This window comes from Typopeltis vanoorti, chromosome 13 (assembly GCF_054136105.1).
Source record: "Typopeltis vanoorti isolate ZY-2024b chromosome 13, IOZ_Tvanoo_1.0, whole genome shotgun sequence".
NCBI lineage: Eukaryota > Metazoa > Arthropoda > Arachnida > Uropygi > Thelyphonidae > Typopeltis > Typopeltis vanoorti.
Window position 1 is genome coordinate 99,934,671 of NC_143561.1, and position 144,179 is coordinate 100,078,849.

The following is a 144,179-nucleotide window of genomic DNA, read 5'->3' on the forward strand; positions in this document are numbered from 1 at the left end:
TTCCCGGAATTGAAGAAAACCGATTGTGGAGCTCATACTGTTTCAAATAATATCATATAGTGTTAGGGACCACGAGATGGCTCAAGTTGTTTGCTGTACTTCCCTTCCTGAATGGCTTGGGAAGTACGGCAGACAGTCTTTGGCCAGCTATCAGTGAAAGCTAAGAGTGATGACTGACTGGCCATCAATCTTCAAAAATAATAGTTAGGGTTAAAACGGCCTCGTCACTCCTTTTTGGGTTAAAGTCATTCATGGATTTTTTATTTTATAGTTAGTCACTCGGTCATTCTTTTCATTCAATTCACTCAGTCATTCTTTTGAGAATCTTTGTTAATTAATTAAAATATCTGAAAAATAAAGCTTAATATCTTGCCCAGCTAGCTCGAAAATACATTTTTTCTTAAAAATGTTAGTCTTTTTCTAATATCAGAAGATATCTGTTATTTTGCATATTTATAACATGGTAATGAGCTAAGGAATCAGTTTTCACTTCTACTTGAATATGTGCAGTAGTGCCTTCCTTCCATAACTCGTGGGAAATATATATAATCTGATTTCTTTATTACTTTTCATTAACTGTAAAAAGGCAAATGTGTAACCTTAGAAACATTTCAGGTTCCATAATATGCCATACCATCAGAAGAAAGATCATTATAGGCTCGATTGTAGTCACTGAAGAACGATTTGTAGGCCTTCCCCCCATTTTTTTCCAAGTTAGTCTTTGTACTGGAGAGGATTATTTAGCCTTCAAGGGGGAAAAAATGCAATGCTATTCTGCACTAAAATAGTAAATTGAATTTTACTGTTTTGTGTTTTGTTGTTATTGTTGAAGGAATTGACAACACATTTAATTGCAAAAGTAGACATAATTTAAAGCCGTACCCCCCCCCCGGTGGACTGTATTCCTATCTGCCCCTTCCCAGATTTTACCTTAACACAGACTTTCCAATACTTTAAACACTTTTGATATACCAATTGGTATGTAATTTACTTCTTTCTTGGAGCCAATTTTATATAATGGAAAACTATCTTACTCTTTTTCCACTTCCCTGGAACCTAGATCAAACAACTTCGTCAGAATCAATGCCAATTTTCTTTCATATTCTCATAGGCCACCGGCGAAATGCCATCCAGTCCCGCTGTTCAATTCACATTGACATTCTTTAATATGCTGAGCACCTTAAGTTCGTCCACATCCATTCTAACATCAGTTTCTATCACATCAGCAACTGCGAAATATCCACCCTTGCAAAGTAATCACTTAGTAACTCAAATATTTTTTCGGATTCTGTCACTTTCCTACCATCATTCATTAAATTTATCCTTCCGTAATCGTTGTTTCTCTTACTTGTACATATGCAGAAAAACGCTTTTGGATTTACTTGGACCTTCTTGGCTAATTTTCCATTGAATTTCTTACCGTACTAGTCACCTTTCTTGCCTGCACTTTGTACTTTTAATGAGTATGCTGATCGCCTTCACGTTCCTCCACAAAGTTTTCTTTTTTTTTACTGCTCCTGCTTAATATCGCCCTATCGACTTGTTTTTTCTTCTTGACCATGGGTATGCAGTCTGAAACTGCTTCTCTCAAAGCTTTATAGTTCAACATAACCCTTTCTGGTATGAGAATGCCACACGTTTAGCAACGTCTCAAAAATATACATGGTCATTTTCCAGGATCGGAGTTATGGATGCATCTTCAGATTTTATTTCCAGATCCGGCACTCTTAAATGGGGAGGTCCCCTCCATGACATGGTTTCTGGTAATTATCACTTAGCAACTGCATAAATTCCATTTCCATGTTGTATACTCGTTTCCTCCTCCAATCTATGTTTCTCATAGTTGAAATCATCCATAATAACTGCTCGGCCTGCACTCATTGTGCTAATCTACCGATAGATGGCATTATATTTCTGTCTGGTCGATAGCAGCAACCAATAATATATTTGTTCGATTGACTGTATCTCGCACCAGATAGCCTAAAACGAACCATTTACCTGAGCCCTTAGTTAACAATAATTAACTTAACTAAGGGAGGAAACTCCCTTAGGAAATAATTCCTTCTGTGCTGATTTTATCGATATCTACGTATTTGAACTGTTTATTGTCTGCATGATTCGATTTTTTTTATCTGTTTTATGAAACTCGGTGGTCATGTGCGAATATCCTTGAAAATTAGTGTTAATTATAAACAACTAATACTCTTTAAAATTGTTAGAGCAGTGATTCCTTGAGTGTTGTATGCGAAAGGTCTTCAGAGAGTATACCGCACTTTTTTTTTTTTACTTTCATATTTTTACCATGTTATTCAGGGGCGTCTCGTGCATAGGCACTGCGGAACTGCAGCACCCTCAATTTTTCTCGATATATAAATATATTTATTAATTTATTTATATTTGCTTGTAATATTTAATTTTATCATCAAGAATCCTATACAATTCTCTTATTTTGTATAAAAAAATAATAAAAATCCATCTTGTAGCACATAGCAGAACTGTGTTTACTACAGTGTCATATTGCTACGCGCGCAAGCATATGACGTCATAGTGAGATGCTAGCTATTAGCGTAATGCGCGCTGTCCGTCGCGCAGTTCCACAGTTTATTGCGCCAGTAGTAGAGTGTTCGTAGTGGTTATCGTGTTTACTCTGTCTCTTTAAATATTTGGACATTACAATTAAAGGAATGGATTTTATTTTTAAGTAATTTTAAATTATACTAAACTGTATAATTTTATCGATAATAAACAATATTTTTTCATGAAACAAAACAAGAAGAAATTTTATTTTTAAGTAATTTTGAATTATACCAAACTATAATTTTATTGATAATAAACAATATTTTTTCATGTTTACTTTTTTTTTTTAATTTTTACCATAATTTTGATATTTTATCCAAACACGTATACATTGTATTTATAGTGTATATACGTGGTCCTCTGTTATTGTTTCATTACATGTGGGCGCATCTATATGTGTTTAGTCGTATTTGTTGTCACGCATGCGCAGATTACACGTGCAGGGATAATATTTTACTTTTTATTAGCAGTTGTGTTGTTGGTCATTAACAAATCTTGAAGTGGTGTAGTAATAGTTATTACTAAACATTTAATATCGCTTTTGTATTTCTTTATTCCTTTAAATATGAATCACTGGTTAAAAACGGGATGTTTCAAATGCACCATAGAAAATAGTCAAATGAAATGAGAATGATTATCGTAAGTATGAGAAAAAACAATCATCAGGATCAAATACTTCTAATGAAAGTAATGAGTGGGCCATTAATTAACGCAAATGTTAAAATATTAACGCCTATATAATTATTTGTATTTGAATAAAATATAGCTTGCCTCACTTGCATGAGACTGTATATGCCGGTATTATTAACATTGGAAAAACGGTATGAAGGTACCGAAGTTTGGGAAACAAACACTCTGTTAGCTATGCAAAAATCCACTTTTTAAGAATAGGTATTTTATCCTTCCTCTGAATTTATTTTCTGTGTAAGTTTAAAGCAATTGATCAACTTATTAGCACTGGAAGATTCATTAATTCAATGCATTATACCAGTCATTATCTGCACTAATTATTTACGATGCATATTCTTTGATGTAGGTAGCTCGTAAAATAATTATGACATTTAATAAAGAAGTAATAACTGGTAGGCCACCAAAAAACACAGAAAGGTGACGCCATTGAGATGATCGGTGAGTATACGTTGTTGACATACAATACCAAAAGAAAGAGGTTTAGATTCTTTTGTCCAAGTGTTTCAAAAAAGGCTTTAAACATGTAGTTTTTTTATTGTTCTTAGAAATAAAGCAGAACATGTTGGTAAATTAATAACTGGAAAAAAACAAAAAACTCAGTTTTAATGTTTCAATATATGTTTGCTTACCAAACTCACTGCATATAAATTTCCATTTTAGACTTCTATTTTCATTTCCAGTCTTTTAGTTCATTTTCTTTATAGATTCCTAATTCCTGCTTTTTTAAATAAAAAAAAAAAGTTTTTTTTTTTTAACTTGGTGACTGTTTTTCTCCAGCAAAGATCAAAATATTTATATGTGGGATAAGTATTTTCGTGTTTAGTTTTTTTATTTCTTAGTTTTCAGACTTTTTCTAGATTCAATTAGTGATAATTTTGGTTCATTTGACCTCCTAAACATATAATTTTGTATGTTGTAGTTCAGGCCAACGTTTTATGTTGACCTTTGGGAATCGTGTCTAGCGGCGAATCATTTGAAGCTGTAAGGGGAGATATTTGTTGTATTTACCAAGTAATCAATCACTGTCTTATTATTTCGTGACACCTCCAAGGAGTCCAATGACTCATCGAGGGAGGGCACTTGCTCTCCATCCACACCAACGCCATCTACTGCCCTTCACCTTCTTAAAAAATTTGTCTTCTTAAATTTGAAAAGCTTGCAGGATGCAGATTAGCAGATGCCAACAAACTTTTAAATTTATTTTTTTTCCCATTGGTTACAACCTATAGCTTGAAAACAATGAACCTTGATTTTCTTATTAAGAAAAACTGAAGTGGGTTTTGTCAGATTAGTAAATATGGATATCCAAATTTGTTAGACAAGAAACAGCAAAAGAAAGTTTATTATATGAATCAAAAGTTTTCTAATACCATATATAACACAGGCCTTGCTTACTTCATTTTTCATAATCTGTTATTTTAAAGACTCTTCTTGAGACTGAAATGCTTCTCATAATTCTCAAAATTAACTTTAGATTTTCCCAACTTTTTTATTTTTATTTTTTTTTTTTTTAGCACAATGAAGTAGGTCAAAACAGCACGTCATTTATAGTTTTCCACACACAGAGAAAATTAGCACGTGCAATTTCAATGCAAATTATATTATACCAAACCGAGTTTTGGAAATTATTCAGGAAGTGGTCCCGAAAATAGTAAATGTACAATTTTCTGACGACTTTGTAGTCGATCTCTTTACGTTCTTAAATTCTCCCCTCTCCGTGCGACTATGTTCAAGATAAAGTATGCATCGAGTAACTTCAAGAGTTTAAAAAAAAAAAAAATGCTGAATATAGGCTAATTTCTAATGTGGAAAGTAGAGGTGGATATTGGAGGAAAATCCGGTTCGCTGTCGGCAAGCAGGTTGGAATTATACGGAGCTATATAGGGTAAACACCTTACTATTTTTTAAATAACGTTTATACCTCAATCTGTCATTGATAATATTTATTTAATTTTTTCTATTAGGAAACTAGAAATAAATTATCATGGACACTACTGGGATGAAATAATCTTCATAATAATTTTTCAAAGTTTTCACCAAATAAGATTTTTTTTATTATTATTCGGTTTGCTAATTTCTGAAATTTCTCAGAATAAATTTTATAATCCTTGAATATAACACTAATTAATTACTATATAAGTATTAATAAATACAAACAAAAATGGTCAGACCATCTAAATCGAATGGACAATAACTGATTGTCAAAAAACTATACGGATATAAAATAAATCGAAAAAGAAGGATTGAAAGACTAAAAAAGCGATGGCATGAAACCTGAACAGGTGTAGACATTTTATCTATTATTTGCAGAAAGTTTATTTATTTTTTCTTTGTTTATTAAATCTTGCCTACCTCAATTATAGCATTTGTGAAAGAAGGCTGCAAATCTAAGCACGCAAGTAAGCCCTTATATATGGACATGTATTTTGCTTTTTCCAGACAAAAATTGTTTCGTAGTCTTGGGGGGTAGATGGCGATGATAGTAGTCGTGTGTAATTGGAGAATTAAGTAGTAGAGAGACGGTGAGATGTATGTAGCTGAGTACTTTCCCGCGATGAGTCCTTCGACTCTTTGAAGGTGTCACGTAATAATAATAATAAATTTATTAACTTCAACAATAATAAGTGAATTGAGTCTTCACACTTTTATAAACAAAAACGAAAATAGTTTAATACTAGCGTATATTAAAAGGAACATACAATATTCTGAACTTTAAACTTATTTAAAAAATAAATTAAATAAATTACATCTTATCTGGGCCCTAAATAGGCCAGCTAAAAAAAAAGAATATCTGCTTCTTTCAAACGGCTGTACTGCCATTATTAGAAACTTTCGTTCAGTTTTATCTCTTCAGCGGAAACAATTCCTTATCTTGGAAACAACTGCTCTAGTTACCTTTTACCAACTGCTCTCGTTAACATAACAGCTCGATAACTTTCTCTATGAAACAATTAACGAAACATTTCTGTAACTGGTTGTAAAAATCCTTCCATATCTACACATATCTGCGATCTCTCGCCCACAGCTCTGTTTACCTGTTACCGTGTTCTTTTCACTTGCGCATGCTCCAACCAGCATTACGTTTCCGGTTCCGCTTCGGTCATGTAGTGAGATAAATAAAGCTCCGCCATTACTATTGTTATACAAACATTACGTGCTAGCTTCACGGCGCTTTGCTTGAAAGCAATAAAATTTCACACATTCAATGAACTAAGAAAGTCTTTCCAACTTATTTTAAATATACATAAACATTAAATAGTAACTCTTATATTCGATATGGATATATCAACTTACAATCTCATTAGCATACTTCGTTAAATATTAATGCTACACGTCATACGTAAACAATGCACAACTATATGCGTATAAGAAAAATTACAATTCCTTTTGCCCTTTTCTCTCAATATTTTTGCTCTAACAACAAAATCCAGTAATCAAAAAACGAGAATTCAAATTTATATTATTCAGTTAAATAAAAATACTGAAAAAAAGACATACAAAAATATTTTGGGAAAATTTGGAGAAAAGAGCAAAGCTAATAATAATGGCAAATATCTGTTGGATTTCTGCTCAGGACATGGACTGGTTATTACTAACACCATGTTCCAACATAAAAATGTGCACAAATTCACGTGGAGAGAAGAGGCTAGGAATAAGAAAAGTCTCATTGACTATGTTATTGTTGATAGTGATGTTTTCTCCCTGGTGCAGGACACCAGAGTGTACAGAGGATTTGAAATTGGAAGTGATCACTATTTAGTCTTGAGCAGGATAAAATTGAATTTCATATTGAAAAGAAGAACATGTAAGAAAGTTTTAAAGCGAATAAAAGTTGAGCAGCTCTCAGATGTGAGCTGTAGGCTAAAATACACAAAGATTATTGAAGAAAAAATGAAAGAGTTTGAGAACAGGAATCAAACCTTGGAGATTCAGTGGCAAACTCTGAAGAAAACATTGATTCATTCTGCCAGAGAGGCATGTGGTGAGGTTATCTGTAAGGATAAAAAAATCAGAACTCCCTGGTGGACACAGGAAGTTAAAGAGGCAGTGAAGGAAAAGAAGAAAGCATACCAAAAGTTCCTGTCAAATAAGTCAGCTTGTGCTCTTAGAGAATATAGAGACAAATGCAAGAATGCTAAACACTGTGTAAAACTAGCTAAACAAAAGTCATGGGAGGACTTTGGCAAGAATATAGAAAATAAATATCAAGAAGGTGGCAAAATATTCTGGAGGTTGTTGAAGAAGCTGAAGAATGGAGGAAAGAGTGCTATAAAAGGAATTAGAGATGATAAAGGTGACATGAAAACGGGAGAAAAAGATATCCTTGAAGTATGGAGTAATTACTTTGAAAAACTGCTAAATGAAACAAGCAGTGATGACAGCACAGTGATAAAAAACACTGACCAGGCATGCAGTCAGGAATACATATCCATACTTGAAGTAGAAAAAGCCATCAAAGGCTTGAAATGTGGAAAGGCAGCAGGAGTAGATGATATTCGACCAGAAATGCTGAAGTATGGTGGTATAAGAGTCTTACAGTGGCTGCACTGCATAGTTCAGAAAGCCTGGACAGAGGGACGAATTCCCGATGACTGGAGTAGAGCTCTCATAGTACCTATATATAAAAAGGGAAATAAAACTGCATGTGAGAATTACAGAGGTATTTCCCTACTGAGTGTTCCTGGCAAGATCTATGCAAGTATACTTGAGAAACGGTTGAGAAGAATTGTGGAAGAAGAGCTTGGTGAAGAACAAGCTGAATTCAGGCCAAATAGAGGCTGTCAGGATCAGATCTTCACTTTACGACAAATAGTCGAGAAAGCATGGGAATATAACAAAGATCTGTATTTAAGTTTTGTCGATCTGGAAAAGGCATATGACAAGGTGCCAAGAGAGAAGCTATTCAATACGCTGCAGTTATATGGTGTCAATGGGGCATTATATCAAGCAATAGTCTTTATTTGAGTTGTAAGTCAGCAGTTAGAATTGAAGGAAGTACAGGAAGATGGTTTAATGTTAAATCTGGTGTGAGACAAGGATATACATTATCCCCTCTGTTATTCATTATCTATATGGATCACATTATGAAGGAAAGTGGTATTAAACATGATATCAAAATTGAAGATGTTAATGTCAGCTCTTTGCTTTATGCAGATGATGTTATACTTCTAAATAAATCTGCTACAAGTCTGCAAGATTCTCTGACTAAATTGAATAGCTGTTGTAATAGATATGGTATGAAGGTCAGCAATAAAAAGACAAAGACAAATTAAATATAGAAATAGACAACAGAATAAGCAAAGCTGGTATGGTGGGAAGTCAATTGAATAAATTCATATGGAATAAGAAAGAAATTAGTCGGAACACTAAATTAGCTGTGTACAAGACAGTGTTCAAACCAGTTTTAACTTATGGATCTGAGAGCTGGGTCAGAAGTAAAACACTTGACCAAAGACTAGAGACCACAGATATGAGAGTCCTGAGAAAGATTATAGGCGTGAACAGATGGCATCAATGGCAATATCATATTAAAAACGAGAATATTAGGAAAGAACTTAAAATTGTCAGCATCCAAGAATGCGTTAGCAGAGCTAATCTCAGGTGGTATGGTCACTTAAACAGAATGGGCGAGGAAAGATTAGCAAAACAAGCGTTTTCTGCCAGGTTGGCAGCAAAACGACCCAGAGGAAGACCAAGATATAGTTGGATTGATACTGTACAAAGTGCTTTAGACGATAGAAATATAAGATCTGATAATGCTGGAGTCTTGACAAGTAACAGAATGATTTGGAGGAAAATTGTAGATAGGAAATTAATAATGATGTAATTTTTTCATGTAGTACTATCATATCCTGTACACCCCTTGAGGGTACATAACAGGAATTTGATGATGATGATGATGATGATAAAAATACTGTACATCTGTACATATACTGATGGTTTACACAAGCCTAAAATCCATGATAAGAAGATGCTAATTTCATTCTTCAAAGAATTATTTATCTATGGCAGGGCTTCTTAAACTTTTTCCACTCGCGACTCCTTTTCGCCCGAGAAATTTTTAGAGACGCCGGGTATACAGGTATATAAAATAGGTATAGAAATCAAACATTTACTGATAATAAATCATAAAGAAATTTATTTTAAAACAATTCTTTGGTATACAGCAATCCCTCGATTAGTGCACCTAATGCGTTCTTTAAAACAGGCGCATTAATTGAAAACGCATTAATCGAATATAATAACCTATAGGAAAAAGTATAATTCGTTCCTCAGATTTCTTTTTGATCCTTAATTTTTTTATAAAAAATTAGGGTATGTCTCAGGGCCTAGTTAAAGGAAAGCCATGAAGCTGAAAGACAATAAAACATATTCAGAATATAAATTTATTATTCTGCTTCTTAACAAAGAATTGAGCTAACGTAGTTTGTCGGGCATTCTGTTTCTTTTTTTCATACAACTGACGGTATGGCCCTATTGCCTCTTCTGCAAATTTTACTGGTTCTCTCTTCACCAGGGAGTCTCTAAGAATTGCTGCTTAGAAACTTCGATTGTACGAAAACTATTTTCAAATTGTTTCTGTGAAACCTCTTTGGGCTTGTCAGTGATTAAATTTTGTTCATATTCTTCAGGATCTTCCAGCTGTGTATCTAAATTTAGCAGGTCGGAATCACTCAACTTCTCAGAATGAGATTTAATTAACTTACATTCATTTGAAAAGCCTCTAAAATCATTTGCACAATGTGGAAGAATGTGCTTCCCAACGGCTCGCATCTTGCTAGCAGTAATTTCATTCGACTTTATAACCAGGCTGAGATTTCTCTGATTTGGCTAGTCTTGGAAGGCATTCGCTTCCAAAAAAAAAAAAAAGGCCGGTTTCATCGACATTAAATATTTGTTGATCACAATAATCTCCTTCTTACACAATTTTCTTCAAAATCTCTGGATATCTCCTTATCTGCACTTGTAGCTCTGTGATTAGACCATTATGTAGGCTATTTCTCTTTTTGAAACGTTCAAATCACCCTGCACTAACGTGGAATTCTTCTTCTTCTTTTCTATCATTGATAGCCCTTTCTTTCCAGGTTACAAAGCGACAATGCTTTCGATTTAATAAGGCCCGTGTTTAGCTGGATCCGTTTTTGGTTACAATCTTCGATCCATGTAAAAAGAAGTCTCTCTAATTCAATCATTACAATACTTTGATTTCGAGTGCATGCATGATAAACTTGAAACAGCCTTACCTTTCTCTTTGTATTCAGCAGTTGATTCACCCATTTTTGTGTTCTTGTCTTATCTTTGCTCTGGACTAGCCTTGTTAATTTTTCTTTATTATTTCAAGTTTTTCTTCCAATGAGATTACTTTTCGAATCTTTTCACACTTCTATTTTTTGCTCACTAATTCTTTTACTCATGAATAAAGGTTAGGAAAATAATTTAAAATAAAAAAGTAAGGAAAACAATTGCACGTGATATGATCAGCAAAATACTATGTAAAGCAGACGACATAAATTTCGGCGGTAAATTTGGAACATAGTGTACATGGAAATAGTGTAGTATGCCATTTACAAATAACTTTGTAAAATGTTTCAAATGGGTAACTAAATTATTTCATCCTGGTGAGTGATTTTTTAAATAGTTAGCCATAAAAAATGTATAGATCGAAAATTTTTAATATCTGTAACATTGCTGTACATATAATTTTACTATTTACATAAAGAATTACGATACAATAGTCTCGAATCTGAGCAGAGTAGTTTCTGGCAGCGTTCGTTGGCGTTACGTGGCGTGACTGCATGCGCAGTGCACAGTGCGCATGTTGTGTGTTCAGAACCAAGGCTGCAATGAAGTAGTGCGATGCAACACTGGGGAGCACTGCCGGAAACACCTTGGATTCATTACGCGTTTGATTTTGAATTCATTTGTGGTCGCTGCGCGTTCAGAAACCTTTTACTGTTGCCAAATTTTTCGCGTCCTTCACATTCAGTTACGCAACTCCATTTGGGGTCGCGACCCACAGTTTAAGAAGCTCTGATCTAGGGGAAAAATAAACGCCTAAGATATGTCATGTGTATTAAGATATCTCAATTTATTTCAGCTTTTGTTTCATGGCAGGACTTATTGCGCAACTACTACACTTTTCATTTTAAGAATCTTAAACATAATTGAAAATGCCTTGACTCCCGTCTTAATTAGGTCAATATTGACGATATATTATGGTTTGAAAGACCTGGATTCGAATCCCGACTAGAATACAAGGAGCCTTGAAAGCATTTTCTAAGTAGGCCATTTTCATATGCAGGTAATGTTTTTTTTTTTTTTTTTTTAGTTATTGTTCCCAAAAACTTGGATTTTTCATTCTATAAAAACAGAAAAATTGGCCAGAAAAACGTATGCAATTAAGATACATAATATACTGGCCTCATAGCCTTTGCTTTAATATCATTTTATGTAAACGTAGCCATCATTTCCCCCCCCCCCCCCAAACACATACCAAGAATGCTGTTGAATTACAGCCTAAGCTTGAAGCAATTTTTATCAATGCGTCCGATGGGAAAGTCATTCTACCTCCATATGAAATTGGTTAACTCACAGTTGTAAAACACTTGGTTTTCTCGCAAAAGGTCATATTTATTCATATTCAAAATTGCAACAAAATGATGGATGAATACAGTGAGTTTCAATATTCAGAATATCCTTTCCAAAAGGTACACCTTGTACGCAGATGAGGTACTGTCGGAATACGTTGCTTATAAAATCATAAATCTCTTTACAGATTTTGATAACATTAGGATCTTATCAGGGACGCGCTGCAATGTGTGCGACGTACACAGGCGCCAAAGAGGAGGAAATACTTAAAAAAAACGTTTTTTTAAAGTGCTTTTTTTATTGGAGGGGGAGGGAAATAGGGGCGTCAACTAAAGTTTTGCACACAGGCACCGGACACTACTGGCGCGCCCCTGGATCCTATCACATTAAAGTAAGCTCTAAATCACTTCTGCAAACGTTGAGTTGTAGAACTGCAAAAATACGCACTACTTTCTTCTCAATTATACAAGAAAATATGAAATAAATTGATTCCACTAAACTTTATTTTTTATTTTTAGCATAAGTAAACAGATTAAATGACATATAAAAAGTTTATTTCCAAATGCTCTTCATATATTTAGTAGTTTATTTCCAATCTAAAACACGATTGTCATTTCAATAGTTCTGCGCACCGCGCATGCGTGCCCAATGACATGATGTAATAGTTTATCTTCCTATCAGTGGAAGCTGAACTGAGTAAAATCGTCTATTCGTCTTCTGCTTCATTTGCTCATTTTTTTTAAACGTTTTAACTTCATAACTATAGGCAGTTTTATTATACAAGTATTATACTAATAGTTTGCTTGTTTAACATCATCATTCACTTAAACGGAAGATTTAGAAACATTATATATTATAGAGGCTAAAGAATAGGGTATCCATCCAGGCCTTATCGCTCTACTTCGGGTTAGTAGTAGTCATTAGATCAATGTTGCTAGTAATGTGTACTTTAAATGTAGATCGCAATGGAATGGTTGCCCTATAGAGTACAAGGGTGACAATAAGATGAGCCAGAAAAAGAATACTAAATTTTTCTAAACATTTCTATTTTCTTTCTTTTATTAGTGAGCTAATTTTATAAATAAAGTTAAATAATCTGAACAGATATGATTCGATGGTGGAAGCATTCTAAATTAAACGGACATCTTGGTTAAATATCCAGTTTTTTTTTTTTTTTTTAAGTACATCGAGGCAATAAAAATTATGAAAAACAATATAACAGTGCACATTTTCATTCATATGAATTATACTCCCAAATATGTCACATTAAAGCTTGAAAATAGTTATCTAAAACAAAAATTGCGTTTCAACAACGTGTTTATTTTATTTTTATTATTATTTTGTAAAACATGTTGAGTATACTTAACTTTTTAGACCACATCAGATGCCTATTTTAGTTTAATTGATCTCTTTCGTTTTCATTTTCAATGTACCTAACATCTATTGGCTACAACTGTTTTTCTGACTCCGTTATGGGAAATACATTCAAGCGAATTCGTGTTGCGACTTATTATCGAGGTTCTTTTTCTCTTGCTAAGGATCATGCTTACAGGATCAAAGCCTCTTAATTAAAAAAAAAAAAACCCTCCAAATTCAGTAATAATTGCTTTGCTTTAGCCTAGAGTAAGGACTCTAAGTTTAAAAGTAGAGCCCAAGAATGAAAAAGGAGTAGAATGCTGCCAAGCACTACGTGAGGATGTAATAATATTTATGGCTTCATCCTTTCCAGTGGCAAAATAATCCTATTAATGATTAATAACCTTCTAAGAACAGACAAAAATAGATTTCTGTTAAAATACATAGAAAATAATCATGACATCATTCATAATCTTTTTTTTAAAATGGGGAGCTATTAATGGTATAAGAAAAAATTAGGACCATAATCCAGAATGAAAAGAGGAACTTCAAATTCACAGAGCTCGTATATCCTCCTTCACTGAAGCAACAACAAACCAAAATGTCGCTCTTTCAGTCTGCTCCTTCCTGAAAAAAACAGATGCGATGGCTTCCCTCTGTAATCGACAGGTTCGGCGAACCCATATTCTACGTGCTTAACATGACAAGTTCTGATACCTGAGTCAGCTTCGAATGGGCCAGTCTATTCACACCCGATATTGGAGAAGTTTCGCTGGAAACATTAAAGAATTGCTTCTCAGTCTAAGGTCTTTATAAAGAGGACATAGCTCTATACAACAAATGAACAGAGGCAAGGCAGATCAGTGCTAGTTTGTTCTCTTTTCCTCTGCTGTTTTTTTTATAATCCTTGTCTATAGGATTTGGCAGTAGGTCTTCGGGCCTACAAGAGTTCATTTCACTGCTATCAGGATTACTTAAAATGATCAACCTTTCCTTTTTGTAATTATTCAAACGTAGAGCTTAACTAAAGATGGTCTCTATTCTCCCTCGAGTTAGGCCTCTCGGAATAGAGATCTCTGAAGGCGAAGAGGCCAAGCAAGTAACAAGTCATTAAAGAGATAGTTGAAACTGAAAATATTATCTCCTGCAAATCCTATAGTGGGGGGGGGTATAAACACGTAGTGGTTGTTATAAACATCGAGACATTAGACAAGCTATAGTTCGCCCACCGTTTTCAGGTCTCTCCTTGGAATTTTGCCAAGAATAGTCGATTCATGCTGAAGAGGAGAAAGAAATGAAGGATGTACGAATTGGTCGCCAACATGCGAAATCACGCGCTTTCTTGTCTGTCGCTGTACTAGTACTAGCTTGATTTTTGTTGTTGCTTTTTTTGCATTATTTTCTTATTATTAATTTGTATGATGGATCCAGTACAGTCAACAAGTTCTGTTGTTAAACGTTTCAGTAGCTCTTGCAAAAGAATATTGAATAATGTGCTGACATTCTGCGAAAAAGAATCGTCAGAAGGCCGTCTCCTTGTTCCCCTTTCTCAAGTCATAAAATGTGCAAGTGCAATTGCGGGCATATCGGGGTCGACTGTTAAAAGAATTCGTAGGGAATCAAAAGGTGAAGGTAAGCCAAAATTTAAATCTCCTAAAAAAAAGCGCCGGAGAAAGAAAACCATCGAAACCGTAGCTTTGAATGATTTTGATTTGACGTTATAAGAAGAACCATTCACGAATTTTACGTGGTCGAGAAAAGAGTGCTAACTGTTCCGAAATCGATTCCTGTGCTTAAAGAAAAAATTAATTTTCTTTGGAAAAGAGAAACTTTAAGGAAAATACTTCATGAAATCGGATTTTGTTTTAAAAAGTCTCAGAATAAAAGGAAACTTATCATGGAGCGAAGTGACATTGTTTTATCTAGAACGCAGTATTTGAGAGCAATAAGACGTTTCAGGGAGGAGAAAAGACCGATTGTGTATCTAGATGAAACTTGGATTGATAATAATATAACTTATGGAAAATGTCGGCAGTCTAAAGAAGACTCTGAAGATTAAAAGGATTTGACAATGGTAAATTTTACCAACATTTTTTTTGCATAGGTTTGTTAAAAGAGTCGCAACAAGTGATAAATAATTAATCGGTTTAGGACATTAAAGTGTCTCAGTTCTCTCAACTGTAAGTTTAGAATATCTAAGTTCATTTGAAAAAATTTCTGTTTTTCTGTATAATTATTTTTATTTTATAGAAAACTTTCTTAAAGATAAACTTAGTTAAATTTTTGTTTTATGTTATACCTTTTTTAATTTTGTTAATACTCTACGTACATTTTTCCAACTGTTATACAAGCAAAATAGTTTACAATGTTTGTAAAAGAAACGCTAAATTTTCCGACCTGTAATAATAAACGAACTCATCCCAGAAGACAGATTGATTACCCTATTATCGGAATGAATTCTCCTTTTTTCTGACATGCGCAGAAGTGTCGAGGGATCTCTAATCGGTGGGCGAACTATATCACGTGGTCTTCCAGAACAAAACAATAGTACCCATAACGATAGGAAATCAAGTGAAGACAATAATAGAAAGATTCTGAATGGAATATTTAGAAAACAACGAGGACATATTGATGGAAGCTTTCTTTAAATCGGGGCAAGGTCTTTCATGTTAGGGAGAATATATCTTAAAGATCGTAAAGATTCTAAACAATATTCGGAGGAACTCACGTTTATCATGGAAATGAAGGCTCACCCCTAACTTTGGTGAAAAATTGGATGTTCATGAGTCACGGTCAATAATCCCCAGCGTCTACGTTTTAACCAACCGTATCAAAAGCTTTGATACGGTTGGTTAAAAAACACTAGAAATAAAAGACCTCGTACTCTACAAATACTCGCTGATTTCATACTGGAGCTTTGGAAGTGAACACCAGTAGGGGTTTTAATTCGTTTCCTCCTAATCATTGCAGTTCATGACATCAAAAACACTCAGAAGGTAAGTACAATAGACTGGATGAATCAAGGGGGGCTTCATCAAGCTCCGGCTAAATGTACTAAAAACAACAAATACATCATAGCTGCAGGGGGAGAAATCCCAATTTGGGATTCCTTTCGGATGTCTCAGACAAAAAAAAAAAAAAAGTATCTTGTAGCGCTATTTCATATTGCTGGCCCCAGGAATCTAACTCTCTTAACAGAGTTCAGAAATGAGAAATTAGAAGCGACCTTTAACATGTTCATTGCCAGTTAAGCGATATCGCGTGATGCGAGTTCTCACCAAACGACCGATCACGCGTTATCGCGTGGACGTCACTAACTAAATAAAAAAAAAATAAAAAAAAATTGGCCACCACACGAAATTCCAATTTTCAGCTTGGCAATGAAAGTGTTAATGAGTGAAAAGTCAAAGAACCGTTTTAGAAGGATCCGGTGGATCATCAGCTAAAACTGGTCAGCTGAGGTCCCTTTCTCTATTTTCTTGCTGTCCCTACTCTAACTCTCTGCTGAATCTCAGCATTCTTTTTATAATAAAGGCCAATAAAAATACTTGGTTTAATCCTTTATCTAAGTGTAAGGAAACAAAATTTTGCACGTTAGCTGAACTTCTTTAGGACATAATGCAAAGAGTATATATAAAAAGATAAGCCGAAATTTGAAACGTTTTCATGTCACGTTTTTTGTCTTACCGGCTTACCAGCCCGGAACTCGGATGGGGGGGGGAGCGTCGTAGGCGCCAGCAGGGCGGGCACACTATATATATATACACTTTTTTTTGGGGGGGGGGGAGATGGACTGAGTCCTTGACTCTTTATCCCGTCATCTGAATGAAGTAAATCTGTGGGGATGGAGTGTTATTGAGCTAAAAGCTCTATTCATGGCTGGGTAACGGCAATAGCAGAACCTCAGTTAAAACTTCATTGGCTACAGCATTGCCATCCGTTACCCTGGAATCTGTCACGTCATAATCTACAACAGAGATGTCCAAGCACTGCCCGCCTATGGTTTTGATTTTGACAAGCGAAAAAATAAAATAATTTGAATCGAATGCGTATTAGATGTTTTATTTCTATCACTAATCGATAATCTCGATGTTGATAATTTTATTTTTTGGCGTTTTTACGTAACTATATGCCCACGTGTTTTTCAAATATTAGATGTGTCAAAGAAGCGTTCTTACACTGTTTTGTTCTAACGCGCATGCTCCGGGTGTTCACGGGGAACGTGAGCGCTCGATTAGTGCGCAATTGGTGTTGTTCGTTTGTTCAGCTTCGTTGCTGTTCACCAAATTACTAGATACTCAGTGCGATGTGGCCCTCGGATTACCTAAAGTTGGATAGCCCTGATGTACAATCACCATATAATAATCTACTTGGGAGATGGACTGAGTCTTGACTCTTTATCCCTTCATCTGATTGAAGAAAATCTGTGTAAATGGGGTGTTATTGAGCTAAAAGCTCTAGTCATGGCTAGGTAACCGCAGTTAAAGTTAAACTTCATTGGCTACTGCCCATAACTTACAGCTTTGTTAGTGACCAACACTTACACATTGTTAGTGTTGCAGAATTCATATTCTTTCCATATAGGAGGATACATACATATATGCATATACATATATACACACACATTGTCCTTATAAGGACTGGCTTAAAGGGGCGAAGCAAGACTGCTTTTCATCTTCCCCGTTATCTGTAGAGGACAGTGTAGGGATAAGTGTTATTTAGCCATTAAAGCTCTGATCATGGCAAGAGAGTAACAACAATAGCCGAGCCTCAGTTAGAACTTCATTGGCTGCAGCATTGCCATCCATTACCCTGCAAGGGTATTAATCACCGCATCTCACGGTCGATTTCTCTCCACTTCCTCACACACATATTGTCTTTATCCTTATATAAGAACTGGCTTAAAGGGGCGAAGCAAGAATGCTTTTCATCTTCCCCGTTATCTGCACAGGACAGTGTATGGGTAAGGTGTTATTGAGCTATTAAAGCTCTGATCATGGTAGGAGGTAACAGCAATAGGGATAAGGTGTTATTGGGCTATTAAAGCTCTGATCATGGTAGGAGGGTAACAGCAATAGCCGAGCCTCAGAACTTCATTGGCTACAGCATTGCCATCCATTACCCTCCAAGGGTATTATTAATCACCGACAAATCCACAAACATTGTTCTTAAAATAACTGGGCGATGGACTGAGTCCTTGACTCTTTATCCCGTTATCTGAATGAAGAAAATTTGTGTGGATGGGGTGTTATTGAGCTAAAAGCTCTCGGCTATTGCCGTTACCTCATGGCTGGGTAACGGCAATAGCCGAGCCTCAGTTAAAACTTCATTGGCAACAGCATTGCCATCAGCTACCTGCAAGTCCTAAAAAGGACTTTATGCTCCTGAATGATCTTCTCTAGTCCCCATTAGCCAGCTGTATAAAACAAACTACTTGATAGAATGACTTGCAATTTCATATGGATGCTTAATGACAGATGTACGAACTTAGACAAAAAATATTGCTGATAGTGTTGCCATCTATGGTCAAGGTTGAGAACTTTTCAGACCACTGTTGTATAATAAAGATGATGTTACTCCTCTGTGACTCATACTTTGGAGCTTGACTTTAAAATTATGCATTTTTAAACTGAGAGAAACTTTTTTTTTGTTTTGAAGCTTTCTATAGAGCTTCATTTGAAAATAAGATTTGATGAGAGGAATCTTTAGATAGGCTATTTTGACTGAAGATATGTTAGATTCGATGGTCTTGTACATAGACCCCAGGATTTCCTTATAAGGACTACCTTAACACTTTCATTGCCAAGCTGAAAATTGGAATTTCGTGTGGTGGCCACATTTTTTTTTACTTTTTTATTTAGTTAGCGACGTCCACGCGATAACCCGTGATCGGCCGTTTGGTGAGAACTCGCATCGCGTGATATCGTTCATTGCCAAGCTGAAAATTGGAATTTCGTTTGCTGGCCAACTTTTTTTTTACTTTTTTATTTAGTTAGCGACGTCCTCGCGATAACGCGTGAATCGGCCGTTTGGTGAGAACTCGAATCGCGTGATATCGCGTGATTGGCAATGAACGTGTTAAAGGGGAGAAGCAAGAATGCTTTTCATCTTCCCTGTTATCTGTATAGGACAGTGTAGGGATAAGGTGTTATTGAGCTATTAAGTCTCTGATCATGGCAGGAGGGCAACAGCAATAGCCGAGCCTCAGTCATTACTTCATTGGCTACAGCATTGCCATCCATCACCCTTCAAATATATTAAGGCTCTGATCATGCTATGAGAGTAACAGCAATAGCTGAGCCTCAGTTAGAATTTCATTGGCTACAGCTGCCATCCATTACCCTCCAAGGATATTCAGCTATTAAGGCTCTGACATTGGCTACAGCATTGCCATCCATTACCCTCGAAGGATATTAAGGTTCTGATCATGGCAGGAGGGTAACAGCAATAGCCGAGCCTGAGTTAGAATTTCATTGGCTACAGCTTTGCCATCCATTACCCTCCAAGGATATTCAGCTATTAAGGCTCTGACATTGGCTACAGCATTGCCATCCATTACCCTCGAAGGATATTAAGGTTCTGATCATGGCAGGAGTGTAACAGCAATAGCCGAGCCTGAGTTAGAATTTCATTGGCTACAGCATTGCCATCCATTACCCACCAAGGATATTCAGCTATTAAGACTCTGACATTGGCTACAGCATTGCCATTCATTACCCACCAAGGATATTCAGCTATTAAGACTGACATTGGCTACAGCATTGCCATCCATTACCCTCCAAGGATATTAAGGTTCTGATCATGGCAGGAGGGTAACAGCAATAGCCGAGCCTCAGTTAGAACTTCATTGGCTACAGCATTGCCATCCATTACCCTCCAAATATATTAAGGCTCTGATCATGGCAGGAGGGTAAAAGCAATAGCCGAGCCTCAGTTAGAAATTCATTGGCTACAGCATGGCCATCCATTACCCTCCATGGTTATAGAGTTTATTTGAAAATCAGATTTGATGAGAGGAATCTTTAGATAGGCTATTTTGACTGAAGACATGTTAGAATCAATGGTCTTGTACAGAATCCCCAGGATTTCCTTATATCCTTATAAGAACTAGCTTAAAGGGACAAAGCAAGAATGCTTTTAATCTTCCCCATTAGCTGTAGAGGTCAGTGTAGAGATAAGGTGTTATTGAGCTATTATGGCTCTGATCATGGCAGGAGGATAACAGCAATAGTCAAGACTCAGAACTTTATTGGCTACAGCATTGCCATCCATTTCCCTCCAAGGATATTAAGGCTCTGATCATGGCAGGAGGGTAACAGCAATGGCTGAGCCTCAGTTCGAACTTCATTGGCTACAGTATCGCTATCCATTACCCTCCAAGGGTATTAATCACCGCATCTCACGTTCGATTTCTCTCCACTTTCTCACACACATGTTGTTCTTATCCTTATAAGGACTGGCTTAAAGGGGTGAAGCAAGAATGCTTTTCATCTTCCCCGTTATCTGTAGAGGACAGTGTGTGGATAAGGTGTTATTGAACTATTAAAGCTCTGATCATGGCAACAGGGTAACATCAATAGCCGAGCCTCAGAACTTCATTGGCTGCAGCATTGCCATCCATTACCCTCAGGGTATTAATTACCACATCTCACAGTCGATTTTTCTCCACTTCCTCACACACACATTGTCCTTATCCTTATAAGGACTGGCTTAAAGGTGCGAAGCAAGAATGCTTTTCAACTTCCCCATAATCAGCAGAGGACAGTGTAGGGATAAGGTGCTGTTGAGCTATTAAATTAAAGCTCTGATCATGGTAGGAGGGTAACAGCAATAGCCGAGCCTCAGAACTTCATTGGCTACAGCATTGCCATCCATTACCCTCCAAGGCCATTATTAATCATCGCTTAATCCACACACTGCTCTTAAAAGAACTGGGTGATGGATTGAGTCCTTGACTCTTTATCCCATAATCTGAATGAAGAAAATTTGTGTGGATGGGGTGTTATTGAGCTAAAAGCGCTCGGCTATTGCCGTTACCTCATGGCTGGGTAACGGCAATAACCGAGCCTCAGTTAAAACTTCATTGGCAACAGCATTGCCATCAGCTACCTGGAAGTCCTAAAAAGGACGTTAGGCTCCTGAATCATCTGCTCTAGTCCCCATTAGACAGCTGTATAAAACAAACTACTTGATAGAATGACTTGCAATTTTATATGGATGCTTAATGACAGATGTACGAACTTAGACAAAAAAATATTGCCGATAGTGTTGCCATCTTTGGTCAAGGTTGAGAACTTTTCAGACCACTGTTGTATAATAAAGATGATGTTACTCCTCTGTGACTCATACTTTGGAGCTTGACTTTAAAATTATGCATTTTTAAACTGAGAGAAACTTTTTTTTGTTTTGAAGCTTTCTATAGAGCTTCATTTGAAAATAAGATTTGATGAGAGGAATCTTTAGATAGGCTATTTTGACTGAAGATATGTTAGATTCGATGGTCTTCTACAGAGACCCCAGGATTTCCTTATAAGGACTACCTTAAAGGGGAGAAGCAAGAATGTTTTTCATCTTCCCTGTTATCTGTAGAGGACAGTGTAGGGATAAGGTGTTATTGAGCTATTAAGTCTCTGATCATGGCAGGAGGGTAACAGCAATAGCCGAGCCTCAGTTATTACTTCATTGGCTACAGCATTGCCATCCATTACCCTCCAAATATATATTAAGGCTCTGATCATGGCAGGAGGGTAACAGCAATAGTTACCAAGCCTCAGTTAGAATTTCATTGGCTACAGCATTGCCATCCATTACCCTCCAAGGATATTAAGCCAGTGATCATGGAAGGAGGGTAACAGCAATAGTTAGAACTTCATTGGCTACAGCATTGCCATCCATTACCCTCCAAGGGTATAGAGCTTCATTTGAAAATCAGATTTGATGAGAGGAATCTTTAGATAGGCCATTTTGACTGAAGACATGTTAGAATCGATGGTCTTGTACAGAGACCCCAGGATTTCCTTATAAGGACTAGCTTAAAGGGGCGAAGCAAGAATGATTTTAATCTTCCCCATTATCTGTAGAGGTCAGTGTAGGGATAAGGTGTTATTGAGCTATTAAGGCTCTGATTATGGCAGGATGGTAACACAATAGCTGAGCCTCAGTTAGAATTTCATTGGCTACAGCATTGCCATCCATTACCCTCCAAGGATATATAGGCTCTGACATTGGCTACAGCATTGCCATCCATTATCCTCCAAGGATATTGAGCTATTAAGGCTCTGACATTGGCTGCAGAATTGCCATCCATTACCCTCCAAGGATATCTAGGCAGGAGGGTTACAGCAATAGCCGAGCCCCAGTTAGAACTTCATTGGCTACAGCATTGCCATCCATTACCCTCCAATGATATTAAGGTTCTGCTCAAGGCAGGAGGGTAACTGCAATAGCCAAGCCTCGGTTATAATTTCATTGGCTACAGCATTGCCATCCTTTACCCTCCAAGGATATTGAGCTATTAAGGCTCTGATCAAGGCAGGAGGGTAACAGGAATAGCCGAGCCTCAGTTAGAATTTCATTGGCTACAGCAGTGCCATCCATTACCCTCCAAGGAGAGATATTAATCTTAAGCACCGCATCTATACAATGTTATGTTACACATACAATATATGACATAACAGTATTTGGATAAATATATGCAACTAGTTCTTGATAATTTTACTAGCAAATTCTGTTTTCAGCATTTCGTGTATCTAACACGGTACTCATCTTTGATATTTGTTAATCATATTTCCGCATATATAAAATATATATTTGAAATATTTGGAAGTTGCAGTATAAACAAATATTTTATAATTATTTATAAGTTTCATAATTCAATTAAAAGTGCCTACCTGTAATGTGAACTTTTTCTATTACTCAAAACAATTACACCAAATAAATACTTTTATAATGAAAATTGATCTGATTCAAACATTCTTTGGGAAATTAATGAAAAATATTAACAATATGTTTTACTTGCAATAGACACGTCATTTTACAAAGCAAATAAATTTCATTGTGGATTAATAATTTTTCAAGAAATTTTTTTTTTTTTGTTTTGAGTTGTGGAAGGTGACTGGGGATAAGGCCTTACTACCAGCGCTATCCTTTTAGCAATAGTTTATTTTCTCTAGGCGTCATTCTAATGATTTTCATGATATAAACCCTACACACACATTCCTAGCTTTTTTTCCCTTTTTTTTTGTCACATATATAAATTGCAACCATTAAGAGGCTTACAAAATACATTCAGATTATATTTCTCTTTCTCTATTTTAATTTGACGTTTGTCATATTAATGCAATATCAAATGAGCTCAAGCCTGGAGTTTTCCTTCAAGAAAAGTCATATCAAAAGTCAAACTTCTTTTGATACTTTGAGTATCAAATACTCCTGTATCATAAAACAAGACAAGACAGAATTTTTATCAAATTTATGATTTTATTACAATATTCCAAGTCTTCGGCAAATGAAATCCATTTCGAAATAAATTTTCAGTTGTTTTGAATTCGAATGTTGCTAGGCAACCACCCTAAATGAGAAATTTTATGTCAAGGGAAAGTTATGCTGAGTTTGGATGTTTATACAGATCCTAGACACTTTATTATCTACTGTGAAAAATAATATAAGTACGTACATCGATGCAGGCATCTCATTCAACTTCCTTGCTATCCTAACCCAAATGTAATCATATATTTACTTTGTACTAATTCAAAAAAAAAATAAAAAAACTAATCGTTTCATATGAGAATACAATGGCCTTTTTATTTAGCATATTTTATTCAACTTATGAAATGTTTTAATTTGTAGAATGTGTAGTTTATGAACGAATAAAAATATTTTAAAACTAGAAGAAAACAAACCCAGTCGGATGGCTGCTTTATTTTTTTAAATTGAGAACGTTGATTGAATATAAAATTCGGAATGAACATTTAAAATGAATTTCCTAATATATTTCAGTTTGTGATGAGAATTTAACTGTCTTTGATATATCAAAACATAGCACTAAGTGACCTAACACTAAGACTTAGAAACCAAATTTCATCATTTTAAATTATACTAGTAATAAAATTTGCTAATTTGCTGCCTATAAGCCTAACCAATGCAATAATTCAATGAAAAATCATTAAGCTGCTTAGTAAACTCAGAAAAATGCTTGCAATGAAACTGTTTGCATGGAATCATGGGTAGAAAAGTAAACGTCTGAATATTAATTGAGTTTAGTAAACTTTCACAGTTGTTTCTGAAACACCGTTGAATTTTATACAGATATTTACATTATTAAAAACATTTCTTATTCCTTATTTACAGTATAATTTTTGACATTATTAAAATACTATTGCTATGATTATCACTTCAAGAACATATCATTCAATTCATAATAAATACTGGTACGGTATTGGCACACAACACTATTTACAGAAATACTGATAAAAAACATGACATAAACGTATTACACAGACATCCTGAGTTTGGGTGAACTCACATGAACTGATAAAATCTATTGGGTTCAATTTATAACCCTAAAAAATAATCACCGATGATTCATCCATCCAACAGTATTTACAAACCTATATACATATGTGCGTACAATGAACTCAATTCAAGGCTCTTGAATTAGAGGACATTTTAGATAATTATCCATAACCTCAGTTTTTCTTTTTTACTTCTTTATTCAAAGGCAACTTTCTTTTTCATGTTCCTGCATTTGCAGATAGGAAGAATTGAGAAGACTTTCTCGTTCGTGATCTTCTGAAGTATTCTTTTCATGAGCCCATTCGTTTTCTGCACTCTTGGAGTTATAAGGCAGCAACGTACCATTAGGAGGGCAATGATCCATCTCTAGTGTCACTTCCGTTGTGTGAGTCACAGAATTGCACTGGAGTTTGGATTCTTCAAAATTGGTAAATTGAGCGGAGACTCTGGGTGATGTGAGGGAACTGCGAGAAGCTGGCCCGGTTGTTGATCCACTGTCGCGTTTGCAATCACCCCTGGGAATATTAGGAGAGGGACTGCTACTACAACATACATCTTTCTTATCTGGAATAGGAAAAAAAAAAAAATAGGACAATAACTTCATCCGTGTATTGATTTTTGAATTATGTACTACAATAAAAATATTTATAACGAAACATGTTTTACATTTTATCTTTCTAGATTTAATAAAAAGTGGCTTTGAGTACTTCATTTACTATAATAGTTATGATTAAAAATGTCATTACATTGTTTGTGTACACAATAATTCTTTTTCTATAGTTTTGTCATTTGCTGATTGCAGCGACTAAATCTTCTGTTTTTTTTTTTTTTTTTTATCAGAAGCAGATAGTATAACAAAACTGAACAATTAAAAATAGAAACTACAAGCTATAATAACAATGAGTTTAGAATTATTGAGGCTGCCAAGGCCAAACTGGCCAGTTTGTTGTGCCAGAGTAAAATATTGAAATGTTTCATAAAAGACAGAAAAAGAGATAAAAGTTGGATCTGGGAGAATTGCTTCCAATTTTACCAGCGAACTTTACGCAATAAATAAAGCACTCACCGCCTACTTAAAATTATCATCAACTCAACAATCTAAAAGAATTATAATTTATTGTGACTCAAGATCAGCTATGGAAGCAATCAAAAATGGCAATACCAAGCTCACACAAGATACCCATAAACTCTTAAATGAACTAAAGTGTTAAGGGAAAAAAGTTGCGTTTTACAATGGTTCCTGCTCATATAGGCATTAATCACAATGAGGCAGCTGATAAATTAGCAAAAGAGGCCAGAGAACTCAACCAAGAAACTCACATGATAACTCTTGCTGATGCTAACGCACTAGCAAAAGCTAAACTAATTCCACTGAAATCAGTGATACAAAACAAATTCTCGAAATCAATGCTGACAGAAAGTCCTCCACCAAGATAGCAAGACTACGGACAGGACATTATAGAGGAATGAAGATCAATACAGATGATACGAGAACATATAGAAACCGCAACAACTGTCCCAATACCGAACTGCCACCCACTCACATCTTTACCTGTCCAGCAATTACAGCAACCTTGCAAGAAATAGATCCTAATCCTGAACAACAGCTCTATACAAACAAAATCATCGACATAGCCAAAGCAGTTCAAGGAGCACATGGAAACATCTAAGACTCTTCAAAAGGAACAAGACAACAGCAGCAGAAAAAGAGATAGAAAAACACTTCAGAGACAGACTAACTCACCATTGTAAGTTGACAGATGTTCCTTTCATCTTTTACTGGATTATTTTTTCCCACTACCAGAAGCGCACATCATTTTCCGTATGCATCCTTATGATGTTAATACCTCAACATCCCACTAACAATATATAATTAAAAATGTAAGCTTTTTTTTTAGGTTGAAATAATATACTACTTATCAAAAAATAGATTTATGCTTGTTAAATTGTTTTCCGAAGGATAACGTACATACTCTTCAACTAACAGGATGCAGTTTTTGACTCCATCTAGGCATGGGTAAACGATTTATTAGAGGCCTATGCTTGGTATCTGGATTATGTAACAATAAATGAATATTAATAATTAAAAAAAAGAAATCATTACCTTTTTTGTGAGTCAGAAAAAAAGATGGTAATGGTTTAAGTCCGATCTGCAATCGAATTGCAAAAATTTATATGACTGCATTCACCTGTCCAACCACCAATCATTGTTTATACGATTTATTATTAATAAATCATACATTTCACAGAGATAAATTTCCTGATGTGCCAATAGATGGCGCCATAACAGATTCATTTTGCGTTTAGTCACGTGAGTTTTTTTCACCTGTCCTGGTCATTTTTCTAACCAACAGATTACAATGAAAAATAAAAATCTAAAAATAACTTGGCTATTAATAACACCAAAATAATGACGTCATCCTTGACGTCATGGATGACAATGGTCGAAACTGTGTGAATTATGGAGGGGTTTATTAGATAAATGAAATCATTTCTTACCAGCGGCTGAGTGAAGAGACTGAATCGAACTTCTTCCTTTACTCAAATAGGTCAAAGATTGAGTAAGAAACGAATTGTTAGAGCGAATAGCTGGATCGGTTTTCATATTCCACCTCTGGGTTACCTTGCGGAGTTCGCTTTGAACCTGAAAGTCAACATTAACGATCGCTTTTAATGATAACAAAATAACTTAAGACAGTTTTTAAATTTCACCTTGTTAATACAATTAAAAGATGATGAATGATGATACCGAAAATTGTTCGTCCAACAACGCATTTAAATGCGAATTAGCAACTTTAAGTAAAGAATCCCATGAGTGTCTGCTTTTATCTTAGCTTTTTTCTCCAAAGTTGTTAGAGAAAAGGACTTAGAACTACACCATCATGAAGCAAGCATGTTCAGTATCATCTCAAAAAGGTTGTTTGTTATTCGTTTAGATGTGTTTCTTAGATGTGTCTCAATCATAATGCATTCAGTTGCTTTAATCACTACATCATGAAAATTATTCTATTCCAATGTTTTTTTTTTTTTTTTTTTTTTTGTAAATAGAGTTTAAACCGGTATACAATTAAGACTATTCAGACGTCAAGATCCAGGAATATAGGTTCATCATCATGACGAAATTAGTCTTAATTTGATTAAGAATAGTTCTAATTAATTTCTTTGGAAAACTTAAACCCACTAGAGTTTAAGATAGCATGTCAACGAGATATAAAGATTCTAAAATCATATGGAGTATAAACCAAATCATTTTCAAACTATTTTTTGCACATTAAACAAAAATAGTGCACAGCGACTTACCTCGCCATTGAAGAAACAATAAAGAAGAGCCACGAAACACCCCTAAAAGAAAAACAAAAGTCAAATATACTGGTCCACTTTTAAGATTGATTTCTCTATAGTAACGAACTATCAGTTATAAATTTAAGCTCTTCAAAATGCTACAGTTATATGGTGTAAATGGGACATTATATCAAGCAATACTTAGCCTATATTTGAGTTGTAAATCAGCAGTTAAACTTGAAAGAGGTACAGGAAGATGGTTTGATGTTAAATCAGGTGTGCGACAAGAATGCACGTATCTCCATTGTTATTCATCATCTACATGGATGTCCGCGCGGTTAGCCTAGTTGCTGTGCGCTTCGCAACCATATGACTGGGGAAGGAGTGTTCCAAGTTCGATTCCCGTCGAAGACGTGAGGAATTTGAGGATCTTCCTCAGCCATAGCCAAGTTAGGCGGTCTTGGGCACTGGCAGTAGGGTTTTTTCCGCCAGTTTATCTGGCGTTTTTCATCCCACAAGCAGGCAAACCGGCCCCGTGAACACACACGGATCTACAGCTACAAATACTTAACCCCCCCATGAGGGGGCTCAACTCGTCCCAATAGGGAAGGGGGAGAAAAAGGGAGGAAACTCCATACGAATAAATAAATAAATCTACAGGGATCACATTACCAAAGAAAGTGGTATTAAATCTGAAATCAAAATTGATGATGTCAATCTTAGCTCTTTGCTTTATGCAGACGATGTTATACTTCTAAATAAATCAAGTACAAGTTTGTAGAATTCCGTGACTAACTGTTGTAATAAATTTGGTATGAAAATCAGCAATAAAAAGACCAAAACTCAAAATAGGCAGGAACATAGAAAATTTAGCTATTCTTAATGAAGACCCTGTAGAACAAGTAAAATATTTCAACTACTTAGGCACGATTTTTAGTGAAAATATTAAATATGGAAATAGACAACAGAATCAATAAAGCTGGTATGGTAGGAAGTCAACTGAATAAATTTATATTAAGTAAGAGATAAATTAGTCAAAACACTAAATTAGCTGTATACGAGACAATGTTCAAACCAATTTTAACTTATGGATCCGAGAGCTGGATTAGAAATAAAACACTTGACCAAAGATTAGAGACCACAGATATGAGTCCTGAGAAAGAATAGGGGCATGAACCGATGGCATCAATGGCAATATCATATTAAAAACGAAGATATTAGGAAGGAAATTCATATTGTTAGCATTGATAATCGTTTGAGTAGGCTAATCTCAGGTGGTATGGGCACTTAAACAGAATGGGACAAGAAAGATTCGCAAAGAAGGTGCATGATGCCAGGATAGTAAGGAAAAAATCCAGAGGAAGACCAAGATCTATATGGATTGATGTAGTTCAGTTTGGAGAGAAACTGTCAACAATAAGTTATTAATGATGTAACTTTGTAAGAGTATTAAGTCAAAGACATTGTTCGTATCGATTTCACTGGAAATATAATTATCCTTGGAAGATATTTCTTACTGAGATTTTTTACTAATGTGTATTAGCATTCCTTAGAGATTTCTTTATGCAGTACGTCAACGTCTGTGTTTTCTTTGGTTTCGATTACGACTCCTCCGTTATTAATACTTTCCATTTTTGTGATTCCTATTTTGATTTTTCTTGGATCTATTTTATCTTTTAGTTTCTTTGCTGTGTAATTGAGCTACCAGTTTGACAATTAACTTAAAACAAAGTGTGAGGTTTGTTATCCGCTTATTTTTATTGTCGTTTTTAACAGTTTGTGAAATACAGAAGAGTTGGTTGACCTAATTAGCAGGTTCCTGTTTTGTTGTGGTGAATTGTTCCTTGAATACTTTTGTTTCGTTTTTCATTTTGTTGAATACTTTCCTAAGTTCGTTCGCTGCAGTCAATACGTCCTTTATTAAATCATTTCTTAAATTGCCACTAATTTGGCAATATTATGCAACAAATCAGTGTGTGCGCGCACGGGGGGATTCAATGCCTGTTTTGTGGCAATGAAAACTGCCATTTCAGATTTCCTAGAACACAAAATAGTCAAAGTGTGAGCGACAGCCACGTCACTCATTCCAGCTGGATATGTGGTGCGTTACAATGTTAATAATAATAATAATTAAACTAAAACAACAACTTGCGAGAGACACAGAAATCAATGTAGTGATTGAACTCACAGGAAATAATGTTTTATTCATCAGAATCAGGATCCTCTGGACCACATACACGATTTTCAATGTTCTGACCTTTCTTGTGTACAACAAATTGCATCCGGTGTGCGACATGCTCTACAGCTGAGCGTAAGGAGTCGGATTGGATGTTCATAACAGCCCGTTTTATGTTTTCTTTCAAGATATGCAAGTTGGGAACGCCACCAACATGCACAACGGATTTCAAATACCCCCCACAGCCAAAAGTCACATGGAGTGATGTCCGGGGATCGAGGCGGCCATGCCGTCGTAAAAAAACTGACTGATAACCCTCTCATTACTGAAATGTTGTACTGGTCCCTGTGTCGTCGAATACTGCAGTAGAAACGTCTGTTAGTCTCCTCTTGCACTGCTTTCCGTCCTCTGCCAGGTCTAACTCTAGCGATCCAGTTTCTTCAAACTTTTTAATCATAGCTCTCAGTGTTACAGCTGACATAGGACCTGTACGCAGGTTATGAAGCCTTCTAAATTCCCGAAGGGCCGCTACGCAATTGCACTGTTTAAGATAAAACAACTTAACAAGTAAAGCACGCTGAGGCAAGGTAGGACATATTGAGCACAATTCGTCAGTCTTTCGAATAACTGCCTGAACGTTCCCAATCCCTTTTTAAGTGGAATTGGTGGCGCTGCTGTCACGTACGCACAGTAAAATTTGCATAATCTTTTTTACCTGCGTTTACTGCAAATATTTGAATGCTCTCGGCTCCTCCAGCGCCAAAATTTCCCCTATTGGCGACTTTTGGTACCAAATCTTTTTTTCGCGGAATTGATCTCCCCATGCCTTTGACAGTCTCAATATAAAATGTGGTCTCATTCCGTGTATTAGTTTTAGCTACAGATACCTCCAAAGAGGGAAAGTTAATTTATGGCCACCCTGTATATTGTTTTAGTTGTTGAACACAGGCTCAGACATCGGTTTTTCGGACCTCAGACCGAATTCCCTTCGCTCAGAGGGGCCCGGCACTTTCAAATTTCTAAGAAAATTTGATAATATAATTTTTGATGTTTCAGAGATGTATTGATATGGGAAATATTTTAGTCATCATCATGCAAATCGAAGATTTAGGCCTAGCATGGCCTGTTCCGGCCTTAAAAGTCATCGTCAATCTTTTAAGAGGACGTGCTGGTTTTCTTTTTCCTAATGGCTTGTACTTTAAGGCTTGTTTGGATAATCTTTCTATTTTCATTCTTTGAACGTGTTCTATCCATTTATGTTTATATTTTTTAATATAAATATAAATATTTTAGTATATAACTATATGTATTTAATATTTGTAAATTATGTTTAATAAAATTATATGAGTTTTCGATAAAAAAAAACTTATTTTTTGCAAATATTTTGGGATCCCACATTAACGTTTTCCTGAGGCCCCGCAAAACCTCCAGTCGGCCCTGGTTGAACGGTATACATTATCATATTCCAAAAAAGAGGAATGGGTACGTATAGATAGTGCATAAAAAAATAAAAACGATACACCGACGGAAGGTAGCAAGACTCAGCAAGGAGGCAGCAGTGATACTGCTAACCTGGACAAGGTGCATTTAGTAATGCCATTAAAACAAAATCGTATTATTAATAATACTTCCACTGTCCTCGTCAGTAGTAAATTAGCTGGGATTTCAATCTGCTAATTAATCATCAACAAATTGTTCCAACTGCAAGCATTCTATAAGAAAAAGTACAAGACGGCGTGTAAGACTCACTTGAAAGGAGGAGAACAGTTGATCAATATACAGCCAAATGACTTCCACCATATCGTTGATTCCCGAAGCCAGAGACATCACTAGAAGGACGGCATAATGAACTCCAAACAAAGGAACCAGGATCAGAGTAGACTTAAACCACTTCCTGAAATAGGATTGAAGGTTTCGCTATCAATAATCCATTAACGACACTCGAGTCCAACAAAAAAAGATTCAGCAACATCCAGTTGTTATTAATGTCAAACTAATCACAATAATAGGCAAATGATCTTAATCTAATATTAAAAACTCTTTTTCATCTGTTTGGATAACAGTCAAAAACATTTTAACAGCTGAATCCAATAGATTAACTCATAATGTGGTTTCTTTCTCACCTGTATCGATAACGTCTTGTTTGTAAAGTATTCGATGCAAACATCTTCAGAAATAACACTCGAGTGATGTTGACGAAGAAGATGAAATTGACCTAAGTAAATAAAAATAGGTCTTGTCATCAGATAAAAGAATACGTCAGTAGACTGGAAAATGTTTACTGATTTTAATATCTAAAGTGTATTACTATAAAAATAACGACTTTTATCACAGTGTAAAATGATATTATGATAAAATAAGACAAGATGGCTACGTCCTTGACAAAAATAAAATAAAATTGAGAAAGTAAATAAATGTTTGGCTACTTTTCCTGTTAATGCGAGGGTGGTCTGAAAAATTCTCAGCCTCGACCACAGATGGCAACACTATCGGCATGATTTTTTTTTCTAAGTTGGTGCATCAGTCATAAGTATCCTTGTGAAATTGCAAGTCATTCTATAAAGTAGTTTGTTTTCTACAGCTGTCTGAAGCAAAAGTATTGTCTATCCCTTGAAATGGATAAAACTGAATATCGTACGGTTATAAAATTCTTTGTAAAAGAAGATTTAACGCCAAAAGAAATTCATTCGAAGTGTTCATAAAAGGACCACTATGGACACTCTTCTCCTTCGTTTTCGACAATTAAGAAATGGGCTGCTGAGTTTAAACGTGGCCGTGCCAGCCTTGAAGATGATCCAAGTGAAGGACGTCCAAAAAGTGTAACACCACCAAAAATCATCGATCAAGTGCACGATATGGTATTGGATGACCGGCGAGTCAAAGTGCGTGAAATTGCTGAGACTGTAGGCATTTCAAAAGAACGTGTAGGATATATTTTGCATGAAGAATTGCAAATGAAAAAGCTGTGCGCAAGATGGGTGCCGCGCTTGCTCACAGCAGATCAAAAACGCACTCGCATGAAAATCTCCGAACAGTGCTTGGAGCGTTTTAACAAGAATAAAACTGATTTTGTGCGTCGATTTATTATTATGGATGAGATTTGGATTCACCATTACACACCAGAATCCAAACAGCAGTTCAAAACAATGGACAGAAGCCGGTTGTTCAGCGCCGAAGAAGACAAAGTCGGTTCCATCAGCAGGAAAGGTCGTGGCATCGGTGTTTTGGGATGCTAAAGGAATTTTTTTTATTAATTATCTTGAAAAGGGTAAACCCGTAATTGAGGAATATTATTCTTTTAACAGACTAGACGAAAAAATTCGTGAGAAAAGACAGATCCGATTTGCAGAAGAAAAAATCATCTTTCATCAGGACAATGAACCTACCCACAAAGGTGTTTTGACAATGGGAAAATTAAGGGATCTTCACTATGAATTGTTGGAACATCCACCCTATTCACCAGATTTGGCTCCCTCTGACTTCTATCTCTTCCCAAAACTAAAACTCTTCCTCGCTGGTCAGCGTTTTTCTTCGAATCAAGAGGTGACTGCAGCTGTAGAGGAGCATTTTGCAGATCTTACTGAGAACCACTACAGGGACGGGATAATGGCGCTGGAGCATCGCTGGAATAAATGTATTAGTCTTAAGGGAGATTATGTTGAAAAATAAAAATAATTTTGAAATTATAAATTCGTTTTTTCATTGTTAGGCCGAGAACTTTTCAGACCACCCTCGTACAACAAAAATGATTGTTTTTCACTTACCACAATGGATGCCGTAATTGGCCCCCGGATAATCCAAAAATATCCTTGGTTGGCATTAGTTGTCCAACATCTGTGGAAAAGTAATAATGCAAGAAATCGATATGGTTTCATATTCTCGGTTAACCTATTATTATTATTGCATTTATAGATATCAGAAAATAAATTTATGAAAATAAAAATTATGTAAAAAAATAATTTATGATCATGTTTCAAACGAAATACAAATACCAAAAAAACTGCTGGAAGTTCAATTGTAATGAAGGTGACGTCACAATCAAAGAATCCTATTATGGGCTTTTATCGCGAGAATGGTGCGTTTACTATTTTGGTCAATTTTTTATCAAGAATAACAAGAAAGAAATCTCACTAAAGTGTAAGGCGATATCTTGCCATTTAAAAACAATTAAGGATTATTTATTTGTAACAAACCACGAGGTGTCACTTAACTTATTTCAATATATTGTCTACAGTTTGAGAAATAAAGTTAGAAAAAGAATCAATTCTTTAAGAATAAATACCCAGACTTGAATTAAAAATATAGACTTACAAGGTATCTTCCAGCGCAGCTCTTACAGCAACCCAAGGGACAATAAAAATTACGGGAACCCCTGAAAAAGGAAATTATCAATAGAAAGCCCCAGAACAAGTAATAAAACTGTATCCTTTAAGATCTAATGGAAATAATTCAATTTTGAAACGCACACACACACAGCAGTTACTCACCCCAACCAAATATAACGTATCGCAGTATTCTGGTGGTGTCTGTGAACATGGACAGGAAGACGAGATTGTGTAAGTAGAGCCCTTCCATCAAGATCCAGCAGTAATTGGCCAATAAGAAATAATGCCAGAAGCTTGTAAAGACTTTGCACTCCACGTTCTAAAATCAAATGAAATAAAATAAAAACTATTTTTACAACTTTTATCCTTTACTATTTCGCTATCAAAAACTTTTTTTTTTCCGTAAAGAACGTAATGTATGATTAACAGAGCCATCATTAGTTTTAAAACACCAGTATAAATTCAATTTCTTTCTAAAGTGTATACAATATCCTTCTGTTCTATTTACTCACGCTTAACTATATTGCATTTGACCCATTGGTAAACAGGAGAGGAAAAAAAAAAAAAAACGATGTTTACATAAGCCACGGATGACAAACAAAAATGCTTTTTGTCTATTTTCTCCTTAACCTGTTAGATTATCATTCATATAAACCTGATTATTGCTTTGATAGGGCGTTATTCTTATCTCCAGAGTCTGTTATGTCTTTCAACATAATCGGCTGCGTGTGTGTTCATCCCTAGCTAACTGTATATTTTTAGAAGGAGCAGATCAATATCCCAAGAGGTTTAAGCAATTAAAAAATCGGGGTAATACAATATATTAAGAGTAACGCAATTTTGTTCTGATTGTTTTGACCTCTAAAGATGTGATTGTGGACATTATCACCAGAATCTGGTTCAGAGACCCATTTCAAATCACTTCAGGTCTCCAAAAAGCGGGCTTTCATTTTACACTCGGTGCTGATATTGATCTTTTATCTATAGACATTCACAGACATCCATGATACAGTATAATTACCTAGGCGGCACTCCAGGCGGGCGAGATGTAATCTATAATTGCATAGTGGCAATGGGACAACAAGGTTTAATAACACCTAAATAGACTTCATAAGCTGATTACTTACTATTACAATTTCAGAAAGTGCGGTCACTGGCATTCCATCAGTTGTTTTTATGTCCGTTTTGATTCCTACTCCGCCTACAAACAGAGCATCCTTCAACAGAAACATAGTGGACCTCATGATAAAAGAGAGGAAGAGCTGCATGTGCAGGTTATTTCTTGGACATCGCAATTTCCTTGAGAAAGTTAAAAACGCATTTATTTTATATAAGAGTTAAAGTAAATCAATGTATCATATTTTTAAAAAAATGAAACAAATGTAGATAAAGAATAAAATTTAATAAACAATCATTAACACAATTTATTAAATTACAGGATTGATATTTAAATTACCAATGAGAAATGTAATGCCTTGAGGGGATTGATGATGTGAATGGAATCAACCGACCGTGAAATGCGGCGGCGATCGATTCATTCAATCCAATACCCTTGGAGGGTAATGGATGGCAATGCTGTTGCCAATGAACTTCTAACTGAGGCTCGGCTATTGCTGTTACCCTCCTGCCATGATCAGAGCTTTAATTGCTCAATAACACCTTATCCATACACTGTCCTCTACAGATAACGGGGAAGATGAAAGCATTCTTGCTTCGCCCCTTTAAGCCAGTCCTTATAAGGACTATAAGGAATGCCTTGAGGAATGAGTGGTGAGAATCCACCATGAGATGCGGTGATTAATACCCTTGGAGGGTAATGGATGGCAATGCTGTAGCCAATAAAGTCCTAACTGAGGCTCGGCTATTGTTGTTACCCTCCTGCTATGATCAGAGCCTAAACAGCTCAATGCCTTGAGGAATTGGGAGATCTTGAGATTGATCGACCGTGAGATGCGGTGATTAATACCCTTGGAGGGTAATGGATGGCAATGCTGTAGCCAATAAAGTTCTGAGGCTATTGCTGTTACCTTCCTGCCATGATCAGAGCTTTATTGGCTCAATAACACCTTATCCTTACACTGTCCTCTACAGATAACGAGGAAGATGAAAAGCATTCTTGCTTCGCTCCTTTAAGCCAGTCCTTAAAAGGACTAATACCTTGAGACAAGAGTAATCGACTGTCAGATGCGGTGATTACCCTTGGAGGGTAATGGATGGCAATGCTGTAGCCAATGAAGTTCTGAGGCTCGGATATTGCTGTTACCCTCCTGCCATGATCAGAGCTTTAATTTAATAGTTCAGTAACACCTTATCCCTACAGTGTCTACAGATAACGGGAAAGATGAACAGCATTCTTGCTTCGCTCCTTTAAATCAGTCCTTATAAGGACTAATGCCTTGAAAGTCAACATATTGAGAGGCCGAAACCCTGGGAGGGTAATGGATGGCAATGCTGTAGCCAATGAAGTTCTGAGGCTCGGCTATTACTGTTACCCTCCTGTCATGATCAGAGCTTGTAGTTCTATATTACCCAATCCATACATTTTCTTCTACAGATAATGGGGAATATGAAAATCATTCTTGATTCCCCCATCTAGCCAAAAAAAATAATAATAATAATGCCTTGAAAGATTCTCGATTGTGAGTTTGATGTGGACAGACGTGTTTCATTTGCTGTGCTAGAAAACCGCGCTCGCTTAGGCTGTATTCGTGAATCTTGCATTGCACTGGCTCTAACTCTGCCCGAATTCCTACTGCCTCCCGCTCTACACGAAATGTGTACGTGGTTAATGGCCGCGTAGGCCCCACCCGAAGCGAGGACCAGTGGTGGATGTATGGGTTTTTTATGCAGGTAGGTAATTTCAAGCCTAGCCAAGTAAGTTTCACGGTTTCTTTCCACAACACTACAACATTTATTTATTTCTCAATCGCTGCTAGTAGACCACCTCAGTCCACAAGATTTTCTGTTGACAGATCCCTAGACCTGCGGTATTTTATCACCTGCGGAGAACAGTGCTGTCATCACCATGAGCGAGGAGGAAGATGACGGTTATATTGATTCCCTCAACAAAGGGGGCGCTCAGCATTCTCAAAATGATTGTAAGAAAATTCGAACACGAGTGGCATGGCATCCTTAATTTCTACTCCTCGCCAGGAGAAGTTGAGGAGGGTGAAGTCACTGCCCAGATGGAGGAGAAGCTGTATTTGGTGGTATCACTCCCCCAGACCTTGAAGAGGTCCGTGCGCGGAAAACCGCCGATGCAGAACCTCACATGGATTCCGGTATGGAAGATGACACTCCCAGTTCCGATTCCTCGGCCTCCCCAAAGAGAGAGGGTGCTCCCGACCATCCTCTTGGAAAAGAAAAAATGGACACCCTTAACCTTAAGGTCCACCATGACAAACCTACAAATACAATACATTTCAGCTAAGGATATGGATGATGGTGTCAAAATCCAGCCTGCTACCATGATGGACTATAGAAAATAGATCAAGCGTTAGATTCAAGTGGTACTCAATACCACACACTTTCTCTCTCTCGGCTCGGAGAGGAATCTGAAGGTGGTCGTCCGAGGTGTTACAGAGGACGTAACTACAGATGAAATAGAGGCCGACCTCTGCTGCTAGGATCTGCCACCTATTAAGGTCAGCAGGATAACTAGAGCTTTTGTCATCTCTAGTCATCCGATGCCTCTGGTTTTGTTGGAGATCCATAAAGCTTACAAAACTATTTATGACCTAAGATCAGTCTGTGGGCTCCGGATTACCCCAGAGCCTCTGAGGAAGAAAACTTCAATTGGACAGTGCCATAGGTGTCAAAGATTTGGCCATGCTCAGAGACTCTGCAAGGCAGAGCATAAATGCCTGAAATGTGCCAAGAGCCACCCCAGTAACACCTGCACAAAGCCAAATACCATCCCAGCTAGTTGTGCAAACTGTGGTGGCCCTCACCCAGCTAACTATAGAGGATGTATTCAACACCCGAATAATAGACGGTCCGAAACAAACAGACAATCCTCCGCCTCTATCAGCTCACCTTCACAGTCTCACAGTATTCAACAAAATGTGACATAAGTCCCGCTTACGCAGTTTAAGGTCCCTAAGAAAACAAACTACCAATGGTAGGCAAGGCCCTATGCGGACGTATCCCGTGCCAAAATGACAACCAAGGAACAGAATTAGAATCAATCAACAGTGCAGTCAAATCTGAAAACTGTCATTACTGCTCTGACAAATATGCTACAGGATTTCAGCAGGTCCAATCCTTCACCAGCTGCTAAAAAAAGATTCCTATATGAAACACGATCAATCCTTTCAGAACTTATTGATGGACAGGAATAAACTAACTCCAGACTCTCTACAGATTGTGGCGTGGAATGCCAATGGCCTCAAACACAAGATTAGGGAGCTCCAAGAGTTCACTCAAAGACTTCAGCCAGATGTTTTGATAAGTGAAACACACCTGAGACCATGGACAGCCTCATAAGTATGGGATATCACCTCTACAGAACTTACAGGTTAAATACAGAGGTGGTGGCACTGCCATCATTAAAAATTATATCCAACACCGTACAGTAAACAACCCGCCCCCCCAACCACTAACTTCGAGGTTACTGGCATGGAGGTTCTTACTATCTCGGCTGGCAGACCGAAAATTTACGCTGCATATAACCCACCGCAAAAAACACTACTGCACACGGATTTGGATGGTATCATTATTTCTGGAGACTTAATTTCCAAACACCTGCATGGAATTGTATAACCAGAAACAACAACGGACGCATCCTCGCCAACTACACAAGATTCAATTGAGCTGCCCCACTAATCGTACGCTCAACCAATTCGTAGACCCCACTGATCCTACTCATCATAACCCGAATGGCACCGCTGACATCTTGAATAGAGCCATCCTGCAAAATATTAAATTTCAATATAATTTAAGAACATTAAATGAGCTTTCATCAGACCATGATCCAGTGCTATTACAGATGGGAACGCAACACAAACTGTCTCCTCCCCTCACACTCATTCATATCTTTCGCGAGTTGTAGATGAGGTAACTGCCATAACAACGGCAGTTACCTCATCTACAACTCGAGCCATACACAATCGGTTACCGGAGGATGCTATGAACCTGATCAGAGATAAAAAAATAATGCCAGAAAAATATTTCACAATACTTGCGCGCCTCAAGACAAAAGAATTCTTAACAGATTAAATGGAGCTGTGAGAGACGCCCTGAAAGCCGACAGGGATCGGCTGTGGGAAGATAAGTTGGCTTCCTTCTCACCTGCGGATCATTCTATTTGGGGACTTTTGAGGAATTTCAGAAACAAAAACAAATCTCTTCCCACCCTACAATCGGACTTGGGCCTTGTGCACAAGGATGCCGAGAAGGCAGAAACCATTGCAAAAAATTTAGAAGGGCAGTGCAGAACTGCTTATGAAAACTTAAACTTTAATCACTTGCATAAAATTCACCGTCATGTCAGACATTAACTAAAACTTCCTGATGCCAGTACTAATCAAATCGTTCCTACTTCACCAGCAGAAATCGACGAGATCATTAAGAACGTCAACAACAACAACAACAAAAAAAAGCTCCTGATTCAGATGGCATCGCCAATAAAGTCATTAAACTACTACCCCCGCAGTGCTATTGTGAACCTTACCAACATAATCAACGCGTTCATTAGATTCAGATTCTTCCCTTCCCAGTGGAAGGGAAAAACTGCTTATATAACCCCATTCATAAACCAGGAAAGATCCACATCTACCACAAAATTATCATCCCATTAGCCTGATTTCAAACCTGGGAAAGATTGCCGAAAGGATCATCATTAGGCTGCAATCCACAGTAAATAAGCTGAATATCCTCCCAAATGAACAATTTGGATTTCGTCAACATCAGAGCACCACTCAACAGATCCATAGCCTAACTGAATATATTACCACAGGCTACAATTGACATCAACTTACCGGAGCAGTCTTTCTGGACATGGCCAATGCCTTCGATAAGGTGTGGCATTATAAGCTGCTCCACAAGCTCATCACCTTTCACATCCCACTACAGATGGTAAAGTTGATCCAATCATACCTCAGCAACAAATTTATACAGGTCAAGATAAGCGGAACAATATCTACTAAGCTCCGCAAGGATTCTGTTCACGATATTTATGGCAGATATTCCGCACAATCCAATGTCATCTATGTCTTGGCCCTCTACGCTGATGACACAGAGATACCAACCAGATCTCTTTGTCCACACCTAGTCACCAAAAAACTTCAAGAAAACTTACAAATATTAGAAAAATGGTTCTCCTATTGGAGATTACAAGTAAACACATTGAAGAGCACAGCCATGCTCTTCTCCAGAAGAACAGTATCTTCTACAGAAAACGTCTTTCTGTTTAACACCAAAATTTCTAGGAAAACAGAAGTCAGATACCTTGGTGTACTACTAAACAAAAGACCACCTTCAACACCACATCAAGGACTCGTGTGCAAAGGCATCAAAAGCCATCGCCCAGCTCTATCCCCTAATAAACAGAAACAGTAAATTACACACCAGAATCAAACTGCTCCTCTACAAACTGATGATTCGACCTATAATCACATATGCTTCGCCAGCATAGAGCCATTCCGTCGATACTAATATCCTCAAATTGCAGCGAGTGCAAAACAACGTAAGATTCTGAACGTTCCATAGTTGTAAAAGATGTTCAACTTCATTGGGACACCAATATGCCTTATATCTACTCTTTCCTTCAGTCTCTTGCAGCAAAGTCTACACATCCCAATCTACTGGTGCAACAAGTTGCTGACTATGATGAAACGGATGTCTACAAACACAGAAGACCTAAAGCCATCCTAATCTCAAGAAATGATCTATAATCCCCTTGCCATCTCAGGAAGAGCACATTGCTCATAAACATTTTCGTTCACTGTATCCAACTCAGATAGCAGGGATTATGAAAAGCATCTTGCTTCACCATTGGAGTCAGTAAAGTTTAAAAATAAGTTAAAAATTTCATTGAAATTATTACTATGTACTTGCGTTGAGATATCTGCAAGTAGAAGTTAACTTTGAATGTGACTTAACATTCCTGGTATAATTTTATCAACCTCACTCTTACTGTAAAACGCATACAATATTTTTATCTTATTATTAATAATTATATTGTACAAACAGCTGTAACTTACCTAAAGAAGGCTAAGATAAAAAAGGCGACTATCAGCGAGACTAATGAAGTGGTGTACCCAAATTTCGAAATTAACTTGATGTTTGGCAGATGAGGCTAAAAAACAAAAGTTTGTTTTAGATTGCCACATAAATAATGGTTACCTCTCAATTTTGATTATAAGTTAACTTCGATAATGTTTGGATGTTTTAGCAGACTGAGTTGATCTTACGTATTGTCCTTTCATTAGGAAGAGAGTAAAAGCCATCTTTTCAAATAATAAAATATGCACCAGTAAGTTATTTCTCCACAATTTTTTCATGTGTCTTCCAATAAACAAATAATACGACGCATAATTAAACTGATAGGTGTACCGATATAAGTTATATTTATTTTAGAAATATTTAATTAAAATAAATAATCTTTCTTTACATTTATTAATTTCATTAAAAGCCATAAGGTTGAATAGAAAAAAAATGAAGATTAATAGCCTCCTAGTTAAAGCACGTACATTATACTGAAATATATAAGAATGTGTAAACAATGTTTAGCATTCGATTCATGTTTTGTCGATGTTTTTGATAAGTTGGGTCAATTACAACAGGAAACTCGTCAATAGTAGTTTAAGGAGGGATTATCAAATCTATGTCCAGATTGTATAGGGAGGGAGGGATTGGATATACTTACCAGCCAGACTTCTCATAAGAGTAGACTATCGCGAAACACGTGACCTATATGTAATGCAAAAATTTCATGACAGTTAGGTACTTTCTTGTTTCTTGTATGAGTACTGACGTTTTTAGCAAACTCTTTTTCGTAAAAAAATTGAAACAGATTCTATAAACACGTGGTAATACATTTACTCTTAATTAAAAAACTTCTTTATAAAGAAATTAATAAATATTTACTACAGAAAATGATAATCATGCTATACACTAGGTTGATTTTATAATACTAATACTTGATGATGATTATAGAAGTTACTAATTACTGCTGAGCAGGAACAGGGTACGGTCTGGAGAAAGTCCTTTTTAGGACTTCCAGGGTAACAAATGGCAATGCTGTAGCCAATGAAGTTTTAACTGAGGCTCGGCTATTGCCGTTACCCAGCCATGACTAGAGCTTTTTAGCTCAATAACACTCCATCCACACAGATTTACTTCATTCAGATGACGAGATAAAGAGTCAAGGACTCAGTCCATCGCCCAGTTCTTATAAGAACTAATTATTGCCGTCCCCGTGTGGTTGCCGGGATAAGAATAGCACCAATGTAGTTAATGCATGTCGTACGAGGCGACTAAAATTGGTACCCTTGGAGGGTAATGGATGGCAATGCTGTAGCCAATGAAGTTCTGAGGCTCTGCTATTGCTGTTACCCCTCTTGCCACGATCAGAGCTTTATAGCTCAATAACACCTTATCCTTACACTGTCCTCTACAGACAACGGGGAATATGAAAAGCAATATTGCTTCGCCCCTTTAAGCCAGTCCTTATGAGGACTAATTATAGCTTGGAGTGATGGGGGGTGAGTCAAGATCGAGGACCGAGTTAATCGACCGTGAGATGCGTTGATTAATAATACCCTTGGAGGGTAATGGATGGCAATGCTGTAGCCAATGAAGTTCTAACTGAGGTTCGGCTATTGCTGTTACCCTCCTGCCATGATCAGCGCTTTCATAGCTCAATAACACCTTATCCCTACACTGTCCTCTACAAATAACGGGGAAGATGAAAAGCATTCTTGCTTCGCCCCTTTAAGCCAGTCCTTATAAGGACTAATTATTGCTATTGCTAGAATTGTGATTGTCATCGAATTATTCGTTAATTGATGCAGTTTTTAGATTGTGATCATGGAGTGAAGTTAGCAAATTGTATTGTCGGTATGGAATTGTCTGAGTGATTTTTACTCTAGTGTTTGTGGGAAGTAGTAGCTGTTCAATAGATAAGTAGCTTACTTAAATAAACATAGAACTGAAGAAGTACACAGAGATGACAAAATGGATGATGACAGTCCCAACAGAGATACTTCAAGAACGTTTAAAGAGAAGGTGCCTCCAATCATCCTACGAGAAAGAAACAAATGGAAGTCGCTTATATCAATCATGAAGGATCAAAATATTGCCTACTCATGGGCTAAAAATACAGACGAGAGCATAAAGATTCAACCCACCACAGTAGGAAACCATCGTCATCTAACCAAAGCAATGGACACCCTCAATATGCAATACCACACGTTCTCCCTCAGCTCGGGAGAAAAATCTAAAAGTAGCACTAAGAGGAGTTACTGAGGATATCACCACTGAGGAGATAGCGACAGATCTCAGCTATCACCGCGTGCCTTTGGTGAAAGTGAGCAGAATGTTGAGAGCTGACAAGAGACCGATGCCACTTTTCATGGTGGAAATTCAAAACTGCTATAAAAATATTCATGACTTAACATCGATCTGTGGACTCCGGATAACGCCTGAGCCTTTAAGAAAGAGAACATCAGCATGCCAGTGCCACAGATGTCAGAAGTATGGCCTTGCTCAAAAATTATGTAGAGCTGATTACAGGTGTTTGAAATGTGGAAAGAACCACGCCACTAACACCTGTACCAAGGCTAACCACACCGGCCAAATGTGCCACCTGCGGCGGTCTTTATCCTGCAAATTACAAAGAATGTCGCTACTATCCAAAAAACATATCCAAAAGTAAGAAATAATCATACTTCCTCTCAACCTCGAAACACAATTAAAGGAAACAGAATTTCCTCGGACTCAAACAAAATTAAAAAGATACTTGCCAATGCGGCACGCCCCAAGAAGGCAGCATGATAGGATCAAAACACATCCTAACCTGACTGCGGTTATTACTACCTCTTTCGCTACCATTCTCTTCGCCAGAAGGCTAGCACTCCCCAAGGAACTTTCATCTGTTTGGTACCAAAATCCCATGGCAAATAGAAACCAAACACCTCGGAATACAACTAGACAAAAGATTGTGCTTCAGCATTCATATCAGGCACATCTGTGTGAAAGTATCCAAAACTATCACTCAATTTCTATTATGTGATAGTTTTGTATTCGTATTCTATCTTTATACTCTCTAAAACCTTATTGGTCATTCTTGCAGTCCATGGGATTCTTAATAGTTCCTCCATGCCCATAATTCAAATGAATCAATTGCTTTCTGTCTTTCTTCTTAATAACCCAGCTTCCGCATACATTACCCATTGGAAATACCATTGCTTTCACAATTCTCACTTTCGTGACCATACTCACGCCTATTCTTCATTTTGTCAGGTTTAACATAACTTTTTTCCCATGACTATCCTTCTATTAATTTCATCTTCACCTTTACCATCATTTCTGATTCTGGATCCCAACAAATCATAACTTTCAACGATTTCTATTTTATCTTCCTTTATTATAAATTCATTTCTATTGCCAGAAACCATCACGTTCGTTTAGCTGATGTTCAAATCAAGCCCGGCTTTGTACCTTTCCGTTTTGACCAATAGAATCAACCAATCCAGATATTCCTTAGTTTCTGCTCAGGGTTATATCATCTGCATATTTATTTTTCTGCCAACAATCTTAATTCCAGCTGGATATTTGTGTAAATCAGCCACTCTCATAATATATTCACCATAAATATTAAAACGATAGGGAGACAACATACAACCCTGCCACACTTCTTTTTTACTCGAACACTATTTCTCCAAAGTTTGGTTTTACTGAAGCTTCTTGGTTGTCATACAGCTCTCTTATCAAGAGAGAATTACATGTTCAGGTATTCGCATTGATCTCATTACAATCCACAGTCTGTTGTGATCCACACAATCAAAATCTTTCTTATAAGTCAATAAAACAAATAAATACTTCCTTCTGAAATTCTCTTGTTCTTTTTATAATCCATTCTAATGTTTGCTATTTGGTACCTCAACTCCCTCCTAAAGTTAGCCTATTCTTGGGGCATTTCTCTGTTCACATACGGCTCCAGCCTTTTTTGGATCACTTCCAGCATAACTTTATTTGCATGTGAAATTAACGCGATGATTTTATAATTCTCACAATCTCTGACATTTTTTTTTTAAATTTGGATGAATACTAATGTTTTCCAATCTCTAGACCAGTATATTTTCTTCCAAACCTGTTGACAAATTACGGTTAACATATTCACTACTTCATCCCGAGCTTCTCCCAACGATTCCACTGACACACCATCTGCTCCAAGAGCTTTTCCTTTTGGCAGCTGTTCCATTACTGATATCACTTCACATTCTATTATCGTGGTTTCCTCAACAAATTCCTTTCAGATTCTTCTTCAATATTATCATCTTTCTCGTACAATTCCTCTACATACTTTTTCCATCTTCTTTCACTGATTCCTCCATCAGATATTTTTCGGAATTACATTTTACAACTCCTAATCCAAGAATAAACTTCCGTGCAACATAATTTATTTTTCTAAACAGATCTCTTGTTCTATCCATAATATTGCTTTCTTCAATTTCTTTGCACCTTTCGTTTGGGTATTTTTCCTGTCTTTGAAAATCTGCACTCAGTTGTCAACCCCTTTCTTTGTTTCTCTGAAGTTTCATTTTTATGTAAATCAGTAAAGCGAAGGTGTCTTCTTCTCAACATCTTACGTTTCCAATGTTTAGGATGTTTTACATGTTTTTTTAGGCAAATTGTTAATTTATCTCCCATTGCTTGTCATCTTGAACTTTTTTCTATTGTTTTATTGTTATTATTATTTTATTTTTATGCAATACTGCAGCATCCATGATTTTATAAAGATCTCTTAAATATTCAAATACATTTAGATTCTATATAATGTCTGCACATAAGTAAACTATGATGCCGATAATATGAAGCAAGTCGACAATATTTGAATGATTTAAATTTCAACTAATTTTTAACCATTTATATGCATTTCAAAAATATGATGGATGGGTGTGTCGTCAATGCCTTTCACCCATTTTCGATCAGCGTATCCTGGTTTAATTTTCGGTGCTCGGATTTATTTAAATGTGAACGTCATTATACCAAGTCCCTCGTATGCAAAAAATGTGATTTTTCTCTCGTCATTCAACAGTTAAAGTCACAAAGAATTCCTGAGGTAAGTATTAAATTAATATTAATACTTACCTCTAGAAGAGAACTATTGTACATATCAATGTCATCCAATATTTGAAAGTCTTGTTTAGAACACTGCGTGTAATTTGTCCACGTTGTATTAGTACTTTCATTTAGCCACCAGGTGCCAGCACTTGTACATCGTCTAGACGCAAAAGCTGTGAGAAATTAAATACCTCAATAATTAAGTAATAATTTTATCATTAAAAATAAAGGAATACCTTTATTATTTAATTTGTTATATATATATATATATATATATATATATATATATATATATATATATAAAACAAAGCTTTATATATATATAAAGAATTATAAGATGACTTACCTTTGGTATTAAAGCCATGAATGTATGTTGGACATGGTACTTGAAGCACAGACCCACTGGGAGCATAAGGCCAACAATAAGCCCCATCCCACACAATTGGACAATAAAGGCCTAAGATAAAAATCAATAAACAAACAAACATTAAAATGTATATTCAATATATATATATATATATATATATATATATATATATGCGTCTTCGCCAGCTGTTTCTATTAGATTGCGTTATACTATATGTTCAGACCTGTGGTGTCCGCGACGATGGGACAGGTGGTCCGCAGGTAGACTTAAATTAAGTAAATAAGTATATATTTTTTTAATTATCCAAACAAATCAAAATTGAATAAGTACGTAAAATTATTGAAGTCAAATGGAGACTTAAAAAACAAAAACAAATAGCGTCAGAATGTTCAAAGGCGGAAGCAATAAAACCATGTTGTTGTTCACTTCACCCCTCTTTTATTATTCGTCATTCTGCCACTAAATTTGTAGATGCAGAATGACGAATAATAAGAGGGGTGAAGTGAACAACAATATACTTTTATTGCTTCCACCTTCCCTTGCTGTTTTGTCAGATTTGAAGTGAACGTGTTATCACGTGATCACATTTCGACCAATTGCTTGTTGTTTATTGATTTTTATTGTTGAAGGTTTTCCTCCTTCAACCAAGGCTCAGTATACCTTCAGAAGTGCTAAATGACACTTGGACGAAGTGTGTTGTGAGTTAACCCCAGTATTTATATATTTTTAGGAAACGTTTTTTTAATAATGGAAAACTTAGAACTAGGACTTTGAAAAGAAGAGCAAATGAAACAGGTGATGCTAACCCTTAGTAAATCTGATACTATTAAAATAGAAGAAACAAGCAGTTCAAAGAAAAAATACAGTAGGAAATATAAGTTCATATTTGGAATTCGGGTTTACTTGGTGTGGAGATGAAAGTGAACAGAAACCTCAATGCGTTTTGTGTTATGAAGTGTTGTCGAACGAGTGCATGAAACCTGCGAAACTCCGACGACATTTAGAAACTAAACATAGTGATGTGAAAAATAAAAAAATTGGGAGAAAATAAAAGCCAATTTCAGCGACGATTAGAGACATTAAATCATGGGAAAGATTTAGTTTCGGCCATGGGTTCGATGAATAGCAAGGCACTGGAAGCATCTATCTCTTAAATTTGCGCATAGTTAAAATAGAGAAACCTCATTCTATCGGGGGAAAATTTATTACTTCCAGCTATAAAAGATGTGGTAAAAACTATGTTTGGCAACAAGTTACTAAAAGATGTTGATTTGACTCCTCTTTCAATGATAATGTAGGTCACAGGTGACGTAGAATCCGAGTTAATCGAAAGAGTTAAGAAGAGCCCTTATTATGCGTTACAAATAGACGAGACTACTGATGTTACAAACGATGCGCAGTTAATATGCTACGTAAGATATCGCATGATAGCAATATTCATGATGATATTCTGTTTCGTAGAACTTTGTCATCCTGAACAACTGGAGAAGAAATATTTTACACTCTCAATAATTACACAAAACAAGTGTCAATTTTCCTCTGGGTCGTTTTCCTGCCAGATTGGCAGGAAAACGATCCAGAGGAAGACTAAGATATAGGTGGATTGATACGGTACAATGTGCCTTAGCCCATAGAAATATAAGATCTGATAATGTTGGAGTCTTGACAAGTAACAGACTGATTTGGAGGAAAATTGTAGATAGGAAGTTAGTAAAGATGTAAATTTTTCATGTAGTACTAACATATCCTGTACGCCCCTTGAGAGTACATGTCAGGAATTTGATGATGATGATAATTACACAATACATAAAGGGATCCAGTGGGAAAAATGCATGGGCTTCTGTTCAGATGGAGCTCGCGCCCTTACAGGCAGGCATAGTTGGGGATTGTATATATATGGTCAAGAAGGAAGTGGCTGTAAAGCTAGATGATTTTATTAAGGCTCGACCGCTAAATAACAGCTTATTTTCAGTATTCTGTGATGAAATGGTCAGTGAATATATACAACTTTTGCTTCATTCTGAAATTCGCTGGATTTCCAGGGGCAAAGTACTAACAAGCTCATTTCAATTAAGGCACGAAGTTTTTTGTTTGTAAATGAACGTAATTCTAATTTTGCATCATTCCTTGGTGACGAAGCATGGTTATCAACACTATCCTATCTTTCAGACATTTTTTCGAAATTAAATGAACTAAATATCTCCCTTCAGGGAAATTCTTTAACTGTTCTTGATGTCCACGACAAAATAAAGGCATTCAAAGAAAAAACAAACAAACTTGTGTTATGAATTAGTTATGTAAAAGACAGATAATTTGCATATTTACCGACATTAGAATCCTTTTTAATGGAAAATGATCTTTTTTGTTGATTCTGAGTTTCTGGAAAGGATTTGTGACCATCTCAAAATTCTGAAACATTTTCCGAATAACTTTTATAAGAAATTTCTGTGAGTTCGAGATCTATTTCAGGCTTATAGTCACAAGAACGACCTTTCGTTATCGAAAAAAGAACAGTTAATTGAGCTTTCAAGTGACAGTTGGCTTAATATACAATTCTGTGATCTTGGTTTGGCTTGATTCTGGATCTCGCCTTCAGTGAGAAGTGAATTTCCCGAATTATCTGAAGAAGCACTGAAAATCGTCCTGCAGTTTTCTACAACCTATCTTTGTGAGAAAGGATTTTCATCCCTCCTTCAAATAAAAAAAAAAAAAATACAGAAATTGTCTTAGTGTGTGTGCCGACTTCGACTGAATTTGACCGATATCCAGCAACACTGCAAAGACCGAGAAGATGAACCATGTGATTAAAAGTAAGTAGTAACATAATTATATCATATTATTTATTTGGACTACAGTTTCCGATTATTCCCGTTGCTAGTTTTGGAATTAATCCATTTCCAAAATCGGGGATGAAACGACAGTTATGCAAAGTGACGTCACGGTGAGGCTCAACTCTGCTGGCACACCGAATTCGTCGCATGTAGACAACAACATCCATACAGAAACACACATCACAACGTAACGAATACAAGCACCACACAGGACGGATATAAATAAATCCACCACACGATTAATGAATCTGCCAGATTTACGATGACCACTGTTGTACCTCTCGATAAAACAGGACGGATATAATTAAAACCACCATCACAACAAGATTAGTACAAGTCACATGAGTACGGTATATACGGCGTACGGTCGCTGGAGGGAAAATGCACCCGATCACGCGAATGGCACTTTGCGACTGACATTGTGGGTTGGACTGTTTATAGATATCGGGAAGGACCTCACATAAGAGGATGTCTTAAATTTTTTTTTTGCTGGTTATGGAAAACTCCTCAGGGAAATAAGGCGATTCGTATCGGCCGGTTGTGTGTGTGTGTGGATGGGCAACGTACTTAAAGAGTGGAACAGTTTACACGTCGCAGGTCGAATCAGAGAGTGCGTGAAGATAAAAGTTGTTGCGAGGCTAGCTTCATGAGTATGGGCAGATGAATGGGGATGACATATAAATATAAAAGTTGAGTGGGAAGATGAATGGAGATTAAAGATAAACGTCGTTGTGGGCAGATGAATGATATCAGCTGGACGGCACTTACATTCCCCCATTCATTTGCCCATGGTACCAACGTGCTAAAAATGTTGTTGTGGGGTGAGCTTAATGAGTGTGTGAAGATGAATGGGGATACATAGAAAATATAAAAGTTGCTGTGGACAGATGACTGGGAGAGTGTCAGCGGGACGACGCTGACACCCTCCCAGTCCATTCATTTGTCCACAGCAAATCGGAAACTGATACCTTTATTTGTTTATATTCCCCCAAATGATTTTCTTGACATGTGCAGTAGCGGTTGATGTATTCCAGTCATTGCCCAACAGACGGTTTCTATATACATAAGACTTCGGTAACTGATTTCTGATACCATGTATTATACAACTCTGATATTCATTTAAATTCAGAGGAAGGAAAAGGATTCTTCTCTTACGCATTTCACTTGAATTTTTATTACCTTATTTATTCAAAAGACGAGATGGAAAGCAGTTATTTTGTTTTCATCTTTTTACTTATCTGCCAGCTGTCGTTTTTTCGTTTCAATAATAAATACAAAACTCGATGTCACTTTACACTCCTACAGATGTCGCTACTAACCAATTTTGATGTTCACCTTGACAACCACCGTCGAACATTTATTCAGTTGGTCTTCGTTTCGGAGAAGGATTTGTATTCAGTTCTTTTTAAATTGATATATTACTTATATGATGATGATATTATATGATATTACTTATATGACTAGAAGAACATTTTCTAAGCCTTTCTTCGACTGGTTCCCGAGTTAGTCGATCTCTGGCACGGGCAGACAGTTTTTTTTTTTCTCCTGTAAACGCAAGGAAAAATCGACCGTAGAACCTACACTATCTCAGACAAATATATAGTGATTAGGGTTCACGAGATGTCGGCACTTGTCAGCTGCCTCTCTTCACCGGATGCACGTAAGTGATAATCGCTGTTTCATTAACGTGGGAAGGTTAAGGAGACAAAATCAATCCCTTAATGTATTTCTTTACGAACTACATACGTTGCGAGTAATATTGAGAAGGTGTTTAAGGTGTGCTGAATTTTTTTTTCTTCGACTGCTTTATCATATTTTTGAAGAACAAGAGGTTGAATACGAGTTGAGGATTTTGAGTGGAGTGAAGAAATGAAGGCCTTCATTCCAGCAAGGATTATTTTAATAATTTTGTCAGATCGTGTTTCGGTCAATGAAATGAAAAAAGTAATCATTAAAGTCATTCCAAATGGCACTGTTGTAGAGCCATAGAATAAAAAGTTGCTATTGGCTGGGAGAAGGGTCGATTTATAGAAATCATTCTTTCTCTCAGAACATGGGTTATGTTCCGAGTTTTCTAGAGGAGCGAACTATAATGTGTTTGGAAGGAGGACTCATTAAAAGGTCTAAGATGTTGGTAGAATGTAGATTATCTGATAATATCCGCTGAACACGAATCTTAAAACTGTGTTGTAGGGCTTCCTAGAGCATATAGACATTTGTAACACATATTAGATGCAGTTTTTGCAAAAAAAAAAAAAAAAGCAGTTTAATTAAACTTCAATTAAACAGTCAAAATACAATCTGGTGAAGCTATGCATGTGTGTGTGTGTAGGGACGGTCTGTCGATTCTGCGAGACGTAATTCATCAGACGTTAGAACAAAGCAAAATTATCAAAGGAAACCCTTGAGGGCTTCTCAGTTGTAGCCATGTTGCATATAAAAAGAGAGAAGGAAATAAAGCAACCATGATTTAAAAAAAAAAAAAGCTATTAGTTCCAAGTGACAGTTCTAAAAAATTGAGGTTCACTGCCTGCGAATTCATTGCTATTCGGTGATTGCACAACCAGTAAATTCACAGTCACGTGAACACGTAATACAGTGCACTCAGTTCACGGATTGTCTTATCATCTTCTACGAGTGACTGCGAAAACTGATTAGGAAACTTTTCCCATTTCTAAAAGGCCTCTCATCTGTTCTTCCTTTCCAATTTTACTTTGTTTGAGAACGGCTTAGAAAGAGCGACAGAGAGAATCGAGTTGAATTCATCTGATTAAATATTCTTTTAACTTCTTAATGGCTTTTTCTTGTAGCCAATCTTCTCAGTTGGGAATAGCATCTATAAACACACGGATGAATTAAAAAAAAAGTTTTATAGTAAAGTTTTAGAGTGGGATTATTTGCAGAACTACACACACACACACCATTCACAACAGAGTGGTACTTGTGTGGCGGAAAAGTAAACTGCATCCGCAAGAAACTAAAGCCAGGGCGGTCCTAACAGAGAAAAAAGTGAGTCCTTTGTATGCACAAAAACTAAATAGCAATCACAAAATAATAATAATGTATGAAAGAAGCAATCATTATTGTTTTAATTCTAAGAAAAAAAATTTTTCAAAATTCTGGGAATAGCTAACCATTAAATAACGTACATCAAATTCCCCATTTACACGGTAGATTGATTCCAGCAAAAACCGTGTAAATGAAAACCGTGTAAAAAGAGTACAGTGCATATGACAAAATAGAAGAATAGTTCCAGATGTGAAAACTCGATACGAACAATAAGTTACTTTCAAACAAAATATATGAAAATCATTGAATAAAACTATTTATTTTTAATGTGAAGTTTTTTTTAAATACATATTTAAAGTATATACATATGTATTTTTCTTAAAGAAAACAGTGTCACTAATAAAAACACAATTCGAAAAGACCCAAATACACCGCGCATGTGGTTATTAGTTAAATTTTATTCTCCATCTCTTTCTGACAGTAGCTGCATTCTTTTGTGCGAGACTGAAATTAAAACACTTTGACTGTGCTCTTCATATTGCAATGGCGAAACATTTTCTTCAGTAAAAGGAACTAAGTTAGCACTAATATCCAATAATTCTGAAGGTTGAATTTTTTTTTTTTTTTTTTTTTTTTTTTTACCACGAACTCTGTAATTAATCGCTGAGATCCTGTTTTGAGTAGATCTTTGTATAATTCTTCATATCGCACGATGCATGACTTCAATTCACGTTTAAATTGTTCATCTCGTTTAGTATTTGGATCATGTGTAAGAAAATAACTTTGCAATTTATTAGTCATTTGAAGCCCTTCTTTAATTAATCCTGAAGTGAGTGGAATCTTTTCATCATCATCATCATCACTTTTTTCTTTTTCATCGAGATTCTCAAGGACAGCTTCGATTATTTCGTCATCACTAACACCCTGTCAACCATCAATTCTTCAATATCTGCAGACGAAAAATCATCAAATCCTTCTCCATTAACTGCATGTGCAAATCTGATGATATTGGGATATTCGATTGTATGTAAAAGGTACGGGGGGGTTTCCTTTTTCACGCATTCAGGCCAAGTAGCTTTCAAGCATGCATTTAAAGTTGATGGTTTCAATTCCGATAACACCAACTTAGCAAGTTTGATGCAATCCAAAATAGAAAATTTCGTTCACACATCAATAACTGTCAGTAAATTATCCTCATCTAATTTATCCAAAATGTATTGGAATGTTCTTCTAATGTAGTAAGTTTGGAAAGTAGCGATCGCACACCCTGGTCCAGTGGTTGTGTTAAGGATGTTGTATGAGGTGGCAGAAAACAACATTCCACATTTGGGTGTTCTAAAACAGGAGATGGGCAGGCGTATTGTCTATAATCAATAAAACTTTAAAGTCCAGATTTTTTTTCCCCATCAAATAGTGTTCAACTTTTGGCAATGATGGAACCATTCATTAAAACATTTCTTTTGTAACCCAACCTTTTTTGTTTTTCTTGAATCATGTAAAATCAAAATATGCCATGTAAAAATAGAATTGCTTCTGTTTTCTAAACCGTGTTATTTCGAAATCGTGTAAAAAGAGAATTCAGCTGTATTTACATAAATGGCAATACAGTTACAACTTACCATCGTTAGGTGGCACTGCTGACGATATTTTTTCACTGCATTTCTTCTCTTCTCTTTTAATGGTTTCTAGTTGTTCCATGAATTTACTGTTTAAGGGAGAACGGCTCGTGTCCGACTAAGAAAGAGATATTTTAATAACTGTACATGCAGCATCGATAAATCACATGAATGTATTTGAAATATATTCGGGAAACCTTAGGAATTTATGTTTAAATGATGTATGTTGTGAAACAACTGCGTTCTGCAAGTCACGGCTTTTAAAAATGCATTTTTGCAATGTTTTTATTTTATATTGTTGATATACATCCATTTGTGTGTATTTATATTCTGATTTTTTTCCGGTTTTAAATAACAAATACAAACTGTAGTGTAAGATCATTGTTACTAATCAACACGCTCCAATTGGTGAAATGAGATACGAGCGTTGCCATAGCAATCTCGTGTCCACTCATCAAATGAAACTCTTAATAGCAACCTAGCCATTATTGCATAAAATAAAAACGGAGATATTAATAGAGGATTTTTTTTTCTTTAGTTGAGAGACGTCTCAATAAACTATCCGACATGAATCGTGCAGTAAAAATGGCATTTTGAATCCATTTGGAACAAAAATTTGTAGGATCATTTTTATGAAGTCCCTAAACGGACTAAAATGAGTTCCTTTCGACTAATCTACTTCGCTCAAATTCGGACTGCGAAGCTTTCTTTGGTGGCAAATCAAATTTATTCTTCAAGCTTTTCCTATCTTCGGCAAAAAGTGATTTGCGCAGAAAATCAATTTTGCCTTTTTCTAAAAATTCCACCGAGTGTGTGAGGCCATTTACAGGCAACAGATCTGCTACTATTTTCTAACTAAGTGAATTATCTGTAACAGAAAGAGCAGGAACTGATAAAGCCAGCTACAATAAAGTCCTTTCAGAAATAACAATCTAGTAGAATCTGCAATAAACCTGCTACCCGCTTGCTCTATTTCATTCTTTTCAAAATATTACCTTCGTTCTTCTTGCAAAAGGAATTTTATGCCCTAGGTTAGCGTGTGATCCATTTAATGGCCAGCGAGATATCTCGGTACACTATGAACGTATCTTAACGTAATAGCATTTGTTTTTCGTTCAATAAAAATGGGGAATAATAAGTAGCGATTAGATAATGCATACAATTATATTACAGCCTTCGAAAGAGATAATAAATAGAAAATGTCTGCAGCCATTCAACTATTAAATAAAAAAAAATCATTTCTTTGGTTGTCCTTGAATGTCAGTGTGTAACGAGACAGTTCATAAATTTAGATTTCCTTTATGCGATGGAGTTTATTTATAGCAGTCATTTAACCAACCTCTCTTCCATAAAGTCTCCTTTATCTTTTTCTTGACTTCATAGACCCATAAGATCCAAGACAAATGTCTACAAAAGTGATGTTCAACATGAGTCCCCATGGTATTCTTTGCATTAAAAAACAATATACTGTAAAACAGTGGATTTTTTATAACCTTTTCTTCGAGGGGTTTCCGACAGTAAAAATTCACACTTTTTTTAGGCAATAGCATAGCGTAGTAGGAACCACGAGATGGCGGCACTCGTCAGTCGTCTCCTCATTGGATGCTATATTGGATCAGCTATCTCTGATTGGCTACCTCTGGAGATTGAACTGTCCACTGAGTTCTTCAAAAGTTAGGGCTAAAACAGTTGCCTGTGGAGAATGAAAATTGTTAATGGATTTTATAAACCTTCAAAAGCGCTAAAAGAACATTTCTGAAAACTTTGTGTATTTCAACTACACAGTTAGCTTTGCCTACATATTTATTATCGAACAAGTGAGTAGTTATATATTCGATTCAGTTTAATCTGATTTTCTCAAAACCAAAGGATTATATTACTGGTATAAGATTAAGTTCTTTAAAAAGACACCGGAATCAATTATGAACTTAAGAGAGGAAAGAAGAAAAGAACCTGGGCTAACGTGGTGATACTTCTATCCAAATAAATTTACATACGTTCGTTTTTAATTGACGTCAGTATGCAGATAAAAACTCAAATAGTATTAAGAGATGAAGATAAATATTCAATTAGAGGATAAACAATTAGCGAGTGTTAATTAATATTTAGAACATCCGAAAGGAGTAGGAAAACTCTCAAAATTCTTTAAAACAGTACTTTGATTCCCCCCCCCCCCCCCTCGCTGCATTATAGCTTTGACACAGTGGAGGGGGAATGAAGGCCCTCATTCCAGTGAGGCTTATTTCGGTTATTAGTTCGGTGCAGGTGTCTGGATCGGAAGAATGAAAGCAATCTGATCATGAAAAAGGGTCATAAAAATCCCGGAGGTTAATTTATTATTTATTAAAATATCATAATAGCAAAACTTATGCTTTGCAAATCCAGTTGTTATCATTCTACTTATCACCGGTTTAGTTTTCCCCAAAGTCAATGCACTATTGGCGATACCAATGACCGTCTATCAATAAAGCAGATGTTATGATTGCAGTAATTGCACATTTGAAAAAAAACGCATGCCCAGGCACTTACTGAAGTCGGGTCTTGTAATCCCTAATTTATTGTTATTATCTCAGGTTTAATTACAAACACCAGCATAAGGGTGTGTCGTATTTTGGACTTCTAGAATGTCCACAGGATATTATACCCACATGATTATGAATTATTTTAGTCAGAAATAGTCTATCATAGTCCATTATTATACATTTCCTATATAATTTAAGAGATAATAACTGACGCTAACTCAAGTTAAAGTCGGATTTTTTTTTAAACACACTTTTTAACCAACTAAACGCATTTTCTTTTTTCTTCGAGAATAACTTGATTCTAATTCTTGAAAAATTCTTTATGAACATAGTTATTTTTTATTATACAGAAATTACAACTAACGAATAATGCTTTGCGGTAGGTCAAAGGTTAAAGTAGGAAAACGATGAAATTTAATTTATTCTTCTGAAAAGAAATCCTGATAAATTGCAAACACTGATGTTCATAGAAACCTCATCACGTGACATAGTTTTTAGTAGTTAAATGGTCATTTTCATTGGTTTATCATTAGATATTTTTGTATTGCATCATCTACCATTCTCATGGGTTTCTGTATAATGCAATAGTTGCTACTATTGCGTCAGAATATTTTATGCTATAAATAGAGCAAGAGCTAGTTTTCGCATTTTCGTGCTGAGATCGCTATGCTAGTTACGTGCAGTTAACGCCTAGCAAAAAACGTGTGAAATAAACCCCCTGATCAGTGGAAAACATTAATTTTTTTTTTTCTGATGAGAAAAAGCTTAAAGTACAGGACGCCGACGAGCAGACAGACAGTTCGAAGACGATCATGGAAAAAATTCGACCCTGACTATCTGGTGTCAACAGTCAAATTCTCAGCCAATCAGATAATCTGGGGCTGCATGTCGCATCATGGTTGGTCGCTTGCGTTTCACAACAGGTTCAGTAAATGCACAAAATTTTAGAAGTAGAATTACTGCCCACTATCAAAGACCACTTTACTGAGGGTGATTCTGCTCCTTTTCATAGGGCAAAAATGTGTAAGTAATGCTATTATAACCCTAGATTGTACCAAACGAAATGAGTGTAATACTTAAAAAGCTTTGGTTTTTGGTGCAGGTTAATAAGTGGCTCAATGAACACTCGATTCAGCGAATACCGTCGCCAGGAAACAGCCCAGATCTCAAATCCTGTGAGAATTTGTGGTACCAAATGCAGACGGCAATAGACAAGAAGCCAAAAACATTTCAGAAGCTCCAAGAAGCCATTATAAGCGTATGGAACCAAGAACTGACAGTAGCATCCATCAGGAAACTGATTTTGTCAATGCCCGCCGATCATGGGCGTCCGCAGAGGGTGGAAAACGGGGAAGTCCCCCGCCCCGGGATCTATTTGTGAAAAAAAAAAATAATAAAATAATTTATTGATGTAATTATTAGTCTCCAAGCTTCCCCCTGGAAAATTTTCTGCGGACGCCTATGCCAAGCTGTAATAAAGGCAAGAGGAAGACCCACGGAATACTAAACAACTAAAAAGTTAATTTTTAGCGCTGAATGTTAGTAAAAGTGTGTAGTTGAAGTAAAATTTAATACCGGTATTTGTTTCTCCAGTGAAAATATCACTGTCCACTCCATTTTGAAATATTTGCAAATTTGTTGTCATTTCCTAATTATGACACACCTTGTACTAAAAAGAGCCAAATGTCTATCAGAAATAAAAACCTTATATTACCTTCATTGTTTGTGACAATTTTAAATCACGTATGCTTTGAATTATGGCCATGATATTCAAAGTGCTTGGTTTTTTTTGCATGCACTAGAGGTCTTACTTTGTTCGTGTTTCATATAGTGAATATTAAAATCTTTGCAATACAGGACACTCGAGAGCTGAACGTTCTTATGCGAAAACTAAACATACAGCCAATAATCGGAAATCCCTATGCAGATATATGTAAACGTCACTTACGCAGCTTATATGCAAAATACCTCCCCCCCCCTCGCTCCACGGAAGAACAGAGATTTGTAGGTCGGATATACATGGTTCGCTTATCGTAGTGGAGAAATTTGTTAAGGTATAAAGCTACTCTCCAAATGGCCAACAGCGCAGTGAAACAGTCCAAACTGCTTCAGGACATTTTGGTTCCGCTAGTTATGGTTAAAACAGACTTAACACTTTCTGCTAACAATTGTTGATTGAACGTACGCAATGCAGAGGAATCTCTGAGCATGTTGTAACAATGCAAACGGGCTATACAGATACTTTATATGAAATAAAGTCTATTATGTCGTTTTATTACTTTAATTCGAACGCCTTTTATTGCCAAAGGGAGAAAGAGTAGTTATCAGTATGTAGCCGATCTCCTGATAGTGAGCTCAAACTATCAATGAATCATAGTTTCCAAGGGAGATTACAGCATACAACTTTCGCTACCTCGCGGCACTAAACGTAACAGGCACTTATTTTCTGAAAGAGCATAAGTTCAAGGTTCCATTTTCTTGAAGGACGAAAAAACTACCAAGACAAGAGTATCCAGCAGTAAAAATACCGATATATATATACCTATCACTAGTCCTTATCCTTATATAAGGACTGGCTTAAAGGGGCGAAGCAAGATTGCTTTCATCTTCCCCGGTATCTGTAGTGGACAGTGTAGGGATAAGGTGTTATTGAGCTATTAAAGCTCTGAACATGGCAGGAGGGTAACAGCAATAACCGAGCCTCAGTTAGAACTTCATTTGCTACAGCATTCTCATCCATTACCCTCCAAGAGTATTGGATTAAATGAATCAATCCAATACTCTTTCAAAGAACTGATTTTATATTTCTTTTCTATAGTTAAATCTGAATGGTGGCTTTAGTGATATCAACCAAAAAAGTTACATAATAAATTTTATTTAGAAAAAAATTTTTTTAACTATTATTTAATTTAACATACAACTTTATTTTATTTTTTAATTAACGTATTATTTTAAAAATATTTTCACACTACGTATAATAGTCACTAAAATTCCATAATTGCGAATACCGTATATATATATATATATATATATATATATATATATTTGAGTTACACTTCATAAATTCTTCATTTTTTTTTTTTATCTTTTAAAAATGATTTTATTTACGAAGGATGGTGCATTTTCTTAGTTTTTCGTTTGAAAATTTTTAAATGAAAATATTTTAATTTAAGAAAACAAAAGGTGGTACATCTTGCTATTCCTTCACTTGTACTCTAAATGTGTTGGTTATTTAATGCAAAAATATGAAAAACTCAACAGAGAATGGAAACTAATACAACACCGTCGAAATGGATTTGCGTGATCACAAATGATTGTGAAAGACAATAAGGAGGATTCATATTTATATATAAATATTCATGATCGGAGTTTTCCCCAAACTGAGCAAAGTTATTTCTATTTATTTTATTCTTTATTGCTTCGAAAATAATAGCTCCCAACTCCTGGACAATTAAAGTGAGGGGAACAAGTTTAATTGATTCTTCTAGTTTGAATATACTGATTATGATAATTAGGACATACTAAATTCACTCATGACACTGAAGATATAATTTCCTTACTGTTTGAGTGAGTACTAACAAAGTTATTATCCAAATGACCAATAGCAAGAGAGTGAATTATCCAAACTGCTTCAGGCCATTTTAGTTCAGCTAATTTTGTCTGAAAACAGAGTTAGCAACTACTGACAACAGTTGGGCAAAATTTACCCAGGTAACCCTATTTATTTATTTAGATCTTTAAACTTGTAGGGTGTATATGAAAAGCATGCTATTACTAAATAATGATCTTTCTACAAAAGCAGATTTTTCCAATTTCTAAATTCTTTTAAGTATTTATTCGAATTTTTTAAAAATTTCTCTCTTTTTCTATGTCTTTGTACCTCTTGATTGTTGAAGTGCTCATTTTTTGACAATAGAATGAAGTAAAGATATTATTGGAATTCTACGTCTATTCTAGGTATAATGAGATTTGTTGGCGATCAATAGAAACCTTATCAAATTTTATTGTAGAATCCAATCCATTTTTTTTTTCAATGAGTTAACTAATATTGTATTATGCAAAATAAATTCCGGCCAATATATTCCTTCTCTGTACTTAGTCGTAATGGTCGAAATGACAATGTATGTTGTCATTTCTTCTTCTTTGCTTCAATCACACAACGGCAGGGGCACTTTGTCTCTAGCCATGCGCAAAATTAAAAAAAAAAAAAAAGCATAGCTTTAGAGAAGTGTAGTACACAGAAGTCTTACATTCCTCTGTTAATATTTAGCACGTCGCAGGGGGAAAAAAAAAGCGAACACTACTAAAAAAAATAAATACTGAAAAATGTGCACTGTGATCGTACACGGGAATAGAACGCATTGGATTTTTTTTTTTTTTTTTTTTTTTTTTTTTTTTTAAGCATCTGCAAGAGTTAACCCTCATTTTGATAACCTACATTTAACAGGTAAGAGTAAGCACGTTACTTCGTCGACTGTAAATATTCGGAACTTTACTTACACTAACCTAAATCTTTAGTGCGAGCAGACAGTCATAGAAAAAATGTTCAACTGTTTCTATAAGCCACATACTCGGCAAGTCGGTGTGTGTCTACTTTCCTTGCCTTAACCCATTCTCCACAATGAATCCTGTCTAGATGGATAGATTGATGAATCCTGGACCCGGATTCTGACTAAATTAGTAAAGAAAAGGGTTTACGTTAGCGCCTGGTGATGATGATGGTCAAAAATAAGCCAATATCTGTCTCTTTGTTTGGTAGCAATGATACTGAGGCTTTTATGTAATTTGTTTGATTAAATGTGTGTGTTTCCTGGTAGTAGTCGGGAATAATTTCTGCTCTGCGCACGCTAAGCAACGAACGCCTACTATACAACATGAAATCAGGAATGAATGAGTTGTTAACAGTCCTTACAAGGACTGGCTTAAAGAGGCGACGCAAAAATGCTTTTCATATTCCCCGTTGTCTGTAGAGGACAGTGTAAGGATAAGGTGTTATTGAGCTATTAAAGCTCTGATCATGGCAGGAGGGTAAGAGCAATAGCCGAGCCTCAGTTAAAACTTCATTGGCTACAGCATTGCCATCCATTACCCTTCAAGGGTATTGGATTGAATGAATCAATCGCCGCATTTCATTTCACGATCGATTAATTCATCCAAACTGATTTTTAGTTGTTAACAGAATTGCAGCATACAAAATATTAGATATTTATAAAAATTACTAATAGGTGGAGGAAGTTTATGAATAATTTCTTTCAAGATATACAGTCAAATCATTCTAAAAAACATTTATCCTCTTAAGTTTTCATTTTACTTTGTATTTATTTTTATAAGATTATGCATATTTAAGAAATCTTACTATATTTAAATATATTCAATGCTAGTTTCTACGTGGAAAAAAATTACATATTTTTATAATAGGTATATTTTAAAATGAGACCTGTTATTAACAATAGCACCATTAGAGAGGGTCTATGATCGTTTTCTATTATATATAAAATCTGATATATTTTATATAATCTCACCATCATCGTATAAGCTAGCTTTTACGGTAAATCAGTGCTGCCTGGCAGGGTGGAATGGCGCGGTTTTTTTTTTTTTTTTTTTTTTTGATTGGAGTGTGTATGAAAGTATGTGCTCACCAGATGACACGAGCGATTTAGCAAGAAAATCAATACATAAAAGTAGAATATCACGAAAGGGACCGGTTTCCGTGAATGCCAAACGAAGGAAGTTTCTGATGTCTGCCAGTCATGCGGAAAACAGTAGCTTGCTCTTATAAAGGGATGTCTTCCCCCCCCCCCACCCTCCCCGTCAACATTAAGATGATTTCCTCATTTCCTTTGGTCTTAAACTCTTTCTTATCTTAATCTCTTTTTTGGACCGTTCGGTAATAAAAAAAAAATCACCATCTGATGACACACCGTCATTCTTTTGTATATACCTTCCGTAAATCATCCCGGTTGAGTTTGTCCTTGTTCTCTCATGTGCAACCTCGTGTTCCGACAACCCTCGTCAAGGTACCGATGATAGCCGTATTGCAGAAACACAAGTGGGGATGCAGTGTGATTTTATCTATTCCAGTTATACGACAATGTCACCTTTCTCCGTCAGTGCACTGTGCTCTTGATTAATTTACGGCAACTTTCAGCGATGTTAAAGATTTACAAAGAGCGTAATAAATAGGAATTAGAAGGCTTTTTACAAAATTACAATCTGATTACGGTGTCATTATAAGAATGTTTAAGTCTTCCAGATGCTACGAATTAGTGGGAAGTATCGCCTTGTATTTCGATTATTCTTCTGCCTGTACTGAAAGCATTCAGTAGAGACAGAAGCTGTTTCACATATTTATTAGTGAAACACAAAATTACAAATATAATCTAACAGTAAATAGATTTCTCAAGTTTATGAGAATCAAATAACTATACGCTGATAACGTTATGTAGCTTAGTTCTCTTTATAACATACCAAGTCTTTTTTTGTATGTTAATTAGTATACTCGATTCTTTTAATGTGGGCTACAGAATAAAGATCACTTACCTAAGTTATTTTAAGTAGAACTGCCATTTCTTGTGTCGAAAATTTCAAAATTACTGTTCAGTACTCACACACAGCGAAAAGGAGTAAGGGGGTGAGAACCACTATATTAGAAAACTTAAGGAAGCAAAATATTCTGCTAACCTGCTTAAGTAAAAACAACTAGTTTATTTTAATATTAATCTAATTATCATCGAATATCTTAAAACTCAGATTTGATGTTTTAAATATCCCCGAATTCCCTCTTGGATATTTAAAAGATATCGTTAGCGATCAGCGGAAGGATGGGCTCACGCATAGCTCTGAGTAGGGTTGTCGACCGAGACGTAGGTTATCAGCTGTTGAAAATGTGGAACACCAATAGGGCATTGGGGTCGAGAGTGTTTTTTTCTTTCTGTTGGTGATAAATCAGCTGTTTGTTTAGTTTGCCAGAAGGCATGTGTTGTAATACTGTCTGTAACAAGGTGGGTGTGAATGATTTTTGAGGTCTTTCGACACGCGGGGAAGCTGTCTAGAAGTAGGGGGGGGGACTGTTCGCAAGTGATCTATATAGTAAAAATTATAAATTCAGTAATACCATTCCGATGTCGAATGAAATAGTTCTTGCTGTGTGCGATAGAGAAAGATAATTTTATACTTTATTTGATTTTTTATTTTTTTATCAAATATAATATTTCGATTTTGTGTTATGATTATTATTTTAAAAGCTTACACTAGCAAACGAGGTTATGTAGTGTTTTGTCGCACAAAACAATACATAACCTCGCAAAAAAATTTATCAACACAAACTGAATTATTCGGTGATTTTATATAAAAAAAGAAACACTGCTTTTGTCTTAAGATGTCAGAGGATGGGAATCGCGTGTACGCGTAGTTTATTTCTATTAAATCTCGAGCACGTAAATTCTTTTATTATATCGTTATATGGGTACACTTACCATGAGGTATGGGCAACAGATGCATTAAATAAATAAACTGAGATTTAAAAAGAAAACGTGTAATGTACCAGTGTTGTTATTTGGTTGTCAGTCCGGTATTTATATAAACACGTGTTGCGACAAATGTCCTACATGGTTTTTGAGGAGATTGTCGCGTGACACCTGATGGAATAAGTCACTGTCAGATGGTTGATTCAATTTGACAAATGATATAGGAAGTGGTGGCACACATTTTTAACTTGAGCTAGCTTATCTATAACTTTGGAAGATGACGCTGCAAAGGTTGGGAATAAATAAATATTTATACAATTATCTAATAGGTTTGGCGATTCTTTTGACAATTTTGCTAGACAGAATCATCTTTAGTTTCGGAAATTACATCCACAGATGAAAGAAATAATATCAACTAACAAATTTTTATATGTGTTTATTAATAACTTCCGTATTTATGGTTTTAGTATACTAAACGTATTTATAGTAGACTCTCTTAGTACATAACCAATTATATAGAACAACACAACAACAATCCACTCATGGCGCATGTGCACAAGATATCCCAAGAATGAACATTTTTCTCCACTAACGCTTATAATTTATAACTAGAAATAGCCAGGGAAAAAAAAAAAAAGAAAGAAATCTCAAGGTGATCGTGTTCTACTAACTGTTAGCAACCCAGTTTAATTTTTATGAAGTTATTCTTTATTATTATACTCATGAAAACAATATCAATCCCGAGAGAAATTTTAAATTAAAATTTTATTACAAATACACTCTCATAGTTGTATGTCATACGGTGACAAGTATCGGACTTTAAACAATAAAACAATGAATAATAAAAATTACACAGAACAGAAAAGACTATAAAGATTTTAACAATACACATTTAAATAGTTCTTAGATTATAAGTGTGTTGGTAATAAATGACAATTTTCTATTGTCAGTTTTGGAAGACGATGATACTAGGATAAGCAGTTGTTTCTAGAACATAAAGAGTGCTAATTCATATTCCCAAGCTTCACTCCAATGCACGTAAATATGAATGATTAGAATAATAATGAAATTAGAAAAATATTAACTGATACAATTGCAGAGCAAAAATCGTTTTTTAATTATTTAAATCTTAAATTAAATATATTATTGAATATCCTTAATAATATAATAATCAGCTAAATAATCAAAATAAACAAAATATTCTGAAAAATTCCAGAGATTAATTAAAATATCGGCATACACTATTTTGTTTATTATTAAAATATCTATTTAGAAGTGACTTACAAAGCAATGAGAAAGAACCAATTAATTGAGAATCAGATTGAGATTACCCTCCGATTCTCAATCAGAGGGTAACGGGCAATGCTGTAGCCAATGAAGTTTTTACTGAGGTCGGCTATTGCCGTTACCCCACCATGACCAGAGCTTATAGCACTATAACATCCTATCCACACATTTTCTTCTACAGATAAAGGGGAATATGAAAAGAATTCTTGCTTCACCCATCTAGCCAAAAAAAAAAAAAAAAGCAATGAATTAAAAATAAAAAATTACTGACCCATTCTGCTCATGAATAATTTTTATTCAAAATTTTGCACCGATAATCACAAATAACTCTGCAAGCTGATAATAGAAATAAGTTATAACAAGAGAATTAGAAATTTGCCTCGCAAAAGGAAAATTAGCAGAAGATAAATTCAGAATGATATAAATATGCAGGAAAAGATTTAGAGACATTTTGGAATAATTTAACCAAACGAATGGGAAAAAAAAGTAATTCCCATTTTTAACATTGAAATTTATAATTCTGATTCCAATAATAATGATTCTTCACCAACGCAGAGCTCATAACTGCCTCTTGCTATCCATTCTCCAAGCAAAAATTCTAGTTCTCACCTCCTTGCTGAATAAATTTTCTTAATTTACAAGGATAACCCCCCCCCCCCAGCAGTTCTTCCACATGTACATAAAACTCATCTGTATCAATCCTATAACTTTTAAAGAATTCAGTCGATATTATTTCCTTCCCCCCCATTCCTCCTATCAGGCAATTTCTATAACTCACAAATCTTCAAGCTATCCTCATAAGGTGCATTCCATAGACCTGCCACCATCTTGATCATTCGCTTCTGGATCTTTTCCACCTCTACATCGCTAAAGGGACTCAGGCGACCAAATTTCTGCATAGTAGTCCAGACAGGCTCTGATAAAGTGATATAACCTCCTTGTCTCTGGCTTGTGTGTTCTTCAATAACCATAATCCTAGGAGATATTTTAGTCACTTTTGCAATATGGCCCCTGAAATTTAACCTAGAGTCCACTGGCATCCCCAAATCCCTAGCCTCCATCAGTGTAGTGCTACAGAATTCCATCAGTGTAGTGCATAGCTGGTAATTACTTTCATTCCAAAATGCATCACCTTACACTTTGTCACATTAAACTAATAGCCATTTTTCTTTGCCCATACTGTTAGGCTATATCGTTTGCAAAAGTTTCACATCACTCTTATCAAGTATTGAACTACCCAGTTTTAGATCGTCAGCAGGGGAGAATGCTGGTCTTGAAATTCACGCTTGCTCTTGTTATCATTCAGGGAGTGATAACAAGAGCAAGCGTGAGAGGTGTGATTGAAGTCTGATTAGCGGAATAATGAATTACTGACCATTTAAAACTATATATTTAGAAATTTATGTACATTTAATCATACAAATACAACAATTATTTTACAAATGATATTCTATCTTTTTCAATTTAGCTACTTGAATACAAATTCTACCCTACGGTTCTTCTTTATGAACTGGTCAATAACATCATCATAAAAAGTTGGTTCTAACTTAATTTTCCCAAGCAACACGCACACTTGTAAAGGCTGGCTGAAGCTCTCTACTTTGACTGCGTATGGTCTTGTGTTTAAGATGACGTGTAGGGAGTGGAAATGGCTATGCGCGCATGAAACCACAGTGCTACTGCAAGGACCTGAAAGCTTCTACAACCGAGCAAGCCAAGGTAGCTTTGACTAGACGAGCAAGCATCCTTCAATACACAATGCAAAGCTCAATTATTGCCGCGCAAGCTTAAGACGTCTTCTGTCTACAAAAATAAAAGCCTAAATGGAATGCTTATAAACGCATGCATTTATTAACAAATAAATGTTACTTCTTTCTCAATTAATGAGCTTGCGCAGCAAGCATGGAAAATTCGCCCCTGATCGCCAGCATTTAAGTGAATTCCCCTCAGATCATTTCCTATATCATTAATGTATAAGTTAAACAGCAGTGGTCCGAGTACAAAACCTTGCAGCACGCGCGCGCGCACACACACACACACACACACACACCTCCTGAATTCATTTCCTCCATAAACCTACTGTCTGGACTGTATCTATTAGCCACCATTTTATCCACCTCACTAGCTTCCTATCCAAATCTCTCACTTTCCTATTCTTTTACCAGCCACATACTGACAGAACGCTTTCGGACTGTGTTTGACTAGCTGAGTTAATTTTCTTTTTTTCTTTCTTTCTTTTTTTTTTTTAGCAGCTCCTGTTTAATGATATTACTCATCCATTTAATTCTTATTTTATTTATCCCCATGACTGCTGTTCCTTCTTTCAAACACCTCTTGACCATTTCTCATGTACTACTAGCATCCTTCCCTTGGTTTGTCATTCCATGGCACCTTTCCAAGCAATCTCCTGAGTTTGTCATAATTATTATCTTTGGAATTCAACACGTAACCTTTCTTTAGCAAAAAAAAAAAATAAATAAATAAAATAAATAACAATTCAAACTATACGATCGCTCTTCACCAATTGGCGGCAATAGAGCCACCTTCTTTATAAACAAATCCTCGAATTCAATCACAAGATCCAGAACTCTTAATTCATTAATACATTCTATCATATTCTGCCTTAATTATTACTTAATAGCCGCATATAGTACATTATCCTTTCACTCATGTGACCTTTCCTTCTTCCAATCTATTTTCCCATCGTTGAAGTCCGACGCGTACCATTCTCATCATCCCTCGCCTACAGCAGCAACCAACTATATATTTTGTCCTGTGAGCATCTATCTCACACCAGATGAACTCAACTGTACTGCTCGCCACTTCACTAATCCCATATTAAACTTTTCTTTTTGACTGCATTTCATTTGCTATCATCAGCCATACCCTTTACCTCATGTTGCTTGCTCCATCCCCTAAAAATACTACAATCATCACATTCTATACAAATAATTATATCATGCTCTGTTAGTCTCGTTACCCTCTCTAATAGCTCTAGTTTCACTATCTTTGCATTCCCCATCTCACACGAGTCAGTAAATTTACAACCTATGCGGCATCAAAATCCACGATTCGCAACCTGCTAAAGTAATCATTAAATACGTCTATATCTAAATCGAATATTAATTCACTTTGGGAACTCTTATATAATTTATATAAGATTTATATAAATATTTATATAAATTTATTTTGAATATATATTTTTATTTATAATAAATAATATATTAATAATACATAAATTTTAAATATATTTATTTATTTATTTATATATTTTTTTTCAGTTTAATCAGGTTTTAAAAATAATTCAATCGAAAACTAAAAAGCTTGCACCGATCAAAAACATGGCGATATTCATAGCCAGTCGCTTGCAAACAGAATACGTTTCCCGCTAATTTACTTCCAATCAAAAAGTTTCTAAATGTCGCCACCTTGTGTTCAACATTCGCAATACAACAAACGTTATTTACGTGTAGCGCTCACTGAGTCGTTCGGTTGTTATGCACATCAAACAAAGGATTTTGTTGTCACCATTCGTGAACGTTCCTAAATAAAAAAGGAAAGGCGTTTCGGTCTGTAATTAATGACATCATTTCATGTTTAAGCCTAATGAGTATCCCAGATAAGACGGTCCTTTTAACCGACATATCGCGCACTTTCTCTTATTTCCTTATCATGTGGCCCAAATTACAAGCTTTCAGATGATGTATTGCTTGCAAAACAAGACAGTTTTCTCAATATGTACAATAACCGGAAAATAGAAAAGAAAGTTTTCGCTGTTGAATTTAGTCGCATAATATGCATATCTAGGGGTTAAAAAAAAGAACTCATTTTTCTCGGTTAACTGCAGTATCGTTAATTATTTCAAGTAATTCCGTGAAGTACAAAGAAAATTAAAACAATTCTGAAAATGATCGTAGAAAATTTAAACAAAAGAATTTTGTACCAAAGTATACTGCCGAAAAGCTGTAATTTGAAATAAGGAAAAGGTTACAATAGAGGATATTATAGATCCATCCATATTTTATAGCCAAATATAAAAAAAACTTTAAAGTTCGAAATTTACCAGAGAACTTATGAGAATGTGAGTGTTCAATTAGTGTAAACCAATGCAACTTCGAACAAAAGGTTATATTTTCAAAAAATCTCTAGAAAATTTTTTTAAATTTAGATTTTTAATATTTAGCTATGAAATATAGATGTATCAATAATATTCTATATTATAGTTCCTTTCAGAATTATTATACTTTAATACTATTAAAATAACATGGTATCTTTAACAACTATTAAATTAAATTAATTTAATACTATACAGGAATGATAATTCTGTATATTTTTATCATTTATAATTTTCCTAAGTGTATATGAATTATAGACTGGATTGGTTGAGTGACGATTGACTGATTAAGTGGTTTGGCCGAAAGTAATTTTGTTTTTTCTCCCCTCATGACACTGTGGTGTAGTCCGCTTCTGTGAGAAACACTATGCATCGCCTACCAGAATCCGCTCGCTTCGTGGCAGCCAACTCAATCCCCATGACACTTTCCCCCTTTTGGCTAATCATTTTCCCGTCCATCGTTGCTCTGATCAGTAGAGGTGGTGGTGCCATAGCAGTCCTACACATGTTGGAGGAAGCAGGCTCGACACGGGATCCAACCCGTGGAAGCCTGCAGCTTCTTTCGTTGCTTTGATCTGTAAAGGTGGTGGTGCAATAGCAGTCCTACACATGTTGGAGGAAGCGGGATCGACACGGGACCCAACGCATGGAAGCCTGCGGCTTCTTTCGTTGCTCTGATCTGTAGAGGGGTTGTTGGATTCTGATTATGTAGAGATTAGAGTAATTATTATTTGCTTCAGAATCCAACATGATCTTCCATCACAAAGGCTAGACTTGTAAATATTATTTAATGTAAACAACTTATTTTACAATTTAATATTCATATAACTACCTTTAACTTTATTTAATATTTAATTATTTAATCAAGATATATGTATTAATAATGAAGACTGTGTTAAATATTATTAAGCTATTTTATTTATTACTATGTTAATATTATAAGAATTTGTATTTGATAAATTAACTGCGTATTATTTGAAATGTAAATATTCCTTATTTATTCCTGTTTGTAAAGTTTAACGTTATGTAATAGCTCAATTTTATTATATTTTGTTTTGTTGTCATGGAAACGTAAGTGAGCGAGCACGTTTTGGAACATCACGTGAGGTTTATTGAAAAGAGTTTTAGAAAGAAATGACGTGAGCAATTTAGGGGAAAAAACAGATATATAAGCGACGAACGCTGGAATGATTAATTAATTAGGAGATTAGAGATTTATTAGAGAGAGAAGGATTGGCATTAGGTTGGAATCGGGCATTCGGCAATCACAGTGCGATAATAGCGAGTCGGCAAGTCACTCAAGCAACTAAATAAAGTCTATAAGTTGAGAAGCAGTTAGCTAATAAGTTTCTGAATAACAAATAAAGCAACGGAAGATAGCTGAGTGACTACTGAATGACTAGCGATATTTTAGTTGAGATTTATTTTCAGGGCCGACCTTTCAAGGACACACTGAAACGTGAAGCATAGTAAGAAGTAACTAGAGAATAAATAGAGGCAACAGGGTTGTGTTTAATGATAGCGGTGTTTAGAATTATAGTGCCTAAAGAATTATTTGAATGCCGGAGGAAAGAACAACTGTACATATAAAACCCCAAGTTAAAGAATTATTGTGTATTGCTTTAATTCAAGAGTAATCAGTAGTGCTTCATACAAGAACATCTGACTATATGTATTGTGCCCGTAAATTAATTCAGTTAATGCTAGAAGATTTATTTTAATGAGTGCTGTTTATTGTTAAAAGTGTTTACAGTTATAAAAAGTGTTTGTGTGTATGTTGATGAAGGAAGAAGATTAACGGTAAGATTATTCCAACTTTAATATTTCTGTTCAGAGAAGTCTGTGAGTTTCATCTTAGAATTCCCTGATGCTAACAGTAACTATCGCGGAGAATTAAAAGAAGCGTAAAATTAAAAGTGTCTGTTTATGAAGAGGTATCACTGCAATTTTTATTGTATTTGGAACTTAAGGAACTATGAAAAGACTGTGATATAGAGATAACAGATTTATCTTAACAGAGTTTGATTGTACTTATCGGAGAAGCTGAAGTGATTGTGATATCTTAATTACTGATTTGAAGTTAAGTGTATAATTTGTGATTTTAAAATTAAATGTTTGTTTTTGTTGATCAAAAGATGTATTTTGCCTGAATCTCTTTTACTACACCATTCATAAAAAATTCGAACCAAAGCGGGTAAATTAAGTAAGTCAAATATACTCGGCCAGTATATATAACTAATTCAGATCCAACAGGGTGGTGCAATAGCAGCCCTACACATGTTGGCGGAAGCGGACTCGACACGGGACCCAACGCGTGGAAGCCTGCGGCTTCTTTCGTTGCTCTGATCTGTAGAGGGGATGGTGCAATTGCAGCACTTCTTATTAGAAGGCCGGCATCTAGAAGCCCTTCGTTGATGAACAGCTACAATATCTCTATATAGCAAAACACGTTTTCCCGTCCATCGTCGACAAGGCATGTGGTAGCTGTTCTCTCGTTGCTCACATCCGTAGAGGAAGCGGGCTCCTCCTGGGACCTAAAGTTCCTCCCCCGCGTGGAAGCCTGCGGCTTCTTTCGTTGCTCTGATCTGTAGAGGGGGTTGTGCAATAGCAGCCCTACACATGTTGGAGAAAGCTGGCTCGACACGGGATCCAACGCGTGGAAGCCTGCGACTTTTTTCGTTGCTCTGATCTGTAGAGGGGGTGGTGCAATAGCAGCCCTACACATGTTGGAGAAAGCTGGCTCGACACGGGATCCAACGCGTGGAAGCCTGCGACTTTTTTCGTTGCTCTGATATGTAGAGGGGGTGGTGCAATAGCAGCCCTACACATGTTGGAGGAAGCGGGCTCGACACGGGACCCAACGCATGGAAGCCTGCGGCTTCTTTCGTTGCTCTGATCTGTAGAGGGGGGTGGTGCAATAGCAGCCCTACACATGTTGGATGAAGCTGGCTCGACACGGGATCCAATGCGTGGAAGCCTGCGATTTCTTTCGTTCCTCTGATCTGTAGAGGGGTGGTGCAATAGCAGCCCTCCACATGTTGGAGTAAGCTGGCTCGACACGGGATCCAATGCGTGGAAGCTTGCGATTTCTTTCGTTGCTCTGATCTGTAGTGGTTGTGGTGCAGTAGCAGCCCTACACATGTTGGAGGAAGCGGGATCGACACGGGACCCAACGCGTGGAAGTTTGCAGCTTCTTTCGTTGGTCTGATCTGTAGAGGTGGTGGTGCAATAGCAGCCCTTCTTATTAGAAGACCTTCTTTGATGAACAGATACTACACTATCTCTATAGCAAAAGACGTTTTCCCGTCCATTGTCGACGAGGCATGTAGTAGCTGTTCTCTCGTTGCTCTGATCAGTAGAGGAAGCGGGCTCGACCCCAGACCTAAAGCTTTTCCCCCGCGTTGAAGCCTGCGGCTTCTTTTGTTGCTCTGATCTGTAGAGTGGGTGGTGCAATAGCAGCCCTACACGTTGGAGGAAGCGGGCTCGACACGGGACCCAATGCGTGGAAACCTGCGACTTCTTTCGTTGCTCTGATCTGTAGAGGGGGGCGGTGGTGCAATAGCAGCCCTAAACATGTTGGAGGAAGCGGGCTCGACACGGGATCCAATGCGTGGAAGCCTGCGGCTGCTTTCGTTACTCTGATCTGTAGAGGGGTGAGTGCAACAGCAGCCCTTCTTATTAGAAAGTTGGCATCTTTTTTAGTCGCCTTTTATTCCGGAAGAAACCTGAGAAAACGAACTCTCGAAACTCAGAGTCCATTTTAGTCGCCTTTTACAACACGCATGGATTTACGTCGGCACTATTGTTATCCCGGCAATCACACGGTTACCAGTGCGGAGGTGGAGCAACCTCCAACCTTATACATTTAGCTGATGTGCGCACTTTTGTGGTGTGTGACGAAAATTTAATTGACGATTGATGTAGATTTGACAAGATTAAGGATCTTGAACTTGATGATTCAGTGATTGCGAGTGTAAATTTCGATTCTGAAGATTGTGCAGCCTATGTTTTTATCAGCACTCGCCCAGGCAAAAGTACGCTTTCGGCTTTTTGTTGCAAGTTCCCCAGGCCCTCTCCTGTGCCCGACAGTAGTCTTCTGCCTCTCGAAGGAGATTTCGATTGTCGTTCTACACTTGGTGGAAGAAAGGGACAAGGCAGGTCCTGAACCATGCAAAACTCCCATTAAATCACTGGTTACGCTTAGACATGGACTTTCCGTTCAAAGACCTAAATTTTAAACAACTGCTCACAGTATTCAGACAAGTAGGAATATTGCTACATACCAAATGGCAGAGTACAGCTGCATAAGATTCCGGCAGTTGAATCAGAGGATTACCACCTCCTTGACTCTCTCCCCAGCACTTCTCAAGACAACACCAGAGAGAATGTGTCAACAGCCGGCATTCAGTCCTTAGAAGACACTGACGACTACCAGATAGTCAGCAAGAAAAAGCGTAGGAAGGAGGCTCCAGCCACAGAGCCTGAACCATCGATTGACACAGTGGAACAGCCCAAAGAGAGAGTAGCACCGGTGATTCTAAGAGCCAAAGAAAAATGGTCGAGAGTTACGGAGGTGATGAAAAACACGGAAATTAAGTTCACATCGGCTAAAAACTCCGATGAAGGAGTCCGCATTCAACACGAAGGAGCATCGGACTACCGTCAGTTTACTAAGCTCATGGACCAACTGGAAATTCCATACCATACATTTCAGCTAAAGAGCGACAAAAACTTAAAGGTTGTTATCAGAGGTCTAGTGGAAACAATAACATCAGAAGAGATAGCCACGGACCTCAAGTCACAAGGCTTAGAGCCGATAAAAGTCTCGCGTACGTATCGAGCAGACAAACATCCCATGCCTCTGGTTTTAGTGGAAATCGGTAAAAATCAGAGAGAGATTTATGATCTGAAGGCTGTATTCTAGTAATAAAGACTGAACCACTCAGAAGGAAAACATCTGCTGGAAAATGCCACGGCTGCCAGAAATAGCTCTGTAGAGCAGAGTACAAAAACGTAAAATGCGGAGACAACACCCCTCTCATACATGTTCCAAACCACGCACTACTCCCGCTAAGTACGCAAATTGTGGCGGTCCGCATCCGGTGAACTACAAAGGCTACACACTCCACCCCTCTAACCTGATGAAAGCTAGGAAAACAGGAGCCCCATCAACTCAGAAGTGTACAACACCTTCTGCAACAGAAATCCCTCTGCGGACTACTACAACTAACAGATCGTACGCCTCAGTGGTTTCCTCGCGCAATAAACCGGCAGAACCTGTTCAAAGCAGTCAAAACTCTGCTGCTATCCCAGCCTCTACCTTAGGAGAGATGTCAACTGCTTTCAGCAAAACAAACCCTACCAGAGTGATACAAATAAATTCCTGAAAAATACCCAAGTTATATTCTCAATGCTTAATGGATAATCCGACTATCTCAATTAATTTCATACAGATTGCATTCTGGAATGTTAATGGTCTCACTAACAAACTCCAGGAGCTACAAGAATTTGTGGACCACTTCAGAATTGATACTCTCTTAATTAATGAGACGCATCTTCGGTCCTGCGACAACCCTAAACTTAGATATTATTCGCTACTCAGAAATGATAAACTCAATGCCAGGGATGGCGGCACCGGCATATCTATTTTTGTCAAGAAAAACGTTAGTTATAACGAAATTAAGAAGACCACTACAACAAATCTGGAAGAAACTGGTATTGAAATCCACACCAATAACGCAGGCAGCCTAAAAATATACTCAGTTTATAACCCTCCTGGCAAATCTCTCCTCACTTCGATCTCTTTCAACTGCTCGATACTAATGAAGCAATAATTGTGGCGGGAGATCTCAACTCAAAACATCCCTTATGGAACAGTAAAAGCTTCAATAATAATGGGATAATTCTTAACTACTTTGCTATACTAGGAAATATCGTCATTGCAGATCCGGTTGAACCAATGCACTATGGACTGCAAGGCAGACCTGATGTGCTAGATATAGCCATCTTCAAGAACACGTCTCATCCATTCCAGCTACAGGTGATTAACGATCTTAGTTCTGACCACAACCCAGTACTACTAAGCGTAGGAGGGGACCCTGAACTCATCCCCAGTCAGACCTGCACATGCTTCACTAAATTCAATGTCGCAGTCTGCACTCTTATAGGCTGAGTACCAACTATCTCGTCCTGTGAAGAAATACACACAACGATCAATGATCTAGAAAGTACAATTCATGCTGGCTTGGCAGCAGCCTCAACCGTTACCATCCTAGCTTAAGCCAACCTGCTTCCGGTAGAAATTCTAAATCTAATCCGTAATAAAAACAGAATCAGACGCCGTTATCACAACACATTATCTTCCCAGGACCTTCAAGAGCTAAATAGGGCAACCAATTTAGTTCGCTATGCGCTGAAAGATCACAGGAACTAACAGTGGAAAAGGAAGCTGTGTTCCCTAAAAGCTGAGGAGAACTCGCTGTGGAAATTGGTTAAAGCTCTCCGCACGGATGGTTCCAACATCCAGCCCATTCACTGAGAAAGAGGCATAGTTTACAGAGATTATGAAAAAGCAGAAGCTTTCGAGGACGCTATAGAGCTTCAATGCAGTCCTAACTATATGCATGCGGATTTGCTTTTCATCGAGAAAATCCACCGGCATGTTTGCTGCGCGCTCCATCAGCCCTGCAGTCATACTTCGCCTAAGGAAGTCTATTCTATCATCCAAAAACTTAACAACAAAAAAAGGCCCCAGTTCCTGACGAGATTACCAACGAGATTATAAAGGCACTCCGACATAAAGCAGTTATGCATCTGGTAGCCATTATAAACTCAATGTTCAGATTCAATTATTTTCCCACTCGTTGGAAACAAGCAGTTATTATCCTGTTCACAAGCTGGGGAAAGCACCTCAGTTCCCCCAGAATTATAGGCCCATCCGCCTCTTGTCATGCCTGGGGAAAATTGCAGATAAAATTATTCTCAACCGTCTGCAAGATGAGGTGAACAAAAACAGCTTTACCACGAAAGAGAAGTTTTGGTTCCGTACTGGGCACAGTACAACTCAGCAAGTCCACAGATTGATAGAGTTTATAACAACAGGTTTTAATTGGAGACATCATATAGGAGCTATCTTTCGTGATGTTGCTAAAGCCTTTGATAAGGTTTGTCACAAAGGCCTTATTTACAAATTTTAATTACAGCCAACATTCCAATATACCTTACTAAACTCTGCTATCTAAACTACCTTACTAAACTCCACTATATATATTATAGGCTCGCTGCTATTTCAACATCTACGTTGCAGACGTCCCAAGCACGGCATCAACCACCATGGCTTGCTACGCCGACGATATGGCAATTCTGACCAGATCTCTCAGGCCGCACTTAGCTACGCAGAGCTTACAAAACGCAGCAACAACAAACCTGGAAAACTGGTTTAAGAGATGGAGGATAGATGTTAATGCTGACAAAAGCACTGCCATACTTTTTACAAGACGGAAAACATCCCACTGCAGAGAAGTTCAACTGTTCAATGCAGCTATTCCATGGAAATTCAAAATCAAATATCTCGGTATACAACTAGACAACCGCCTCAGTTTTCACCCTCGCATTGTATATGCCTGCAATAAATCCAATTCCTCAATTGTCCAGCTCTTCTCAACCAGAGAAGCCAAGTTAGCACCGAAGACAAACTACGGATTTACAAATCAATCATTAGATCCACTCTAATATATGGATCAACGGCTTGGGGTTCATTTTCCCCAGCAACATAAAAAAAAACTACAAGTGATTCAAAATAAGTGTCTCCGTATGATATCTGATGCTCCGTAGTTTGTCAGGAATGCTGTCCTCCATTGAGATGGTAACATACCGGATATACCCACGCTACTTCGCGGGACTGCCTCTACATACTTTGCTCAGGCAGCTATTCACCCCAATCAACTCATTCAAGAGTCATCCAACTACGATGAGAACGACATATGGAAACACAAGAGCTCGAAGGCCGCTCTGCTCATCGGTATATAAGCGCTCTCACACGGCCCTAAATTGGGCCAGCCACTTGCTGGATAATCTTTTATACATATAACCAATCTCCTTAGCGATGACGGGATTAAAATCCACGAGATTGTCATTCATCTTGCCATAAAAGTTACCAGTTACCAGTATATAAATTCTATCAACCCCCCCCCCCCAAGTGTGGTGGCTAGGATAAGAATAGCCCCACTGTAGCCCATGCATGTCTTACAAGGAGACTAAAATCGGTACCCAGGGTGGGTAATGGATGGCAATGCTGTAGCCAATGAAGTTTTAACTGAAGCGCGACTGTTGCTGTTACCCTTGAAGGGGGGGGGGGATAATGGATGGCAATGCTGTAGCCCATGAAGTTAATTGATGCACGGCTGTAGCTGTTATCCCTCAGGTGAAATATGAACAGCTCTGCTAGGTGGTGGGGTGAGTCTGTCGCTGGGTAGAGCAAAAACATTGCGAGTTATTCTCAGTGACAGGGTCAGCCTGATACTGAGGGGAACAACGCTGAGTTTTGATCCTTCGGGTCGCTCATTGTTGGGCCATCTGGGGAACAGCACGAGTTTTTGGAGATTGGCTGCACTTAAACAGTAATACTGTAGCCCATGCATGTCGTACGAGGCGACTAAAATGGGTACCCAGGGAGGGTAATGGATAGCAATGCTGTATCCAATAAAGTTTAAACTGAGACTCGGCTATTGCTGTTACCCTCCTGCCATGATCAGAGCTTATAGCCCTACATTACCCCATCCATATATTTTCTTCTACAGATAACGGGGAATATGAAAAGCATTTTTGCTTCACGTATCTAGCCAAAAAAAAAAAATAATAAATAAAAATAAATTCTATCTCTTGTTTCAACAGTTCTCTATTTATATATTTATTTATATTTGTGCTACTGACCTAAAAAAAGCTTTCAATAGAATTCTGCGTTTTCATATAATTTGGTAAAATAGCTTTTCCCATTATTTTTCTCTTTCTATGACTAGTATATTTATGTATTCAGAAATGTACTTTTTTTTTTTATTTTTTTTTATTTCATGTCTTATTGTTTTATACATTATATTACTCAAATAATTGTGTCGAGTGGTGGTACATTGCTAATAATTACTGGTGCGTCAAAATTATAACGTGATTTAATACCTATCATTGAACTGTAAATGGTTCCCAAGGAAACAAAACTTACATTGTATCGTACATAGAATGCGTCATGCAGATGAAGTCCTGTAGGATAAATATTTAAATAAAATACTAAGAAATACTTGACTAGATTAGCGTAATTAGAGCAAAATTAGGTTAATATACATATTATTCATATTTTATCTGCTTGACAATGATAACAAAACACATGTCCTTTGCATCACTTGTAATTTCATGTTCACTGCATATTTGATCCCAGTTTAGCAATTTTAAACACACGCAACTGTGACTCATCCAGTGCTTACGACTTCAACACCATTAGAAACAGATGCTAAAAACGTAAATGACCTGCACATGTCTTTTGTATAAACGGTTCTATTCATGTGTATTCACTTCCTGTCATAATGGCTTTAAAACATTAAGGACTGTTGACGTTACAAGAACTTCGAGTGCATTTCTCACTCTCTGCTCATACGGTGAAATATAGATCGTGTTTATAAAGTCATCAACAACAAGTCACATTATATGAGTATATGGAGAAATTATATGCAGTACAGAATTGTAGCGAAAGGAATCATAGGGAAAGCATTATAGACTGCCTCTGGTCATCCCTGTATGCTTATACAGCGCTTAGTTTCCAGTGAAGATGCGAATTTAAGTGGAGTGCAAATATTGATCTTTCAAGTCAAGCTGTGACCAAATACAGCTGTGGGAAACAGTGGGAATTCAAGTAGGCTTGAAAATTTCTTGAAATACAGAGAGACAAGTTTCTTCTTTTTAATAAAACTTGATTATGTTCTTTTTAATGCAAAACGTCATTGGGAAGCTAATCAGATTTGAATTCGAATTCTTTCAGAAGAACTGGAAACGAAATAAATATTTGCCTTACTTAGATTTAAGTAATAAATATTACTTCATTATATTCGATATAATATATATATATATATATATATATATATATATATATATATATATATATATATATATATATATATATATATATATATAGAAAGTATTTTACCTTGGGTATAATAAATGTTAAAGATACCAAGTTATTTTAAATATAAACCTGGTTTTATTGACTCCATTTCCCAAGTAAGCAAACAGCAAACAAGTCAAGTTTGCGCCTGCAAGTGTTGCAAGCGCAAACTTGACCCTGCACGTAGTGCAAGACCAAGGCAACTCATGGTAAAAGTAGAATAAGCTCTGATCACTAATCTTAATATTTACCCTTAATGCAAACCACATCTCCTGGAGGAGATGTATGATGCTTTGTATTAAAGGCAAGGGCCACTACCCAGACCGGTTTCGACCTTTATTGAGGTCTCATCAGCGGGAGCCAGGCTAGAAATACCAAGATTTTAGTAATACAGAGCTTATAAGTATTTCACTAGAACAAGTTACCATAAGGTATTTTAACCTTATTAAATAAAAATCTCAGGAGGAGATATAAATGTAGAAAGAGACTTGAAACAGTACACTTGTACAGAACCACAGTACAGTTTCAGCTAGACTTGCAACACTTGCAGGCGCAAACTTGACTTGTTTGTCTGTTTGCTTACTTCGGAAATGGAGTAGAATCCACTTAGGATTCTCGCGTAGATTATGTTTTCATCCCGTATCTGGGATTTTTTTCGGACTTTCCAGATATAATATTTCATCACATTAACAAGAAAAATTGTGAATTTCTGGGTTTTCCTGACAGATGGAGGAAATTGTGAGTATACAATTTCCTCAAATATCAGCATTCGGTACTCAATCTTCGCCAGATACGCTGAGCGGGAGGACAAAAGTAAAAGAAGTGTCCCACTGTTTCAACGTTCTGGCAAACGTCACAGAAAGGGTCGCACGATCTTGGTTTGTATCTGGACTTGACCCATTTCACCGGGAGACGCCCATAGGCTATCCGCCATGCTAGATCTTGGTGAAAAGGATGTCCCCAGCTATTTTTGATGTTGTTAAATAGAATTTCCGCATATGTCCTCAGATGCGGAGTATCATATCTGGAGAGATTAAAAAATTCGCAGTACAATGCTTGCGATTTTCTATTAATAACATTTAAACCATCTTCTGTAAACTTTTTGGTTGTTCCCTAGTGGATAGTACCACTAGGGAACAACCTCTGCGCAGGGACCGCATGATCCCGAAGTAGGGAAAGAAATGTCCTAGAAAATATTTAATTAAAAGCCTTCCGTATGGTTTTAAATGTATTTACATAGAATGGGTATTTTAGCTTAGGTAGCGAAAATCCCCCTTGTTACTTTTGAGTTTCAGATATTCTTTGCTCATTTCGCGCTTCCTGTTATTCCAAAAGAAATCTATTAATGCGTTGTAAAGCTGATTTTCTTGGATTTCCTTTATGTCAGTAACATTAATGGTATGCAAAATGAAAAGTAGTTGGCTTTAATTTTACGGAACGCCCAGTACCGTGAGAGAATGGATTTGCAGGGTTAAACCATACGGAGGACACGTTTCATGGAAATTTCCAAAAGTTTTAATTTTTGTTTTATCTATATTAACACTTTCATTGCCAAGCTGAAAATTGGAATTTCGTGTGGTGGCCAACTTTTTTTATTTTTTTATTTAGTTAACGACGTCCACGCGATAATGCGTGATCGGCCATTCGGTGAGAACTCGCATCGCGCGATATCGCGTGTTTGGCAATGAACATGTTAACGCATAGACCACTGATCATGCTGAATTTTTGCAATATGCCGAAATAAATATAGATGGACTCAGAGTCTCTGAGCGTAGCCACTACATCATTGGCATATGCCACAATTTTGCTCTCTGGAGACTAGGGGGTAACGGTATTCTCTGACTGCGGGGGAGTTATCTATTTTCCTGATGAGGGGTTCTAGCACTAAAGAGAACAGGAGAGGGCTTAGGGGCCGCCTTGTCTTACCCATTTTTTTCATAAGAATGGGTTCTGAGAGGACCCCGTTTATGGTGATTTGAGTGGAGGCCTCTGAGTAAATGCTTCTAATTACTCTCCTCAGCCCAAATCCCACCCCAATTTTTTGAAGGACGTGATGTAAGTAGGTGTGCCTGACGCTGTCGAAAGCTTTTTCCAGATCGGTTGAGTGAAGTGCCAAAGGATAATTCTTATTTTTGGAAAGACGGATTAGATCCCTTAGAAAAAAGAGATTTAGCTCCATCGAACTACCTGGAACTCCATAAACCTGAGAGCTGGTTAGGGCATTTTTTTATGCCGCATTTAATGCGGACGCAGATAATTTTGGTAAAAATTTTGTAGTCTGCGTTTGTTAGGGAGATTGGTCGCCAGCTGTTTGCTAGCGCGATCTCGGTCTTTCTTCAGGATAAATACCGCGTAGCTTTTAACGAAATCGTCGGGGATATTTCCCGAAGTGAGGAAATCGTTAAATATTTTCCCCAAAATTGGTAAAACAAGTTCCAGATAGATCGATAGAACTCGATCCCTAACCCATCTAAACCAGGAGTTTTCCTTGCCTTCATTGTTTTAGAGGCTGTTTTTATTTCTTCAGCAGTTATCGGCCGGTCATGCAGAGCCGTAAGATGATCCGGAAGACATGTGATGTCCCACTCGCTAAAGTCATCTGCACCCTGCTGATCAGAAAATGCGCCGAGGGATAGAAATGTCGGAGGAATTCCCGAGTTGATTTTAACATTTGGCTGTTCTCTTGGATCCGGTAAACTGTTCGATCGTCATATGCCGCCACCCGTTGTTGATTGTAGAATACAGTGGAAGGTGTTTCCAAATATCTGAGATAGAGTTTCGCTCGAAATTCGAGGTCATCGACCCTTCTCTGCCGCTCTTCCTGTAGTTCAATTTCTACTTGGCTTACGAGATCGCTACAAGGGATCCCGTTCCATTCTTTGTGCGGTACCAGCCCAGTTCCCTGTGGATAGCTCTCAGACGTTTTCTCTCTTGTTACGCCCTTTCGCGCCCACACCTTTGAAAGAATTCCTTAGCCTGCAGTTTAAAATTTAGCCATGTTTCCCAGTCGATGTTCTTCCATCTATCACAAAGGTGCTATAGATCGTTGCTAAAATGACTGGGGAAAGTGGAAGGGAGCCTCCAGCATAGTAGAATACGAATAACATTTCTGGCTAGATGGGTGAAGCAAAATTGCTTTTCAAATTCCCCTTTGTCTGTAATGAAAGAACTTTGAATGGAGTGTATATGAGCCACCTACTCTCCCAGTGAGAGCAGTGAAATTAGCTGTGTTCAGCTGAACTTAAGATCGACTTAGGCCTTTTATATATGTAGCTTTCCGCTTCATCATATTCCGATTGATCAGCGGGTTTCGATGGTTGCTTGTCTCAGCAAAAAATTTCTCAGCTAGATCTAGGAGAAGGGAAGAGATGCAAGGAATGTTGGCTTCTCTATGGATCTGGGAGTTTCTAATAAACCAAGGAGCATCCAGAAGAATCATCCTCAGGCACTTATACTGTAATCTCTGTAGTTTGTGAATATTTGTATTCGAGGTGTGGCTCCATGCGGGGGATTCGTACATGATGACCAGTCTTATTACCCTCTTGTATATTGTTAACTTTGTGTATCCAGTTTGCTTTTTCTGTTGATCATAGGGTAGAGTTGCGAAATTACTTTGGATGTCTTCGAGGCAATGCGTCTTATATAATTGCTGAATAGGAGTTTTCTATCCAGAATCACTCTTATTGATTCTGGATAGAAACTTTTGGTTAGTGTATCCGCTCTCCAGCCAAAAGGCTGTGGGTTCGAATCCCGCCGTGGGCATGGATATTTGTGGTTGTCTTTGGAAATACTAGCGTGGTCGGCGGTAGATGGCGTTGGTGTAGTTGTGGTCAGTTGGTGGATTGAGCTGTGGATACAGTTATAAAGCAGGTGCCCTCTTTCGATGAGTCTTCGGACTCCATAAAGGTATCAAATAATAATAATAATAATTCCTACTCTCCCCCTCTACACGAAATGTGTATGAGGTCAATGGCCACGTAAACCCCCACTCGAAATGAGACCAGTGGTGGATGTATGGTTTTAGGGAGGTAGGTAATTCGAGCTGAGCCAAATAAGTTTCACGGTTTCTTCCTACAACACCTCTTGATTTCTGCTAGTTGACTTTCCAGTCAACGAGATTGTGCTGGCAGGTCCTTAGACCTGCGGGATTATACTTGTGGGCTCGCCGACCTGCTTCATTGCGGGGTCTCCCACACTCTTTGCTGCCCTCAGATAGCTCCAGCCGACAGGAGACGTTGGTATGGAAAGCATCAAGAAACAGATCCTGAACCTAAACAAAGAGCAGGCATTAGACGTGCTGAAATTTCTAATGACAAAGTTTGAATCGGATTGGCCGGGTTTTTTAAACCTATAAGCCCAAACAAATGACCCAGATGGTGAGGATTCTCAAGGAGAATTCACTACTGTTCTGCCATCAAAAACTCCGCGCCTTTTGTTTGAGTGCTCACAGGGGAAGCACTCAAACAAAAGGCGCAGAACAACAGAAGATCACATGGAGGAGGACTCACCAACGCAGGACGTCCCGAGGAACACGGAAAAGGTCCCCCTTGTCATATTAAGGGACAAGGATAAATGGACCTCCGTCTCATTAGCCGTTAGGGAACATAACATCTCATATTCGTGGGCTAAAAACGTGGATGAAGGTGTCAAAATACAGCCTGCCACTGTAACTGACTGTAGGCAAATGACAAAGCTAATGGACAACAAAAATTTTCCCCACCTTTGCTTTACCCAGTGAAAAGAACCAGAATGTGGTACTTCGTGGTGCCACCGAAGACATCACCTTTGAAGAAATCGCTGCAGATCTTGCCAGTCAGGGCCTGACTCCCAGTTAAGTGGGCAGGATGCTTAGGTCAGATAAAAGGCCAATGCCGCTGGTATTGGTGGAGATCGACAAAATGCAGAAAAAGATTTACGAACTGACTGATATCTGGGCCTCAGAATTTCTATTGAGCCACTAAGAAAGAAGGCATCAGCAGGGCAATGCCATAGATTTGGCCATGCCCAGACACTTTGTAAGGCCGACTTCAGGTGTCTAAAATGCGGCGAAGGCCACCAAACCGTCATCTGCACCAACCCAAGATCTACGCCGGCGAAATGCGACCTCACCCCGCTAACAACAAGGGGTGCATTGTACACCCAAAGAACCACGGGTCAGCAAAAGCTACCCCTCCACGTCTTCGCAATGACGCTCCAAGCAACTGTGCAAGTCTCCCTCCAGTCCAAATAACCTCCACTACAGCAATTTAGGAAGGAAGGCAACCCCAACCATCACCAAAACATATGGGTGTACAATGGTTCTTTGGGTGTACAATGCACCCCTTGTTGTTAGCGGGGTGAGGTCGTGCGCAATTGGCGCATTTCGCCGGCGTAGATCTTGGTTTGGTGCAGATGACGGTTTGGTGGCCCTCGCCGCATTTTAGACACCTGAAGTCGGCTTTACAAAGTTTCTGGGCATGGCCGAGGCTGCCCGTGCTAAGATTGTTTCATCCCACGAACAAAAAAGCTCTAATCTAACATCAATATTACTGCCTCACTGGCTGCCATGCTACAGGAATTCAGTAAAACTAGTCCCTCGCCATCCTCCACAAAGAGATTCCTACAAAGTACTCAGTCAATTCTGACAGCCCTCAGTAATGAATAAAAGAAAACTCAAACCCAACTCCCTCATGATCATAGCTTGGAATGCTAATGGTCTGACCAACAAAATCTTAGAACTACAAGAGTTTACTCACAGATATAATCCAGATATAATTTTAATCAATGAAACGCATCTCAGACCAGTAAATAAACCTAAACTGAGAGGTTATGCAATGTACAAAACAGACAGACTCATTGCCAGTGGAGGAGGCACAGCCGTATTCATTAAAAATTATCTAGCCAGAACGTCTTAGATAATCCACGAACCTAGAGATAACAGGTATTGAAGTTCATACTAACAATGCCAGTGGAATCAGGATTTTTGCTGCATACAACCCACCTAACATTCCATTATTGACATCTGATTTGAACTCCATCCTCGGCCCCACAGACTCTATTATTATAACTGGAGATTTCAAAGCCAAACATACAACTTGGTTCAGCTCCAACCAACAACAAAGGACGTACCTTAAACAATTATTCAACACAAACTCCATAGTGATAGCCGAACCCACAGAGTCCACCCATCACAGTCCAGCTGGAAGCTCAGATGTACTTGACATCGCCATTCTCAGAAATATCAGATACCAATATGAGCTGGAATCGTTTATCGTTACCACTGCCCCATTCAACTTAAACTCAGTACACAGGAGCAGCTCTCTCCACAGCATTCCTTTATAGATTGGGACAAGCTCTTTAGAACTCTCCCAGAATACATCGGCCAAGCACTCGTCATCCACAATAAAGAGGAGATAGAAATAGCAGTAAACAACCTAACCAGCCAAATCAAAACAGCAATAGCATCAGTTATGCAAACCACTGTCCTCCACCAGATCAATCGGATCCCTGAGGAAATCATGGACCTGATCAGAGCCAAAAACAAAGCTAGAAAGAAATTCCACAACACAAGCCCCACAAGACAAAACAATATTTAAATCTAAATAAACAACTCCGTGAAGCTCTTAAAAAACACCGAAACCATGAATGGGAAACCAAATTAGCCATAAACCCAGAGGATCACTCCATCTGGAAGTTCTTGAGCACTTTCCGCATCAAAAGTCAACTCATTCCCCATGCAGACCAAGAAAGGAATTGCTCACACAGACATAGAAAAAGCAAAAACTCTAATAGATAACTCTAGAAACGCAATGCAATCCATCATATGAAAACCTAAGCATTAATCTTATTTACAAGATACACCGCCAGGTCAAGAAAACCTTACATCATCAGAAGGATAACTCAGAGCCTATTAGTCCAACTACCCCAGCTGAAATAATAAACATCATACCTCATCGGAACAACAAAAAGGCTCAAGGACCAGACTGCATCACCAACCAAATAATAAAATTGCTCCCAAGAAAAGCTATAGTCCATCTAGTAAACATAACAAACGCTATCTTCAGATTCCAGCACTTGCCTGTAACTTGGAAAACAGCCGATATTATACCTTTGAAGAAGCCAGGAAAGAACCCCAAATCCCCGAAAGTTACAGACCCATCAGTCTTCTATTCAGTCTTGGAAAGGTCACTGAAAAAGTTATCCTCACAAGGCTTCAAGCTGTAATAACAGATAAACTTGGAATAATACCTAACGAATAATTTGGATTTAGAAAAGGTCATAGCACTGTGCAACAGATACACAGACTGTTGGAGCACATCACAAAAGGCTTCAACTGGAACCTGAACACAGCAGCAGTTTTCATTGATGCTGCGAAGGCTTTCGATAAGGTGTGGCATCAGGGCCTTCTTTTCAAACTAATTAAATTTAACATCCCAATAAAGTTGATTAAAACAATCTATCATACCTTTCAGACAGATTTATGCAAATCAAAATAGATGGGATAATATCAACCAGATGTAAAATCTTGGCAGGTATTTCACAAGAATCTCTTCTCGCCCCTCTACTATTCTCAATCTACATAGCTGACATCCCACAAAACCCAAGTACAACCATTACTGCCCGTATATGCAAATCACACTGAAATACTAGCTAGATCTCTTAGTCCATACTTGGCAATCAGAAGACTCCAAAGCAGTATCTATACCCTGGAGAGTGGCTGGCAAACTGGAGGATTCTGGTAAACCCCCAAAAGAACTCACCTTCTAGGAGTCCAGATCCCATGGCAGACAGAATTTAAATATCTCGGAGTGCAACTAGATAAAAAAAAATTTCCAATTCAGCAATCATATCAAACTCATAGGCTCGAAAACATCCAAAGTAATTGCCCAGCTCTACCCCATGATCAAACCCAAAAGTAAACGAGATATACAAACTAAGTTGCTCCTCTACAAGATGATAATACGTCCGGTCATTACCTACGCATTCCCCCTGCATGGAGCCATACCTCTGAAGCAAATATTCTAAAATTAGAGAATCCAGAACAAATGTCTAAGGATGATTCTAGACCCATGGTTTATTAGAAACTCCCAGATCCATAGAGAAGTCAACATTCCTTACATCTCTACCCTTCTCCGTGATCTTGCAGAAATTCTTACCAAGACAAGCAATCACCCAAACCCGCTGATCAAACAAGCTACTGACTACAACGAAGCGGAATACTGCAAATACAAAAGACCCAAGTCGATCCTACATCCAGCTGAACACAGCTAATCTCACTGCCTTCACAGGGCGAACTTAAAGCTCAATAATACCCCATCCATAGATTTGCTTCTTAGATAAAGGGGAATACGAAAGGCACTTGTGCTTCACCCATCATGTCAGCAACGTTCTACGTAATTTTGTTTGGAAACAGCTTGTGATAAAAATATCCTAAAGTTTCATTACGGCGCATTTTTTTGTAACTTGTACGTTTTATTAATCAATTAGAGTTTTCAATCCCGAAGTCAGTATACCCCTTTTTAGTTAAATCTATTAATGCTATACATAACTTCTTCTAAAAAATGTGTACATGCACATTTTTGGCCTCCATTACTGCAAGACTGTAAAGCTAATTTTCCCCCCCTTTTATTTGAGGCTATAGGAAAAATAAATAAACAAAACGAAATCAAATTATGGAAATATATTTTTGTCTGTTGTTCGTTCCGATTTGAACTACAAACATTAGTGACGCACCCTGATTTTTTATTTTTTTTTCAAGTAAAAGAAATCATGGAAGACATTAAGTTAGTCACGTCCTTGAGCTTCTGTACTAAATACAAAATGAGCAGAAGGAAAATATGGCTTATTTGGCTTTACTGGTACCATTTCTAGAACATCTGCTCAAATTTATTGAACAAATATGGCAGTGATCGATCCAAAAAAAACTTAAAATCCTATTGCGTTGTTGTTAGAGTAACTGATCATGTGGGTGTTAAGCCAAACAATAATACAGTAACATTTTTTCTAGCAATGACGTCATTCATTCATGTAACCAATGAAGAGTCATTTTTCAACTGTGCACCATTATTCAAGAATATTTATGTTTTGTTTTATCATATAAAAATCTTTTTGTTTTGGCTAAGATTTACTTTCTTTAAAAAAATATTTTCATTGGTTGGTTTCAAATACTTATTTTTCTGGAAATTCCAAAGGCCGTTTCGCAAATATGTTGAGGGCAGGAAGTGACGTCATCTTGCAGATAATCAAGGAAGTTTTTATCTTAGTGACGTTAGTAAAGAGTAAAACAGACAATACCATACAGCAATGATAAATATCGAAAGAATGCGTACAGAAATATATAGAACGGAGAAAATCAGAAAATCAAAAGCGAACAAAGGAATGAAGGGAAAAACTAGAAGAAGTAACAATGGTCTTCTTTTTATAGCTACGATCTACAATAACAGCGAGTATGAATGGCAAAGAGAACAACTAGAGACCAAACAAATGCTAAAAATAAAGAATTGTGGTTAATAAAAAAAAACTTCAGGCGAAACCTTAGAAAAGTGTTTTGTTAAAAAAAAAAAGAAGAAGAAGAAAAAGCCGAAATAAGTGAAGAAATAAACCAGGAGTAAACACATGGGAGTTTATGAAAGAAAACGTTGCAAACAACTGTCAGTGAGGCAAAATAAACGATACAACTCATTTACACTTCACACATGATGTCACAATGCATTCCCGCGTTCGATTTGGGATTATTTCAAGAAAAATAAAGTTTTTTTTTTTTCCTGGCAAAGCTGTCATCATCAGAATATTTAATTTTACACTTCTAAAAAGATATGAATGCTAATTCTTTTTACGAGCAAACTTAACATCGCATGGCAAGAAAGCATTCATATTTTACGAGGAATTATTTACTGTAGTATTCACACAAAAAAAAGCATACTTGTAAAGACATCACATGATTATTCCAAGCCAACACTAAATTATGTATTATTCTGTCTCTGTATATAGATGTTTAGCATAATTTAAGCTTATACATTTAACGTGTTAATATATTTTATGGTAATGTAAACAATTTATCTAATATTTAATTAATAATAAAGTTTTTTGTATTATACACTATACACCATTTTAATAATAACATAAAGGAAAATAAGAAAATATGATAACATAATTTATTTTGCTAGAATAATGTGAGCATTTTTTTTTCTTTCATCGCTGTAAACAATTCAGGGCACAAACTTGATAGAAACATTTATAAGACATTTGATGAAATTCTTTCGAAGTCATGGGAAAACCTGAGGTACGCAAGACCTCCCACGGAATTAGGGTTAGCCTTATCCATTTTAAAATACTCATATTCACGTAACAACAGACATGTATTTGCATTTTTTTAAAGTGTTACTTTTGGTTGGTCATTCATTTGAACAACCAAAATTAACTATTGTTGAAGATAACTAATATTAAACAATGATTACATGAAGAATAGCGGATTTTCAGAAAAAAATTACATAATGATATCTTTTGTAGTTAGAATACAGTGTTCAAATATCGTTTCCTGCTTCCTCCCCTAAGAATCCAGAACTTTCTCTCTCACTCAATGTTCCATAAACATTGAGTGCAATTCTATAATGAATTGAATGCAATTCATTTTATCAGATATTTTTCAGAAAATTTTAGTTAAAGGTATGACAGGTGAACTTCCTGATATTAATCTTCAAAACTCAATTTCATTTACAATGAAAATGGTTGCACAAAATTTCTTTTAAAATTTAACGTTCTTGTTACGCATGTATTGAAGAACTATAAACAAGTATATTATAAGAAAAGCAACGAAATATATAATTTTAAAATTCTCATCTTAGGACCAAGAGGGTTCGGAAATAAGCTTTTTTTTTGCTAGCATTCGAATAGCCACAATATGATCGAGGTTCTCTCTGCTTTAACTGTCCTATAACACTATATAACCACATCAACATAACGGCGCCGAGTTCTACAAGCCATCACTTGTGTCATCTAAATGTACTCTAATTATAAAAGGTCTCCAAGTAAACATACTGAAGTTATATATATGTATAGACTGGAGTATGTCTCGTTTGTTAGTCTTAAGACAAGCCATGCTAATACAATTTGCAAACTACTTGTGCATTCCAATTATCTGTAAACTCAAATGTTATTACCCTCATTTCTCTCTCTAAATTTAAGGAAAATAAAAAAAAAGGGCAAGATTATTAAAGCTTTTAGACTATTAAAATCTAACAGGCAACACTACCTTAATAAACAGCAAAGCAGTTGTATCATTATGAACACATTTACATCTGAAGTTTGAAAGTATGTATCCGCTTTGAAAATATTAATTTGAAGCACACACCCAACTACCTTTCTTATTTTAATTTACTGCTTATCTAGGGGCATAAGACATGAAAAACGTTGCTTTTAAACATTAATTTGAAACACACACACCCAACTACCTTTCACATTTTAATTTACTGCTTAATCTAGGGACATAAGACATGAAAAATGTTGCTTTTAAACACAACAGAGTTGGCTAAATTAATAAATTAATATTAACATTAATATGAACAATCTCAGGATTAAAATGCAAATAGTCCTTATAAGGACTGGCTTAAAGGGGCGAAGCAGGAATGCTTTTAATCTTCCCCGTTATCTGTAGAGGACAGTGTATGGATAAGGTGTTATTAAGCAATTAAAGCTCTGATCATGGCAGGAGAGTAACAGCAATAGCCAAGCCTCAGTTAGAACTTCATTAGCTACAGCATTGCCATCCATTACCCTCCAAGGATATTGGATTGAATGAATCATTCATTCACGAATTTCAAAATGCAAATAGTTCTTATAAGAACTGGGCGATGGACTGAGTCCTTGACTCTTTATCCCGTCATCTGAATGAAGAAAATCTGTATGGATGGGGTATTATTGAGCTAAAAGCTCTAGTCATGGCTGGGTAATGTCAATAGCCGAGCCTCAGTTAAAACTTTATTGGCTACAGCATTGCCATTTGTTACCCTGGAAGTCCTAAAAAGGACTTTTTTCCTCCTTTAGCCTAATTTAACTTCTACATAAAGTAAAGGATTAAATTTTATTTCCAGTGTAGGATATTAACTCATTTTTATTGGCCATTATTTATTAGTTTATTTAAAAATACTATTAAAATCCATTACATTTTTTTACTATCTTCCTTTTTATATAAGTTAACTGTTTTATTAATCTTTTTATCCTTTGTCTTTCATTTTTTTTCAGCTGTTATTAAAAGCTAGTGAAGTACAACTTAGCGACAAAATAAAGAAATATATTTTTTTCATTTCATGATTAAAAGGATCTATAATTATCCTATGCAAACTTAAGGACCTTATAGAAATTTTTATCACTTACTTTTAAGACTAATTACTGAATGCAAATAAATCTATCGTAAATAGATGCCTTACCCAGCGATTTTGTAGTCGAAACTGTCGTCTGTCTTTGAGATAATTCTTATAATCAATCATTTAATTTTTCCCATGCTATTTTCGTACTTTATTAATGACTGAATCTTAAACTCCAAAGAATCCAGTACAAGTAATGCTGTATGCTATCTTTGTCTATAATAAAATCACCAACCGCTCGCTGCCAATGGTCGGCGTTTTAAGAGCGTAAACATCCTTCTTAAAAGCACTTCTTAGTGTATTAATGGCTTGAGTTCAAATAAATGTCTTAGAATCAATTAGTAGAAATCTCTCACCTGAATGTACACTTAAGGTTTTAGGCAGGATTGTAGACACACGCTGCGTCTCGGTTTCCGAAGCACGTGCAGCCACACAAATGACGCACTGACTACAGTCGACCAAACATCGTGGCGACCACCGAAACCGTATCTGTGTTTTCCACCAATTACATTGCTCGTTGGACGGATTTTTCATTTAATTTTGCTCTCAGCATCTGACAAATAGTTACTGCCATCGACGATGAACTGGTGAAAGTAAACAGTAAAGATGATGTACGGAGTATTATGTTCGAGGGGGGGGAAATGCTCGGATGACAAACGTCATTACGAGTTTATGATTGGAAGAAGATTAGACGACATCTAGAAATGAAATAATACTATTGATTTAACCAGGTCAGACAGGAAAGCTATGCGATGAAGGTCTTTAAAATTGTGAAAAAAAATAAAGAAAAAATGAGCGATAGAACAAGCAATAAAAATAGGAACTATTTTTAAGCGAGTAGTTATAACATTACGTCATTGATAGGCTTAAAATAAACTTAACCTTCGACGTAACAAAGTCATGAATACTTCTTAAAAAGATGTTTAAAAAAATAAATGAAAAAAATATTAAATGATCAACTTATCGATTTAATTGTATTTATTTTTTATTTTTATTTATTTACTATTTATTTAGTTTTGTATATTTCCGCTCTGCACTTAACTACCTCAATAATGCAAAGTAATCATATAATTATGAAGGGGGAAAACTATTCCAAAAATTATACTCGAGTTTTGAAGTTGAATTAGAAATTTCTTAAATGAACTTTAATAAAAATAAAATAATATATATAAGACAGATTTCTAATAAGAAAAAATAGCTTTTAGATGAACTTAAAATGTATATTTTATCATTGATAGAAAACACCATAAAAATTAATTTATAAACATTCTCAATTTGATTTCTTGATTAGAGAGATCACCTGTTGAATTATATGATATTATTAAAAAACTAAAGAACAAGAAAGTTCCTGGACCAGACGGCATCTCAAACAGGGTGATCAAGCTGTTGCCTCGAAAAGCTGTAGTGCACCTGACCATTATAATAAATGCAATCTTAAGATTTCACTATATTCCTTCCACCTGGAAACTGGCTGATGTACTCCCTATACACAAGCCAGGCAAGGACCCACACCTACCTCAAAATTATCGTCCAGTCAGTCTTATCTCCAACCTGGGTAAGGTTGCAGAGAAGGTCATCCTCTCACGACTCCAAACCTCAGTAAATGACCTAAACATCCTCCCTAAAGAACAGTTTGGTTTTCGGCAACACCATAGTACTACCCAGCAAATCCACAGAATTGTGGAATACATCACCACCAGCTATAACTAGCGCCAGTGCACAGGAGCTGTTTTCCTAGACCTATCCAAAGCATTTGACAAAATCTGGCATTTCGGATCTTCAGAACAGATCAATGCAAGTCAAAATCAACGGTTCTACCTCGTCCCAGCGCCATATCTTTGCTGGAGAGCCGCAAAGAACCCTACTAGCTCCATTGCTGTTTTCTATATACATGTCGGACATCCCACACAATCCGATGTCTTCCATCTTGGCCCTGTATGCGGACGACACAACAATACTAACCAGATCTCTCCAACCCCACTTCGTTACCAGAAAGCTTCAAGAAACCCTTCTAAAGCTGGAGGGTTGGTTCTCCAAATGGAGATTGGAAGTCAACCCCCAAAAAAGCTCAGCCATTCTTTTCTCGAAAAGGCCAATGTCTCCTGCAGGAGGTGTTACTATTCAATTCTAAAATTCCCTGGCAGACAGAAACAAAATAGCTGGGTATAATTCTCGACAAAAAGCTATCTTTCAACCAACACATCAAATCTGCGTGCACAAAGGCATCTAAAGCAATCGCTCAGATCTATCCGCTAATTAATAGAAATAGCAAGCTCAGCAACAGAATCAAAGTGCAACTATGGCAGATGACGATTCGTCTTATAATCACTTATGCCTCTCCGGACTGGAGTCACACCTATAATGCTAACATTATCAAAATACAGCGAGTGCAGAACAAGTGCTTGAGAATGATTCTGAACGCCCCATGGTATGTTAGAAACAATCGACTTCATAGAAATACAAATATTCCCTATATTTTCTCTTTCCTAGAATCCTTAGCATCTAAGTTCTTCCTAAAGACGTCCATACATCCCAACGATTTGGTTCAACAAGCTGCAGCATACGAGGCAACGGACATATTCAAATAAGAAGACCAAAAGCTATATTAGCCTCCTATAGCGATGCATAATCTCCATGCCCAATCAGGGCGAGCAAATTGTTCATAAATTTTACCCTCACTGTAACCGCAACAGATAGCGGGGAATATGAAAAGCATCTTGCTTCACCCCTAAAGACATAAATGTCAATTGTCAGATCTGAAACGTCGAATTTTGACCATGTGGTGCCCGGGATTTTTGATCTGAAATGTTATCAAGTTATCGCCGATTCATATCATGTGGCAAGTCATATTAAACATTTTAAATAAATTTTAAATATAAATTTTAAATAAATATCGTTATTTGTCAACTGAAATATTTATTATACACGACAAATACTTGTGAATGAAGTTTCAGGTGAACTTTATTACCCGATTTCTATTCTGCTTCTTTAATCAGTAAAAGAAGCATTGCACAGTTGACCTACGCAATTTAATTAACAATCGGATCCTTTAAATTTTGAGATTAATTACCTAACAGTCTTAGTATTTTTGTTTTTTTTTCTTACTCACGGGTTGGAATTATGATATTGATACGTCCTGCATACAAGATTAGCTATTCCAGTTGAAGAGTCCACGCATCCTAGAAATTCGAACTCATGCCTTTTCAATCCGGAAGGCGGGTGGAGAGAGGAGTGTTATCAAATACAGAGAAAGGTTCTCCTATTTTTAATCCACGCAGTCCTGACCTCTAGCGGAGAATGTTTTAACAACTACGTCAGCATACACTAAAAAATGTTAACATTCTTTTAGAATTAATTGTCAGAATTAACTTTCACTGTTGAAAATGTTGAAGTGTTCTGGCTATAGATTACTTTCTATATGGTACTATTATAATATAATACATCTTATCCTTATAAGGCTTAAAGAGGCGAAGCAAGAATGCTTTTCATCTTCCCCGTTATCTGTAGAGGACAGTGTAGGGATAAGGTGTTATTGAGCTATTAAAGCTCTGATCATGGCAAGAGAGTAACAGCAATCGCCGAGCCTCAGTTAGAACTTCATTGGCTACAGCATTGCATCCATTACCCTCCAAGGATATAAATCACAGCATCTCCGATCCCTTATAGTTCTTATAAGAACTGGGCAATGGACCGAGTCCTTGACTCTTTATCCCGTCATCTGAATGAAGAAAATCTGTGTGGATGGGGTGTTGTTGAGCTAATAGTTGTAGTCATCGCTGGGTAACGGCAATAGCCGAACCTCAGTTAAAACTTCATTGGCTACAGCATTGCCATTTGTTACCCTGGAAGTCCTAAAAAGGACTTTCATCTCCGATCCCCATAACCATCAGATATCTAGAAATAGAGTTCATATTTATAAAACTATTAGGTGTAAAAAATATTTTGGTTTATACTAGTGGTACATTTAATTTTCTGTTTTGTTCCAAACATCAATTAATCTCTCGTTTCATAATATACTTGACATTTAATTTATTCTTAACAGTTCATTACATGGTCTTAAAAATGAAAAGCAACTAAAGACAAGTAACAAGCTTTATGACGTTCATCAAAAATCCGGTGAATATTGGAAAGTACATTAAGTTTTTGTTTTCTCCGCTAGGTGTCCTTGCTACCAGCAGCAATACTCTTTGTTAAGGAACTTAGATAATAAATAGCTATTTTAGTAGCTTACGTGGCTACCAATTTAAGACTTCTTATTAATTAAAAAAAAAAAAACCGCACATAATTCGATTTAATAGAATGAACTAAGTCATCATCTCAATGTTGAATTATTTTTTGATCCGTCTACTGGTGATAAGTGAAAATAGATGCGAGACAATCTCAAAGCATGAAAAACTTCTCAGGAGTATTCGTGTTATGATTGTTGGACGGTTTCCAAATCGTATCGCTGCCATGAACTTCTGGCTCGGCGAACAACACGTTAATCTGGTCACGCAAGAGATATCGACATTTCGATCAATTTATTATTCGCTCCGAGCCTGCTGTGAACAGCCTACAACACAACCTTTCCCAATACAGCATCCATCTTCTCCGAATATGATGGTAATGTAGATGGTTAAGCACCTCGCGTGACTCCTATTTGCGCCTAATAATACCAATAAATATGTAGATTTATTATGTATAAAGTGCGTGCATATTGGGTGCATAGCCATTCAGCTACTGAAGTGACGGTCAAATCCTATAACAAATCTTAATATTAATATTATATATATATACTTGTGTTTAGTTTGGTTTAGATTTGATAATCGCTTTTCAAAAGCATAAATTTTATTTGATGAAGAATACTCGTTATAAATCACGAAGGAATGTAATGAGAGAAGAATTATTAGACGCAAAAATAGTAAAAACAATACTTCTGGTTTTAAAGTTAACTTTTTCCGCCCTTTCTGAACCACCAATCCAAGTTCAGATATTCTATGTAGGTTGCTCATATATGAAATCGATTGCAGCGCCGCACTCGGCTTTATACATAATTGCAAAATAAAATGAATTAAAATGAATAGATATAGGTGATATTAAAGATCAGCCTTTGTTTCATATCCTAAAAAAAATACAGAATTTGAATGCTTCGAAAAACTGATCGGATATTATGATTAAAATTAAGTTAGTTTCAAAAAGTTTTCTTGGCCGAGACAGGATACTGAATCAAACACAAAAGGGAAAAATGGCCAAAGTTAAAGTAAGGTTCTTTTCATTTGTTTTTATTTCATAAACTAAAATGTTTTATAAAAAACTTAAAAATAAATTATAATATTAAATATTTTTAATAAGTAATTAAAATTAAATGGAATTTTTGATTAATATGGAATGTTTTAGAAGTACACTCTTTTCTATCATGAATATCCCTTATATTATAATTTCGCTCATGATTTTGAAGTCTAGCAGAAGGAAAAATCGACCGTGAGATGCGGTGATTGATTCATTCAATCCAATACCCTTGGAGGATGATGGATGGCAATGCTGTAGCCAATGAAGTTCTAACTGAGGCTCGGCTATTGCTGATATTGCTGATACCCTCCTGCCATGATCCGAGCTTTAATAATTTAATTTAATAGCTCAATAACACCTTATCCCTACACTGTCCTCTACAGATACAGATAACGGGGAATATGAAAAGCATTCTTGCTTCGCCCCTTTAAGCCAGTCCTTATAAGGATAAGGAAGTCTAGCATGGAATCAATCGACCGTGAGACGCGGTGATTGATTTTAGATGAGATGCCCATATATACATACATATATATACATACATATATATATATACATACATATATATATATACATACATATATATACATATATATACATATATATATATATATATATATAATATATATATAATATATATATATATATATATATATACATACATATATATATATATATATATATATATATATATATATATATATATATATATATATACATACATATATATATATATATATATATATATATACATATATATATATATATATATATATATATATATATATATATATATATAGGGTAACGGATGGCGAACCAATGAAGTTTAACTGAGGTTCGGCTGTTGCTGTTATGTTATCCTGGGTTAATGAGTTCGCTCTCTTAGGTTTTGCCCTAAGGGAGCACTTTGAGTCTCCGGGGAAAGTGTTCTCCTGCACGGCCCGCTGAGGGGCTTTGTCGGTGAATTATTTTCCTCGGAATTTGAGCGGTTCTGCTCAGTGGTCGGGGAGCCCGTCACTGAGTGGAACCAACGCTGAGATTAGGACGGTCTTTCGCCCACTATGGAGTGGCCTAGAGATCGTCCGTATTTTTGAGATTGAACCTTTACTTACATAGTCGATTCATTCAATCCAATAATCCTTGGAGGGTAATGGATGGCAATTCTGTAGCCAATGAAGTTCTAACTGAGGCTCAGCTATTGTTGTTACCCTCCTGCCATGATCAGAGCTTTAATTGCTCAATAACACCTTATCCATACACTGTCCTCTACAGATAACTGGGAAGATGAAAAGCATTCTTGCTTCGCCCCTTTAAGCCAGTCCTTATAAGGACTGAAGTCTAGCATGTACAAACTAAGTTGTTCATTTCTAAGAGGGTAAGTAATTGGTCCGATTATTACCTACGTTTCCCCAGCATGGAGCCATACCTCTGAACTGAAACAAATATTCTATTGAAGTCAAAATTGTATGTGCCTGCTCTTTGTACAAAACATGAGAATAAAAAGCCAATCAATAAGCCCCAACTCGAAATTTGTAGATGTAGATATGGAAGTGCATATGTCAATTGTGATTAGCCGCTACAACCTACATTTCTCATTTTCTACACTTTGTTTAATTGAATAAAAGCTGTTTTGAGGATTTTTGTCAATTCTATCTTTCGATAATGTCCTGTATTTCTGATAAAAAACATGTTTCTTGATTTTTATACAGCTAATTTTAATAAAATCGTAATACTAAATTTAACTGTTTGGAACTCTTATCAAACTGCATGAAGATTCTTCACCTCGCATGTAGTTTAATCTCTACTTTCACTTCTTCTATTCTTTAAGTTATTATCACGTTTTTCTAAACAAATATGTTCAGTGACCTTTCTTTTTTCTTAAACTGTGTACTTATTTTAGTTGCTATTGACCAGACAGGAATCCAGACCAGTGCTACTATTGGTTAGCAAGCCACCAGTATCCTGTCTATAAAGGATAGTTGCTACGGCAACTGCATAAATATTGTTAATTTTCATGCAGAATAAATCAAATTTATTACTTTTAATTAGAGCTCGCTGGTACATACACAGATCAGTTTAGCGCCCTCTAGGGCCATTGCGTGTAATCGTTTCAAAAAATGAAATATGTACTCGGTGAAAATAAATTTACAAGCAAGTAGCCGCAAGAGATCAAATGCACTCTTCGTGTTTCAGTTGATTATTTTTAAAAATAATAAAGTACTAAATGTGTCTGCCTGCAGCATGATAGTTTGACCTTGTCAATCGAGTCTTCTTGCTCAAACGCAACAGACGTCAGATGCGATAAAGCAAAAAAAACAAAAAAACAATCAGCCTTTGTTTGCTGAATAGATCGAATTACACGTTTATTTTGGTTCTTCGCGAACAAAGTGACTGATGGCGAGTAACGGCAAGCTTTATCCCCAACAGTATCATTAAATGAAAGAAAATAAAACATCCCCCCAAAAAGCAGACTTTTTGTTTTAAAGAAAGATAAAAAACGTGTTTTCAAATGTCATTTCCTGCTCACTTTTACCGAGAAGTAGGTATTTATATTCTTATATTTCAAGATATCAATTCAGATCATTTGGAAGATAAGAACAAAATTAGTTTTCACGTCTCCTGAGAGCGAAAGACTGAATTAAAGTGAGAAGAATTATTAATAGTGAAGAAAGTTATTTTTATTTATGAAAAATAAAATGATTCTACATTCATTATATTGGAAAAAACTAGATTATAGCACCTGATAATAACACCATTTTTTTTTATTCATATTTGTTATTAATTTAAAATGACGTTAAAATTTTGCTGGACGAAAAGTCTATTCATTAGTTTGTTTTTTTCGAAGTACTAAACGTGGCGATCATATTTATGTTTATATTTATATGCTTGTTTTAGCATTAGTTTTAAATATATGCACTTGGAAGTAATGCAATACCGAGAAGCAACTCGTAGCAAAGGTGGAGTAAGCGAGTACAGGTAACCCTCGTATAACGCGGTACTTATACAACGCGGTTTCGATATAACACGGTCTGCAAATTGTCGCAACCCTTGTTCAACACGGTACTTATACAACGCGGTTTCGATAAAAACACGGCCTACAAATTGTAGTAACCGTTTATCGTTTTATATATTTTTCTTTTTCACCAAACAACTTAAAAATCAAATTTTATCTTCGTTAATTTTGCGTCAGCCCGTATCGCTCATGTAGTTATAAGTAGCGAATTTATATTAGGGGAAATACCCTTTAACACGCACGCACGTCAATTGTTTACCGTATAAAGTGTTTATTGTTGAAAATTGTCTTCGTTTTCTGCCAGGAAAGCGCATCAAAAATCATAAGTGCATTAATCTCAAGGGGAGCACTTAATTTTCTCGTGAGTTACATACAATGTGTAATGCTTTTTATGTAAAAAAATTATTTTTATAGTAATGGCCACTTAGAGGGCTTTTGCGATATGGTTGAAAACTAAATTAGTGAATTAATTGATGGGGAACGTCGAACCAAATGGCTGGGAAAGTTCTGCCGAAGATTCTGATTGTGATGAATATTCGTTAAAGAATTCAGTTAAGAATTTAGCAGAAGGATTGGACTTGGCAAGAACGTTAGGAAGTTATTTTACGGATAATGATCCCTCGATGGAGCGCTCCTGAAAATTCACGAGACAATTGCATATTTGTTTAGCTCCATATCATGAACTTAATAAAAAATTACAGCATAGTGGTAAGCAAGGTCTTATTACTGACTTCTTGATAACCAAACCAGCCGAAGTATGATGAGAATTATACAAATGATGTCCAAGAGATTTCAAGTGATGATGACGTCCGGCCACTCGTAAATAATGAACATCTACGAAATGTTCGTTTTGAAGAGAGTGATGACGATTAAAATATGCGCTTTATTTTATTTTGCCTAAAACATTTATGCATTATGTGCAATGAAGTTTGCTGCGTACAATTTGTATTTTTATAAGTTTATACCATTTTTTTTTCATAGTATATCTAATATATTTTGTTTCAAAATATTCAGAAATAAATATTATTCGTTTTAGAATATGTCATTGCTTATATAATTAAAAAAAAAAACGATTTCGGAAACCTTACCCTACTTTTTCTATGCGATCTGAAGACTCGCATAACGCGATTTATATAACGCGGCATTTCTGTGGAACCTAACATCCGCGTTATACGAGGGTTACCTGTATTAGACTAGTAACATTTCGAGTTTTTTTAGAGTTCATTTGTAGAATGATCAGGAATTTTTAAATAGAAATGGAGGAAGTTAAAGATCCAACCTTATTTCAAATCTCTAATATCCTCTATTTATCTCACATCGCTGAAACGAAGCCGCATGGGCATTTTTTTTTTTTTTTTTTTTTTTTTTTTTTTTTAAGTATGTTACTTAAAGTTTGATATTGAAAAAGAAAATTACGTTCTGAATAATGTTACAGAATATACAATTACTATAAGAGAAGTACTTATAAAAATATATTATTTCTAACCTAATTTATTAATACTACTAGTATTATTAGAATTAATAATTTCTAATGATATATTTATTCTCATACAGTTATTTAATGTTCACTTCTATATTTTATTTCTAAGTATATTGAACTAAATATATTCTAGACAATTTCCTTGAACAAATAATATTTAAATAAATTATACATATCACATTGAATACGGGAAATAAAGCTCATTTTGAATACTAAAACTAAAAGTCAATCAATTTAAATTATCCGTAATTAAAAATAAAATTATTCATTCTATTTACAAAAGAAACAGTGAAGATATAAATGCTTTTTTATTGTTTTCACACCTAGATAGAATTCCAAACAACACAAATTAAGCTATTTCTAGAAATTAGATATATATAAATGCTGTTGTTTCTTATTAAAGTAAATAAACGGTGTGGAAAGATTATATATCAATTAATCATTTAAACTTCAAGAAAATTAAAATGAAATTAATAGTTAATATATGTTTTAGATAGATTAGTTTTGGATAGGAAAGATATATACTTCTTAAATAAAAAGTGACCAGCGTAAAATTTATGCTTGTTTTGTATTTCTGTCTATAGCGCCACTAGCTAAAACACTAAATATTAAATCCGGGTATTTAAATATTGCTGCACTGGTGATATTAAAATTTACGAGTGATGTTCACTGAAGCTCAGTAATCTTCGAGTTTACGGACTTGCTGTCAACTGCAATATTTAAATTTCCATCATTACAAGATGGCAGACATATACATCAACTATTAAATATTCTCTGGAAATAGAAATACGTCCAGAAATCTAGTACGAACTATAAGTCAGTCCTAATAACTGCCTAAAGTTATTAGGACAAGTAATTATTTGTTTGTGGAAAGCAACAATCAAAAGAAAAACAGACGAAAATATAAAAGTGCAACTGCTCTTTTTCAGCACGTTATTATGGGCGTATTTATGTGAATTAAAAAGGCTCAACAATATTTCGACAATGAGGCAGTAGCACATGCGCAAAAAAGGAATCATAAAAAATAGGAATTTTGCAAAATAGCTCGAATATATAAAAAACTAGGATGAAATACACTTACTGTTTTTTCCATTTTATTCTTCAAAGGTTGAAACTATTGTTTAACTCGAATATATTAAGGAAGGAATGGCATTTTAGGAATATATTTCAATACCTCCTCAATATTCCAATGCCAGAGACAGGTCTTCGTCTGGTTATGATCTGTAACGAAAGAAAGATGGCAATAAATTCAACTGAAAACGTCTCTTATATTTATTTAAATGCATTCAGAAGATGGATATTGGATTTTAGTTTCCGAAAGATCCATAGCGTTTTGCCATACATGTTCTTAAAGTCTTTGAGCGTATTTCCTGGGATATTAAGCTGATTAGGGCAACATAAAGTACTCGTATAACCTCCTAAACGGAATATATAATATTTATACAAATTACCTTCAATATCCCCCATTTAAAAGTAGAGAAATAAATTCCATATTTTGAACTTAGCCATGAATAGAAAGCTTCTTTATAAAGAACTTAAATCGCCAGCTTATCAGTTGACGATGTGTTTCTAGGCATACAAAAGAAACACTGTAAAGATCTTTCTTGTATGTCGTACGCTAAACCCTAAATGCTATCAAAGCAATAAAACACGTGAGGATAAAATTTAATACTACAAGCACGTAATGATGTAATCTTAACACATTGTAAATTAACTACGTAACAATGATAAATAAAATCACGTACTTTGCTCAGTTATTGTTTACTATTATCAGTTTTACACAACTTTTATTTGGATATTCGAGAAAAAACAAGTTAGACATCGTTTAAATGCATCAATTTTTACACAACTTATTTTTGTTCAGATATTTTGTGAAAAAATTGACTTGCCTTTCTGTAGATATGTTTCTAAACACTGCGTGGTCAAATACATTCCAACTTGTAGCGAAGAATTTTGCAAAGTCAGAACAACTCCCATCAATTTCAAAGACGGTGAAATGCGGGTATACTTGCACGGTAGGATGCCCCCGCTTTTGAATTTACCTGCTCATTACGTAAGACTGTGACCTTTCCGAAGACTTTTCCAGTGTCAACGCATGTGAATATATACAGTCAGTTACAAAAAGTCACCATACAACCTTAAAAACAGCATTATTAGAAAAACTATAAACATTTGAGAAATGGTACATTGGTTACAGTAAAAGATTAAGTACATACACGTGTGTTTGTCTAAGAAAAGGAGAAAGGATCACTTTTTTTTTTTCCTTTCGCAAATGTAGTATCACATTTCTCATGTCCAGATAAATTTACTCGTAAAGTATTCCTGGAGCTACGGAGGCTCTGTTGTTTCCTGATTGCTCAAATAAGGAGTTCGTATGACGAAACAGAATTACATGCTGTATGCAGATTTTTGTGAAGTGATTTTCGAAGTTATTTGCATATTTGCCGGCCTGGTTGGCCGAGTGGTTAGCGCATCCGCCAAAAGGCTGCGGGTTCGAATCCCTCTGTGCGCATGGATATTTGTGATTGTCTGTGAAAATATTAGTGGTGGTGGTCGGCGGTAGATGGCGTTGATGTAAATAATGAAGGTAAGTGTGCGCGGTGGATTGGTGGAGACAGAGAGTTGTAGAGTAGGTGCCCTCCCTCGATGAGTCTTTGGAATCCCTGGAGGTGTTATATAATAATAATAATAATAACAATAATAATAATAATAATAATAATATTCTTGCAGTTATTTTGTTTTCAATCATTTATTATTTCACAATATTGTTGTAATCCTAAGGTCATACTTTTTAAAGTGTCACATTTCGAAGGTTGTATGTTGACTTTTGTGACTGACTATATATTTATTTTATTTTATTTATTTTTACTTTCCAGTTGTAGTTTGGATTCTCCGGACTTGTTGGAAAATTATTATTATTATTTTGCCATTATTTCGTTAAATTGTTACACAGGCAAATTCATACACTGATTTTTGTGAACTTCGTCTATATTTCGATTTAAAAAAGATCTCACTTTATAAAGAAAAAAAAGAATACCGTCGTGTGGTATATCCAAGTCAAACTACATGAGTTTGGATTGATTATCCTATTAGTAAACTTTTCCTTCTGGGAAAATGATTTTTATTTCTCTCGAAGATGTCGAAATAACCTTTACGAACAGATTGTTAGAATCAAGATTTATTAACAGTTAAGGACATCTTAAATAACTCAATTTGGTTAATATCAGATTCATTCGGATATGACATAATACTCATCTAAAACAATGTTGTGCGATACCTAACAAATACATAAAAATTCATAAAGTCATTTTGCTTACTGGAAAGTTTACATAGACGAATGAATCTTAGCTTTTTTTTTTTTTTTTTTTTTTTTTAATCCATAAATTTGAAAGTATAACTAGACAGATGACTTCGATACGTCACACAGGAATCCAAGGGTACAACGAAAGTGTGTAAAGGATTTATTTAAGTTTGTGAGGGACACAAAAGCATAACTTTGCAATTGGAACTGACACGTTGAGAGCCATCCATAGCGAATACTTTGCTAAGCTTAAATTATTTTCAAAGAAACAAACAACGCATGTACGTAGGTGACAGCGTTGTATGGACGCGAAGTCAGAGAATCTGTTATCGACACCTTGATAATGCTATTGTCATTCCATCGGCCACACGCGCGCTCATGCCGTAAATAGCTTGCTGCTATCCGAGTGGGAATCGGAGAGAAAGAAGACATATTTTTGAATCAGTGGGATGCTACGGAGTGATAAAGACAAATTCCGAAAAGTGTCGTAGTTCATAAACTGGAAACTTGAGTGAGGAGAAGTCATAAATCCGTGGGAACTTCACGCGAAGTTTCATACCCTAAGTAAAAATTTTTCTTATTCCTTTTTTCTTCAATATTTCTTACCTTTATATCCGTTATTTCATCTGCAAAGCAGGATGGCTAGTGAAAATATCTATAGGCAATGTTTCAGTTCAGGGGATCTGTTTTCATATGTCTCCTACCCCTAGATAAACATCATGGAAGAGTTTGGCAAATCCCAAGTAGATGCACATATCTGGAAAGCTTTCTACGAGGTCAGGTACGTGGACTTATTATGTAAACTTCCATCATTCGGTTTGTCTACTGAATTCTACAACTGGGTTGCCGGCTTTCTCACTGGATGCACATTGCACGTGATAATAGACAGTTCCCTATCTTCTAAATATGCGACTAATGACCTTCAATGCATAGTTTTGCCGACGACATTTCGCTACATTACTCCTCCTCAGGTGACAAATTTTGAACCAAACAATCACAACTCACAGAGCAACACCCTCTGCAAGCCTAAATTGTAATCACCAAATCATTCTTCGATGGGGCTTGGATAATCCCAGCCTTAACTTTGACAACAGCCAAATCTCTAGGCAAGATAACATCTTGTTGGTAAAATTAAAACTTTACCAGTAATTAATAGCAAAATTAACTCCAATTTACAAAAGAAATCTTAGAGGAATAAATATTGAATTTAATTGCAATAATGAATAACAAACTGTTATATAGAGTCCAATTTCAAACAGTATATTTCCGTATACAGTACTGAGATCAGTCTTTACATACGATATTTATATAACGATTTTAATTAAGTTCATTTGTCAAAATGGTATTGCGACTAGTCTAACTGGAAAAGCGCAACTGTTTGCAGGTTTACACAGCGAGGGATGTCAAGCAGATGTTGTGGTGGCCTTACAGGAAGACTTGAGTAGATTGTATGAATGGGCAAGTCATTCTGTAAGCAGTGGAGTAAGTTCTTTGCATGGAGAATGGTTGGTGAGTGGAATGCATTGCTTGAAAATGTGGCGAATGAGGACACATTGAATCAATTTAAGGCATAGTTGGATGAGCTTTGTCTGTGATAGTGTCAACTTCCCACGATGTGTCTCGACTCCTTGGAGGTCTGATGTAAATTATAATAATAATAAACTTAAGGATATCAGCATTATAAAGGGAAAATAAAGCCTTTTTTTATAATTGTCATAATGTGAATTCGGTTTAAATATCCATATTCAAAAATAAGATTTTTTGTTGAATATTTAACAGTTATTACAATATATTAGTCTCAATTAATTACAATAAGAATATCATTAGACTATTATTATTACCTACTGATCTTAACCTCGGGAACTCGCAGATGATCTGACAGATACATGCAAAATGTTTAATATAAATATTCTTACACAATTCAATGTACAGCTTGGAGGTCATGAGCAGCTGTACATTCATATGTGAAGAGTGATATTTCGCGCTGTTTTTTTTTTTTGCTGTCAGTTTGGTTTAACATATGTTATGTAAAGGTTTGTGATATTTCACAGTAAATTGTATCTGAGAGATACCGCGAGCTCCGATGTCGGTGTAGTATGGTTTAGTTGTTGTTTTTTTATTCTTTGTTCAATAATTTCTAGATTGTAACTGAAAATAAATAAACCATCGTGTATTACTGAAATAGAGAGTCAAAGGCTTATTTATCATACATGTTCTCTAGGAGATGTGCTTTACATTATGGAAAATACTAAGGAAAATGATCTGGAGCTTACTCCACCTTTACTACGAGTTGTCCATAATGTTTTATGCTTGCATCCGCCGAAACTTTTATAGTATTCGGCACGAAACTCTTGTAGTTTCTATATTCGTCTGTGAAATAATGTTGGATTCCACTTAATTTGTACCATCATGTATATTTGCATTTGCAGTGTTTTTTATTTATGTTTTATTGCATTTTAGCACATACTAGTAATGAATGTATCTCTCAGGTACAGCGTCGGCCCGAGCAAATTTTCGAGTGTGTGCAAGATTTTTTTCCTGCCCTTCGGTTTCATGTTTATATTATTTATGAATATATCAAATTTTTATATTAAAATTTTAAATTACTCAATAAAAATTTCGGATTAATTTTGTGTCGTAAATAAAAATATTCTATTTATAAGAGAATCAAATTTTCTCAATGAAATTGGATCTAAATGTCCCAGGGATTATCAAAATAAAAATAATTATTTGGAGCTTATATAATTAGAATAAAATATAATTATCTTTATAAATATGTATATATAAATTTAACATTTTTGGAATATATGACATATCTAATTTAATTATTATTATTATTTAAAATTTTTTTTCTACCTCCAGTATAATTGTAAGATAAATTCTTGGTAAGTTTTCTGCCTTTTTACTTTTCTGCCTGCGGCATTCTCCCCTGCCTCGAGACGGGCATGCTCAGATATACCGCGACCTACGCTGCAATTTTTACCACTGCAAGCTCAACAACAGAATAATGGTTAACCATACACGCATACAATACGTATATACAAAAAGTAACGAAAATGTGAACTTGGTTATTTCTAGATTTTTTAATATTATTTTATCATTGAAATAAATAAAAGGTGTGGTAAGATTATATTTAATACATTATTTAAAATTTGGACATACTAAATCATTACTAATAATTCTTTTGAATTTTTTAGATGTGTTAGTTTTTTATAAACTAAAATAAAAACACAAAAAATTTTAAAGTAAAATTTAAACTTTCTTTGTATTGATATTTTTCTGAATATCATTGTGATCATTATCGGTTATTCTTCCACACAGTTGAAGCTACAGTGTGAGAATACGAGCTAGTTACCAACATTTATCCTCTCAATAGAATTTATTAGAAAAATTCTAGTTCATCTTTATCGAATGCCGCGTGAAATTGGCAATAGATGTCAATTATATCCGATAGTTTCACATTCCACAAGTACCGATAGATAAAATAAATATCATGACAGGTTGCACATTCTGAAGCTTTTTCTAACCGAGTTATAAATGAAAGTCAGTGGAAAACACATTAGGAAACGAGAAGATATCTTATTATATCAGTAGAATCTGCTGATGAGTTCTAGTATTTCGGGCGGAAAAAAATAACGAGGTGTCAAAACAACAAGAAACATCTCTCCAAGTATCACACGGAGAGATAAAAGACGAATATGTTTGAATCATTCTATCTATGATAATATTTCGCATTTCCACAATGACGCTGTATTAGATGTGAGGAAATAGGATTTAAAGTTAATATAACATGGATTAAAAAAAAAAAATAAAATATACTTACGGCTTTTTCCATTTTATTCTTCAAGAGTTGAAGCTACTGCTTAGCTAGAGTATATCAATGATGGGATAGCATTTTAAGAATATATTTTAAGACCGCTTCAATTGTCCAATGTCAGAGCAACAAGCCTTCGTCTACTTATGATCTGTAACGGGAGAAAGATTGCCATGAAACGACCTGAAGAAGTCTCTTATATTTATCTATATGCATCCGGAAGATAGATATTATTGGGTATTTAGAAAGATCGACATTGCTTCTCCATACTTGCTCTTAAAATAGATGTCTTGAAACTATTCTGAGGTTGTTAAGCTGATTAGGATTAATATAGGTAAACTTGTATTCCAATGGAGACATTGTGAAGCTATAACTTCATTCAAATACAGGAACACAATTTATATAAATGCCTAATTTACCAAGATATCCTCTATTTCAGATATCCAAGACTTCGGATATCCTCTATTTCAAGTACATAAGGTTTGTAAGTCCCATGAATTCGGCCATGAAAACATCTAAAGCACTTAAGCTTATCAGTTGGAGGCGTGTTTCTAGACATACAAAAGGAAAATACTATAAACGTCTCTCATGTTGTAATACTAAACCCCTAAATGTCATTAAAACAGTAAAACACACGAGGATGAAACTTGATACCAAAAGCACGTAATGACGTACCCTTGATACTTTGTGAATCACAGTCTACGCATGCGTACTTTGTCTAGTCGCATTGTTTAAAATTTTCATTGCTCTACCGTTATTATTTTTTTTTTTTTGGCCGAAAGAAGGTCAAACCAATCGGGAATGCTCATGATTACTTTTCTGTGTAGGATAATATATGGATTAAAGTGAGGACTGCAGATATTGAAATTTCAATTGTTTTGTATTAAACTGTGACCAACTCGTATACTTGCGACAAACGAACTAAGTTGAAATAAGAAGTCCAGACGATATTGGAATTATTTTTATACTACTGCTCCTCTATACTCTAAATCAGGGGTCGGCAACTGGCGGCCCAAACGTGCATTTTTGGCTGCCCATAAAAGGTGACCATGCTTACATGCCATGTGGCCCGTATGGTGAATTATTTAAATAATGCATTTTATAATATGAATAATAAATTAAAAATAATTTCATACCTATACTTCGTGTTATCACCTATGCAACTTGGAAATACAAATTAAAGGAAACTTTTGTTGGTATTATTGAAGATTTACAAACGGAAGTTTCAACAAGATTTGTCGATTTTCATAAAAACATCATCGAAATGTGATTATTTGTGAATACTTTTAATGTGGACATTGATGACGTACCAAACCAACTATAGATGGAAGTTTTTTGAATTACAGCACAATGAAACATTACAGAACGCATTTTTGTTAGAAAATATCCAAACATTTTATCGATGCTTATCAAAAAAATTTGAAGTCTTAATCAGTTTCTCAAAGAAGATGATAGTCGCATTTGGAAGCACATTTCATGGCAGAAAATGCTTATTCACATTTGTGAATAAGCATTTTCTGCAATTTTCAGCATTTTCTGTTTTAGGAAAAATAAATTTCTTCTCGACCTAACTGATGAACTTTGCATGCTTCGATTGCAATTTGCACCTCAGGTTGTTAAGCGAATCTAGATAATTTGGCTAAGGGAAAACAATCACAAATGTCACATTAAGCAGGATGACACAGATGTTGTGATACATAAACTATATTACTTTGTTTTTACGTGATAATAATTGTTCATTGAGTTTTATATCTCGTACTTTAAATATGTCTGTGTTTTTTTTTTAATTGATATAATAAAAATTAATAACTCAAGTATTTTTTCACTCACTATTTTCTCTTAATTAAACCCTTGCGGCCCGATTATTAAAAGTAAAAGTTGAATGTGACCCGCAAGTCTGAAAAGGTGGACGAATCCTGCTCTAAATGTAAGAAAAACATTTCTTAGCAACAGTGAGATTCAGAAATCGATCATATTTTACGAACTTCAGTAGTAGTCCAGTCACTTCTGACCAGATTAAGATCAAGATAAGATAAGGGATCGTGACGTGATTGGTTGTCGAAATGATGGCGTCATTGTGTGTGTGACGTAATGAGTTTGGAATGTTAGGAATTTCCCTGGGGGGTATATGTGTCAGTGACGTCATGTTCTTGTGTTTTGGTTCGCGTATGGAATTATCGGTGATGATTAGAGATAAGGATTCGTGTCGTGATTGGTGGGACACTTCTGACCAGATCAACATCAAGATAAGATAAGGAATCGTGTCATGGGTGTGTATTGTTTACAGATGTAGATAAGTGACGTCATTGGTTAGTTGTAAATAAGTGACGTTTGAATGGAAAAGGGAGATATATTAGTGGATAAGGAATCGTGTCGTGATTGGGGGGACACTTTTAACCAGATCAAGATCAAGATAAGATAAGTGACGTATTTGATTAGTTGTAAATAAGTGACATAATTTTTAGTTGTAAATAAGTGACGTTATTATTTTGAATGGAAAAGGAAGATATTAGTGGATAAGGATTCGTGTCGTGATTGGTGGGATACTATGAACAAAATAGTGGTAGGGTGAAAGGGCAAGCGACATCAGTGTCCTGGATGTGTGTTGTTATGAGTTGTAGATAAGTAAATGCTTTGCATATGGCATTATGGGTGATGGATAGTGATAAGATAAATTTTGGAATGTTTGGAATTTCGCTGGAGGCCCCTCCTTCTGTCAGGGACATCACGTGGTGTGGCGGGTTCGCGTAAGCATTGTGGGTGATATTTAGAGATAAGCAATCGTGACGTTATGTGTTTGGAAATTTCTGGGGAACATATGTCTCTCAGTGATATCACATGGTGTTTTGGTTTGCCTATGGAATTGTGGGTGATGTTTTTGAGATAAGATATATTGGAATTTTCCCAGGGTGACACACATCCGTCATTGTTGTCATGTTTTGTCTTTGGTTGTCTACATAATTTCTTTCAACCATCTACATAATTTCTTTCTTGTTAAAGGGTGGGAATTCTTAGAGTAGAGTCGGGATGGCGGCAGTGATTAGGCTTTTCTGAATAACTTAATTATATGGTGGGGTGTCCATCAAACACACACATTACACATTAAAAGTCGCTAATGTATCCATGTTGATACTCTGATATTTTACCCTATAATTACCCTATACTCTGATTATAACCTATGATTATTCTTATGGAAAAAAAAACTATTCAGTATTAGAATTACGTTTACCAAAACATATGAGCAGTGATTATTGAAATTACAATTATCAATTGTTATGTTTAAGTTTAAAAATTTAAAAAAATTAACTTACATTTCTTTCCAGAATGGGAACATCTTGGTACTATCTAGGTTTTCTGAATATTCCAAATTGTTGATTTTTAACATATATTCACATCACAGAACACAAGTCTGAAAATGCTGTTGACTTTTTCATTATAGGTTACTGGGGCTAACATATATTCACAGCACAAAAACACACAAAACATAGGAGTTGAAAGATATTTCTGTAAATAACCAGAAAATCCAGTTGACTACTTAATTTAGATTACTATCCGATTGGTTCTCTGTATTAATTCCTTCCCACAGTTGCTCATGCTATGTTTTTCCAAGCTTAGTGGGAAAGTCTATGTGCCGTTTTGTTTAGGGTATGTGTTATTTCCGGTTTCGAATTCAGAGGGCTGAATATTCAGAAAACCTAGATAGTACCAAGATGTTCCCATTATGGAAAGAAATGTAACTTAATTTTTTTTTAATTTTAAACTTAAACATAACAATTGAGAATTGTAATTTCAATAATCATTGCTCTTATGTTTTGGTAAACGTAATTCTAATACTGAATTGGTTTTTTTTTTCATAAGAATAATCATAGGGTACATATTAGAGTTTCAACATGGATACATTAGCAACGTTTCATGTCTAATGTGGGTGTTTGATGGACACCACCATATAATTAAATTATTCAGAAAAGCCTAATCACTGCCACCACCCAGACTCTACTCTAAGAATTCCCACCCTTTACCCCAAAATGTATTGGAAAATTTGTACACCCATTTATAGACAACCAAACACAAAACATGATGACAATGTCAAATGTGTGTCACCCTGGGAAAATTCCAAGATATCTTATCTCAAAAACATCATCCACAATTCCATAGGCAAATCAAAACACCATGTGATATCACTATGTGAACCCAACACACCACGTGATGTCCCTGACAGAAGGGGGCCCTCAGCGAAATTCCAAACATTCCAAGATTTATGTTATCACCATCCATCACCCATAATGCCATACGCAAACCATTTACTTATCTACAACTCATAACAACACACATCCAGTACACTGACGTCGCTTCCCCTTTCACCCTACCACTATTTTGTTCATAGTATCCCACCAATCACGACACGAATCCTTATCCACTAATAATATCTTCCTTTTCCATTTAAAACAATAACGTCACTTATTTACAACTAACAAATACGTCACTTATCTACATCTGATAATAACAAACATCCACGTCACGATTGATTATCTTAACTTGATCTTGATCTGGTTAAAAGTGTCCCACCAATCACGACACACACTAACATTAACATTTCTGGCTAGATGGGTGAAACAAAATTGCTTTTCATATTCCCCTTTGTCTTGTAATAAAAGAACTTTGAATGGAGTGTTTGTGAGCTATATGCTCGCCCATTGAGGGCAGTGAAGTTAGTTGTGTTCAGCTGAACTTAAGATAGATTTTGGTCTTTTATATTTGTTGATTTCTTCTTCATTATATTCCGAGGCTTCCTTGATTAACAGGTTTGGATGGTTACTTGTCTTGGTAAAGAACTTCTCAGCTAGATATAGGAGAAGGGAAGAGATATAAAGGATATTAACTTCTCTATGGATCTGGGTGTTTCTTATGAACCAGGGGGCATCCAGAATCATCCTCAGGCACTTATTCTGTAATCTCTGAAGTTTTAGAATGTTTGAATTCGTGGTGGGGATGCATAAGTGATGACCGGTCGAATTACCATCTTGTAAATTGTTAATTTTTTTGTGTGTCCAGTATACTTTGTCTGTTGACCAGAGGGTAGAGCTGTGCTAAGACTTTGGATATCTTCACGGTAATGTAACTTATATCTTTGCTGAATAGGAGTTTACTATCAAGAATCACTCCAAGATAGTTAACTTCAGTCTGCCCTGGAATCTTTACTCCCAATAAATAAATGTCCTCCATGGTATGGATTTTCTTTCTAGTAAATAGTATAGCTGAGCTTTTCTGGGGTTAACTTGAATAACTCCAGTCTGCCATCCACTTTTCTAAAATGTGTATGCTGGCTTGGAGACTTTTAGTTGCCAGTTTTGGGCTCAGTGATCTTGCCATCAATGCAGTATCATCTGTATATAATGCAGTGAATGTTGTTCTTGGGTTCAGAGGGATGTCTGCTACATAGATTGAGAACAGGAGAGGTGCTAGAAGAGATATCTGAGGTACGTCTGCCGAGGTCCTGCGATGGTCGAAACCAGTTCGCCGACCCTGACATGCATATATCTGTCTTTCAGGTAAGAATGTATTATTTTTATTAACTTGATTGGCAAGTTAAATTTTATCAGTTTGTAGAGAAGGCCTTGATACTATACTTTGTGAAATGTTTTCTCTACGTCGATGAAGATGGCAGCTGTATTGAGTTTCCAGTTAAAACCTTTAGTAATGATTTCTACCAGCTGGTGTAGTATAGGTGTTACGGGAGCCGAAATGGCAAAATTCCTAACTTATCTGTTTATGCTTGGAATCTTGAGAGGATCACTTTCTGTCACCTTTCCGAGGGACAATAGGCTTATGGGTCTGTAGCTTTCGGGAAGGTGAGGATTTTTTCCTGGCTTCTTCAATGGCATGATGATGGCTATTTTCCATGTAGTAGGGAAATAATGGAATCTAAAGATGGCATTTATAATGTTGACGAGATGGACTATGGCCTTTCTTCTGAGTAGTTTTACTATTCTGTTAGTTATGCCATCTGGTCCTGGAGCTTTTTTACTGTTTAGATGGGAGATGATATTTATTATTTCTGCTGGATTTGTAGGAGTGATATGTTCGGAGTTAACAGTGTTCTGTCTTAAGGTTGTCCTAACATGACGATGAATCTTGTACATAAGGTTGATATTTAGATTTGTGTAAGATGGATTGCACTGAGATTCTAGGTTATGTACTAGTGCTTCGGCTTTCTCTTCATGTTTGTGAACTGTCGCTTTCTTGGTTCGTATAGGGGGTATGAGTTGCTTTTTGGTGCGTATTGCTCTTAAGGATTTCCATACAGAATGATCTTTAGTATTGATGTTAGCCAATTTGGTTTCCCATTGATGGTTTCTGTGTTTTTAAAGAACTTCTCGGACCTGCCTGTTTAGATTGTTCAATACAGTTTTGTCTTGTGGGGCTCTGGTATTGTGGTATCTCTTTCTGACTCTATTTTTTGCTCTGATTAGCTCCATAATTTCTTCAGGGATATGGTTGGTTGGGTGGAAGACAGTGGATTGTCTGACTGATTCTATTGCTTTCTGAATTTGTATGGTTAAGTTATTTACTACTGTGTCAATCTCTTCCTTTTTACTGATATTGGGCACGAGACCAATATGATCGGGAAGAACCTTGGCTAACTTGTCCCATGGTATGAATGTGTGCAGAGGAGAGAATTGACCTGATGAACTTAGATTAAGCACTATGGGACTGGGGTCAGAAGATAATTCGTTAACTGATTCCAATTTGAATTGGTATCTTATATCTTTAAAGATGACAATGTCGAGTACATCCGAGTACATGAAGTGGGTGGGCTCGGTAGGGCCGGCCACAAGAACAGAGTTGAGAATTGCAAAGTTGAAAAGTGTGTGGCCTTTGGTGTTAGTTGATGAGCTGTACCAAGCTGTGTGTTTTTAGTTGATATCTCCTGCTGTTATTATGGAGTCATGTGGACCAAGTATGGAGTCCAGATATGTTATCAGCAGAGGAATGCTCTGAGGATTATAAGCAGCATAGATCTCGAGACTCCCAGCATTGCAGATATGTACCTCCAAGTTTGCTGTTTGGGGCTTGTCTATTGTATTATGATTCAAATAACTCTTAATATATATGGCTGTGCCTCCACCTCTTGTGCCAATTCTGTCGTTTCTGTACATAGTGTATCCACGGATTTTTGGGTTATTAGCTGGTCTTAGGTGTATTTCACCAATCAAGATGATATCAGCACTGAGACGAGTTGCAAATTCTTGAAGTTCCAAAACCTTGTTCATCAATCCATTTGCATTCCATGCGATTATCTTAAGAGCTTTTGGTTTGAATTTATTACTCATGACAGATGGCTGTTATAATGTTTTAGGTGCCTTGCAAAAATCTCTTTCTGGAAGATGGTGAGGGGCATGTCTTGCTGAATTCTTGCAGCATAGTGGCAAGTGAGGCTGTTAAAACTGATGTTATGTTGGCGCTTTTCTCGAGAGATGTAGGAGGCTTAGTTCTTGCAGCCTCAGCATATGTTTTGGTCATGGTTGTTCCTCCCTGTGAAGTTGAAGGCGAGGTGTTTCGGACTGGAGGACGATCAGTTTGGTTGCTTAAAACGTTGTTACGTGGAGGAGCAAGATTGACTTTTGTTGATTCTCGATTTTTTGGATTGGAAAGGCATCCTTTGTAGTTGGCAGGGTGAGATCCTCTGCAGTTTGCACAACAGGCTGGAGTTGTGTGTGGCTTGGTTCATGTGATGGTCTGGTGTCCCTCGCCGCACTTCGAGCACCTGAAGGCTGCCTTACATAATTTTTGGGCATGTCTAAACCTTTGGCATCTATGACACTGATCTGCAGATGCTCTTTTCCTAAGAGGGTTAGTTGAAATCTTGAGTCCACATACTACTGTCAGTTCATAGATCTGCTTTTGTGTGTTGCTTATTTCCACCAGTACCAAAGGCATTGGTCTTTTATCAGATCTGAGCATCCTGCCCACTTTTACTGGGGACAGGCCCTGTCTGGAGAGATCAGCGCTCACATCTTCAGGTGTGATACCTTCAGCTATCCCACGTAGAACTACCTTCAGGTTCTTTTTGCTGGGTAAAGTGAAGGTGTGATATGGGACATTAGCATTATCCATAAATCTGGTAATCTGTCTGTAATCCATGACATTAGTGGGTTGATTTTAACTCCCTCATCTGAGTTTTTGGCCTATGAGAATGAGATGGTTTGATCTCTGAGGGTTGACGAGACAGAGATCCATTTTTCCTTATCCCTTAACATGACTGGTGGTATCTTTTCTTTAGAACCATTGAGATCTTCTATCCCTATTGTTTTGGGTTCTTCCACGTTGGTGGAGATTTTGCTCTTCTTTTTGACCATTTGGAATTCTGTATCTGTTTCCAAGGCCTGATAACTGCCGTCTTGGGATGTAGCATCTTCCATACTTGGGGAGTATACAAAATCTGATTGCGTCAGAGTAATGGGCTCTTCACTTATGTCATTCGTATTGTCCTCTGTGACTGCTGTGAGGGGGAATGTGTCAAAGAGCTTGACGTTTCCTGGCCAATTATCACTCAGCAGCTTTTCTAGTCTGAGGAATTCTTTGTATACTTCCTCGAATTTGGCCTCATTCAGAAGTTTTGCCATGACAATAATTTAGATATGTGTTAAGACACAGATGGAGAAAGAGTAGAGATTTCTCAGGTGTCTCAAGCAGGTTACAGATAATCCTGTGGACTTTTGAGGGTTCACTAGCAAATCCTGTAGACACTCTTAGGTGTCTACCAGCAATAAAATACAACTAGCTGTCCTGTGATAGGGGAAAGGAATGTCACGAAATCACTTGGCCTCAGATTGAAATCCTACCTCCCTAAATAAAACCATAAATCCACCACTGGTCCTCATTGGAGGTGGGGCCTGCCAGCCATTAGACCTCTTGCATGTTTCATACAGAGGGGAAGACAGTAGGAAATAAACTGTGTCTGCGCCAGTGCAATGCGCATTTCGCGAAAAACCTTGTAAACAAAGTAATCAGGCTCAGTCCAAAATAATACGTCCGTTCACATCAAAATCCTAACGTCGACTTAATCACGACACGAATCCTTATCCACTAATATATCTCCCTTTTCCATTCAAAACAATAACGTCACTTATTTGCAACTAACAAATTAGGTCACTTATTGACAACAACAAATGACGTCACTTGTCTACATCTGAAAACAATACACACCCACGACACGATTCCTATCTCATCTTGATCTGGTCAGAAGTGTCCCACCAATCTCGACACGAATCCTCATCTCTATCATCACCCATAATTCCATACGCGAACCAAAACGCAAGAACTGATGTCACTGACACATATCCCCCCCAAGGGAAATTCCTAACATTCCAAACTCATGACGTCACACACACACCGTGACGCCATCATCCCAACAACCAATCACGTCACGATTCCTAATCTTATCTTCATCGTGATCTGGTCAGAAGTGACCGGACTACTACTAACTTCAATATGAGTGAGTTACTGATAGTGGCTTTACTGCATTTTGTTTTGATCTTATCGAAAAAAAAAAACATAACGCAGATGAAAAAAGAACTTAAGGACAAAAATAACTTGCTTTGAGTTTTATGGAAACAAATCGCGTGTGTCAAATCCTAATGTTTCTGGTATTGTCGGCTTGTAAAATTTCTTAAATTATCTTTCTTTTAAACGTATTATAAGTCGCCGATCTAAAGGTACTTTTAGAATCTCAAGTAAATTTCTTAAGCAACTAAGTACGGTCCTTCTAAAAGTCGGTTTTGAACACCATATCGCAGATAATAAAAACTATAGTCGATTATTTCACACGACAATTCGAGTGTTATGGTTTAGAATCACGAGATGGCTGTAGTTGTATGCTATACTCTCACCCAGGGCCGCCCCCCTCCCTAGGAAGTTTGTCTCCCCGTGCAGTGGCATATTATGCAGCCCCTTCCCATTATTTTTCGTATAGCTTATGGCAATTTTACGCCTCCCAAAAAGTTGTTCTCCCGAGCAAACGCACCGTCGGTAGAGCTGCCCCTGCTCTCACCCCCGATACCTTGAAAATCACCTACAATCATGACCTCAAATAATGTGAAAGTAAGGTTGGAGACTGTCCATTTCCAAAAACAGTTCCCCTTACTTCTTTTGGGAATAAGAAAACTTTAAGTGAATTATATTAATAAATAAATAAAACATTCATCTAATTTGGTAGTCGTTCTATTTTGAGCATGCGTTGTGTTAACTTCCGAATTTAAAACTCGTAAAAAGTAACAACACTAAGGTGAAATTTTTCTTAATTATGGTTTCCTTCTAACATTCTGAATGTCGTGTATTTATATCCGTAATTTCATCTCTAATTCATGATAATTTAGATAAAAATATCTTTAGACAATGTATAATTATAACTTGAAACCCCTTTTAGTAATTTATTATTCACTAGATGGCAGCACTACAAATTCATTATTTGTACAAAATAACATTCATATGGGGTGGAAGAGTAGATTGATTTCTACCTTTCTTACAGAAAAAATAAATAAAATAAAACTTGGATTATTAAATAAACTGTAGAATTAATTTATATTTAAAGTTGCTTATTTGATCTGAAGCATTTCTCAAGAAATGCTGCCTAGTTAAATGAGAATAGAGAAGTGACTCCAGATTGTATTTTTCTGTCTTTTATCTTGCTTACGCTATTATAAACGTTTTGTTTGTTCATCGGTCTGTCTTTATTAAAAATCCTAAAATGGAACAACTGTGAACAGAAAGAATTCTATGAGACACAAAAAAAGAACCATATGCAGATTAATTTACTGTAATGACAAAAAGAAAATAATACATTATTCATTCTTTAAAGTGATAGAGAATCAGCTCATCTCCTCTTACTTTTACATATTACGGTTAAGTCACGTGATTCTTATAAAATTGGCCGAAGAAAGTTATTTTATTTATGAAAAATAAAATGACTCTGCATTGATTATAGTGGAAAAAACTAGATTACAGCAACTAATAATAACACCACTTTTTTTTATTCATATTTGTTTTTAAATAGAAAATCAAGATTTTCTGAAAGATAATTACATTCACTTTAAGCTGAAAACCGTTACTCTCCTAATACAGACGGAATACGAAACCAGTTCTATCGGCAAAACTTTAAGCAAAAAAAGACTTGCATTAGCAAGATAAACATTGAATGCTGAGTGTTGTATCTTGGTATAAAGAACTACCGGCGCTCCGAAGCAATTAACTGCATAGAATACGATAACCAACTGAACACGCGCCTTCTGTTTTAAGTTATTAAATTTCGTGACCATTAACGCCGTTATAATTAAAAAACAACATAAAGATGAAAATTAAGATAAGCATGCTTTACTTTCTTTCAACACATTTCACGCATGAATTAAGTTCTAACATAAAAGTAGAGAGTGAAGATTGCAGGCGAGGAGACATTTGTTGTCTCCGCTCTGTATAATAATTAAGTCCAACGGAACTGTAGTATAAAGCGAGGGTAGGGGAAAGACATGCAATTCTGATTATGGTCTACTTCAGAATTAAGGAATCGCATTTTCTTAAAGAAAGAAGATAAAATAAGCAACAAATTCATACTTTACATTGGAATAGATAATGCGAGTGTTGTGTCTGTTAACCCGCATTTTCTTTAACTGATTAGAGTGTTTCAAGAAAAATTTTGAAAAGATCGTACCTATTTGGAATAGCAACAGAAGTTTATAAACAAAAACCATTCTTACTAGCTTCGGTATAAATCGACGAGTCGTCACAGTGAAATCCACTTCAAATTCAAAAAAAGAAATGTATTGGTCCGAAATTTTCACAGTGCGATAGGAAAAGCTTGTTAGTCAATAATTAGTGAGTAGGTGATTATCTGTTAGCATACTTTGAAAAAGTTCAATAGCTCCAATTAAAAAAAAACAAAGTTCAAAATCGGAAAACACCACGGTGAATCCATAAAACACCACGATGAATCCATAGGAGATGGACTGCGTCCTTGACTCTTTATCCTGCCATCTGAATGAAGAAATTCGATGTGGATGGGGTGTTATTGAGCTAAAAGCTCTAGTCATGGCTGGGTAACGGCAATAGCCAAGCCTCAGTTAAAACTTCATTTAAAACTACAGCATTGTTGAAAGTCCTAAAAAAGGACTTTTTCTAGATCATATCCATCCCAATCCTTACCATTGACCATTGACGTTACTGACAGGATGGGTGAAGCACAAGTGCTTTTCATATTCCCCTTTATCTGTAATGAGAGTTATTTGGGAATGGGAGATTTGTGAGCAATTAAGCTCGCCCTCTGAGAGCAGTAGTGTTAGTTATGATCGGTTGAGAGAAGAATAGCCTTCGGTCTTTTGTGTTTGTAGTAATCAGTCTCATTGTAATTGACAGCTTGTACGATTAATGGGTTTGAATGTGAACTTGACTTCGCGAAGAATTTTTTTGCAAGATCACGAAGAAGAGAGGAGATGTATGGAGTGCAGGTTTCTCGGTGAATTTGTGAATTTCTGATGAACCACGGTGCATCCAGGATCATCCTAAGGCATTTGTTTTGGATTCTCTGTAATTTTGAAATGTTTGATCTTGAAGTGTGACTCCATGCTGGTGAGGCATAGGTAATGACTGGACGTATTACCATCCGGTAAAGAAGCAATTTATTATGTAGGTTCAATTTGCTCTTGCGGTTGATCAATGGGTAGAGCTGAGCTATGACTTTGGAAGATTTGGAGCAAACGAGATTGATGTGTTTGTTGAAAAGGAGTTTCTTATCCATCAATACCCCAAGATATTTGGTCTCTGAATGCCATGGGATCTTTTGACCAGAGAGCAGGATGTCTTCTTTTTTGCAGATCTTTCTTCTTGAAAACATCATGGCTGAGCTTTTGAGGGGGTTTACTTGAATTCTCCAGTTGGTGAACCAGTTTGCTAGCTCATTGATACTTCCTTGGAGTCTAGTGATTGCTAGGTGAGGGCTGAGCGATCTAGCTAGAATAGCGGTGTCGTCGGCATAAAGAGCCGTAGTAGTTTTTGGGTTGAGAGGAATATCTGCCATGTAAGTTGTGAAAAGTATTGGGGCCAGAAGAGAACCTTGAGGTACTCCCGCCAGGATTTTGCGCCTTGAAGAAACAATTCCGTTGAGTTTTACTTGCAAGTATCTTTCATTGATATATGAGTTTCACTAATTTAATTGGGATATTGTTTTCAATTAGTTTGAAGATAAGGCCTTGATGCCAGACCTTATCAAAGGCTTTGGCAACATCCAAAAATACAGCAGCAGTATGAAGGTGCCAGTTAAAGCCATGAGTGATATGTTCTGTTAGTCGGTGAATTTGTTGTACTGTGTTGTGAGCTTTGCGATACCCAAATTGCTCATTTGGGATTATTTTCTGTTGGTCCACTGCTGATTGTAGTCTTGATAGGATGACCTTTTCTGTTACTTTGCCAAGACAGGAAAGAAGACTGATGGGCCTGTAGCTTTGGGGAAGTTGTGGGTTATTACCAGGTTTTTTCAGAGGTATACTATAATGTCCGCGATTTTCCAATCAGAGGGAAAGTATTGGAATCTTAAAATGGAATTGGTAATATTAACTAGGTGAATTATGGCTTTCCGTGGGAGTAGCTTTATTATTCTATTGATAATGCCGTCAGGGCCGGGGGCCTTTTTATTCTTCAGATGGGAAATGATATTTATTATTTCTGTTGGAGATGTGGGGGTGATGGTTTCTGAATCATCCTTAGGCTGACTTACTGCATTTCTAACTTTACGATGAACTTTGTAAATAAGATTGATATTTAAGTTTGCATAAGATGGGCTGCATTGATTTTCCAGATTGTCAATTAGGGCTTATGCTTTTTCTTCATCTGTGTGTGCAACTCTAAGATTGGTCTTTAAAGGGGGAAGTGGTTGTCTTTTGGTACGAAGAGATTTTACAAACTTCCACATGGAGTTATCTTCTGGGTTGATTTCTTTCAGTTTGGTTTCCCATTTGGAGTTCGTGTGGACCTGGAGGGCTTCTCGAACCTGTCTGTTCAAAGTGTTTAAGGTTGCTTTGTCCTGCGGGGATCTGGTGTTGTGATATCGCTTTCTGGCCTTGTTTTTGGCTCTAATCAGGTCCATTATCTCGTCTGGGATCTTAGAAGCGTGGAAGACCGTGGTTTAAGTGACTGATGCTATTGCTGTGTTGATTTGCCTAGTTAAATTGTTTACAGCTTGATCTATTTCTTCTTTTTTACGAATGACAGGGGGAGGACCAATGTGGATTGGAAGAACCTTAGAGAGCTTGTCCCATGGTATGAAAGAATGATGGGGAGAGAGTTGGTCTTGAAGTCCTAACCTGAGTAGGATGGGATTATGATCTGAGTTAAGCTCTTCTACTGTCTCCAGCCGGTATTGATATTTGATGTTTCTGAGGATAACTATGTCTAATACATCAGAACTTCCTGATGGGCTGTAGTGGGTGGGCTCAGTGGGTCCAGCTACTATTGATGAGTTGAGTAATGTGTAGTTGTATAAGGTACGGCCTTTGGTGTTGATTGACGAACTGAACCAGGCCGTATGTTTGGAGTTAAGGTCTCCAGCTATAATTATGGAATCCGTGGAGCCGAGGATGGAGTCTAAGTCTGCTGTCAATAGTGAAATACTGGGAGGATTGTACGCTGCGTAGATTTTGAGTTTGCCAGCGTTATTTGTGTGCACCTCCACACCCGTCACCTCAAGGTTTAGAGTTTGGGGGCTGGTCAGCGAGTTGTGGCTTAAATAATTTTTGATAAAATAGCTGTTCCACCTCCACTAGAGTTAAGTCTGTCTGTCCTGTATAAAATATAACCTCTTAGTTTTGGATTGTTTGATGGTCTGAGGTGGGATTCACTGATCAAGATTATGTCTGGATTGTATCTTTTTGCAAGTTCTTGCAGCTCGAGAATTTTGTTTGTTAAGCCATTGGCATTCCATGCTGCCCAATCCTTACTTCTAAATTTAATTTAATTATAATATTATGATGAAATACTTGAAAGGGTGCACAGAGAATATTTTAATACATTTAAGATCTTTTAAGTTGCACAAAATATAATTATTAAAATTAGGAAAATAATAAAGTTCTATTATTTGTTATAAAAATAAAATTTTTTTATAAAAATAAAACATTATGACGGTAACTGTTTTCAACCAAACAAATTAGAAACTAACATAATAGCATTGCCATTCCTAAAAAGGACTTTTTCTAGATCATATCCATCCCAATCTTCACTTCTAAATTTAATTTTATTATAATATTATGATGAAATACTTGAAACGGTGCACAGAGAATATTTTAATAAATTTAAGATTTTTTAAGTTGCACAAAACATAATTATTAAAATTAGGAAAGTAATTAAAGTTCTATGAAGGTAACTATTTTCAACCAAACAAATTAGAAACTAACATAAAGGATTTCTGTTAAAATATATACGTTTTCTTACACTGAGTACAGAAGCTGCTTTCCTAAAGCAGTTAAAAGAATATGTGTTTTATAATGATAATCAGAAATCGATATTTCTACATCTTGTAAATACAGCACTAGTCTGTACATACAACCAAGCATGACTAACATCAAAGTATCTCTTCCTGTTCCGTATTTTCTACATCGATATCACTTCGTTTAATTAGTCAAACAGTTATTCTCTCTGTGAAGAAAGTGTCAACAGATCTGGTCTCAAATATCTCCATCTCACATCTCTCGTCTGCCGATTTCCTATTGGTAGAATTTTACCAAACTCGCCGTGCACGGTCAGCCGTACAAACTATTGCCTTCCTCCCGTAATAACAACTCGTGCTACGAAACTATTCTTATCCTCAACAAAAAAAAAAAAAAAAAAAAAGTGTTCGATTGTAAAATCTCTTGGGGGAGAAGACGATCCGTTTCACGACTGCTCGTGCTTACAAATGCTTTCTTTCGGCTTGAAGGTCAAAAGGGATACTTCAAGTGCCTCGTTTCTATTCATATAGCCTGCAGGTGGGGTGGCCTTCTGTTGACTGAATCGTATAACCGAGTTCCCGTTCCATCTTGTTTCTGAAAGTTTAATATCCGTGGAATGTCACCGCTATCCTAGTCCTACTTTATTAATTTTAAAACCGCAATACTCTCAATTTTAAACGCATTCTTTTGGATTCAAAAGAATGCGTTTAAAAACGGATAATTTAAGACGGAAGAACGCAAAGAAAAACTAGGTTGAAAAGTATAAGGTCACAGTGGAAAACGATTCGATGTTGACTACGCTCCAGTTCCCAATTGATTTCTGCTTGCTGAAATTGAAAGAATCTCAAAATATTTTCACGATCGTAATACAGAATCTGTAACTGACCCTCTGATACGATGTCCAGAGAGAGAGAAGAGAACGTCAACGTAAAACAAAATCCCTCTTACTTCAGCACATTTGGAACTCTGATAGCAGATTAAAAATATCGTAAACTTTTTCTTCAGCATTCGTTTTATTTCAAGTCTTCATAAACTGTTTAATAGCAAGGAATATTTTTGGCAATTATTCCAAATTTAAAATAGAATAATATTAATTTCAATTAAGCTATTAGTAATAGGGAAAGAAGCAAATGGTAAGCGTTAATAAATCGACAGATCAAAAATAAACATAAGACAAGCGCCACCAACGGTAATGTGCCGAACTACAACTGTATTGCCATGAAATCATTCCCTACGTTTGGAGATGATCTCTCTCCCTCCCTCTTGTCATCCTCTCATTGAACATATACAACAGCAAAACCTAAGAGGTAAGAACTTAAAATGTAGAAGCTTTAAATGCCAGATATCAGTTGGTGTTCCTCGAAGGATAAAACGTAACTGCAGTCAAAGAGTCGCCCAACTCCGAACTGCTATTTGGAAAATCTAAAGTAATTCTTCATTTTCTTTTAGAGTAAACTCATTACAATTTAATGCCTAAGCAAATTAATCATATAGCAATTTCCATCTATGAAATAAACAGTTTTAGTCTTTCTATAAGGCAGTTAGATGATCTTGTGTGCTTCGCTAAGCAAGTCGAACTTCAAAGGGTGGCTTTAAATGGAGATGCCGTAATTTCTCCGCATGGTACGCATTGCATCCAAGTACGCAGAGATTCATCATCTGATTAGTGAGATGGCGATGAACATGAAACCATTTCAACAACTAGCGACATCTCTTATCAGCATGCAGACACATAATGCACATTAGCAACGCAATAAACGAATAAGTAACAATGAAAAGATGGGAATAAACAGACAAACTCCGATGGAGACGAAGTGAACACGATGCAGTTAAATTACAAACAACCCTCACAACCTTAATGAGCAATACTTTTAAACGTTCACAAGGTGAATGACAAATTGGGAAGGTAGGAGGATGCAAGCATAACGGAACCACGTATAGTTGCGGTGAAGTTTTAGTAAAGCAAGATCTTCCTTCTCTACAGAAACGATGCGCATCAGTGATTATAAATGTGTGCGGTCAGCGAGGATGAAAGAGCAATGGGATGGATGTTGTAAGGAGATACTCAGAAGAAAGATGAAATATTATGCTAGAAAGACATTACGTAGCATCTTTTGTTTTGGGCACCCCTGTGTCACTCGAAAAATAAGAATGACCGCGATAACAAATCTTAAGTTAGAACCTTCCTTTGCTAATATATCTTAATTGTATATCTTTGGGGAATCTTAAAATACACCTTTTCAATAGTAACGACGACATTTTTGCTAAGAAACGAATTAAGGTAAGATTCCTGATCAGTGTACAAGTCGTATGAACCTTCTTAGTATATTATTAATGTTAACATATTACACAAGGCGACCTTCACAAAAGCTTCCTCAGTCACACACAATGCAGACACACATACAATGCACATTAGCAACGCAATAAACGAAGATTAAAAGGGCATTCTTCATTCAAAATCCTTCATCCAAGCATTATAGTTTAAATACGCCATCTAATTATCTTTCTGTTTCAAAAGCTAACAGCAGAGATGTTACGAGTGTTTGTCTTAGTGAGAAATAAAAATGAATGAAAACACTGAAGAGGAACCTGATTGCATCGCACTGGTATTTGGAGAGCGAGAGAGAAATGCACTCCGTAGAAGTGGATTCTATCACCCTTCCTAAAGCTGTTGAAGGATCCATCTTAATAATTCCTAAGAATAATAGATTGCGACTTCCTATAAATTATGTCAGTTAACAAAGTTCAGTGTTAGAGTTTATTCAGATATTTCTCTGACTTGCTTTGTATTCATTATATTCTTTGTATTTAATATGTTTCTATTGCTAACCCAATAGAGCTGTATTGTATTGCAAGCTAATGTATTGCAAGCATAATGTTTGCAATATATTATCTGGCAAAAGCAGGAATTTCGATGCGCACATCATCTTGCATAAACAAGAATAAGCATGATGAGAACGTGATCTGCTGTGATCAGATGAAAGCTATCATTTGTCACAGCTGGGGGAAATGAGGCCGAATGATTTCTCTTATTATACAGCCGTGTCTGACCCGCGTCATAAAAAAAGTATTACTAGAATCTGAAACAGCCAAAAATCAAACTCATACATTTAAAAAAGTAGAATATGCCGATAATCTTGCTTTTCACTGATGAACTACAACAGGAACTTACCTTAATCCTCTCAAAAAAGATGGGGATGATTCCATTCAAGCCAGCAGCATTTACGACAATATTTTTACGTGATAATTCGACGACAGTTTCTCCGAAATACGAATTTATGACTTCTGCTCTACGTACTTATTTGGAATGTCACGCGCGTCCTCACTCAGGTTGCATCGGTTCATCTCGAGGGATTTAATGAGGGCTTCGAAGAAGCGAAGAGAGGAGGGCGTAGCTGGTGTTAATGAAGACCCTTAAGTAGAAAGGGACGGAAATTAGTGAACGAAAGAATAGGAAACCCGTTCGGAATTGTGCTGCTGGCGGAAATTATGCGTTGCAAAACACTGTTCCGTTTTGTAAACATCTCAAACCACCCCATCACATTCAAATTCCATTTTTCTGTTTTCTTGTCACCTCCCACGTTCCAGGAAGGAAATTGAAGCGAAAATATGGCGGAGTGAAGTGGGGTTGAAGTGAAGTTCACGTTCGTCTCTTTTAGTGCTAACAATTACGGAAAAGAATGAAAAGGTTAGGAAAAAGTCATTAATCAAGTGTTTTTTTTTGTTGTCATTTCATGCAACTGTTCGACCAAAGTGCTTTCATTTCAGTGACGTCTGACGCTTCCTTTCATCCGCTTACTAAAGAAGCTTCTGAAAATAGCGATTGAAGTCGGTTATCCAGAGAGCAATTTTAATATTTCTATGCAAACATCAAGTTACGAACTGGGACATCACAGAACTGAAGAGTCGAATGAACTATGATACAGAAAAGGCTTTTCAAAAGTATTCAAATTAAAAGTAATTTATTTATTTAGTTATTAAAAGATAATTAATTAGGTAATATGTATGTTTACAATCATAACACTCTGGTGTTGTTTTCTTAAATATTAGGCTATTTTAATATTTATTGGTGTGTCATGCATAGGGATAAATATATTTTGGCAGTGTTAAATTTTAGTATATTTTTATGTTAATACAGTGTATAATAATAGATGCAATGATTTTGTTAAAGAAAATATTGTTTTTATCTAAAATTTGGTGTAGGTTACCGAGTTTTGTGCTTTGCTTCATATCCAACATTTTGTTCTGCTATGAATAATTAGAACAGTCAGAAAGATAAGGAAATTGCATTATGAACGTTTTGCTTGCTTCATTAATTGAGGGGAAATGAATTTTTCGATCGATTTATCACTTGCGATTGCAGACATTTCGTAGTTGGTTTTTTTATAAGTATAAAACTTAAGAAAACCTCCGTTCGCTTCCTTCTGATAATTAGTGAGGTCACTGGTTCCTTGAAGCACTTTTTTATTATTATGACTATGTCAGCAATAAGTCAACACCAATCCTACGAAAAGGTGATTTTCTATGTTTTCTATCTCCACTAGTTAAAATGTGAAAAGTGAAAAAAAAAAGAGAAGTTTTCTATTTAAATAAACACCCCACAGGTCGTTCTACACGAAGGAACTGCACACACTGCCGTCAATTAAAGGAGTTTGTGTTTAATCAAACACGAGTCTAAAAAGAAAGAAAAACAGCGTTAACGCGAACGAAGTTAGCAAAATAAAACATCACGCGCATTCTGTCATCCCTTTTCTATCAATTTTATGTTCATTCTAAAGAAAGTACTACTCACAAGTCTCGAGATTTTTTGCACAAAAGTCAAAGAGTGTGGTTCGTTTTCTTCAACTTCGGTTTGAGGGTTGCAGTGCATGACGTCAGTGGACAATCTGCAACGTACTTTTAATCTTCTTAAATATGTACAACACACTAATAAGAACACGAATGATCATCTGAAACAGCCAAAATGCTTTTAGCAGAACATTCCTGTATGCGATAAGGATGACTTGAGACATCCCTTTTAATGTCAGTTTGGAAAACATTATCTTCAAAATAAGTTTTCTCTTTCACCCCATCATCTTCCATAAAACCGATTTCCACAATTAAGGCATCGTCTCTGGGAAGTAATAATTAAGACGCTTTTTCACAGCGATGTATGTCGCTTCCTAGTTAAAATACATCTTACATCGCCTGCTTTGCTTTTGTTCTACAAATATCATTAACATCCTTAAAATCAGTCCTTTGCACACACCCGTAAACAGGTTTTTCAATTTAAATTTTTACTTTTGTTTAAATGTCAACCAATTTCTTCCAATATTCTCTTACTCACTCTCTCGTACAAACTTTGAAGTCGTATTTATAAGTCAATAGCACGTCACGATACTCGTAATTATAAGGTGTTCGGCCTATACATTTTAGGTCGCTTTTCAACAATATTCAGACCACGTCGGCAGAACCTGATTCGACACAAATATTTTAGATTGTTTGAATTATATGCTGTCATTTGAACAATTAAAAACTAAAACACGTGGAATCACGCGGGCTGCCATTTCAACAATTGAAATGGCTACACGTATGGGTACACGCTGGATTGGAAAGTACGAAACGTACTGGGATTAACAAATCACATTAAAAGCTAGAAAGAAATAATTATGGTTGAAAATTAAAAATGAATTAATATGAAAGTCAATTAACAATTAAATTGTGTTAATTTACGTTTCTAATTCGAGTAGTAGAGACGATAACGATTGATAAGAACGAACATTTGTTAAAATTACGAAGGGACCATTTCCTCCCCCCTTCTCTGAAGAGGAAGTGGAGGAAATGGGATCTAAAGGAAGTCTTCCACAACTTCTTTGATTGCTGGTGAAAAGAATTTCCAAAGTGTGTGTGATGCAGCCACAAATATCCAATCAGAGCAAACATCGCATTCTTTGATACACGAAGTGGATTGGTTCATGCGAATAATTCAGCGAAACAACAATCCAGATTGTAAACCGCAGTTAACATTGGTTTCGATATTTCCGTCTGCACGCGCATTCAGCAGCAGACCAGTCAACAACGTGCATGTATTTGTGTTCATTATTAAACGTACTAAACCTTGAGCCACATCATTTTGAAAGTTTCCAAATGAATAAAAAGAAGCTTGCGCTGCCTCGTGTGTTAATTCTTTTCAATGGTATGCAAATTACTTTAAAAACAACCTCGTGATGCTGTACCCACGGAAATATTTTTCCCTTTGGGAAAATTACATGCAAACAAGAAAGAAAAATAACTGACGTCATGGAAAGGCTATTCGGGTATTTTTAGTTGATTAGAATATAAAAGAAATGCGATGCCGTTTTAAGTTTTTTTTATTTTATTTTATTTTATTTTATTTTTTTTTTTGTAATATAAAAACAGTATGTCTAGTAAGATGTGCACTACAGTAACGACGTTTGGGATTCGAATAGCAAACACAGCTGATTAGAAATGCATCTTAGTGTAAAGAGAAGTAACATTAGAAAGAATATTTTAAATTTGTAAGTGGATGATTAAAAAAAAAGTGTTCAGAATTGAATCAAAGGGATTATCAAAATAAATACCTCAGTAGAACAGTGATTGCTTTCTTGTAAATTAAGTGACTAACAAGATGGGAAAAGAACACGCGAGAACTGTCACGGCACGCACATCTTACGAATATTTTTCAATCAAAATTGCAAAGTAATTCGGAGATTAATTTTCCCGATATTTCAATTTATAAGAAATTTGAAGATTCCAGTCGACTTTATACTGAACAGCAGTTGATTTAACGTCATCTAACGGCGCCATAAAGAGCAACGGAGAAGTGAAGGTCAATGTTGGCACCAATCACAATTGGGTACGGCAAAAGAAATGACAAAGAAAAAGGCAACAAGCAAAACAAAGTAAAAAAAAAACCTGACTGACATTTGTTCCTTTGCCACGTTGCAGTGTTTGGAATCAGCAAATATGGTTTTCCGCAATGTTTTTCATGCAGATGGCAACACTGTATTGGCTGTTAAGACATTCAAACGATGGTTCCCCTGTATGAGGTCTGCGAAAGAAACAACGAAGTATGACAATTTTGTAGTCCAATCTCTTACTGCATGCAAATGATTTTTAACACTGTTCCGTCCGTGTCTGGATCTCTTTCATCAGTTGCTTTATGTAAAGAGTATTTCTCTCCGTCTATGCTTACGTCGAAGTTTACTAATTTCAGAATAAAAATGAGTAAACTTCGGCACACTTCATATCTTTTATGCTGGATATAGACAAGCGATTGCATATTTGGAATACCCCAACAGTCGATGCACTGCCTGAAAAATTATGGCCCTTTTTTTAATTTCTTGCAGAGGCTGAGGTAATTGGTCTCAGGCACAGGCGAAAAGTAGATGCGATGCTGCACATTAGTTGTAACATGACGGGTGTTGCCAGCGCTGCACCTGTGATGAGGACATCGCGCGGGTCTCTTCTAAAGCAAATGAAACATGAATAAAATATGTCTGCCGTTTTCAAAGCTCGTTGCCTGGAACTTCTTTCTGGATGTATTTGATCAGTTTGTTAGATCTTCCACAGGAATTTAATTCTTTTGTGTTAGATTTTAGTCTTATTGGTTGAATCTTGTTGAGACGCCCTTATTCTAACGTTCAGTAAGAACCCACGCATAAAAGAGAATCAGAAATTTCAGTTCCTTGCAAGAGGGAGTTAACGTCCGACATCTTTTCCAGTTGTGTTATTTCATTTTCTCCTCATAATGATGTTAATGCTTTTCCCAGTACGTAATCTGCATTTCGGGTTGATTAATGCAATTCCTTTCATATTCTTCAGTTTTGGGAAGTCGATTCGGAGATTTGTTAAAAGCCTTTTACTAATTCAACACTATCTCTGGTTGTGTTGTTCAACTGCTATACGCAGAACCCGTAATTTTGCCTCAAGCGATCTCATCTCCAATAAATAATAATTTAGTCCGAAAAAGGACTTCGCTCTAAACGTGGAATAATCTGTATGTAAATCCGTGAATATTTTAAAACAAGCGCATTCGTTATCTGAATGTGTGCATTAAACATTCAGATAACGACATATTTTATTCATGTTTCATTTGCTTTAGAAGAGACCCGCGCGCGATGTCCTCATCACAGGTGCAGCGCTGGCAACACCCGTCATGTTACGACTAATGTGCAGCATGGCGGAAGTGATGACTCCGGGCATTCGACATTGCCTTTCTTTGGGATAGCCGTGAAATGCTGCCGTAGAGAACTAAACATTAGTTTATGGCTGGGGGGTGGGGCTGAGGATCATATTCTACACAGTCAGAGCCTTCGCCTTAGGAGTTTCACGTGCTTCTAGATCTTTGGTCCATGTCGGCTGGAGAATAAAATAATTACTGACATTTAGCTGGTATCGAGATTACTCTCATTGAATCCAAGCCGAAATGTAAACTTTAGGATTATAAAATGTTTATTTTGTATGTAATTTGATTGCTCGAAAATTCCAGGGATATTTTAAGTTTTTCTTACACACGATTACCACAACCTGCAAGAAAGGAACGGAGTTCTTAAGGTGTATTCAAAATATCTTTCAACTGAACTAAGGGTGTAGAAAACACGAAAAAGATGGAAATAGAATTCTATCTTCAATCGACATCGTCCTGAGGAACACTCTGGTAACAATCTCACTTAAACCACCCTGTTTCACATTTGAGGATGTAGTAGGTCACCTGCTAGACGCTCAGGAGGTCACTTACATATTTCTGAAGGGATGACAAGTAATTTGGATATCGATTCAACGTGTCAATTTCTTCGGAAGATTCATTTCTTCTACTCTATAGAGCTGGTGGTGTTACCACGCCGTCTACAGGAAGGGGCCTAGAATGATAAACTGCAGATACTACTTTGGACCTTTACTTCGTCGAAGTGTTCCCAAAAACTGATGGATCTAACGAGATCCCTCACGGAGTTAATCTAGTAGAAATAGAAACGAGCTAAAATGATATTCTGTTGATCAGTCTGTATACTTTCTTTTGGCGATGCCATAGTCTTATTTCTAAATATTTATCTTCGTTTAAATACTTTTACTATTGACTGTCCAGCAAACGAGAATTTTTAACCATTTCTTATAGATCTTTCAATTTCTGAAAAGAATTTTTGCTGCTTTTCTGAATTTTTTAATCTTTATAAATTATCTTTATTTATCTTTTGCTAACATCAGCCATGCTATTGAGGAATACGTCATGAGTAGACGATGATTATTATCGACATGAAATATGAAAAGCAAGAATGCTTTTCACATTCCCGTTATCTGTAGAAGAAAATGTTTGCATGGGGTATTTATAGCGCTATAATCTCTGATCATGGCAGGAGGGTGACACCAATAGCCGAGCCTCAGTTAGAAATTCATTGGCTGCAGCATTGCCATCCATTACCCTCCCTGGATACTCATTTTAGTCGCCTCGTACGACATGCATGGGGTGATATGTAAGTAAAGCCCTTTCTAAAAATTAAGACGATGCCCGGACCACGCCTCACGAGTGGCTGAAAGATCGTCCAACTCAGCGTTGGTTCCACTCAGTGCTGGGCATCCCCATCACTGAGCAGAACTGCTCATATCCCAGGGAAAAGCATCCACCGACAGGGCCCCTCCACGGGCCGAGCCGGAGAACACCCTCCCCAAAGACTCAAAATGCTCTCAGGGCAACCCCCCCCCCCCCTCTCACCAGGAGCAAAATTTCAGAAGAAACCTAAGAGAGCGAACTCTCAAAGCTCATCCCATTTCAATCGCCTCTTACGACATGCATGGGTTGCAATGGAGCTTTTCTCATCCCGACCACCACACGGGGTGGTAATGGTAATTTACTTTCAAATGAAGTTCGTAATTCAAAATTTAGCTTTTAAGACAAAAAAATGGTGTTTTTACCATATTATCAAAGTTTTATAAATATGGTTTGATTTAACTAAGTTTTTCATTTTATTACAAAGTAAATTATATTTAATAACAAATTTATTATAATATATCTTAATAAATACTAAATGGTTGCTGATCTTTTTGATTTTCTTCGAGTGATAGTGACAATATATTCTCATAATGCAGAGCAATTTGATGCGTTAATCGTATTTACTTTAGCAAGTCAGATTAACAGTGCGTAACATTGCTTTTCAATCCATATAAACACACACACACACACACACACACACACACACACACACACACACACACACACACACACACACACACACACACACACACACACACACACACACACACACACACACACTTTATGCCGATTAATTCAATTCCATCGCTTTCTATATCGTTAGGATACAAGTCAAAGTGATCAAGCATACAATTCTTTGAATAGTAAAACTATTCATTTTTATTGATTTAAACACTTGAATCTCCACCATCAAGTTGTTAGAAATTATTCCCTTCTATTGAATAAATTAAACTGCGCGTGCAATTCAACACGTCACAATGCGATATTGCAACACATTCACCAAAATAGAGTGCAAGGTTCAAATGCACGTGGTTTGTTTGATTAACGAGGCAAATGGCGCTTTTGAAACAAATAATACTACTTAAAATATAATACTGTAGTTGTAACTAATGATAGTTACTTTACAACAATGATGTGTCCCAAGATCTGTAAATTCCCTGCAAAACTGCGCTTTTCTACAAATCTCTCTCTGATTAGTGTAATGAAGTCGAAACATGAGAATTAAGTCTCGTTTCGAAACGAAAATTTAACAATTTACAATACGTAAAGTCACAGAAGATACAATTATAACAATAGTTATATAAATTCATTATTTCACAATTCAATTATTATATCTTTTTGATTTTATTTTTGAACTCTACACAAATTTCTACATTTAGAAATTTAACATTTTGTAATTTTTAAACCTTTCTTTAGTATTCAAATACGTTAGTTATTTCATGAAAATTGCACGTCTGCTGTTATAAATTTGTTATCTGAAAGTAGTTTTAAGTTTCCAGAAGAGGGAAACTTAAAACTTTTCATAACACACAGCAGAAGCCGAGAGTTATGAAAAATTTTACAATTCAGATTAATATAAAAGATTTATGTGTTTTTATAAAAGGTGTTCTTCTAACACTCTTTAATAACAAAAACATTTATCCTGATAGTAAACTTTCTTTAGAAATTTTTTAATCAGTAATAAGTTTATTTTGTATTCAATATGAAATATATAATTTTCTTATGTTGTAAAAAATTTGTCTGTTGATCAATGTAGATCATTTAAAATAGCTTGCATCGAATTTTAAAATTCGTGTTTAATAGCATACGAAACACATAAAATACGCAATAATCAAAATTATAGCTAAAAGATTTCATTTTAGCAATAATAAATGCATCGAAACAAAGAACATTAAAGATTCATCCTTATTTTATAGATGAAATAAAAAAAAAGGAAAGTTAAGAGCTTTGAAAATTGACCAGAAAGATTATGGGAATACAAAATTCTGCATAGGGAGTTGCCTCAGATTGCACTATTTGAAACAAGATTAAATTCGGTTAAAATTCAAAACATGCGCGTTTCTATTACTTGAGTATAAAATAATGACGAATATATAAAAATACTCAAGTGACAAGTACAACAGTTTCATGTATTAATAAATATTCAATGCAAGTTCTTTAAAATGATGTACATTGAGCAACAAGTAACATTTTTATAACATAAGAAAATTATATATTTTTTATTGAATACAAAATAAACTTATGATTGGTTGATTTTATTTCGATCATGATCAGAAAAGTACTTTTTAGGATTTCCAGGGTAACAAATGGCAATGCTGAAGCCAATGAACTGAGGCTCGGTTATTGCCGTTACCCAGTCACGACTAGAGCTTTTAGCTCAATAACATCCCATTCACACATATTTTCTTCATTTTTACAGAATTTTTTTTACAGAATATTTTTACAGAAATTTTTACAGAATAAAAATTTCTTAAGAGAGTTTAGTATTAGAATAAACATTGTTATTATTTTAAAACTTTTAGAACACTTTGCATAATAAAACATCACAAATGGCTTATATCAATCTGAACTGCGGAATCTAATAAACAGGATTATTATTTCTTCAGATATCGTTCGCGATACTTACTGGATTTATTTTTGAGAATGATGAATTGAAATTGTGTTTAGAGAGATTCAACTTGTGTATTCAGAAATCATTCCTTTTTTTTAGAAAAGATCACATTGGTGAATGCTGCTACAAAACTGCCAATCGAGGAAAATTCTGATATGAAAAAACATTTCTGATTTCTACAAATAACAAACACTGATAGACATGGAAAAACTAGTAAACGAAATCCGCCGACGTATATCAAGAATTTATCAGATTAGGAAAGTACTTAATAACAATTGACCAGGTGGAATAAAACTCTATGAGACGTCCCCCCCCCCCCCAACAATCTGAACAGAAGACATTCTGGAAGACCCAAACCACGAGAATGTGACAACATTAAACAACAGAACTCGGACCAGTCACCAAACCCTGAGGAAGCAAACAAAATCCCAAATCAATGCCTACCTCATATCGGATACAGCTGACACACACACGAGGAATTTCAAACAAACAATAAAAAAAAAGAAGAAATCTCCGTTACCAGAGAAACATCCAAACCAGTGGAAATGGAGACTGATAATGATAAAAACTCAAAAGAAAGAATCCCCCCCAGTCATCCTAAGAGATAAAAATCACTGGACATCCGGTGTCACCTCACTCCGAACATTAGAAATCACATTTATGAAAGCCACCAACAGAGAAGAAGGAATTCGCATCGAACCAAAAACCGCCACCGATTACAAAAATCTAACTAAATTCCTTGATAACAGCAACGTACCCTACCGCACATTCGCAACCAACAGCGAAACGAACCTAAAAGTTGCGCTCAGAGAGGGGGGGGGGTAACAGAATCAATTACAACAGAAGAAATCAGACCTCCAAAACAGAGGTCCCAGACCTGTTAAATTCAGCCGAATGCACAAGGCCGACAGAACACCATACCCCCAGGGCCCCTCCTTATCCATTGGGGGATAAATGGGCTATAGCCCAGGAGCGCCACTGATCCAAGGGCAACTTCCTTATATAATGAATATTCAATTGATTTCGAAAAAGGATTAGTTGAAGAATGTTTGCATTTTAAGCAAATGAATTTATTTACCGATGAGACACTATCAAAAGCTGAACTAAAAAGAACAATTGAATCGCAAATCGAATGCATATTCCCAATATAACAACAGCTGTACGATTATATTTAACTACTGCTTGCACCAATTCATCATCGTTAGGACAATCCAAATTAAATAATTTAAGTATTCTATCCATAGAATACGATATATATTATGAAGGACATATCACAGTGAAATTATAGATTTGCAGAAAGTAAATGTCACAAAAAATAATTAGAAAATTTTAAAGCTTGTTTCTATTGTGTGTATTTTTATAAATGCAAATCATTTCTTTCATACTAAACTTATTATAGTCTAACCCAGTGGTCTCCAAAGTGTGGTAAGCGTACCCCAGGGGGTACGCGAGTCGATACGTGGGGGTACGTCAAAAAAGTTTTATATTGATAGGAAAAAAAATTAAGTAATTAATTAAAGATAAAGAATATTACTTTCTTTCAGCAATTAAACATGTATCTAATATAGACAAAGACGTTATAAAGATCCTGTAAACTTAAATTTGCGAGTAGCGCACATGGAGCGACTTTGCACACATAATCGTCCGTGGCAAAGCTGTCATGTTTTTTAAAACTAGGGAGTAAATCTCTTACTTCTTATCATTGCCATTGTATGTAGACATCCTGGTGTTGACAAGACCAACTAGAGAAGGAAAATTGCTTAGTTATCCTGCTATCTACAGATGACACCACAGTTGTATTAATTATTTGACTATTAGTAGTAAGTTTGACGATTTTTAGTATATATTGTTTCTGTGCAATTCCAACGCCTTTTTGTGCTTACTTTTACGTTTACACTAGAAATAATGAATTAATATTAAAATTATAATAAATTAATTGACATGAGATACAACACAATTTTGAAAAACGAATTTCAACAGAAATCTCTTCACAATTGGTGGATGGGACTGAAGTCCGAGTATAGCAATTTAGTAAACACAGCAAATGATGCACTCCTACTGTTTGGTTCTCCTTAATTATGTGAGGTATCATTTTCTGCAATGAAAGATATTAAAACCAAATATCGAAATAAATTAAACTTGGAACCAGACCTTCGTATCGCAGTATCAGAAGCCATCAAACCAGAATTTCAAGAAATTATGAAAGAAATGCAAGGTCATTGTTCACATTAAATATTGTAATAAATATGTTTGTAAGCTGTTAATAAAAAAAAGAATGTGTAAAAATATCTAGCTTTTTTAATTATTATATGATTATACAAGGCATGTTTCCTCTTTATAATACTTATTACAATGGATGTTTGCTCAATAAATTGGGGGTACGCGATATTTATTTTTTCTGTCTTGGAGTGTTGAATTAAATAAAAATGTGCAATGTCGATATATTTTAAAATAAAATGTTTTGCAATGAAAGTTATTTAATTAATTCTATGTATTATTTAATTCATAATTCATAACTCAATCCAAATGTGATTAAGGCTCCAAATAATTTTAGCCTAGGGTGCTCAAACTTGTTGAGACGGCCCTGCATATCCTATACTACTGGGAGACATCAGCAAAGATCAGAAGCACATCTACGATCTCCAAACTCTCTGCGATTTAGTCATAAAGACTGAATTATTAAAACACAAGTCAATAATGACGCAATGTCATCGCTGCCAAAAGTTTGGCCACGCACGACGCTGTTACAACGAAGAAGAGCAGTCTTTTTTGGGCTCTAGAGACCAAAAAAAACTGCTCTATCGATTACTCAGGCGAGTCACATTAAAGGGAAAAGCCAATTAACCAACTGAAAACAAGAATAACCCCTTACAATTTACAAAAGAAATCCACAAATGCATTTCTCTTGCAATAAAAAACTGCTATTTGGAATCTCCGAAATCAAACAATCCACTGCTTTACGCTGAAGTTAAATGTCCTCATACAACTTGTTATGGAGGTTCACCATGTAAATTAAATGGTTTATTTGTTATAAATTCAAGGATGTCTGCAATCCTGAAGGAAAATAAAGCACTTCTTTTTTCATTATACATAGAACACTACGAGGATTATTTCAATTACAAGAAAACACATCTTACAGTCATAAAGAATTCAAAAGAACTTGAAGACAAACATCAGTTCTATTTTAATGATAGAATTTGCAAATAATAAATAATTTCAGAAAATATTCTCCTAGTAATTAACCTATCATGAATTTCATTTAAGCTTTCACTTAATATTCGTTTTCATTCTTAAACTTCACTAAATTACTGTTGCATTAAAGTTAAGGAAAAACCCGGTTCTTCCTTTCTCTATAAAAAAAATCTCTTTTTTTTGCCACAATTCGCGATAAACTTAATTTCAGAGGTTCGCAACGACGGCCTCACAAAAACAAAACTGCAAATGATACAACTTAACGCATAAAAGGTACTGTTGCAGCAAGCTTAATGCTTTTTATATTCCCCGGAGTTTATAAGCATTTACCTCGACCTGTTTGTGTGGGTGGGTGGGTGGGTGAGGGAGGGTGGTGCTGAGGAATTAAGTGATATCATTGGAAAGTAGAAGGCTTTAGGTCTTCTCTGCTAGGAAGTCGTTTTCGCTGTAGTCTTCAGTTTGTTGGATCAGTTGATTGGAGTGCGTGGCCGCTTTCGAGAAGAACTTTACAGCCGGAGAGCGAAGGAATGAGGAAATATATGGAATATTGGTGTCGCGGTGAATCTGATTCACCGTATCATTGGCAAACATTACTCTGGTAGAGTAAAAACTACTCTACCATCTGGTAGAGTAACAGTTTGTTCCTTGTGTTTAATTTGCTGCGTAGATTAATCGAGAGATAGAGTTGAGCGATAGTTTTAGATACTTTCACACAGATGTGCCTGATATGGTTGCTGAAACACAATCTTTTGTCAAATAGTAACCCGCGATACTTGATTTCCGTTTTGCCATGGGATTTTGGCACCAAGCAGATGAATGTCCCCTTCGGGAGATGCTAAGCTAATATTGCCGTGTTGTGTTCGTATAAAGCCGTGACGGACGCCATAGGAGTCTGAGGAATATCGGCCATGTAGGTCGTAAACAAAAGCGGGACCAGTAAGGTGCAAATCCAGCCAAAATTGTAGGGGTTGGGTAGAACTTGCTCCCTTAATTTTGACCTGCACTTTTATATTGGTAAAGAGTGATTTGATTAAACGTATCGTATTCATTGATATATTGTCGATGATAAGTTTGTAAAACAAAAGTGTTAAATGTCATTAAAAGCCTTCGCAATGTCAAGGAATACGGCACATTCTGTAGTAATATACTCCAATAAACGATGAATTTGTTGGGTAGTACTGTGATTACGACGAAATCCGAATTGTTTACCTGGTATTATATTTAATCTGTCTGATGATTCCTGAAGTTTGAAGAAGTTATTTTTTTTCGGAAAATTTTCCTAGGTTGGATAGCAGGCTGATCGGACGGTAATTCTGAGGCAAATGTGGATCTTTGCCAGGCTTGTGAACTGGAATAAAATCAGCAATTTTCCAGAAAGGAGGGAAATGCCGTATTCTACGGATTGCATTCATGATGTTGACAAGATGCTTTGCGCGGTAGCAATTTGATGACTGTTTGCGATGCCATCCGGACCTGGAGGTTTTTCGTTGTTGAGATACTTGCTATTAATTATTCTTGTTGGTGAAGTAGGAGCAGTCAGATTTGAATTATTGTCAGGTTGTTTTAGTGTGCGTTGACGATGCAACTTATAAACATGATTGATGTTTAAATTTTCGCATGCTGAACTGCTGTTTTTCCAGATTGCTTACTCTAGCTTCTGTCCTTTCAGCGTCAGTGTGGACTAAACCCTGATCTGAATGAAGAGGGGAAGGGGGGAGAGATTTGTGTTTGTTCCTGAGATTTTTCCAGATAGAATGATCTTCAGGACTACGAGATGATAATTTATTTTCCCACTGCTGGTTTCTGTGATTTTTGAGAGCTTCTGACTGAATTGTTGAATTGGTTGAGGAGTTTGTTTCTTTTTATCTTGTGGAGCACGTGTGTTAGGATATCTTTTTTCTTGGTTTTGTCTTCTCTTTAATTTTGTTCATAATATCTTTTGATATTATGAACAGAATTAATTTATTCATAATATCAAAACCAACAATTTAAAAGCCTAACCGTCTTTTGGAAGACGGTTAGGCTTGTAAATAGTTGTAAGTTAGGTTAGCACTATCTGAAACATCGGAATTTCCAAAGGGACTGTGATGAGTGGACTCAATGAGGCCAGCCACTAGAATGCAGTTTGATCCTGTGTAGTTATATAGCATGCGACTATTTTTATTGGTTCTTTTACTATTCCAAACTGGGTTTCTAGAATTCAGATCTCCAGCGATGATGATTGATTCCCTGATGCCTAAATGGCGTCTAAAACAACCAAAAGTAAACGTTTTGGTTAATAAATGAAATTTATTAACTAAAAAGGATAATAAATTTCATTTATTAACCAAATAAACATAAATGAAATCCATTTACCCTGCGGACATTAAGATACCTGCTCTAAAAAAATGACAGACTAGATTACAGAGGCGGTGACACTGACATTTGTCTTAATCACGAATTTAGAGATTACGGGCATCTTCTCCATTTCAGATTGTCTACAAGTAGTGAGTGGGTTTCATTTGTTAGTATAATATCTGGATTCTATCTTGGTGAAAAGTCCTGGATAAATAGTTTTGTTGGAGAGGCTGTTGGCAATCCAAGCAGCAATTAAAATGGAGTTTGGAAGAAATTTATTTCTAATTATAAGTGCTGTTAGGATTAGAGTGTGTTTCTTGAAGGGATCTTTTCGTAGAGGTCAGTGATGGGCTTGATTTACTTGATTTACATAAAATTTAAAAAAATTAAAAAAATTTAATTTTTTAAAATTTTATTTGAGGAAATTCTTCGTCCTTTAACTGTGCGAGGTTGAGAGGAAGTTTGATTATTTCTTACTGCCAGTTTAGCTTTTGGGTAGTACCGACACAATGAGGATCGTCACAGTTGGCACATCTGGCCGGCCTGGTTCTCCTATTGGCACGCGTGTTAGCAGCGTGGTTCTCTCACATTTCAAACAAATTTTGAGCATGCCCATATTTCTGACATCTATGGTACTGTCTTGCAGATGTTCGTTATCTTAAAGGTGTACAGGCGTTATCCTGAGCCCACACTTTTTGAAATTTTTTAGATGGGGAAACCACCAGGTTTAAGCAATCCGAATACTACTTCAAATTTATTTAATAGGTTTTTAAGCAGAACGAGCGATAGGATTTTGTCCAACGTTTGAATTAAGTCGTCGGTATATCAAGATTTTCAATAATTTAAGTAAACTTCTTACCAGATGAACAGCTGCTACTTTTTACAAAAAGTAAAGTCATTTGCAGAACATAAAATATAAATTATTTCATCTAATAAATTCATGACCACTCACGATTTATGACTATAGAAATCTCAATTTTTTTCCGAATAAGTGCAGTGCGAAATCATAATTCCATAACACGATAAAATGTGACATTCAAGACTATAAGTAATCTTGTGTATGAATTAAATAAAAGGTGTTGGAGGATTATATGCAATTATATAGTTTAACTTTAAGATTGCTATAAAATGTTTAACAATTCTTTGAGATGATTTTATGAGAATTGCTTTAATAGATAGAAATGTAATTCAATACAAAACTTCGGCATAAAATTCAAACTTATTTGACATCCTGTCTACAGCGCCAATGACTGAGGAACTACATATTAAATCGCGACTTTTAAATATTCAATTGCAGACGATAATACGAGTAAAAGAATAAGGTCGCTTGCAGTGCTGCCAATTTAGCTCTTTTGGAGCTAAATCTAGCTCCTTTTTTCTTCCCTAGCTCCAGAGAGTTTAATCTAGCACCTATCTCCAACTCTAGCTCCTTTAGAACTAGTTTCAGCTCTTTAGCTGATTTTATAACTTACTGTTAAAGAAATTGTTTTATTTAAAAGTTTTCCAGATATTTGCATTTGATAAAGAATTGTCTTGTACGTTTGGTGCGAGCATCATACACGTTTCTATGACGTCAGTCATTGAAACGTATATGATGACGTCACGCTGACGTCAGTCAGTCAAATAGGCCAACAGTCTGCCATTTTGTTGCCTTAAAATTGATAGCACCGTTACTAATTAGTCTTTGCACAGTGTTCTGGTTGGTAGTGACGATA

The 144,179-nt window shown here is 36.2% G+C and overlaps 1 protein-coding gene across 3 annotated transcripts; it reads right to left on the reverse strand.

The window, feature by feature from the left end:
* Positions 1-24,227: 24,227 nt before the first annotated feature.
* Positions 24,228-109,477, reverse strand: LOC150100411 (secretin receptor-like). Of its 3 annotated transcripts, XM_090402795.1 has the most exons (15): positions 109,380-109,477; positions 103,337-103,476; positions 54,624-54,738; positions 47,144-47,254; positions 46,825-46,970; positions 41,712-41,806; positions 35,637-35,808; positions 34,672-34,828; positions 34,496-34,556; positions 33,949-34,018; positions 32,308-32,399; positions 31,934-32,078; positions 28,027-28,068; positions 27,226-27,370; positions 24,228-25,290 (listed from the first exon to the last, which is right to left on the reverse strand). In XM_090402795.1, exons 2-15 carry the CDS (start codon positions 103,346-103,348, stop codon positions 24,926-24,928), a joined length of 1,728 nt encoding a protein of 575 aa, XP_090258921.1. In that variant the 5' UTR covers positions 103,349-103,476; positions 109,380-109,477; the 3' UTR covers positions 24,228-24,925. The 3 variants fall into 3 exon arrangements, with proteins under 3 accessions (XP_090258921.1, XP_090258922.1, XP_090258923.1); XM_090402796.1 differs by lacking the exons at positions 103,337-103,476; positions 109,380-109,477 and adding an exon at positions 92,854-92,906; XM_090402797.1 differs by lacking the exons at positions 103,337-103,476; positions 109,380-109,477 and adding an exon at positions 63,683-63,743.
* Between the last annotated feature and the right edge of the window lie 34,702 nt (positions 109,478-144,179).

Coding starts and splice junctions, on each gene's coding strand:
- LOC150100411 (XM_090402795.1), bottom strand. Junction 35,809..41,711: donor TTTATCTTAGCCTTCTTTAG/GTAAGTTACAGC, acceptor AACTTTCTCAAG/GAAATTGCGATGTCCAAGAA. Junction 34,557..34,671: donor ATACGTTATATTTGGTTGGG/GTGAGTAACTGC, acceptor TTCCTTTTTCAG/GGGTTCCCGTAATTTTTATT.